The 123,747-nt window shown below is 35.8% G+C and overlaps 2 protein-coding genes across 6 annotated transcripts; both read right to left on the minus strand.

The window, feature by feature from the left end:
• Positions 1 to 894: 894 nt before the first annotated feature.
• On the minus strand, positions 895 to 65,965 carry QSER1 (glutamine and serine rich 1). 3 transcript variants are annotated; one of them, XR_010383368.1, is made up of 14 exons: positions 65,728 to 65,965; positions 37,190 to 37,302; positions 36,628 to 36,789; positions 30,559 to 34,254; positions 21,517 to 21,845; positions 20,478 to 20,594; positions 19,602 to 19,735; positions 18,244 to 18,461; positions 12,865 to 13,002; positions 10,351 to 10,448; positions 7,074 to 7,226; positions 5,731 to 5,826; positions 4,636 to 4,773; positions 4,425 to 4,526 (listed from the first exon to the last, which is right to left on the minus strand). XR_010383368.1 is itself a non-coding variant. In XM_031459839.2 (13 exons), exons 1-13 carry the CDS (start codon positions 65,907 to 65,909, stop codon positions 4,386 to 4,388), a joined length of 5,577 nt encoding a protein of 1,858 aa, XP_031315699.2. In that variant the 5' UTR covers positions 65,910 to 65,965; the 3' UTR covers positions 895 to 4,385. The 3 variants fall into 3 exon arrangements, 2 of the variants coding, with proteins under 2 accessions (XP_031315699.2, XP_010998803.3); XM_031459839.2 differs by lacking the exon at positions 4,636 to 4,773 and having other exon boundaries at positions 895 to 4,526; XM_011000501.3 differs by lacking the exons at positions 4,636 to 4,773; positions 65,728 to 65,965 and adding an exon at positions 63,881 to 64,071 and having other exon boundaries at positions 895 to 4,526.
• A 13,613-nt stretch (positions 65,966 to 79,578) lies between these two features.
• Positions 79,579 to 95,155, minus strand: PRRG4 (proline rich and Gla domain 4). 3 transcript variants are annotated; one of them, XM_031459840.2, is made up of 6 exons: positions 94,763 to 95,155; positions 94,284 to 94,405; positions 89,612 to 89,775; positions 88,201 to 88,249; positions 87,208 to 87,340; positions 79,579 to 83,274 (listed from the first exon to the last, which is right to left on the minus strand). In XM_031459840.2, the coding sequence occupies exons 2-6, from the start codon at positions 94,381 to 94,383 to the stop codon at positions 83,040 to 83,042; spliced, it is 681 nt and encodes a 226-aa protein (XP_031315700.1). In that variant the 5' UTR covers positions 94,384 to 94,405; positions 94,763 to 95,155; the 3' UTR covers positions 79,579 to 83,039. The 3 variants fall into 3 exon arrangements, with proteins under 3 accessions (XP_031315700.1, XP_064348539.1, XP_064348540.1); XM_064492469.1 differs by having other exon boundaries at positions 95,032 to 95,143; XM_064492470.1 differs by lacking the exon at positions 94,763 to 95,155 and adding an exon at positions 94,503 to 94,549.
• Positions 95,156 to 123,747: the final 28,592 nt, after the last annotated feature.

A 123,747-nucleotide genomic window follows, 5' to 3' on the forward strand; every position in this document is an offset into this window, starting at 1 on the left:
ATTTTTCTGGTAATAAAAACATTTCCACATGGAAAGCAAAGAGTAGAAGTATCCTCTTTCACATCTTTCTTGAGGTCACGTTAAATAATTGAGTTTAGAGACCTTCTCTGAGACACAAAGTACATTTTAAAAATGCCAATAAAAAGAACTATATAGTAACAAGACATTTATGAAGCAATATAGTATAAGTACTATTATTTAGGTTTGCAATATATGTTATTTGAATAATGACTATTTTCTAAAGTGAACAGCAATTTCAGCAACCAAAGAATACAACAGGAATGTTACAGGATTCTAAAACTTTTTGATAGAGGTCATTGATTAGATTTATTTTTGCACTGTGTAAAATAAATCAAAGAATGAAAAGTGCTTTTACTATCAAAACTAATTAAAACCTAGCCAACACGTTATTTTTTACTTGAAATACTTAATATTTTAATATATTATATAAAAGGCAGTCTTTTTCATTTGAAAATTAAAGGATCAGTCAAGACAAACTCCTTTTTACCTGTTCAATAGTTTATATAGATAAAAGTATCTGGGTATCAGCAATTACTTCCAGCTATGCATTATTTTCAAATAAAAATTAGAAAGGTGATTTAATGAATTATACTTCTTTGTAGGTAGAAAAGGCCTGAAAGAGTTGTATCTTAACACAGAAACTCTAGGGTATTTTCTGATATTGTCTGCCAAAGCAGAATAATTCATCAAATAACAACTTAATCATTTGAAAAAGTGAAGGGTGGGCCCTACACCACTTGTACCTAATAACTGTATTTAGCAATCTATAGTACAGTGTGTGTTGTGTGAGGAATCTGTAACATGACAATGCATGGACAATACCTCAGTTTTCAATTCTTGAAAATAAAAGAACCAAACCCCAAAACATTCTGATTTTGTTGTTTAAAAAATTGTTTTCATTTTAATGATCTGAGTTAGTAACAAACAAATATACAAAATTGTCTTTCACATTTCCATACATTGTATTATGGACCACTTAAAACTCTGGACTACAAATGCAGTTTCTTTGTATCCTTAAATTCAATTATTGTCACTTATAAATAACCGTGATTTGCGAAAACATGCATTTGTGAACACAGAAGCTGAAAGTTGTACGTGTAAGTTAATGTACAACCAACAGAGTACATGGTTCATTTGTGCAGTTATGTGTCAAGTGTAATTGACACAGAAGCAGTTATCTTGGGCTGTTTCACTCTTTGAAAAGTATTTTTGAGAAACTGTTGGAACTACAGTTTAAAACAAAAACTGTATTTTACAGACACAATAAAAATTCACAACTTGCACATCTGAAGCAACTTCTGGGACTCAAAGCTGATTCAATAACCCTGCTGCCATATTAGTTTTATGAGTATATTTCCAAAGTCATAGGTTGGAAAATAGCTGCTTTAACAAAAATAAATATATATATTAAAAAGACTGAGACTTTGAGAATAATAATGTATAAGTCATCCATAATTTTCACTGTTTTAGAAATTAAAAGAAATTTAGAAATTTAAAGGTAATCTGAATATTTTCTAAGCCATTTTAAATTTAGATTTTTCTACCTTACCAATGTTTTCTATTTGACAGCATAATAGAAAAATGGACAGTTTCTACTGTTGACTTAATATAATTCATAAATCATTATAAACTTACGACTTCATCAGAATATCAATTAAGTTGAAACTGGGTCATCATGAAATTGGGAATAAGGAGGCCCCTTCTTCAACCACTAATCCGAACTAAAGTACACACCAACATAAAATGGTTTTTTATAGTAAGTTATTTCTGTATTTCTGTAGGTAGGAAAATCCAGTTTTCTTAAAAATGTTTTCCTGGGTTGTAGCAACATGTGCTTTTTCTCTTGAACTCCATCTACAACCTAAGGTTATTTCTATATTATAAATTTCAAACTCCCTGGCAAGGAATGTGAATATTAACAAGCTAGGTATTTGTTCAACTTAGTACAAAGAAAGGACTCATATATGGATGTCATTGTAATAGTCCCACTTTTCACTGAGGCTGGAGTTTGATGTCTTGGCCTCTGCTATACAGATCAAATGAGAAGATGGTGCAAAACAATTGGGTCACCTCCAGGCAGTAGCATAGGCTTGGCCTCTGATTTAATGAAAATAATTAACTAATATGAATACAACTGCAAACAGCTGGAGGGCAACTGAATGCAGCTGAAAAGGAAATGGGTTACTTTCTATAGGAAACAAGATTACCTTTAAGGAAATGTCTGTTTTCCATGAGCCTTATCATGGAAAAAAAATGTGACTAGTGATTTCAAACATGTACTTCAAGAGTTACCTAAATGCAAGATGGCTTTTAAAAATGTTTAAACCATCAATGATTCAGGGAAGTAAGCTGGGGGAAGTAATGGAAAGACGTATACCTACAAAACTACACAGGAGATGTAGTTACCTACTCTGCACTTTGGAAATGAAAGAAACCAATTCTGTCCAGAGTCAGTATTGGAAAGAAGTATGGCTGCTTCCTACTCTTCTCCACTTAGCAAAATTAATTTTGTGATGCTCTCACTGCTGATATTCTCGTTTGAGTTAGGAAAAATGAATCTAATAGGTTACTTTTGGTTTCAAAATAAGCTGTCTAAACAAGTTTTTAAAAAACTTTCAGAAATGGAAGATTTAATCCTTCAGAGAAATTTCTATTACTATCTTGTCTAATGGTAAATACAAGGATTGCTGGATTTAGGATTATTGCTTTCAATACGATAACCATCAGAAATAAATATGTAAGCTTAACTCAAATACTCATTTTTCACCCAAATGCTACAATGTTTTATTCTCAAATCAAGTCACATTACCTTCAATTCTTTGCCACTTTACTGAGGTTTTAAGTATATGAAGTTGGCATGTTAACTCAAAATCAAGATTAACAGCAATATCCACATAAGCATGTCTTATTTGGGCATAAAGCAGTAACACTGCTTTTTTGATAGGACTTAAGGCACTAAATGGTGGTAAAATAAAACAAAAGTATGATGATTAACAACTTTAGAATCCTAAAAAAGGAGATCGTTTAGAAGGACACTAGTAAATCTTTTTCTCAAACAAATAAGGCATCCTGTTGGCAAACACAAAGAAAACACAAGGTCATGTTGAACCTAATACATTCACTGTCTCAGCTAAACTACTTGAAACACTAGCTATGAAACTAAAGAGAGCTACCACAGCATGTATAAAGGTCGGAAAGGCACCAGAGGAGGACTCTACCACTTCCAGTTCCGAGAGTTAGGTCAGTGAGCTGTGTTGAACACTGCATGCAGTCTAATTATAAATTTTATTCTTCAAAATGTACAGTGTGGTTAATTTTTATTTTGACAAATCAGTTAACCAAGTGCTAGTTTACTAAGAAATTTATTTTCATGGAATTAGAAAATTACTGCAGTGTCTAACACAACCCCATTTATAAAGCTAAACTAATTCTAGTACTGAATGCGTTTTCTGGATAACACTGAAGCAAATCTGTATAAACAAAAATGGTTACCTCAGGAGAGAATTCACAATAGAAATTCAATATATAACTAAATAAGATTTACTGAAAATAATGAAAAGTGTAGTACAGATACATTGAACATAATCATAACCACAACATTTTCCTTGTGAAAAATACAACTATTAGTGAAATAAAATGTACAATTGAAAATTTTTCCAAAGGAAAAACAGTATAAAGGAAAATACTTTTCTTCGATAGGGAAAATATGTCAATGTTTTCTCATCACGATATAATTTGACACAAAAAGCAGTCATAGAATTGCACCAATTCCACATCCAGTTTCCTGAACATGTTAAGAGTAAAAGGAGTTCATAAAGCAGAATGCAGTTTCTGAATTTTACATTTTAAATTGATGATATTCTCATACAGAATGTCACATCACACCAGATCTGTTTACATAATGTACAATACTTTCTGTTTTGTGGCCAGACGTAAATATTAACATGTGCTTTCTGCTACCTCTCTTTCGTTCTGGTGTTTAGTCAGAGTCAGGAAAAAGTAATCAAGTTACTTAAGTGTTATCTCTCTAGCAATAAAGAAAAATTATATTTAGTGCATGCTTCATCCTTTGTCAAAAAACATTTCTGAAAATAAAACTCAGTTACCCAATGGTTTACAAAATAGAAAAATCATTCATTAGGATAAAAATGTGGTGGGATTTAGGTCCATTTCCAAAGGACTGACTTCCTTGGCAGCACCACTGTCCCTCAGCAAGGCTGTGATGCAAGTTCATGATCAAAGCAGGTGTGCCTGCAGGAGACCACTGCTTGACATTCGATTATCTGAGGCTCTTGACCCCCCTTGACCACCCGCCTCTGCCATCTCATTAGTGCTAGAAAATAAATGGAATTTTTGAGGAAATGTTAAGAACATTTCTGCTGTACATGATTTAGAAGTTCTCCAAATTTTTCAAATAGGTCTTCCACCCATTTTACATTTTTCATACAGAGTTGGACAATTTCTTCTTGTCCTAAATCTTCGTTTTTTTTCTGCACAGAAGAAATCTAAAATAAAAAGAAATGCCAAATTACTTATCACTTATACTTATCACTCTTCATGAGGGCTTACTGTTTCTATATCCTGAATGAAAAGAGGATTTATAAATTCACCTACAAGTACAGATCTTTTTTTTTTAAATTCCATCCATGGAGAATGATTATTTCATATAAATTTGGGTGAAGTCTAATCCTATCATTTCTCGCTCCATGGGGGCAGGGAGGAAGTAGTTCAGACTTTCTCAGTTCCAGTTGTCTTAAAAACCAAATGACAAACAAATCGGTCAATTCTGCGTTTCAGAGCATTGTAAAAATTGCTAACGTACTTTGCATGACCATCTTTGCTAGACAGGTTAGATTTAAGAATATCTTCCCATACCAGACCATTAGCAAATACATCATGTATAGCCTTGAGCCAACTTAACCATTTTTAATTAAAAAACTGATAATGATTGTCAAAAAAGGTTACTGTTTACAAACATTTAACCTCTAAGGAAATTAATCCTTACATCCCCATCCACCAAGTGGTATTACTGTCATACATCATTTCTGAGCAACTTAAATTATGATACTTAAAAGTTACAATTAAATTTTAACTATTATTTCTTCATGCCAAGGCGCCAAAACCCCATTTCTCTGCAATGTCTCTGAGATAAGGCCATTCTAATGATAAGGAGGACAGCGAGATATTTAAAGTAGTGACTGAAGTGACTTAATTAAAGCAGGATCATTATGTATTACGAGAGAAGAAAATGCAATAAAGTGCCATTATTATGGCAATGTAAAAGCAAGTATTATGGCTTAAAACTACTACTTACAGCTCCTATGAGAGGTGGTGAGCCTTAGATTAATCTGAGAGAGCATGGACACAATTTTTTAAACAATTTTCAAAAATTCTCTTTAAAACATCAAAAAGTACTATAGCTAACTAGTGAATATAACAAAAAGAAGACTCACAAATACAGATAACAAACTAGTGGTTCCGGCAGGGATGGGCAGTCGAGGGGTAGGGGAGTGGGAGGTACACATTATCGTGTGTAAGATGAGCTACAAGGATGAATTGTACAATGTGCGGAATATCGCCAGTATTTTGTAATAACTGCAAATGGAGTTTAACCTTTAAAAATTGTACATAAAAATGCTGTAGCTACAGTCTTCTTCAAGTTCAGAAAAACATACACTTCTTTTTTAAGTAAATGAAAAAAATAATTACCTCATCCTTACATATCAGATAAACATGATATTTATAATGATGGAGTGAATGATACAAAGAATATAACTGTATTTTCTCTGGATCAACAGCAAACTCCTATAAAAAGACAAAGTTTACAGATACATTTACTTCATGGAGCATCTGAACTAAGAATACTTCTATGAAAATACTAGACCAAAAGTCTCAATGGAAATCTTGAAAATGACTAGATATTAATATGTATTAATATGGACAAAAAGGCTTATTCAAAATAAGTATTTAAGTTGTATTTTAAAATCTTTATTATTTTTTCTGACTATAAACATACACTGTTTCAAAAAATTTAAACAGTAAAGAAAAATTTAAACAGTAAACATGAGATGACTTATGAAGTAAAAGAATTCTATAATCTCTTCCATCAGAGGTAAACAAGGTTAAGAGCACGTCATATATTCATCCATGTTTCCCCCCACGTATAACATACATTAATAACATTACTGTTGTAATGGGAAGGGAATCATACCATACATATTGTACTGCAACTTTATTTTTTATTGCAACTTTATTTTTTATAACTTTTTTAACCTAACTTGGATAAAGCTTGGTTATCTTTCTATTTATTACACCCCCCACCCATAAATTATATGAGGGTAGGGATTTTGGACCACTTTTCATTGTTGTATTCCTAATACTTAGAACTGTATTTGGTGTATTATACACACTCAAAAATTTTTTATTGAAAGAATGAATAAATCTAACTCTTCTTTTTAAAAAGTACATAGTATTACCTTATCTGGGTAGCTGTTTATCTAGTCTCACACTGGTGAAACCTGACTGGAAGTGCTCTTACAGAAAATTCCACAGTGTGCCAAGGCATGCAGTTTTTTGTATTTGTGAATGTTTCTATAAAACACATTTCTGATGGGGAATTGATATGCTGCTAAACTGTTTTCTGAAAAGGAAATAATTTAGACTATGATTGAAAATAAATGAATTCCAATTTTAATAATTTTACAGACATATTGAACCTTATGGAATGTGTGGACACTCACTTATCTGTATGCATTTGTATCCAATGACACACAAAAATATAAAAAATATAAATACAAATGTGGGATGATTCCTTGCTTATTAGTCTACTTATAATATTTGTGAGCACTCATCATATGCGATGCTGTGATAGGCAATAGAGAAAAACAGAGTAAGACCAAGTCCCTGTTCCTTAGGCCAGACCTGCTCATTCCTACCTGAAAAACACTTCGCATTTACCAATATAGTAAAATATTTGCTCGTTTCAATGTTTTAAGTAGAAATTATATTAATAACTGGAAAAGGTATAATTACATTAATCAATATATACTTACTTGTGCAGATTTAGTGGTTGTTTTAGAAGTCCTTAGAGTTTTTTTATTATAAGCTTTGCCATTCATTTTGATTTTAGAAATAGTGGATCCCCCACTTTTTGCTTTAGTGTCTCGAGTAATTATTGTTAGTTCAGGAAAACTTTCCAAAGCATTCTTTAAAATAAAGCAAAAATAACTGATATCAGAGGAAAAGTGATCTCAACTATTTCCAGCTATTCAAAATGTATTTTTTTTAAATTTAGAAATATATTCATACACGTACATATACACATAGAATATATGTGGGGGTACTGACTGGGGTATGGTAAATACATACAACCTATACATACATATGTGAGGTGTTAAACATGGCCACAAGTTCTTTGTAGCTCCTCCCATCAAGAAGTGGAATCTAGTTTTCCATCACTTGGATCTGGGCCAACCATGTTTTATGACCTGTTTTAAGCAATAGCGTGTGACACTGTAGGGACTCTCGAATGAGACAGAGAGTTCCTTCTAGAAATGCCTCTCTGGCTTAAGGCAGGGGAAAGAAGAATACATGTAAGCCTCAACTGTTTTATAGTTACAACCTTTAAGGCCACTCTTTTGTGAACTTTGTGTAAGTTCCCAAGAACCTGGTATTTTGACATCTCAAACAGTGCATTTTTAAACATAACTTAATTTTTTTTTTGAAGTGTAGAAATGAACCATTTCATTTTATAGAAATAACAGAAGTTTTGGTATTCCCTACCAGGGTGAGCTATTAATTTCTAGCTTCATATTCCTTCTTAGGTTATTTCTGCTTTTATTATATACTTTGGTGCTTTCCATATAGAACATGTCCAGGCTTGAAAAACTTTGGACCCAGAAGTATTATTTACAACAAATGACACTTAGAGACAAAAATGGATTCTAAATTTAGAAACAATGACATGGAGATGAAAGCAAAAAATTTATTGATTTTTCCAATAAGCACAAGATGCTAAAGATAATTGGAAGTACATGGATTTCAGAGGAAAACAGAGCATCATTAACTTCAAAAGGATTTATGATTCCTCAAATTACCAAGATCATTATAGGAAATAGTGCTAATTATTTCTAAAGACCAGAAAATCTTTTATAATCTACTGTTTGTAATATTTTACATCAGATCATTCTAACTTTTAATATTGTGTGTGTATTTTGGCTTTGAAATACAAATTGCTGTAAATGAAAATTATCAATATTAATAACTAATTTCAAAGTTAGAAATTGTGCTTTTTCTATGAAAATAAGAATATGAAAATGAATCTTTCAGTTGTTCACCATAAACTACTATATATGATATAAATATCGACTGAATCTATTAAAATTCCAAGTGGTAGCTTTATTTTAATACAAGTTGTTAGAGAACTGGTTTGACATTTCTAAAATGGTTGGCCAAACTGGTCATTTTTAAGATTTAGTAAATATTCAGAAAATATAACCTAACAACATTCCTTTGTTTGTGGAAAACATTTCTCAAAGGAGTATTTCAAGACAGCAGTTGAAGCAGAAAATACTGGACTAGGAGTGAGTAGAACAAATTCTTAGCACTGGGCTTCTTACTTAGCTTCTGACATTTTTTTCCTCTGCAAGTCCACAGCAGTGAAGAATACATGACTACTAGTAGAGTTTGGTATCATTTAACTTCAAAGTCAGTCTCAGAGCCTTAACTTTCACCTAGCTAAAATGAAGTCGATTTTCACTTTTATTTGTTCAGATAAAATAGGGAGGGAGGGATAAACTGGGAGTTTGAGACTGGCTGATACAAACTACTATGTACATGATAGATAAACAACAAGGTCCTACTGTATAGCATAGAAAACTATATTCAATGGCTTGTGGTAACCTATAATAAAAAAGACTATGTATAACTGGGTCACCATGCTGTACACCAGAAAATACAACTGAAAAAAAAAATTGAAAAAGAAAAAATATAAAGACAAAAAAAAAAAAAAAAAAAAAAGAAAAAAAGAAACAAAACAAAACAAGCTATACAAATTATCCGAAGGAGTTAAAAGACTTACGTCCACACAAAAACCTTCACACAAATTTGTATAGCAGCTTTATTGATAATTACCAGGATTAGGAAAGAACTAAGATGTCCTTCAACAGGTTAATGGATAAACTGTGGTATTCTGACAATGAAATATTACTCAGTGCTAAAAAGAAATAAGCTACTAAGCCATGAAAAACCATGGCGGAACTTTAAATGCGTATTAGTAAGTGAAAGAAATCAACCTGAAAAAGCTACATACAGTATGGTTTCAACTATATGACATTTTGGAAAATGTAAAATTATGGAGACAGTAAAATTGTGGATCAGTGGTTGCCAGAGGTTAGGGGAGAGAAAGGGATAAATTTGACAGCACAGGATTTTGGAGGCAGCGACAAACTACTGTATCTATGGAACGTGTAAGAATGAACTGTAACATAAATTATGGACTTTAGGTCATAATGACACATAATGTAGGTTCATCAACTGTGACAAGTGCATCACTCTGGTGGAAGATTTTGGTAATGAGGGAAGGTTATTCATGTGTGGGGATGGGGGGTACACGGGAACTGTACTTTCTGTTCAATTTTGTGTGAACCTAAAACTGTTCCAAAAAATAAAGTCTTTTTTTATAAAAGCTATACAAATGTATTAAAAACTTCTCTCAAGATAGATATAACCAAATGATTCTAGATGTTATGCTATAGTTTGACTAAGAAAATCTGGAAAATTTTTGACTACTAAGTAGCTTCTATGATAAATTTTCTGAGTTTAGATTAGCTTTTTGCTGTTCTCTATAGTTGGAAATACCAAAAACCAATTTATAGTGGGCCAAGAGATGTTAACAGATGTATATATCTCTTACCATTATGTGAGGGTCAATTTTTCCTTAGATACTGGGTAAATCAGCCAAGTAAAGGGAATTTCAATAACTGCTAAGGCCAATTCTAAATAGATGAAAAGTGAAAAATTCGGAAAGGTTTATAAGAAAAACAAGATTGGTATATGCTAGTTTAAAGGAAGTACTTTCAAAAACACCTGGAAATTATTGTATAGAAGGAATACCAGATGAACATAAAAAGCTGAAAAACGAATTCAAGCAGAGAAAAAGCAAATGATTAACACTAAGAATGTGCTTAATAAAATAAAAAGACAAACTAAGATCAGACTCATAAGGAATAAAAATCAAATTTTTGTTGGGTGGAAAATTTTATAAAACTGAGAATGACTCTCATAAGTTTTCTCTCCTGAGTTTGCTAATAAACCATCTGAAGGAAATACCTTGAATGACTGATCCAAATGAAGATTCAAAAGAAGTCTTTTTCGGTTATCATTCAGCAAGCTATCTATTTTTTTCATATGAGGCAAAAGTAGCTCATCTAAAAAAGGATAAAAATTTATTGTAACAGGATAAACTATCAACACAAAAACTTGTTAGAAATCCAACTTTTCCTTAAAACAGTAATAGATTAAGACATTAAATTCATTGGTTATGTAATGTATCATTTAAAAAATACTAGACATGAAGCTTTTTGAACAAAAGCTAACTTCAAAAAAATTTACAATAGCCAGGTGAGAAGGAAGCGGTGGAGGGTGATGATGGAATCAAGAGTCCTGGGTGTGAGCCTGTCTGCGCCACCAGAACTGACTGACGGGTAGGCAAACTGCCTAATCTGTCTAGACCTCACTTACCATGTGAACAGTAACAGTATTACAACATATACATTTAACACCAAAATTTGATAAAACACTGTGTGTGATATTCTTAATTCACTATAGTTTAGGGCAAAGAAAAAGTAGGGCAAGAAAAATAGTCAAAACCCAGTTTCAAAAACACAAGGGAAGAGTCAAAATTGTTATTTCAGAAAAGGAGAGACTAAAAGGATGATGAAGATGCCTATCCAACGATTCTGCTCTTTTTCACCCTCTGAAACTTAAAGCTCTTTTAAGAAAAGCACTTTCAGAGTGTAAGTTAATTACTTTTGGTGCTGTATTAAATGTTTTAGGATACTAGACTATTTCTTAATTTATCAGCATAACATTTTATAATACTAATTATCTTTAATAACCATTCTGAAAATGTATATATAATCCTCAGAATCTGGTTACTAATTTCATAGTTAAATAAAAGGACTACATTTGGAGAATAAACACAAGAACAGAGACCAGCAAAAGAACACTTCCTTGAATTCAAGAAAAGTCTTCAGTGAGGAATGTCTTTGTCACGACAGCACACCTGATAGCTTTCAGTAATCTAACAGTGATTAAATCTATTCAAATACTGTAAGAATTTATATTTCACAAAAACAAGTTTCAAACATTTGTAGACTATTTTAAAACATAACTATTAAAATCTTCTTCCCTCATTTTAAATGGAGAAAAATAAGAAAACAATAAGCAATAGAAAAAAATCATTTAAAATACAACTACCTAGACGGCAGGATCTAGCACGAGGTCCTGGGTTCCAACCCCAGTACTCCCTCCACACATAAATAAATAAACCTAATTACTACCCACTCCACAAATACAGCTACCTAGAAATGACTACTACAAAGAAATGTGTATTTTATGATGCAAAGAGTTTTGATTGAGAGAGAAAACAAATGGTAGAAATTCTGACCTGGGGAATTAATTATGGGTTTTAATTGTGGCTCTTCTACCACTAACTTGTTCTACAACCACAGGAAATACATTTAATCTCTCTGAAATTTAACTTACAAAGTAAATGACTTAGATTAGGTAATCTCTAATGTCTCTTTGAGCTTTACAATGGCTGATGTATGAATTACTATTTCTGATTATATTACTATCTCTGATTATATGGTCAAAAATGCAAGACCAGAAATTAGAAGACCTTGGATTATAATCCTTTCTTTGCTACTTGCAAGTTGTGGGCTCTTAAGCAAGTCACTTAAGCCTCACCTCATTGTCTTCATCCAAAAAATGGCTGTCTAAATTGTTCTGGGATTAACATAGAATAACGTAGTCAAAGTACGTGGAAGTAATAAAAAAAAAAAATATATATATATATTAATAAGCACTGTTGTTTAAGTGTAGTGTTACTGACTATTCTTTGTTACTATCTTTTTGAACTTACACCTGTTCAACTCATTTTGATAGAGTAAGGGTAATGGAAACCGGTTCATTAATCCTTTCATTCTCTCTTTAGTTGTCCCTTGTGAACGGTATAGTAGCTAAAGAGTAAATATTAGTGAGCAACATTAGATATATGAATTACTAGTTCATTTCATATGTCAATTTCACCCCTACTTTACTATAAGAAAAATTACTAAGAGTCAAAAGGAATAATATTAATAAATATAACCAAGGCATTTATCATTTTACTACTAATTGATTAGAAAATAATTACTCTGTGATATATCTTTTACTGGACACAAATACAAAGTTTTACTCATTACTCTGCTATTATCTGGTTCATCTTTCCAATTATTAGAAAACAGATTATATTGACATCTGGACCTTTCATGTAACAGACACAGTAAAATATTATGAGGATAAAGATTCTAAAATTCAAAGAAACTAGTGTGTAACTACACAATAATATTCTCATGAGTAGGAATCAAAAAAATACACTCAATGTGAAGTTGGTCAAGTAGTCAAACAATTCATGAAAAATATGACCCCACTTTATAGAATCAATATATCAGTAGTTTGTTAGCTGACAACATAAAGGTATATATTTAAAAAAACCACATGTTAAACATGTAACTAACAGAGAAGAATAAAAAAGATCCAGAAAGAACTACCAAGAAAGTACTACTTAGCAGACTGTACCATTGCTCTTCTCTAAGGCTTGCATTGTGTCGGGATCCAAAGCAATGCTAACAAGCAATTCCATGTAACTCTTAAAGGTTTCCTTCATTGCTCTTGTGTTCAGAAAACGAGTGACAAAGGGAGCTGGAGGATTAAATTCTGGGAGGGAGAAAAGATGAAATATTAAATATTCCTTCCTGACAACTTTAAAAACACTTTGCTCTCTAGTAACAGCCTATAAGCAGATTAAAAAGTTATGGATAAAATTTCTTCAAATTCAAGGTTCTCTCACTGTGCCTTGAAAAACACCCTGGGTAAGAGATTCCCAAAGCTGGCTTACACATCACAATCAATGACTGGAGGGCTTTTAAAACAAAATAAGCCAGATTGCTGAACTTAATAAAAAAGAATCTCTGGGGGTGGTGATGGTGGCCGTGGTGATGGAGCTTAAATATTGTATTTTTAAAGAGGTTCCCAGGTGACTCTGAAGCCCAAAACCAGCCCAGCATTTGAAAACATCTGCTCCATAGGAAACTGTTTCACCTCCCCTGGCCCCCCCAGGCATCTGCTGTTGTAACCGAGCAGGACCCTATTGCCATCATCAGTGACCATCTGATACCTGTAATCGTGTTTGTAACTACTTAACTGTGTAATGGTTTAAAGGGTTTTTCTCACACTCTTGCTGACCAGGAGTAGACTACAGAGGAGGGAGGCTTGGGTGGTCTGCCCAACCCCCCAGTGGTGCTGCCTGTGGGGATCATGCTCAGTGTCCTGCTTTTGCTCCCACTACCCTGCCTTTGACCCCAGCACCTCAGAAACAGCAACTGGGTGTTTTATGCATCTTGTTGTTCATAACTTCCCCCAACTACCCACGTCTGCAGTTGCTTTTGCCCCCTTGTGGTTTGCTTGTATCCTGTTGTTCAAGCTGCAGGCCTCAGCCTGTAGCAGGAGATCCTAGGCCTCAGCCTGCTGAAAAGGCTACAAGCATTTATCAGTCTGACTTTAAACTGAACACGTTTTCTCTAAAGCTCTTTTCCAAAGACCCCCTTCCTATGCATCCTTTGTTCCAGGTACAAGAATATGACAAGAGCCCCAAAGCCAGAGGTAAACTTCATACCCAGAAGAGGGAAGGGGATCACTGCCATCTGCAAAAACAAGAACAACTCTGCGACAATTTGTTACCTTGTATACAATCTCTATGAAAACTAGCTCTGCCCCTTAAGCTGGAACTTTTACTATAAAACCCTCCAGCAGGCTCACAGTCTTGGAGGCATTAGCCCCCTGCAACCTCCTTTGCCTGGCAATGAAATAAGGCTGTCTTTTCTACTTCATCCAATACTCTGTCCTCGAGTCTCAATTTGGTAAGCAGGGTACGGAAGGACGCCATGTTTCGGCAATACTGCCAGGTCAGGCTACTTCAGAACTGATGGTTTCTCTATAGTATTTAATTAGCAAAGAAACCACAAAACACCTAATGTATGAGTTAATATATACATATCTCTTCTTTTTACTTCTATACTTAAATTACTGTATAATGCTGGTCTAGAGCCAAGATATATTAAAAAAAAATTTTTTTTTAATGTAAACAGCCTGTGCAAGAAAACGTCACTTAAATTCAATGGCAAGAACTGTAAGATTAGAAGTGTCTCAATTTTGACTTTTTCATTCAAATATATAACTACTATCGCAGCCTTTAACAGGAATTCTTAGAGTTGGGTCCAAAGACCCCTCAGGGGGTCTCTGATGTCAAATTGTTTTCCTAATAATATTAAGATGTTATATACTTTTTTCACTCTGTTGACATTTGTAAAAGTAATGGATAAATTTGCTGGTGTCTTACTTAGCATGAATTGAAGCAGGGACACCAAACTACTAGTAGCCATATACTTTGCCAGGACTGTCATCTAACTGCCATCCATTTGAAGGGGGTAAAAAAACAAAACCAGTTTCACTTAAGAACAATCCTTGATGAAGTAGTAAAAATTACTAATTGTATTAATCGTTATTCTTGAGTAAATTTTGTCTTAACATTCTGTGTGATGAAATGAGGGGTACACACAAAGCACTTCTGCTATGAAATATGATCTCCATGAAGAGCATCATGCAATTGTTTTCATTACAAGATGAACCAGTCACCTTTTCCCCTATGGAATACTATTTTTATTTGAAAAATATAACTGGAGACGCACTATGCCTAGTTAGACTTGGGTATCTGGCAGATATTTTCTTAAAAATTAGTAAGTGAACTTGTCACTGAAAGGAAAACAACTGACAGTACTCGTTGTCAAAGATAAAATTTGATGTTTCTAGTGAAAATCAGAACTCTGGAAAACCACTTTCCACCACTGTGAGCTTGACAACATCCCAACAGTTAAAGACTGCACTGATGGGATCAGTGGTTAATATTAAAAATGTTATTTTTTGATACTATAAAAATGTATGATGTAAATGTAAGAACTAAAACCATAAGACTCTTAGAAGAAAATACAGGGATAAATCTTCATGACCTTGGATTTGTCAATGGATTCTAAACATGACACCAAAAACATGAGCAATGAAAGAAAAAATAGATAAATTTGGCTTCATCAGAATTTCAAACTTTTGTGGACCAAAAGACATTGTCAAGAAAGTAAAGTATCAACCTACAGAATGGGATAAAATATATTCAAATCATATATTTGATAAGGGTTAAATATCTAGAATATATAAAGAACTCCTACAACTAAAGAACAAAAGGAAAAACAACCTGGGCAAAGGATTTGAATAGACATTTCTCCAAAGAAGATAAGCAAATAGCCAGTAAAGACATGAAAAGATACTCAACATCATTAGCCGTTAGGAAAACACAAGCCAAAATCACATTAAGACACCATGTCACACCTACTAAGATGGTTATAAAAATACATATATACAAGTGTTGGTGAGGATGTGAAGAAATTGGAACCCTATGCATTGCTGGTGGGAATGTAAAATGGTGCAACCACTATAGAAAACAGTTTGGTAAGTCTTCAAAATGCTAAATATACAATTATATGACTTAGCAATTCTACTCTTTGGTATATAAAGAATTAAAAACAAGGACACAAATTTGTATTTGTATGCCAATGTTCATTGCAGCATTATTTACAATAGCCAAAATGTGGAACCACTGAAGTGTCCATCAATAGATTAAAAAGATAAACAAGATAAACAAAGAACATACAATGGATTAATTTATAATGGAATAGTATTCAGCCATAAAAACAAATGAAGTTCTAAGATATGCTTTACAACATGGATGAACCTTAAAAGCATTATGGTAAGTGAAATAAGCCAAACATAACACTTACATGAGATATTTAGAGTAGGCAAATTCATAGAGACAGAAAGCAGATTAGAGATTACCAGCAGCTGGAGGAAGGGGAGAATGGTGAGTTACTGCTTCATGGTTACAAAATTTCTGTTTGGGGTGATGAAAAAGTTTTGGAAATAGCTGTGATAGTTGTGCAACAGTGTAAATGTAATTAATGCTACTGAATTATACACTTAAAAAGGTTAAAAGTGGTAAATTTTATGTTATATGTGTTTTGCCACATTTTTTTAAACGTGGAAAAATTAATTAGACCAGGTACATCAATGAGCTAACAAATATTTTCACCTGACCAATAAATAATGTTATAAAGTCATTCATGGGTGAAAGATACTTCAAAGGGCAAATCAATCGATTTTGATGTAACAAGTATGAAAAGCTGAAAAAACTACCTACTACTTGTCAAGTTTACAAAATAAAAACCTTTGAGTACTGAAGAAAAATATCCATAATTATCTGAGAAGATAATTAAATACTCCTTTCTTTCACAACTACATATCTATTTGAGGCTGTGTTTTCTTCATATACTTTAACCAAAATAATATAGAATAACAAACCAAATGTAGAAGCAAATATGAAAATGCTACTCTTCTAAATAAATACTGTTGGTTTAGGAAAATACAGTTGATTAGGAAAACTTACGTTAATATGTAATGTGTTTATCTTAAATAAATATTTAAAAATTGTCTGTTTTAACCGGTTCTTAGTGATACACATAGATACAGGCCACAAAAAAAAAGTGTTTTGGAATCCTCAATAAATTAGAAGATTTTATATAAAGAAGTCTTGAAACAAAAAGTTTGAAAACCACCAGCCTATAAATATGTTTATTATCAATACTTGCTTTCTTTTTAAAAAGGACTAAAAATGCTTGCTGTTAGTGACACCTAATGGTAACTCAAGTTACCAGTGAAAATTTTCATTCTGCTTGTCATTTGAGGAAGCTGTATAAATAATCGAGTGCAGATTCAGAACCCAAACTTCTCCATCCTAAACAGTAGGCAGGAATGCTGACTGCAAAATTATGTGTAATGCCTTCCACACATACTCAAAGCGTTGAATTTCTTTTTAAATGCTGATGCACACACTTCTGAACAACTGTTCATAAGTAGTGTTTAAATACAATACATTTAAAGTAAACTTCTGTAATGAAGAAACATTTTTATTATGATTCTATTTCTATTCAAGTAATCTCTAAAATCAGGTCCCAGGTAAAGATACTTGTAGTGTCAGAAACCATCCTGGGTATCATACCCTCGACACGCAATTCACCACTCAACTTCCGCAAGATTACATCTTGCATTTCTCCAACGTGCCCCCTCAACTTCAGATTTTACCATGTCACTCCCCCACTTAAATCCCTCCAAGGGCTCTCTTTTGTTATGGGATCCCAAGCTTCTTAGTTTTAGCATGGCATACACAGCCTTCCATTATCTTCATCTTTTCCAGATGACCTTCAAATGTATGAACTAGAAGAAGGTCAGTGAGCTTTTTCTGTAAAGGGCCAGATGGTAAATATTTGGGGCTTTAACTGCCATATGCTTTCTGCAGTAACTACTCAAATCTGCCACTGTAGTGGGAAAGCAACTGTATAAAAATATGAACGAATCAGTGTTCCCATAAAACTTTACAAGAATAAGCTGCAGGTCAGATTTGGCCCACTAGCTGCAGTTTGCCAAGCTCTCATCTGAACTACTGAGCTGCTAGAAATTTCTTGCATATATTACACAAGTCTGATGGAATGGTGTATTCCTCTGTAAAGTAAATATCAATATATATAGCTTACATAAACGCTCTTTGGTGTAGAAGGGTTCTAAGGTCAAAAAGTGTGATAACTGCCATCTATTTCAACCCCCTCATTTTATAAAAGAGAGGGCTAAGGCACAGGTTACCTAGCTTAGTCACGGGCAACTCTATGCCTAAGCATAACTTAATCAGGTAGCTAGATTCCCTGAAAAATAAATACATTTTGAATTGTCAGCATCACTGCTCCTCTCCATTCATGCAGATAATCTAAAGTTATCAAGGTATTCACTTCATGGAGAACTCACCCTCATCGTCACTACTACTAGAGTGCATCTCAGGAGATGAGTCAGACTGGGATGATGAAAATTCTTCTTTCCATTTCTTCCTTTTCTTTGGTGGTGGCTCAGCCTTTACTTTTAGCTGTTTAACTTTGGGTTTTGTGGACAGGGCTTTTGTGGTTGTAGTTTTTGGTGTTGGAGGATCAGAACTTTTACTGCTACTGCTTGGCTTAGCCTGAACAGTTCTGCAATGTTACAAACAGACTTCATTAACACACTGAAATCTCGTCAAATTAAAATAAGACAAAAAACTGAGAAACACTGGTAAAGAAAAGCTTATTTAATGAAAAGTTTATTTAATTACCTCACCAATACCTTCAAAATAAAGTCCAAGTCGTATGCATCTCCAATGGTAATTCCCCCTAAGTTCTCCTGAAATATACTCTTTAAACACTGACATTGAATATTCAGTTATTAAGGGACTACTAATTCAATCTCTATTTCTCTCTCTCTCCACTCCTCCCCTCCCTTCATGAACTCATTTTTCTGAGGATGAGGCTGTACAACAGACGATCAATGGGCTTCAGGAAGCAATGCATGATAAACCCTTGGCAGCCCCATCCAGCTCAGACCATAAGAAACTCTCACAGGCTGGGGAGTCCCAGTGCATCTGTCCTAGAGCTCCTCAGCATAATCTGTGGTAATATTATAGTTCTAGAGGTTTGAGTGAGTGGACAAAATTCCATCATGAAAACAAGGTGGGCTGCTTCCAGTAACTTGGAATCTTAATCAAACTAGATCTTCCTACCACTAGACTGAGAACATCTAGGTTCACATGCCTTCTCCCATTCGGACCTAAGGGACCGTGGCCAGGTCAGCTGTCTTCCAAATTCTAACTCCAGACAATCCAGAGTCACGTTAACATATGATGACAATTCTGCCGTGCACTTGCCTTGTTAACGTACAACAGGTCTTATAGTTTTCTCTCAAAATTTATTTCATTTTAAATTTGACATTCCATTATTGTTTTCATTTTATGAATTTAAAAAGTGGCTTCAGAAAGGTTATCTTAATCTAGGTCACAAAAAGACAGACTCAGACTTTTAAAATCTGAATCCAGTTTTCTTCCCTATGCTAGGGTGACACCAAAAGGATTTCAGGAAAGAAAAGGGTACTCATCCCACCATGATAGCTGGGGCTTTAGAGTTCCTGTCTCATTGCTTCAAAAGGAGCCACCTATTACATCAGGCACTGAATTTTCAGACTATGTATATAATGAAAAAGAAAAATCAGTCTCTTTAATTGATATAATTCTTTGTAAAGACATCACCAATAATAAGCCTTCCAATAACTACTACAAATATGTTACATAAAATAATAAATACCTGATAGTTTGTGAAGGCTTATTTCTCGGCTTTTTGGAACACACTCTGACATACTCCTTTTTGTTTGTGTTTTCAATGAACTTCACATATATCCTTTTGTATTTACTCTTTGCGTCTCCAAAATATCCAAGGTACTAAGGAAAGAAACACTCTGAATTATATAATTGTACATTCTGTACATAAAACATTACTTTATTGGCTTGATAAGAGTATCACACGGTCATCTTTCAAGTTTTTCAAAATGTAGCTCTGGCCAGGCTAATTGTACCCTCAATGAAAGTGATCCCAGCCTCATTTTTTTTTGTTTTATTTTGAGGGGGTGGAGGGGGTAATTAGGTTTATTTATTTATTTATTTCTTAATGGAGGCACTGGGGATTGAACTCAGGACCTTGTGCATGCTAAGCATGTGCTCTACCACTGAGCTATACCCTTCCCCCTCAACCTCATTCTTAACTGCATGCCCCTACACAGATGCAGTCTTATCTGGCTAATCATCAGATGCTTACTTACTCGATGCCATTGAACAACTACTTAAGTATGAAAGAATAACTTCTGTAAGTCTTCTGGTATATCAGCATATTTGACTAGCAGAATAATCAATTTAAGAGCCTTTGAGTCCATCTGAATTCTTCACAGACTAACATTAATTCCTTTCCTTTATCAAAAAAAAAAAGACTAAACAATTTAAGTATCTTGTATTTAGACACTGATTTTATTTTAAAATCAAGAGTATCACATACTCTGTAGTTCAAATTTTATGCTATTTTATATTAGAAATGCTCAATATAAAATAAATTTAAATCATTCTGTATTTTACCCAGGATCACTATAAAAAAAAAAACAGGAAGGTTAATGTAAATAAGCTTTTTACTCACACTATTTGTAGCCGCAAATTCTCTTTGCCCATCTCGAATTTCAGGAACAAATTTCTGTAATAAAGCTTTTTGTACTTTCCAAATAGCTGGGGGTTCTTTTCCTGTTTTTAAAGCCTCCTGTAATAAGCAGAATTAATTAATTGATAAAAACTAGCAACATATTCTAGATTTATAGAATCTTAAGAGCTAAAAGGAATCTTAAAGACTTATCTAGCTCAAACATTTTTGTCTTTTACCTAGCTGAACTTTTGCATGATTCTTGTAAGTTGGCTATTCAGCCTCTGCTTAAATTCCTCTAGAACTAAAGGGCACAAACAAGCAAAGGTAACCCATTATCCTTTTGTATAGCTATTGGAAAGTTCTCCTTTAATGATACTGCTATACGTTATTTATGCAATTTTATAATAGTATGTACATATTCAAAAAGACCAGAAACAAATATGCTAAAATATTAACAATATTTAATTGTGAATGGAAGGAATATGGATAATTTAAATGTTATATTCTTCACTGTATTTTTAAATGCCATTCCTTGCCACCTCAATTTAAAGTAGGTTTACTTAAACATAGCTTTAATTTTCTTGTATGAAATTATAACATTCTACTCACTGTTCTACAGTTTGAAATTATGAAAATAAGTCTAATTCTATTCTGTTCTATATTCCTGTTATTTTCTTTAAAATTTTAAATTAGATAAATAATCATTTTCTCCAAACTCCTAATAATACAATGACTTGGGAAAAAATTAACATTTCAAAACTGTTCCAAATACTAGTACCTAAACGCAACATACTGACCAGTCAGAAATACCTAAAACTCAGACACGAGTTAAAATTATTTTAAGCTATTTTCTTTTTCAAAATATCTGGCATCTACTAGTTTGATTTTATTACTTAACAATTATGATAACTTAGAATAATTATAAAAATACAACTTTTTGCAATTCAAGCTAGATGCATGCTATTAAGTCATCATGAAGGCTATCATAGGGCATGCCCACACAGCTATGACCTTTAATACCTGTGAACATTCACATCACCTTAAAAGTCTCTATGTCTTCTATCTTTACCACAAATTCATCACGCTCTCTGTATTGGCCTTCTCCCCCACTTTCTGTGTTCTCCTCATCTGTGAAACCTTCTATGGCAACAGTATCCTGTCCTTTTGCAACCTGGTCTGAAGGAAGACCATCGAGTTCGACGGGCTTTGAGGGTTCTGTAGAGTTGATATTTTCCAGGGTATTTACTGCAGATGAAGTTAAGTGGAGAGGTTCTTGCTTCACTGCACCCCCAGTGGTGGAGGAAGTAGTAGCAGTACCACCAGTATTGGCAGTCTGGCTAGTAGTCGCCACCTTTAGGGCTTCTGAAACTAGATCAAGCAAATGCAAATTAGTAATACAAACAATTAAACATTTACTTGTTTCGAGTAAAACCTGAACAGTTTAAAAAGACTTGATTATTTTTGCCATCAAATTATTTGAAACAATGAAAAACCACAGTAAGAAATTAAAGAAAGACTGTTAATTTCCAAGAATCAAAGTGATGAGAGTTACATCTGGATGACAATCAGACTGAGAATCTCCATCAACCTACACTTACCCCCAGTTCCACTTAAGTAGCACAAAGACTTTAAACAGAATAGACACTTATATAAAAGTGATGGAAGGAAGGGTCAGCCACTGAAGTTGTGAATTCCTAGAAGAAAAGTCAATTGGATGTGGAAAACAAAAACCCCCATCCCACACCAAAATACTTTAAAACAGCACTAGAAGCTACAGAAATAAAAAGGATTCCTAAAATAATATGAAAAACTGTATGCTAACAAGTAACTTAGATGAAATGGACAAATTCCTAGAAAGACACAAACTACCAAAAAGAGCTCAAGGAGAAATAGAACATGTGAACAGACCAATAACGAAAGAAGAAATTAAAAAGCATCCCACAAAGATAAGCACAAGCCCAAATGGGTTCATAGGTGGGTTCTACCAACAGTTAAATAATAATTAATACCAATCCATTATAAATTCCAAAAAATAAGAGGAAACACTTCCCAATTCATTTGAGGCCAGAATTATTCCAATACCTAAACCAGACAAAAACATCATGAAAAAACTATAGACCAGCATCCCTTATGAATATAAACACAAATATCTTCAGCAAAATATGAGCAAATCCACCAACACATAAAAAGAACTATACACCACGACCAAGTGGGTTTTATCCTAGGAATGCATGCTTAGTTTAACATCTGAAACTTAATTAATCACCATATTAATATAATATAGGGGAAAACTTCAGGATCATCTCAACAGATACAAAAAAAGAAGCATTTGGCAAAACTTCATAAATGAATGTAAACACTTTTATGATAAAAACACTCAACAACCTAACAAGAGAAGGGAATTTCTTCAATCTGATAAAGGGCATCTATAAAAAAAAACACAGCTAACATCATACTTAACAGTAAAAATAAAGATGCTTCCCGCCTAAGGATGTCTACTAAAGAAATAAAACTATCTCTATTTGCAGATAAAATGATCTTGTATACAGAAAATCCCAAGGAATCCACTAAAAAACTATTATAATAAATAAATTCAGTAAGTTTGTAGGGTACAAGATATAAAAATCAACTGTATTTCTATATACTTGCAATGAGCCATCCAAAAATGAATTTAGAAATAAAATTCTATTTATAATATCATCAAAAAGAAGAAACTATTTAGGAATAAATTTAACAAAAGTGCAAAGTTTATACTCTGACACCTATAAACACTGTGGAAAGAATTAAAGGTCTAGATAAGTACAAAAACATCCTATGTTCATCGATCGAAGACTTAGTGTTGTAGGAGGGTTCCCTATTCTCCACACTCTCCAGCACTTATCATTTGTGGACATTTTAATGATGGCCATTCTGACTGGTGTGAGGTGTTACCTCATTGTAGTTTTGATTTGCGTTTCTCTGATAATTAGCGATACTGAGCATTTTTTCATGTGCCTACTGGCCATCTGTATAAGACTCAATGTTGTAAAGATGGCAATCCTCCCCAAACTGATCTACAGAATCAGCACAATCCCTATAAAAATTTTAGCTGCATTATTTTTGCAGAAACTGACAAACTTCCTAAAATTCATATGGAAATGCAAGAGATCAAGAAGAGCCAAAATAGTCCTGAAAACAAGTAACAAAGTTGGAAGACTAACATTTCTGAAATTTCAAAACTTTACCACAAAGCTATAGTTAAGACAGTGTAATGGTGGCATAAGTATAGACATATAGATCAAAAGAGCAGAATGAAAGTCCAGAAAAAACTCCATTATTTATTGTCAAATGATTTTCAACAAGGGTGCCAAAACCATTCAGTGGGGAAAGAATGAATAAACTTGTTAATAAATAGTGCTGGAACAACTGGATAGGATAACTGAACACAAAGGAATAAAGTTGGATCCCTGTTTCACACCACATACAAAAATTATCTTCATGACCTTACAAGTGACAAAACAAAAAACAAATTGGACTTCATTGAAATTTAAAACTTGTGCTGCAATTGATGCCATCAAGAAAGTGGAAAGAGTAAATTCACACTTCGTTAAGAAATAAGAATTAAAAAAAAAGAAAGTAGAAACATAACCTACAGAATGGGAAACACTGTTTAAAAAATTATATGTTTACTAGAGATTTGTATCCACAATATACAAAGAACTCTTACAACTCAATAATAAAAAGACAAATAACCTAATTTAAAAAGTCAGAGAGGGCTCCATTTGTTCAAAGAAGATATAAAAATTGTCCATAAGCACATGAAAGGCCATTCAACATTAGTCATTTGATCAATGCAACTTCAGTAGATAATTACAATCTCACATCTACTAGGATGGCTATAAAAAATACAGACAGTAACGGGCTAGCAGGTGTGATGATAAACTGGACCCCTTGTACATTTCTGGAGAGAATGTAAAATGGTATAGTCACTTTGGAAAACAGTTTGGCCATTCCTTAAAATGTTAGGCATGGAGTTATCACATGACCAAGGAATTCCACTTCTGAATTCTACTTTCTAGAGAAGTAAATTTTTAAAAACCTTCCACTCAAATACCTGTATATGAATGTTGATAGCAGCATTATTCACAATAGCCAGAAAAAGGAAAAAACCCAAAACCCACAGCTGATGAATGGACACACAAAATGTGGTTTATCCATATTAGGGAATAAAAAGAAATGAAGTACTCATACATGCTACAACATGGATAAACCTTGAAAACATTATGCTAAATGAAAGAAGCTAGTCACAAAAGGTCAAATATTATATGATTCCTTTTTCATGAAATGTCCAAAAAAGGGCAAATCCATAGAGAAAGTAGAACAGCAGTTGTCTAGGGTTGGGTGTGGGAAATGACTGATAAAGGGTTTCTTTTTGGATGATGAAAATATTCTAAAATTAGATTGTGGTCATGGTTTCATAACTCTACAAAACCACCGAATTGTACACTTTAAATGAGTGGATGGTATGGTATGTGAATTACAATTTAACAAAGATGTTTAAAAAAGGACTTTGACGGCTAGGGCTGATAGAGGAACTCCAGGTTGAGAAATAAATATAAAGAGCATGGAGCACTGCAGTGGTAATTTTGAGTGGTGCTGATGAACTAAATAATATAGACACTAATAAGTAAATAAAACAGGAAGGCCAGTGATCCGCTTGCTTATGCTGAGCTGTTAGGCAGCAGGGGTGGTTTGATGAAAGGCCAAAATGCAAAAGCTGTTTTCCTGAAGAAACTGAATGACACCTGCCTACAGGAGGAGTTGAGAGGGAATCAAAGCAGAGCCCAAGGCACATCCAGACATATAAAGAGCAGAAACAGTGGACGAGCAGACTGGCAAGGGAAATAAGGGACTAACGAGTCCAGCAACTAGAGTAAAGCTCTCCCTTATTCTAGCTAATTAGGAAGAGAAGGGGCATCTGGGGGAAGGGAGGGCAGGTCTGGCAGCTGTCACCAGCCCGCCTACCTGTTCTGTATCCCACATTAAAACTACCCTCATACACTTACATGATTCCTCCCAATCAAAGGGAGAGGACTGTCGAGAAAATACAGACGAATAATCTAATCAAGTCATTATGCTGTACATCTTGAACTTACAGTTTGTACATCAGTTAAATCTCACTAACAGTGGGGAAATAATCTAATCATGCTAGAGCCCACACTAAAGAATTTTATCCTAATGCAATGTATTTTTATGCTATTGTAATTATATACCATAATTTCTAGCTTAAAAACGTACATAAATGGAAACAGATTTTATGTCTGTAACCAGAAGGCTCTAAATATTAAACACTTCTAATATTATAACACTTGGACATAGATCCAAACTAATTTTTTTCAAATTTAATGTAAGGGAAATGGAAATGTAAAAAGGACGCTTCTTTTGAGTGGATGTGGCATTTTAAAATTATTCATTTATGGATCCATGGATGAATATTACTTATTGAGATAAAAGTTTTACAACCAACTTTATTTCTGTCCATTTTTATCGATAAAGAACTGGGAAACACTGTTCTTATAAATAACAGCCGAATGATGGAATAAAAGGGATTTTATTACAGCAGCATTACTGAATTTTGAAAATATGTATTTTCTAAGTTACAAAACAAATCACACAGCTATCTATGAATAAAAACAGAGATTCTGTGACTCTCAAAAAAGTAAATTGTAAGGGACATGCTTCAGTTATAAACAATGTAATCTCAAAGAGAAGATGTGAGGTGCAAGAAAGAATGAAGGGCAATGTGGCAAATATAGAAATAAATCTAAAGAAATCCTGACTATTTAAAACACTATTAATGATGTCCCATTGAGTTTCAGAAAACAAGACAGAATTAAAATACATGGTTAACAGTAACATTAAAGTTACCTAAATTATTAGGAGGGGGTAAAACGGAGTTCTAGTGTTCAGAAGTCTTCATATTATTCAGGAGGAGAGCAAGGTACTAATAGATCTGGAGAAGCTGAAAATGTATATTGCAATTCCTATTACAACCAGGAAAAGAACAGAAATACTTCATCAAAATAATCAGGGGGTGAGAGAGAAAAGATAGGAATAAAACAAGACCATGTACTGATGATTATTGAAACTGAGTGATACATAAATTGGTTTAATTAAACACCAATCTTTGTAATTTTGTTTATGTTTGAAATTTTCATAATAAAAAGTTAAGGAAGTATTTTATAAAAAGAATAACTTCCAAATTAGTAGAAGGAAAAATGTATCAATACTGTATGATGCCCTTTATGAGAAGTTTCAAAATGAGCCAAACAAAAGTATAGGGATGCATACACAGGCAGTAAAATTACAAAAGAAAATCAGGGGAGTGATTACTACCCAAATCAGATCATGGTCAGTCCTCGAGAATATGAGTTGGATTTAACTTAATACTCACTTATTTTTGTACTTGCTTGCTTTCTAATGAGTGGCATTTAATATCACAAATTTCCTTCTTTGTCCTACCACTCTTGGCATATCCCATTGGTTCCAAAATATAATGCTCCACTGTCCTAAGTGGTTTGTCATTTCAGTTTTGGTTTCCTTTTAAAGCCATGAATTACTTAGAAGAAGTTATTTAAAAGTTTTAAAAAGAAAAACTTACCTTTATTTCTTTGTCCATTTTTTCTTTCTGCTATTCTTTCTTGAAATTACTGCATTGTGGTCAGGGAATATTTCTTAACTAATTGTCTGCATTATTAAATTTATGGAAATTTTATGTGTGTGTTTTCCTTATGTGTATTCTATTTCATTATGTGAGTTATATTTCACAAGAAAAATGGCTCTGAAAGAAACAAAACAGAGATGTGGAAAACACACTAAAAATGCTAACAGTAACAAGATTAATATGGCAATATTAAAAATGGAAATAAGAAATTAAATGTGAAAAAGATTTAATTATGATAAAAGGAAATTAAACTGTAGTAAAATTTTATGCACCCAACTACATGGGCTCAAAACATCAAGTAAACAGTATAATAAAAACAATAAAACATAGTTGAAAAATTTAACATATTTTTTTCAGGAATCAACAGATCAAGCAATCTAAAAACAAATAAGGATAGGGAAGATTAAAAAAAATTTTTTTTTATTAAAAATTTCAAAGATACACAGAAGTGTGGAATACAAACCCTCATATACCATAACCCAGTTGTAACAAACTGGAACATTTTGGTATATTTCTTTTATCTTTCTGTCACCCCTTTTATATTTGCTGGGATAATTTAAGATGAATTCTAGACCTGTCATTTACTTCCAACATATACATTAAAAAAAATAACCTAATGTCTTAACCTAATGTTTGTTTATTACATTAAACCAAAAAAAAAAAAAAAAAAAAGGATTTGAACAATATTAAAAATAAAATCTATTAGCACTTGGCACTCATGGGATATTTATAAAAATTTATCATTTACTAAGCTACTAACAAAATTTTCATAAATTTCAAAATGCAGACATTATTTAAGCCACATTCCCTTGACCACAATATAACAAAGCCATAAAAATAAAATTTGTGGGATATAGCTAAGGCAGGACTTAGAAAGAAATTTGTAATATTAAATGCTTATAGCAGAAGAGAGGTCTCAAATTAAGAATTTAGGCTTCTATCATAAGAAACTACAAAAAAATAGAGCCAAATAAACCAAAATAAGCAGAAAAGGAATTAACAAGAATAGCATATATCAGTGTCAACACAGGAGAAAAATTAATGAAACTAAAAGCTGGTCTTTTGAAGTGATCAATAAAATTAATACACTTCTACCCAGACTGACCTAGATGCAAAGAGAGAAGGGATAAATTACCAACATCAAGACTGTGAGAAGGGAAATCACTACAGAACCTACAGAAATTAAAAAGATAAGGAGGAAACACTAATAACAACTCTATACCCATACATTTGACAACTTAATGAAATGGGCCAATTCCTTCAAAGATACAAAATACCAAAACACAGTCAAGAAGAAATAGGTAAGTTGAATAGTTCTATATCAAAGAAACTGAATTCATACTTTAAATTTCTCTGATAAAGACAAAGAAAGCTCCGGGTCCAGATGGTTTCACTATACAGAAAAAATTTAACTTCAATGCATACCTCATATCTTATACAAAAAAAAAAAAAAAAAAAGGGGATCCTAGACCTAAATGTAAAATGCACAACTTAAAAATTTCCAGAAGAAAACAGCAGAAAATTTTTATGACCGTGGGTTAGGCAAAGACTTCTTAGGATACAAAAAGCACAAATCATAAAAGGAAAAATGGATAATTTAGTTCTTGTTGCAATTTAAAACTTTGTCCTTCAGAGATATTTAAGAGATGCGGGAATTTAGATATGAGCACTAATTCCGCTGGGAGTAACTTCCAGTGACTTTAAGATGGTCTTCAAAGATAACTAAGTGTCTGCCAGGTTAAAAAAAGAAATTGAGAAAAGGGCCTATGTAGAGAAAAACCTATTTAAAGGAGCACAACTGTCAAAGTAACTCACAGGTACAGGGAACAATGAGAAATTCAGTTGTCACAGAACAGGGCAAGTGGAAGGAATGGAGCAAGAGAGTGAAACATGAAAAGGGAGAATTTTTACACATGACTTTCAATTTTTTTCCCATGGAACACCAAGATGTATTTCAAAGCACAGAAGTAACAATTGGTTTTCCTTTTTTATAAAGGTAAATGTGATGACAATGTGGAGGATGGCCTGGTTCAGACACTGGTGGGAAGGTTTCTAATTAGAAGTCTGTTGCAATAGTCAAAGCAAGAGATGATGAGTTCCTGCTGATGAGGAGGCAATGGGGATGGTAAAGGGAGAACTTCAAAGACCTATTAGTAAGGATCAGGCTGATGGTGATGATTATAAATTAAAATGAGATAACAGCAGTTGTCTGGAAGAAACTACTTTTAGATTCATGTTTTGGAACAGAGATTATAAAAGGTTTGTAAGGGGGAATATAACAATAACTGCAAAACACTGAACTGGGGGGAGAAAAGTGTAAAACCTTACTAGGATTAGCCACATCTGTAATATCTTTGACTCTAAACAATGATACTCCATTTTGCTAATTTCTCTACATAACAAAATGAGGATTCTTTAGAAATGGATTAGCAGACATTTATGCTAATAGATTATTTCGGATACCAGCTGTTTTATATCACTTTAGTAGTTAAAAAGGTAGTAGTCTCAAGTCCGGAGAGAAGCTGAAAAGTACATCACAAGGTTTAACTCATAAAGCACCACTCTATTTGTACAAAAGAGCTAGGCAGGAATACAGGTTCTAGAACCAGACAAACCTGAGATCAGATTCCAGCTCTGTCACTCACTAGTTGTATGGACCAGGGCAATTCATTTACTCTGTTATATCATCTGTATATTGGAGATAACAATGAACATTCACAACATTGCTAGTAGTTCCTGGCACAGAGATGGTAGCTATTTTACTGTTATAAATATATTTTTCTTAGCATGTTCTTTAAAATAGTAAATTTTATACTACTTGTCAATTGTTTACATAAAGCAGTGCTTCTCAAAACAGCTCCTCTAAATGTTCCCTTAACTACAAAGTAAAGTGAAACACACAACCAAAGACTTGGGCATATAGTCTGGAGCTGGCACAAAATTTTAAAAGTTTTAACTTAATCATGTTAATTTGCATGCTACACACAAAACAACCATATTAAATAGTAAAATGTGAATCTTTAGGTAAAACTGGCATACCAAGAAACTATGCCAGTTTATACAACAGGGACCTCAATACAATGTTTTATATTCATAAACCATCTCAAGATGTCTCAGATTAGAATAGTCGGATAGTATACTATGTAAATTATGTTGCACATTGTAAAAAGCTGAGAAAAACCACAACTACTCAACCTAAACCCGGAACTTTCCTACATGCAAAGAACATTTAAAATACGTCTTCAAGATATCTAACCGTGCATTTTGTCCTAAAAATTTGCAGACCTGCTTCAAGCTAAGAAAGCTTAAAACCCAGTCTATAGACAGAAAAATAATAGTGGAAAACCATAATTATGAATCTAAAATTTAAAACTGTACCTGTCTTCTTCTTTTTATCAGAAGTAGAATTTGAAGTATTTAAGGTAGTAGAGGCGCCTTTATCAACATCATGACTGCATACGCCAGGATCTTCTTCATCAGAAGAAAGTGAAGACAAATGATCCGAGTTTTTAAGTTCGTTATCAGCTTTTTCTGATGGACTATTACCCCCAGTTTCAGACACTAACGGTGCGGATGTTGCAGATGCAGCCTTTGGAAGTGGAGGGGGACAAAACGTACGAGCAATCTGCGTTCCTGGTCGTCTAGTCCTGTTAGGCATTCGTACAGCAAGAGTGGAAAACTGCTGCTTGGGCCCAGATTTCAGAAAATCTAAGAAAGAGGCAATAAATCCGGTTTTGACTTCTGGCTGTTTTTCCTCTACTTCTTTGATCTTCTGTCTCATTTTTTCTTGATGCTGATAACCATCATGGCAGCTTTCTGAGGAAGGGGGAGTATATGGCAAATATATATCTGTTCCCCTTGGATTCTGGCGTTTGCTTTGGGCAGGTCTTTTCAGCTGTTTCTGATTACTGTTGTCTTCCTCTTTAATTTGCCCTTTTCCTTTAGTTTTTTTCTTCTGAAGGTTAAAATGCGTTACATCTTGGTTTTCCTCTTCAATCTTGACACTGATTGCCTCCCCAGGTTGGGCCATAGCCAACAGAGCAAGCGCACTCCTAGCCGGGTTCAGTGACACACTGCTGTCATCACCCCCTAAGGTGAACTCACTCTCCGATGTAGCACTATCTCCACTTATACTTCTACTACTAGAAAGAAACTCTTGATTTCTGTTATTATTTAATGTACTATCAACAGGAACTTCACTGTCTTCTTCAGATTCACGATTGGTAGCAGATTGTTTCTTGAATGGGCCAGAATTTTGCTCCTGGACTTCATGACCTGGTCCAATCACCGGTGAAGTTACTTTAGATTTATTTTGACCAGGTGTTTCAATGTGCTGTTGATCGAGAGTCACCTTTGACTGAAGAGTAGGTACTGGTGAAAGGTTTACAGTAACTTGATTTCCATTTAAGGAAATATCATTTATATTCGGTGGCTTTCCTACTGTAGCTGCCATGGAGTTAAAATCTGAAGTCACATGCCCAACATCTAATGACTGCTGAAAATGAGATTTAGAATCACCATCTTCAACAGCAGGAATGGTTTCATTTGAAGTTGACTTGGAAAAATCAGAAGGTGTAACCCCACAAGCTGCTGCTGTAGCTGCTAAGATATCATCTACATTTGATAAAATATTTCTTTCATCACTGAGAAGCATTGCCTCTGGGAAACATATTGATCCAAGAGAAACAAAATGATTCTTTGAATCGTGTTGATTTGTCTCACTAAAATGGCTCTTTGTTGTTAGATGTTGTTGTAATGGTTTTGAAGATTCAGAGAGGTCCATTTTCATAATTTCAGAATTTTGAGGATGGAGCTGCTGCTGCTGAGAATTATCGCCATTGCTCTGAATAATATGACCGTCAATTTGAAGGAAAGGATGTATTATTTGTTGAGGACTCTGAACACGCTGTACTTGTAAAGATGCCTTTACTTGTCCTAAACCTGCCTGCAGTATTGACTGCTGAAGGATTTGTAAATCACAGGCAGAATCTAAAAGTACCTGTGTACTAGGAAGAGAAGCCTGATGGCCATGCCCTAAAGCATGATTTGGAATTTGAATCTGAGGTGAGGCATTAATTATTTGATCTTGATGCTCCTGGACCTTGGCTTCATGGACCTTCTGTATAAGAGAATGCTGCTGACTTAGGTCTTTAGTGTTCAACCTTATTTGTGGAGTTTGCATTAAATTAGTTGTCTTCTTAATATCAAGGGTTGCTGCATTATTGACTTGGCCAATTTGCTGGTTAAGTTGTGTCACTGAACCAACTACACTTTCTTCTTTTTTTGACCCTTGTAGAGCAATCCCAACTACTTGATCTTCAAGACGGGAATTACTTCTGATTACGCTCTGAGAATATCTGTCATCTGCTTTTGACACCTTATAAGCTGATTCTTGAACATTAATTTCCCCATCAGATAGCCTTTGGGTTGATGATTCAAGAGATACTTGTTGCTGTAATACTTGTAACTCTTGCATTGGAAAATCATCCTCTTGCTTTGAAGATGTATACACATTTGAGTCAAGTTTTCTTTCAGCGTAAGACTTCGGATCAGGGGAAGGTATGTTATTCTGTAATGACTGACAATGAGTAGAGGATGCAAAGGTTGACTGGACAGCAGGCAAAAACTTCTGGGACTGGGGAGATGATGACCCTTGAGTCTGAGCATTTTGGGAAGAATGCATAGAAATATAGTTCTGAGTTGGGCTAGAATCTGGCAAATTCTGAGCCCGGGAGGCGGAAGAGTAAGAAAGAGAAGGGGCTGTTAATGTTAGGGACTGCCCTGAAGCATAGCTTTCTGAAGGACTAACAACGGACAAAACCTGTGACTGAGATGAATAACTAACCTGTGTCTGGCTAACTGGTGATAAACCCTGAGAGTGACCAGATGTATAACTCTGAGCCTGGCTAACTGCAGGCAGATCTCTTGTTTGAGCAGGGTAATTCTCATTTGTAACTGAAGATAATACCTCTTGCTGATTAGAAGAATAATTAAGTGTCTGGTTTTCAGAAGTTATAGGCTGAGATGACTCAGAAAAAGTCAATGTTTTATATAAGGATGGCAACTTCTCAACTTTGCTGGACCTATAAACCTGTGAATGAACAATAGATGGCACATTATGTGGCTGTACTAAACCATAATTTTGGGACTGACTAACTGATAAAAGGCTTGGGAGCTGCGCTGTAGAATAAATTTGTGCTTGGCCCGATACTGCAGAACTCTGGTTGTGTAAAGGTTTGGAATAGCTTAGTGTTTGCACAGGAGGAATTATACTTTGAGGTTTGGGGGTCTTGGTTGACGTTAGTGGTTGTTTTGCAGAACAGCTTTTTACTTTTGTAGTAGAAGGAGGGTACCCTGACGATGGAACTGCAGACGAATAGGACTGAGCAAGTTCCACGGAGACCTGGGAGGTCTTCTGCTGCAATCCTCCATTGCTCACCTGAGTAGAATCTCCAATAGGGCTACAGGATAAAGATGACTGCCTGCTTGTTTCCTGAAAATTAACCACACTTGCGTTTGATAGATAACTGTGTAAGGAATGCTGTGAACCAGTCAGTTGTGCCTGAATAGACTGGCTACCTGAAGGCCGCTGATGGTGTTTGATAACACTACATTCTCGAAGAAGAGCTCTTTCAATGGAAGCAGTAGAACTAGTAAAGAGAGTTGAACCGTAGGCTTGAGGGGTTTGCTGGGCTCCCCCAAGTGCTGAAGGCAACAAACTAAACTGAGGTTGTAAAAGATGGGGTGCAGACTCTTGAGCTGAGCGATATGTTGAAGACTGAGGTGGTGTGCTGTTACTTAACACAGAACTGCCCAGGCGCTCAAATGCCAAAGCGGTTGGAACAGTTCCCTGGGAAGTCTTGATTTGCAGCAAAGGGTCATGAGGATTTAAAATTCCATTTGATGTAGTGTTAAAAGTTGAATCCTGAAGCACCAAAGGTGAGGTGGTAGCAAAGTTTCTATTGCTGAAGGTGGTGGGATGCTGATAAGCAGACAGGGCAGAGGGTGGAAGTGTTCCAGTGGTTGGCAAAGGTCCAGTAACAAACAGCTCAGTTGCTGCTGAGGAATGCATACCTATGAAAAGAAAATGTAACTACCTTTATGCAGTTACGGCACACTTACATTTGTTCTCATGGTACAGACCTATAAAACTTACATAACCTTCAACCCATCAAAATCTCTTTAAAATTGAAAAGCCTGACAAATTAGTTCTGCATATAAATTTTGAAAATTACATTTCAAAATAGCTAGCTTTCATAAGGCAAAAATAAAATTACAAAGGTATCAGCTCATATTTATGACTCATATAAATATGAGCTTAAATATAGTCAGATAAGATCATTTGAAAATTACAAAACCAGTAAAAATGCACATAATCTCTAGTGATTAATTTACCCTGGATCCCAATGCAAAATACCAATGGACAATGTTCATAACATAAAATCAAAACTAAACTGTCTACATCCCTTAACACAATACTAAAAATAATAGGTTAACACTACAAAGTTTCTTTTATCAAAATAAATGCATTTAAAAAATTCCTTGCATTTCAAGTTTTGACTTTCTGTGAACAACTTTCAGTAACAGTAGACGCATGCTTATCACAAAAAGCTGATCACAAATTAATAAAGTACGTCAAGAAGAGATTGTTACATGAAAACGAATATTTGTATGTGCATATGACTGAAACATGCTGTGCACCAGAAACTGACACTTTGTAAACTGACTATACTTCAATAAAAAAGCTCACAGAATAAAAAATAAAAATAAAGACAATTATGCCTATTCCACTCAAAAAAAAAAGAATAAGAGATTATTAACATTTCAGGACAGCATTCTAGCCACATACATCAAAAGCAAAAATGTGTACACCCTTGTGATCCAAAAGTTTCACTTCAAAAAATTTACCCTATGGAGATAAGGGGACATAAAGATTTATTCAAGATATTCATTAAAGTTATTGTGATTAACAGGTAGAAACAACCTAAATGTCCATCAATAGGAGACTGATTCAATAATTATGAAATATCCTAATAATACTGTTGCTATAAACACTGCTTAGGTGTTTATACAAAAAAAGTTTTGATATACAAAGATACCAAAGAAGAGTAAATACCAAACAGTTAACTCTTCTCTAAAAAGTGGGACCATAGCCAGGAATGATAGATCACTTTCCATTTAATACACCTTTTTATTGTTTACCTATTTTTTGGTGAGTTTTCATTAAAAAATTCTTTTCATTTTGGAAAAATGGAGAGGAAAAGATTCTCTGGTCCTTTCAAAAACATTCTTCTCTCGCTTCTTCCATTAAATGTCAGAAAAGTATTACCAGTAGAAGAACAGAAAATGTGTAGTTACTCTTGAAAGAATAAATAACACTTTAGAATTAATGCTTAAAATAATATAATCATAGAAACTGGAATAGAAAGTCTAATCAAATACACATAGTGTAAAATTTACTCCAGAAAGCAAAAAATAAAGCTATCATGGTTTAAAATATTCTTTAAAAATTAAATATATTATTTCACACTAAAACATTAATTATCTCCTTGAAGGCAAAAAAAAAAGTTTCTAAGACAGAGAAGCTCAATTAATGGAATGATTCACCAGAAAGATAAAATATTATTTCCTATAACAATTACTTAAAAATGTATTCTTTAAAATGAAATCTAAAAACAAAAAAACAAAAAACAAAAAACCTAACCTGTCATCCTACAAAAAATAAAAATATATACAAATAATTTGGGAGGCAATAGTTGAAAAATGAAATAAAAATAAAATAGGAAAGTGCATAATGTAATAATATCAACTTGTAATGGCTTCTGTTAAATACTGACAATGTGTTCAGTTCAGGATAACTTTACAGAACTCTTATGATGGGATCCAGTCCAAGATTGTTTTTTCCTACCCAGCCTGAAGTCACTAAATAAATAAAATGTAATCTTTCACCAAACCCCCCTCAAAAGACAAATACGTGAGGTGATGGATGTGTTAACCAGATGAGGGGATTCTTTCACAATGTAAATGTATATCAAATCACCACAATGTACACTTTAAATATCTTAGAATTTTTTATCAATTATACTGCCATAAAGTTGAGATGAAAAAAAAAGAAAAGAAATTTTGTCTTTGCTCCTCTCAAGTAAACAAGTAACTACTTAAACTGCCAGATTAAAAACTTTACATCTAGGATTTATCTTTAACAATTACCTACCTTCTTCAACTTGTTAGTTTTCATCAGAGTGCTAAAACCGAATTTCTGCTAGTAACAATTTCTTGAATTTTGTCCACCTTAAAATAGTGAAAAATTCTAGGTTTTAAAGTTCACTGGAAAATCAATAATTAATATCACTCTCAGCCATGCTACCATAATGACAAGACTATAAAAAGTGAATGTTTATCAGTATTTTCACAGGACTTAAAAAAATTCTGAAAACAAAGAATCACCTGTCTGCCAGGATGGGGCCCTGAATTGTGGTAAAAGAGTAGTTCCTGACGAAGCAGCCTGGGCAGTTCGGGATTCAACAGCAGAGAGAAAGTTCATCACTGAAGATTCTTTAGTGTTAGTGCTGGCACTGTTCACACTAGTATCAAATATTCCAGAAAGACCTACATTTGAAGATAAAATGTATCCCAAAGTAAAAATATATGTTAATATAAAAATGATATTCCTGATTCTACTTTAAAAAAGGAACCTCTGAAATTTGAGGCCAAAAGTTCTACAACTCTAAACTATTTTGAATAGCAAATAAACATTAATTTGCTAAAGCATGGTTATAATTTAAAATCTACAAAGATACATGAAAAAAAGATCTTCCTACTAATTAATAATACAGATATTCCCCATCAGTAAAAAAACAAAGCTTATAATCTCATTTTCATTTTAACATTGCTCATGGCACTATTATGTCCCACACACTTTCAATAACCCAATGTGTGAAAATTGATTTTCCTTCTTATTCACTAAATGTACCCAGATTCATGGCGTATTTCACAAGAGAATTTTTACCGGTTGGCTGAGGTGTGGTAGCATATCCAGGAAGCTGATGAGAGGCTGCAAAAGTCTGTCTCTGAAGGAGATCTGTTTCAGAGTGTGAGGGATGTCCTTCTTCATAGCTTAGACTAGAGGAGAATAAAAATAAGTGACAAAAAGCACACAGCTCAACCCACATGATCAAAAAATTTCTAGGAGAGTAATTATCAAAAGTAGTATAAGTCTGACTGAATTCCTGACCTACAGATCAAGAGATCAAACACAGTCTGACAATACTCTCAATGTAGGGGGGAAATTCTGAAGATATACTAGGAAGAAAAATGATACATAGTATTTTTCTTAATTCAACTTTACCTCCAACAAAGTCCTTCTACTGGGAGAGGTTACATGGTACAGTAGGAAGAGCAATATCCTGGAAAACAGGAGAGCTGAATTCACTGTCCAAGCTCTACTGCTGGCTTACCATGTGATTTCAGTAAGTGTCAGCTACTGTCAAACTAATTTCCTCACATGTGTGAATAAGGGACCTAAACAAGATCATCTCTAAGGCCCCTCTAATTCTAACATTCCCTGGAATATCAGATAATTCAAATAAATTGATAATTAATACTATTTCTCAGTAACTCTCCTGAGAAAATTTCAAGCTTATATATTTTGAGAGTAATTCAGAACAAGATATTTTTCTCCCCTTTCTGAGTATTTTAAACCTACAGAAAAATTGAAACAGTACAATGAATAACCTATATATCTGTCACTTAAAATTCAACAATTGTTAACATTTTGTTGTATTTATCTTTATACGCAGACATACACACGCTTTTCTTTGAAACTACTTGAAAATAACTTCCAGACATCATGAAACTGCATCCTTAAATAATCCATTTTTATTTCCTAGGAATAGGACATTCAGCTATATAATCAAATATCATTACTAGACTTGAAAAAACTTAACATTAAGTCATTATAGCATGTAATACAAAGGTCATATTCCAATTTCTCCAATTGTTGCGAAAATGTTTGAGATTTTAAAGCTCTTTCTTTGTAGGATGGAGCAAAATTCAAGAATTGTATTTGGTTATGTATGTTTACATTTAGAACAGTGCCTCTACTCTGCCCCTAATCCTAGATTCTTTTTGCCTTATTTTCATGACACAGACTTTTTATTTTGAGGAATTCAAGTCAGCTGAATGTAGGCTATCCAAAATTCTGGATTTGTCTGATTTCTTCATCAGATTTACATAAGTGATGTTTTATAACTTACTCCATTACATGAGGGCGCACATAATGTCAGTTTGTCTCATTATTGGTAATGCTAAAACTGAAGTAAAGGTACTATCTGCCAGGTCTCTCAATATAGTTATTTCTTCTCTTTGAAATTAGTATGCAACTGTGAGGTGTATTTTTAAGACAGTGTAAAGATCTTATCCCAAGAGCCAATGGTTTCAGACACCATGCATCCCAACCTTTATCTCAATGACCGCACTGCAGATTAGAAACAGCAGTTGTCTAATTACACCATTCTTTCAATATTTAAAAGTTATCATTGTTCTATAAAACAAAAATGAGGTTTTCCCTTTTCTCTCTCATCTATATAAATATATACTTACATAGAATATATACGATATATACTTATATATTTTAATATATTTTTTAAATGTGTATACATTATACTTTAAAAATATATATCTTGTGGACTCTTGATGTTCAGTTTGTCCCTTCCATCCTGTTTCCTTCTGACAGGTCCTCCAAGGTGCTCAGAAATCCTAACCTTCTAGCACAAAATGTTTCAGGTTCACCTTGTATTTTTACCCTGTACCAGACCTGAAATCAATCATTTCTACTAGGAACCCTTTTAGTGATGAATGGCATTTTCAAACCAAGAACTGGATGGCAGCTGTGTTCAATGCCTGAGGTGTCACTGCTTCTAGGCCCTTTCAATAGACAAAGTTTAAATACCTCTCTTTTGAAAAACATGAATTCATAATGACAACTCTAATTAAAATTCGTATAGTATTCCTCATTTTCCTCCATTTCACATGTGTATTTCCCTTTTCTACAGTCAGAACCCCAGTTCACAACTACATTAATGTTTGCTCATTGGCTCTATCCAAAAATACTGTAACATAACCTCTACCAAAAACAAAACTCCCAAGTAAAGTTAAGTATTACTTCACAGTACTTTCTGTCTCGAGATCATATCCCACAAAGTATATACAGCTAGAACATTGATTCAAGAATTAAGTAAATTATTTGTATAGCTATGTAATTAAATTAGACACAGGAGTTAGATTTTGTTTCAGTCTGAAGATTCAATTTTAGGATTAATTTAAAATCTATTTTAAACTGTATAAATTAAATTATTAAGGTATAATTTACATATAATAAAGTACATCAGTTTTAGTGTACAGTTCAATATATACACATTTTTGGATAAACGTATACAACAGTATAACTACAATCACAACCAATTTGCAGAACATTTCCATCACAACAAAAGGCTTCTTATGCCCATTTGCAGTCTGTATCTTTTATCTCACCCTTGACCCCAGAAGCCTAATGTTACTAAAATTTAGGCCTCCTTGTCCCAAAATTTCATATAAATGGAATCCCACAGTCTGCACTCCTTTGTGTCTGGCTTTTTTCCATTTCAGCATAATGTTTTTGAGATACACCCATGTTGTTACATATCTTTAAGTGGTTCATTCCTCTTCATGGAATTATATGACTATATCACAATTTTGTTTAGTCATTTACCTACAGTGAACATTTGGATTGGTTCTAGTTAGAGGCTACTATGAATAAACCTCCTATGAACATTTGTATACAAGTGTTTTTTTTGGGGGGAGGTGGTTAGGTTTTATTTATTTTTAATGGAGGTGCTGGGGTTTGAACCCAGGACCTTATGCAAGTCAGGCACATGCTCTACCATTTGAGCTAAACCTTCCCTTTTGTATACAAGTCTTCTGTGGACATATGTTTCCATTTCTCTAAGTTAAACGTCTAGTAGTGGAATTACTGGGTGATAAGGTAGGTGCAGGTACCATTTACATCAGTATCAGTAATTAACATTCCATTTTTGCTTTACATCCTTGTCACCACATGATCTTTTCAGTCTTCTAAATTTTAGCCATTCTAGGTAGGTAAAGTGGTATCCTGTGGTTTAATTTGCATCTCACTAATAAATAAACGATGAGGAGCAACTTTTCATGTGCTTATAGGCTATTCTTTTAGCTTCACTTGTGAAGTATGTTCAAATTTTTTGCCCTTAGAAAAAAAAAGTAGGTTGTTAGCAATCTTACTGGATTATGAGATGTTTTTTATATATATACTGGATCCACTTTTTTTTGTCAGATATAAGTACTGTGAATGTGTTCTTCCAGGCTGATGGCTTGCCTTTTCATTTTCTAGTGTCTTTAAAGTTTTAATCAATTTTATTGTGGTAAGAGCACTTAACATGAGATCTATGCACTCAACAAAGTATCTGATACAATATTGTTAACTACGTGCATTATGTTGTAGTAGATCTGGTCATGCAAGATGAAGAACTTACTCATCTTGATAAACTAAAACTTTTTATCTCCCCATTTCCTTCTTCCCCCAGCCCTTGGCAATCACCACTCTACCCTATGCTTCTGAGTTTGAATAACACGGTTTTAATTTTTGATCAGCCCGAATTATCACTATTTTTTTCTTTTATAGTTAGTGCTTTTAGAATCCTGTCACTAATACATTTGTATGTTTTCTTCTATTAGTTTCAAAGTTTTAGGTTTTATGTTTAGGTCCAGGAATCATTTTGAGATACTTTTTGTGTATGATGTGAAGTAAGGTTCATATTTTAACTCCTTTAAAAATTAAAGAAGTTATCAATAAAAGTCACCTTTTCTAGTGTACAGGTCAGTGAGTTTGGACAAATATGTGTAAACACTGCAAAAACTGAGAGAGAGAACAGTTTCACCACTACAAAAGACTTCCCATACCCCTCTGCAGTGAACCCCTCCCACCACCTCTACCCTCAGACAGACACTGACCTATTTTCTCTTCCTATAGTTTTTTTTTCCCCCAAAATGTCAAATAAGTAGAATCATTTAATATGTAGCCTTTTGTATCTGGCTTCTTTCACTTAGCTTAATGCCTCTGAGATTGACTGATGTCAGTAATTCATTACACTGTATTGTGGAGCAGCACTCCATTATGTACCAAAGTTTGGTGGTGGTTTTAATACATTCATCATTTGAAGGAACTTTGAGTTCTTTCCTGTTGGCAATTATGAATAAAGCTTCTATAAACATGTGCACAAGGTTTTGTCTGAACATAAGTTTTCATTTCACTTGAGTAAATACATAGGAGGGCGATGGCTGAGTTACACGGTAATGTATTCAACTTTAGAGAAACTGTTTGTTAAAGCAGCTCTACTTTTTTGCATTCCCACCAAAAATGTATGTCTGGTCTAGCTACTCTGCATCCTCACCAGCACTATGTATTATTAGTTTGTAGGTTGTTTCTTTTCCTTTTCTTTTAAAAAATTTCAGCCATTCTAATTGGTGTGCAGTGGTACCTCACTGCGGTTAATTTGCATTTTCTTAATTACTAATAATGTTGAGCACCATTTGTTTGTCTACCATGTAGAAATATTCTTTGGTAAAGTATCTACTCAAATCTTTTGCCGATTTTTTTATTGGGTTGTTTGCTTTCTTATCAATGAGTTTTAAGAGTTGCCTGTATATTCTGGAATCAAATCCTTGGTCAGAGACATGTTTTGCAAATATTTTCTCCCAGTCTGTGACCTCCATATTCCTAACAATGTATTCAGAAGAGCAGAACAATTTTTTATTTTATGAACTGTCCTTCTTATGTTATAGCTAAGAAATCTTTGCCTAATCCACTATCAAAGATTTCTTATGTTTTCTTCTAGAAGCTATTTTTTCCATTAAGGTCTATGATTCATTTGGAGTTCATTTTTTTGTAAACGGTGTGAGATAAGGCTTGGAATTCATTTTTTTTCAATTTGGATATGTAATTGTCCCAGTACTATATATCAGAAAGATTACTGTTTACCTATTGAACCAATATGAATCTATGACCAAAAAAAAAAAAAATCAACTAACAATATATTTGTGGTTCTCTTCTTAACTATTGTGTTACACTGATCAGTGTTTGTTCTTAGGCCACCAACACAGTCTGATAAACAATTCAGGTTGTACAAAACTTCTAATTTTGTTCTGTTTCAAAATTATTTTGGCTATACCAGTTATTCCCATATAAATTTTAGTCAGCTTGTCAGTTTCTACAAAAACAGCACAATGACTCTATATATCAACTAGGGAAAACAACCATAAAAGTATTGAGTCTTCTAATACGTGAGTACATTACATCTATTTATTTTGGTCTTTAATTTCTCTCAGCAATCTTTTATAGTGTTTAGTGTACAAGTTTTACAAGTATAAATCCCTAAAAGTATCTCATTCATGTTATTTTGTTCTAAATGTTTTTTTTTTAATGACAGCTTTATTGATACATAATTCACATACATAAAGGCCACCCTTTTAAAGTGTACAAATCAGAGCTCTTTTAGAATATTCAGGGGCTGTGCATTCATCACCATAATCCCATTTTAGAACATTTCATTGCCTCAAAAATAAAGCTGTACCCATATCCCCCTGTAGCCAGCCTCTGGCAATCACTAATCTTTCTGTCTCTATGGATTTGCCCACTCACAACATTTCATATAAATGGAATCATATTACATGTGGCCTTTTGTGACTGTTCTTTCACTTGGCATGTTTTCAAGGTTCATCCATGTTACAACATGGATATATCAGTACTTCATTCGATTTTATGATTGAATAATCTTCCATTGTACAGATGTACTCCATTTTGTTTAGCCATTCATCAACTGCTACACATTGGGCTGTTTCCACCTTTTGGCTATTATGAATTATGCTGTGATGAAAATTCACGTATAAGTTTTTATGTGGATGTGTATTTTTAATTCTCTTGGGTGAATACCTAGGAGTGAAATTGCTGGGTCTTATGGTATCTCCATATTTAACATTTTGAGGAATGGCCAACCGACATGGCTGCACCATTTTACATCACCAGTGTTTAATGGGTTACAATTTCTCAACATCTTTGCTGATACTTGTCATTGCCTGTGTTTTCATTTTTATTATAATAGCCATCCTGTAGGTGTGATGTGGTATCTCATTGTGGTTTTGATTTGCATTTACCTAATGATGTTGAGCATCTCTCTATTTTCTTCCTGACCAAACAAAAAGACAGAGGGGAAAAACCTTACATTTATAAGGATATGTCAAAGGGACAAAGAAGCAAATTTAAAGAGCTCCCAATGACCAAAGGTGAAACATTCTGAGCAAAAACATTAAGTAGTATATATCCATGAATCCATACTGATAAAATTAAATTATTAAATAAATAAATGGAGAAAACACAAATCTCCCTTGAAGAATTCTAAATAATTTATATAGAAACTCTACATTCAAGGTGGTGGACCCCTAACTCCCCATTCCTTAATGGGCTGCACACAGCAACTTTCTTCCAAAGAGGACAGTATCAAAAAGAGAAGAAAAAAAAAAAAAAAGAATAACTTTGCAGTGTAGAAACCTGACGAACACTACCTCAGCCAGGTGGAAGAGATCAGTATCAACAGTGGTAAATCATGTTAATAAGATGGACCGTTAATATGATGTGATGAAAATAACACTTTTTACCTCTGTAATCTCCCTCTGGAAAATCCGTTAACTCCAGCCTCTGATCATGAGAAAAAACATCAGGTAAATCCTGAGAGAAGGACATGCTACAAAATACTTGACCAGTACTGCTTGAAACTATAAAGGTCATCAAAAACAAGGAAAGCCCAAGAAACTGTCACAGCCAAGAGAAACTCTGGAACACAATAAACAAACATAAAGGGGGATCTCTGGAGAGACCAAAAAAAAATATATATTAAGTAAAAACTAAGGAAATTTGAATAACTATGGACTTTAGTTGAAAACAATGTATCAGTATCAGTTCATTACTTATAATAAAAGTACTGTAAGAATGTAAGAAGTTAACAATAGGGGAAACTGGGTGAGGGGGTATATGGGAACCCTGCACTATCTGCAAATCTAAAACGGCTCTCAAAAATACAGTCTACACTAAAAAAAAAAAAAAATCTGTAAGCTATGTTAAATCTGAAAAAACCCTCTTAAGAGTTAGAATAATGATCAAGGTAATTTGTAAATATCAGGAGGTTCTGGTGCTGGCTTTGTTTTGTCTTGTTTTTTTTATAAATCCATGCTAACTCCAATCATTTCTTTAACAGACATAACCCCTAATTGGTCTCTCTGCTTCTGCCCTAACCCTTCTCACCCCTCATTCTCAGCTCGAGGCACTCCCTTAAAAAGCGAAGTCATGACAGTTCTATTTTTGGTTTTTTTTGAGGAACCTCCATACAGTTTTCCATAGTGGGTGTATCAATTCATATTCCCAACAGTGCAAAAGGGTTCCCTTTTCTCCATATCCTTTCCAACACTTGTTATTTGTTGTCTTTTTGATAACAGCCTTTCTGACAGGTGTGAGATGATCTCACCGTGGTTTTGATTTGCATTTCCCTGATGATGAGTGATGCTGAACATCTTTTCATATGTCTGTTGGCCATCTATATATGTTCTTTGGGAAAATGTCTATTCAGGTCCTCTGCCCATTTTAAAAATCAAGTTGGTTGTTTTTTAAAATACTGAGTTACATGAGTTCTTTGTATATTTTAGATTTCAACCCCTTACCAATAGAATTTAAATTAAAAATTAAGTTAAAAAACAGAACTACCATACTATTCAGCAATTTCGCTTCTGGGTATTTTTCAAAAAAAAAAAAAAAACAGAACATTAATTCAAAAAGATGTATGTACCTCTGTGTTCACTGTAGCCTTATTTACAATAGCCAAGATAGGGAAGCAACCTAAGTGTCCATCAATAGATGACTGGATAAAGAAGATGTGGTGTGTGTGCACGTGTGGTATGTATAATGGAATATTGTATTCATTACATGTATATAATGGAATATTACTTATCCATAAAAAACAATGAAATCTCGCCATTTGCAACAACATGGATGGGCCTAGAGGGTATATGCTAAGTGAAATAAGTCAGAGAGACAAATACTGTATGATTTCACTTATACGTAGAATCTAAAATACAAAATAAATGAACATAGCAAAACAGAAACGGACTCACAGATACAGAGAATAAACAGGTAGGTGGGGGATGAGTGCAACAGGTAAGGGAGATCAAGAAGCACAAACTCCCAGTTACAAAAGAAATGAGCCACAGGGATGTAGTGTACAGCATGGGGAATATAGTCAATAATATTGCAATAATTTTGTATGGTGACAGATGGTAACTAGACTTATCATGGTGACCATTTTGCAATGTACATAAATACTGAATCACTATGTTGTTCACCTGGAACATAGTGTTGTACGTCAATTATGGATTTTTTTTTAACTAAAGCTAAATCATGAAACTTCTCTGCTCAAATCTTTCCAATGGCTCCCCATCTCACCCTTGTAAAAGCCCAAGTTGTTACAATAATCCTCAATGCACTAAGTGATCTAACTGCTGCCCCTTTAAATTACTCCAACTTTATGTATTTTCCACTCCAATCACACGAGTCTCCTGGCTCTTCCCTCAAACGTACGAAGCTGGTTCTCCCCTCACTTCCTCTGAGGTCGCTGCTCAAACTTCACCTCACTGAAGATTTCCCTGATCACCTCATATAAAATAACATCCTTCCTCTATCTTCTCTCCACATTGCCTAACCCTCTCTCCTTGCTTTATTTGTCTCCGTATCACTAATTAACACTTGACATAATTGACTAGTTTGCCCATTAGCCCCTGAAATGAACACTTCATGAGGACCAGAACTTTGCTTTCTTCACTGCTATATCCCCAGCACCCAGAATAGTATCTGGCATATTGTAGATACTCATAAATGTATAGGTATAATCTATGTTCAGTTTCAGAAGAGAAGCCACCTTTAAGTTACAGCTCAATCACCTCCCATGCAAATATGTACTGAGTACTTATTCTGATTGCCAGGCATCCTGATAAAGGTTGAGAACTCAAAAATGAAGGAATAAGCTAGAAGGACAGCCCTTTCTAAGAAAACTGAATATCCTGAGACTTCTATTAATTTTAGGCACTGTATGAGTTTTCAGTATAAGGCAGAGATCTAACTGGGCCACTGTTCAATGGATTTAATTACTGAAGCCCAAATTAAGAATGTTCTACACCATAAGTCGTAAAGGGAGCAATCCAGATAAACACCCTCTCAATAATCACATAAAATAAGTTTAAAAAAAAAAACTTATATATAAAGCATAATGGGATAAAGATTAAATGTGATAAAACAATTAGCTAAGTGAAGCAACACTAGTTCACTGAATTTTTTAAAAAACTAAAATTCTGTGCTTCCCTCAAATAATTAAACATAGTCACCACATGGCCCAGCAGTCCCACTTCTAGTTATATACTTAAGAGAACTGAAAATATGTATACACTTACACAAAAACTTGTACATGAATGTCCATAGAAATATTATCATAATAGTCAAAAGGTAGAAACAATACAAATACAACTAATAAATGGATAAACAAAATGTGATATAGCCAAACAGTAGAATATTGTTCAGCCTTAAAAAGAAATGAAATACTAAGACATGCTACACATGGACGAACCTGGAAAATACTATGCTAAGCGAAAGAAGCTAAACACAAAACACCACACATAGTATGACGCCATCCATTTCTGCGAAAGAAGCAAATCCCTGGAGACACAAAGCAGATTCCTGTGGTTGCTGGGGGCTAGGGAGAGGGCAGACTGGGAAAAGACTATTAATGAGTTATGTGTTTCCTCTTGGGTGATGGAAAATGTTCTAGAATTAGATAGTGGTGATAGTTACACGGTCTTGTGAATAGTCTAAAAACTACTGAATTGTAGAATTTAAAATGATTTGTGAATTATACCTCAGTAAAAATTATAACCATCCAAACTTAGTGATTATGGACAATTTTTCATGAAGTGTGCAATATCATCAAACAAGGCGGTTCTAGACAGATTAGCTGTCATGCATGTGTTTACGCTCCCTCCTATGGCTGGCCCATCTCCACATGTCATATAATAATGATTTTTTGGTTATTATTTGTATATAATATTTTTATGGTTTTAAAGTAAGTTTCAAAATTATCTGATGGTAACTGGCTTGTTGAGGTAATTTTTTTAAACAAAAGCCACATTTTTAAAAAAGATTTTATCCTGAAAAAAAAAGGAAGTCTCAAAACATTGGTCTTTGTTTCTAAGTCCTATACTTGAACCAATATAAAATCTCTTTCGAATAAAGAACCTTTATAAATAAATATAAATAATATAGGACCTCCTGTGGCACAGCTCCTCCTAGCCCCCAGGGCCTGGATGGATGGTCGGGAGAGAGAACCCTCCATGCTCCAAGCACTATAGGAGTTAAGGCCCAAGGAAGAGGGAGGAGCCAAAGGTAAGAGCCACAGCTGCGTCAGATTCCCAGCCGAGCATAAAACCTCCATCTTCCATCCCCTCCCCATACTCTCAAAGTGTGGTATAGACTCAGTCTTGGTGATAAGAAGGGTCAGAACTTTGAAGAGTATCATCTTCCTTCAATGGCTGTTACTTAAATTCCAAATTAAAAAACTGACATTTTCCATTAAAAACAAAAAGATCATTCAGTTACCACTCTCTACCCTTGTTTACTCTAAGTGTGAACATTCTTTCACTAAGCTGCTTTCCTAATTTTAGTTTAATTTGTTTAACAAAGAAAATTAAGTTTAAGGTAGGTAAGAAAGCTGTGACAAAAATCTCATCTAAAATGGCAATTTGTGCAGTGAAGATGGCATATGACCTTAAGAAAAACGCTTCTGAGTGTATTATTGAGAATAAACTATCTTAATGGCTTATAACCAGATTATTAATAACATGTACAAATCTTCTCCTTGGGTAGCATACTCTTATGTTCATAATACTTAAGAAATAAAACACATTCCAAGTTTTAAAATCAATTAGCAAAAGTTCCATGAAATATGTTAAATCCCAGGTAAACAAGTCAGAACTTGCACACAATAAGTTACTTAAGCACTGAATGAATGATTTGGCCTTAAGTAGTATTTTCTTCTCTGTGCTAAAGAACTAGGCCACTGAAAATACATACATTCTAAAATACAATAAAAAACAAATTTAGAAGTTATTATTTTTATCTTCGGTATATCAACTTTCCACAGTTGAGAAAGATAAGAAACTTGGATTGGAAGTTAGGAGGCCCAGATTGCAGTCCTGATTTTGCAAATAACGTGTTTCAAGACTTTCAGCAAAGCACATAATCTTGTAGAGCCCTAGTTTCCCTATTTATGCAGACTAGTGTTCTGTGTATTTCTAATATTCTGAGTTAAGCAAAATATTTTTACTTCCTCTATCACACAGTATTCTTTAGCATAAAATCTGCCTTCAAAATTGAGTACAATGATAACACTGAGTTCACTGAGTGAACTTTGCTTTGGATCTCTCTAGCATGTCCGTCCCCCTCATATCTAAATATTAAACAATATGAATCTTTATTTTTTTAACTAATTGTACTCTGAGAATTAAAAATGAAAAACCAGAAGCATAAGAATAATCAGCCCTTATTAAGGAATTATTTATTGTGAATTTGAAAAAATAAACAAATGAATGGTGAGACAACTATGTGACAGCTATATAAAGGCACAAGCTTTGCAAATAAGCCGCAGGATTCAAATCCAGTTCTGTACTTTACAAATTCTGCAACTTGAGGCTAACCATATAGTCCCTCTAGGTCTCAGTTTCCTCAATTGTAAAATATAGTGAATAATAATATGTACATTTTAAGGGTGTTGTGAGAGTAAATGATAAAGCATACATACAGCACTTAGCACAGTACTATGTTTGGCACACAAATCAATGCCATTATTATTGCACCTACAGGTGAAGTCCGCATTTATACAACTGACATTTATTGACTGCCAACTACTATGCTATGCACTAGAAGACACAGAAATAAAAAGGCATAAGTAAATAAATAAACAAACATTACACAGTATAAGAAGGCTTACCTCTAGGAAATGACAGCTGAGTACTGAAAAAAAGAGGAGAAATTATAGAAGGAAAGAAAAAGAAGAGTATTTCAGGAAGAGTTAATACCATATATAAAGACCTGGAAATGTAAATAAGATGGTACATTAGTAGACCTTTAACTAAATTCTTCATGGTTGTGCATGCAGTAACATGCATTAGAAATGGGGATATGAATCAGACAGGATCCAGATTATGGAAAATTATATGCCAAAATGAGAATCACACATTTTATCTTCAAGGGAATCAAGGGCCTCTAAAGAATTCTAACCAGCATTAAATGATTAAATGTGATTTTAGAAGAATGGTTTTAACCAGAGGTGTTCATCAGCGTCGTCTGCTGGGTTTTTTTAAACTATACACTCCCAGTTCTCACTTTCAGAAGTTCTGCATTAGTAGTTCTATGATGGGACCATGTAAGCCACTTTGAAAAAGCTCTTAAAGCAACTCTGCCATACACCAAGAGTAGAGAATCACTCTTAGAAGGATATCTGATAAGCACTGTGAGGAACACAGCAAGCCTAAAGCAGGAAGGCCAAGATCCTACTGCAGAAAACCAGGTAAAAAATTATAAGGACAGAACAGTGGCAACAGTTAGACATTTAAGAACTCTTACAGAATAGAACTGACAAGACTCAGCCCACAATGATTTGTGGGGGAAGACAGAGGAATCATGAATGTTAGGGAACCACTCATAAGGCTGAACAAATTTGGGAGAGTTTGATTTTGAATGCATCACATTTGAGGTGAGGTGTTCATAAGAGATAAAGTGGGAAATACCCAAAAGAGGGCTAGTGAACACCCCCACTCAGAACTCGGGAAAGAAAACTGAGCTGGAGATTAAAAATGGGGAATCATTACCACTTGGGTATTTCTGAAGTCATGAAAGTGGATGAAATTGCCTGAAGAGTGTCCTCCATGAGAGACGGGCTGAGGACAGAAGCTATTGGGACACTACTTCTGGAGGAGACAGCAATCAGCAAAACTTTCCGTGGAAAGGGGATATTAAGCTAACTCTGCGCCAAAGAGTTATGAGTTGCCTGAGGTGGGAAAGTTTGCTATGGGGAGTAGTGGAAGGAAAAAAGACCAACGTGAGTGTACTGAGGGAAGAGGACGGTGGCAGGAGAATGCATTCACCTGGAGAGGCAGAAGGCAAGAGGCAGACATAAAAACCCTGTGGGCACAATAAGGAGTTTGGATTCTATTCCATGTGCAATGGAAAACAACTGAAGAATTTTTAAGCAAGAAGAGTGATGAAATACACTTTTAAAAGGTGACTCTAGCTGTCATCTGCTACAAAACTTCCCTTAGTTTCCAAACTAAAATTGAAAGCAAAGGGAATCCTAAACTCAAATAGGTTTTTCAATGTCATTAACGACCCTCCGTACAAACATTACTATCTAAGTAGCTCCAAGTTTCACGAAATACTACTTTAAAAATAAGTATTAAGGCCAGAAACTAATACAACATTGCAAATCAACTATACTTTGATAAAAGAAAAAAAAAAGAAATACAAAGAGGGTTTACAAGTGTTTAGAAACATTTTTGGCTTTTAGTCTTACAAAGACTATTTTAAAAAAGAGTGTTAAGGGATGTAGTTTAATGAAGTTGACTACCAACTGCTGAGTAATTCTACAGTGATGTCCTCTAGTGTCAACAACGTGATGGTAAAAGATACTCCCCTTTCTTTTGAACACAACTTTACAGAAAATCACGTGAGAGGAGACAACTCTGGGTTAAAAATGGTGAACTTTTTAGGATATTAACGGCTATAATTTTAAAAATGGCTATAATCACAAGTGTTGACAAGGAGGTGAAGAAACTAGCACTCTTAAACATTGCTGGTGGGAATGTAAAATGGTGCAGCCACTTTAGAAAAGTCTGGCAGTTCCTCAAAATGTTAAACACCATTATCATATCACTCAACAATTCCACTCTTAGGGATCTACACAAGGAAAATGAAACACGTTTTCACACAAATATTTTCATGCAAGTGTTCACAGCAGCATTATTCAAAAGGGCCAAAAAAGTGAAGAAAAAAAAAACCCAAATGTCTATTAACTAGTGAATGGATAAACAAAATGAGCTGTATCTATACAAAGGTATATTGCTCCATTACGAGTATTTGTAAGTACTGATACATGCTACAACATGGGTGAATCTCAAAAACGTTATGCTTAGGCAAAGAAGCCAAACACAAAAGAACATATATTTTATGATTCCATTTATATGAAATGTCCAGAAAAGGCAAATCTATAGAGTCAGAGAATAGATAAATGGTTGCAAAGGACCAGGGGTGAGGATGGGGAGTGAGGTTTCTTTTGGGAATAATGAAATTGTTTGAAGATTAGATTGTGGTGACACTGTGGTGATGTATATATACTAAAATCACTGAATTGTACACTCAATATGGGAGAATTTTGTGGTATATAAATTAAGTTTCAATAAAGTTATTTTAAAAAAAAGGACTGGAGGAGTCAAATGGCCTGGATTCATTATCTCTAAGGGGATCTCTGGCAATTTATAGCTTCTTTGGGCCTTAACTTGCTCAATTTTTAAGCCTACCTCAGAGCACAGGTAACTACTACACACTGCATCACCGCGGCTCTCCAGGCACCATGAGAGGTAGCTCCTGAAGGAGATCAGAAGGCAGAAGAGAGGAGCCCGAGTACTGTTGTCCACTCCCTCCCTGCTTCCCAACCAAGGTTCCAGCTATGCTACATCTCTCCACAACTACACCTCCTTCTGGGCTCCAGTAATTGTTGCCCCATCACAGGCCTAGAAATGGCTTCACACTGCTGCTACCTACTCAGTGTCTAAATATCCCTGCTTGGTTCCCTTAACACTGCCCCCAGCAATAAAGTTAAGTCCTCCACTAAAGTGGCCTCAGATGAATCATCTGAGTGAAATTCCATTTCATGCAGGGCTCCCAACTAATCATTGGTGTAAAGGAGGTACAACTGATACTTCATACCAACAAGTTATTGTTAAATCAAGTATGATTTCTTGAGATAAGTAGATTTAATTTTATATACATCATTAATGACCTATCATTAATGATCTTTACCAAAAAAAAAACCCACCTCATTTTGTATAAATGATACATTTAAATATACATTAAAAATACAAGTGGTTAAACAGAAGGTGTCTCTGTTTTCACTAAGGTGAAATGAACAGTATGGTATTCCTGCCTAGTGAAGCAGTAGAACATAATCAAAAACCAATCTTGAATTCCAAACATTACCTACAACAAAGGGACAGATTTGTAACAGATGCCCCCCAAAACACAATGCCAAACTCAAGGCCACTCAGAGTTTCCGTCTGTCGTTTTGTCGGAAAATAAATGAAATGTGATGGTGACATGGCATATGCTTGGCTATATCCATGATAACAAGAGTCACCAAGACCTGGATTGGACACAATTCCAAAATCCCATTTCATCATCTTCCTTTTTTATTTCTGCCATTGCCTGCACCACTGACCTTTCCTTTGAACAAAGAAAAAAATTTCAGGTACAACTTTTCCCATCCCCAATATTTTTCTATAACACTTTTCTTTTGAAAAAAAAAAATACATCTGTCAAAGCAAATTATTCTGTGATTTGAATTGCCTCAAAGTATTAACTATCTGTAATGTCCAGATATTAACATTCATTTAAGAGGTAAACAAAATGGTCATGTGGGTCCTGGATGATTACCTCTGATTTCAGGCTATGAAGAGATTATAAAAAAATGAACTAGTAGAGAGCTGGTTACTTCTCACAATAACACAGCAGAGTTCATATTTCCATGATTCAAATGCATAGATGCTATGAAACATTTTAATTTCTTCAATGTATCTTAGTTTTATGGCCCAGGCTTTCCCATACCAAATTAAGTTTCCTTTTTTTTAAAAAACTTTTTTTTCAGTTTTTTTTTTTGGAGGAGGGAGGGGGAGGTAACTAGGCTTATTTATTTACTTATTTTTGGAGGAGGTACTGGGGATTGAACCCAGGACCTCATGAATGCTAAGCATTTGCTCTACCACTTGAACTATATCCTCCTTCCCTAAATTTCCTCTGTATTTGAGAAATTAGTAGAGTTGAATATTTAGCCATCACAATTTTGTTAACTAATGTTAATATGGTCTAGGATTTCTGCCATTAGGTAAGGAAAGTCTGTCCAAAGATACACATTTATAACAATAATAAACATTTGTGCACTAGTTTTATAGATAAACATCTATACATCTTTAGTTTAATATAAGAACAACATTTTAGAGGGGAAACGATTTTCAGGTGAATCAAAATCCGAAGTTTGAATATTCATTTTGATACTCATTGTACTATTTCTTCTTTCCCTACAAATTCGAATAAAAATTAGAAATTTTTCAGATGCTCGAAAGGTCTTCCTAAGGAAATTCCCAGAAATCTGTAAGCCCATTAACCAAAGACTTATAATAAAACCAATAGTATTTTATATGATTGTAATTGTACTATATTATTTATACTAAGATTGATTTCAGATACCAAAGCAGGTAGGACATCTTTAGACTGCCTTAAAATATCCCACATATTGTGGTCATGTTGAAAAAAATTTTCAAGTCTTTATCTTTCAGAGACATACTATGGTTGAAATTGACACATACATGGTCTGAAATTTGCTTTGAATTAAAACAAAGCAAATACAAAGTAGGGAGAGAAAAGGGGACATATATGAAACAAGACTGACCACATGCTAAAATTGTTGAAGCTGGTTAATGGATACATAGGGATTCATTGTATATTCCCTCTAAATGTGTTTGATTTGAAATTTTCCATAATAAAAATGTTGCTGTTATATGCACTAGAGAAAATCAACTTCTAGGTGGCTAGTTCATGTTCTAGATTTCTGGTAGAGGAAGAAATTATAACAAACATTAGAGAAAAGGCATATATTTTGAAACAACAGTTAAAGATTTCATAAAACATATTCAAATGTCATAATTTACAAGTTAAAGGATCTTAAAATTTCTTAATAAACATGTCTGTTAAGCATGAACAACAGACATACTCACTCCAAAATACACTTTATGAAGATGATGCTAAAATGTCCATAATAAGGTACACAGTGTTAATTAGCTGATATAGTAGATTAGCTTTTAATAGCAAGTCTGGAACCATCATCTTCTATGCTATATTAAAATATATGATAAAGAGGATCAGATTGAAGCCAAATTTACTCTTGTTAAAAAAAAAAGTAATACAAAGATATTAACTAACAGCAAAAGATCATCTCTAGTTTTGTTTTTTTGTTTGTTTTTTTGTATAGCCACAGTTCTACTTAAAACCTCATCCTTTCCAATGGTTCACACTTTTATTTTGGCATTATTCCACTAGACCCTTTGTGGATTTGGCCAAATCAAACTCTGACTTCAACAGTTAAATGTCTAAGTGGGGATAGTACCAGCTGCTTACCAGATTAATATTCATTTTGCAGTTTGCTCAATATGAGAAATGTTTTAAAATGTTAAGCTAACTTAAGCAGATCCAAGCAAAAGTATTTTAGCTTATCCACATTTTTGTGTTTGCCATGCTTCATTGGGTCAGACAAATCTGATCTCAAGTAACTTAAATAGGATCAGTGATCACACAGTAATGAGAATGATGGCATTAAATCATATGAAAATTTCATTATTTTATGGTTAGTTATATTCTATAAATGCCTACAGTCCTATCCACATAGAACAAACTACCTGGTCAGGATTTCTAAAGAAACTTACGGAGGCCAAATTTAAACTCCAAAATATTAGATAAGAAGTCAAAGCAGAATATGCTCCAGCATTAAATATATTCTTTATTAAATCATTATCTATTGAATACTTACTATGACAGATAGAGATATGGGGGGGGCAGGGGGGAGGACCAAACAGCTCAAGCCGGACTGTCAAACACCCAAGGGTTAATGGACAGGGACCAACAATAAACAAGAACAGAGAAATATTTAGTATCAAGGATTGACAAGTGTTATCAAGAACCTTAAAGCAGGGTACTGGACAATATAATGAGGGTCAGGGGTACCCCTACTGAGGGTACTCAGGAGAGGTCTCTCTAACAATGTGACATTCTGAACTGAATGAAGTGAGGGAGAAAGCCATGGAGATTATCAGAGGGAAGAGTGGTCCTAGTGAGGAAACAGCCCAAAGACCCTGAGATAAGAGCATTCCTGCTGCTGTTCAGGGAACAATGGGAAAATGGCGTGTTTCACTCAGAGATAAAAGAGACAGAGAGCAAGGGAGAATCTGTGGTATGGTTGTAGAAAAAAAGTGAAAGAAAAACGAGTGGATATGCTAAAGCCAGGCCCATGTCCCCCCATTTCCCTCTTCATATTATACAGTATCTCCACATATATTTGAATACAGCTGGCATGGTGATTAACAAATGTTTACTACTGACCAAACAGAAAAGAGAACTGACTGCAAAAAGGCCTAGACTGGAAAGGCCTGGCTGGTTCGGTCCAAGTGAAGATTCAGAAACTGTGTATTAGCAGCAGCCCGAAACAAGTCATCTAGCATGTTCCTAAAATTTAAAACAGCAGTAGCAGCAACAAAGGATAAACATTTAATAAAGAAGTAAGATTTTTTTGTAAGCAAGTTTAGCAAAGGAGTAGGCTCTTTTTCCCTTTATTTGTTTTATGAGGGGGGAAGTAATTAGGTTTATTTATTTATTTATATTTGGAGGAGGTACTGGGGATTGAATCCAGGACCTTGTGATGCTAAGCACGCACTCTACCACGTGAGCTACACTCTACCCCCCATTTTTTAAAAATAAAACTTGTAGTCTCATTTGAATTGCTGGGGGGGGGGATCCCTTACTGAAGTACCATTTCTCAAGTAAAACACTTCTCTTTTGAAAAGACTGCCACAGCCAAGTCTTTGTTCCAATAACACTATTTCAATTAGCCTGCCCAGTCCATGCTATTTGCATCTGCAGTGCCTCCCCATCAACCTTCCATACTTCGTAATCTTGCTTTTTCCCCCTCATATCACTTCCCAATATACTGGATAATTTACAGGATCATGTTTATTAATTATTATCTGTCTCACTCCACTTACCCAGTGTAAATTTCACCAGGGCAGGGATCTTGGTTTTGTTTGCTGATGTATCCCAAGCTCCTAAAGCAGTGTTTAATATGAGAGTTGTTCAGTAAACATCTGTAAGATTTCCATAACCTTATGGCAACCATTCAATATGGTATAAACTCAGGTTCCCAAGTTTTCCCCAAAACCTTTTCAGTGAAAGTATGGTCTGGGAAAATAATTATAATTTTTAAAATAATTGAGAAAAGTATTGTTTTCCAGCATAAATGTTAATGCCCAAGAGACCCAACATCCTTCTTAAAAGTCTCCCATTACTAAAGCCTCTGACTTTTTTTCACTTGCCAATACTACTTCATCCTAAACCCACACACCCAAAAAGTTTTCCCTGAGAGCCAGAACACCTTGACTACCAGCCCAGTCTCTAAAGTTGTACTTCATGTGTTCAAATCCTGCCTCTGCCCTTGACCAGCAGTGACCTTGAACAAGTAACTAACAGCTCTCTGCTTGAGTTTCCTTCTCTGTGAACCAGCTAACAACAGCAGCCACCTCACAGAGTTGTGAGAATTAAATGAGAACACGCAGGTACTGTCAGACCAATGAGTGGCACATGGCAGCCATTCAGGGCCTGCTAGTTATCGCCAAGAGCTGAGGCTCAGGTCTCAGCCCACTACCCTTCATTCCCAGAAACCTTAATCTCTGAGGTTCCATGCTTGTCTCTATACAGATGTCTATTCAGACTCCATACGTTCGCCTTTCTGGCCTTGTCAGCTGAGGACAAATAACTTAAAGAACATAAAAGTGCTGTAATAAAGAAAATTTGATGAGGCTACTTCGGATTTGGTGGTCAGGGAAGACTTTTGTGGAGAGATCACTTTTAAGAAGAGATAACATGGAGAGGGTGGTAAGATGACAAACAGCATTAGCATCACCTAAAAGAACTAGTTAGAAATGCACATTATTGGGCTCCACCTCAGGCCTAGTGATTCAGAAACTCTGGGGTTAGGCCCAGCAACCTGTGTTTCAACAAGTCCTCTGGTGATTCTGAAGGACTCTTAAATTCTTAACAACCACTGATTTAGGGTAAGATCATGTCAGAGCAGGGAATTAACAGACTTGTTTCAGCCTTAGGACATTTGCATGTGCTCTTTCCTCAGCTCTCAGGGAAATGCTACTTCTTTAAGCAGGAAACGTTCTTGTTTTTTTTTTTTGCTTTCTGACTTCCATTCCTTTCCCAAGAATGTGAGCTTCACAAGAACAGATGTTGTCTGTCTTAATTACCACTGAACCCCTATTGCCTAGAATATTGCATGGAATATTCGTTGACTAAAATGAATGAACATTAATATTTTTCACTGCATCATTCTCATCAGAAAAAAAGGTCAGCAATATTTCCCTTTTTCTTACTTTTTAACATGTACTCTGCCAACAGTCTCAGGCAATTTGATCTTTAATGACTCTCACATCCAAAGGAATCTTCCTTTCTATATCAATGTCAGCTCCAACCTCCTATCCCCTCTGTGATGATTAATTTCATGTGTCAACTTGACTGGCCATGGAGAGCCCAGATTAACCATCATTTCTGGGTGTGTCTGCGACGGTATTTCTGGATGAGATTAGCATTTGAATCAGCGAACTCCATGAAGCAGACTGCCCTCCCCAGGGCAGGCAGGCATCATCCAATCCATTGAGAGCCTGAATACAACAAAAGGTGGAAGGAATCTGCCCTCTTTTGCCTGCCTCACAGTTTGAGCTGGGGCATCTCATCTTATTTTCTCTTCCCCTCGGACTGGGATTTACATCATGGACTCTCATGGTTCTCAGGACCTAGAATGAATAATACCACAGGCTTCCCTGGTCTCCAGACTGCAAATAGCAGTTATATTTATATACTGCTTATTGGTTCTGTTTCTCTGGAGAATCCTAGTACAACCTCCCTCCTGTGTGGTCTGATGATTTTTCTTACTTGGTGTCCTGTTTTCTACCTCTGACAATTCATTCTGTACTTGACTGCCAAGTTAATTTTATAAAAACACTTTTTTTTGTTGTTAACATCATCATCAGTATTCTCAAAAATCTTTCAAAGCTCCCTACCGAGCTATAGAGACTAAACTCCATGGCCTGACATGGAAGGCCCTCTAAAACCTAGTACTAATACACTATGGTACAGTGTTACTCTGGTGACTTCTCCAATTAAACACACCTTTGTATAGTCTCCTCCCATAACTCAGCACTGGACCCAGGACTGCTTCGACAAGCAGACTGTGGTAGAAGTGATGCTGTGCCAGTTCAAGGACCAGCCCTTAACTGGTCTAGCAGATTCCATGTCCTCCCTCTTTGGAATACCTGCTCTTGGAAGCCCCCTCTTTCTGCTAATACCTTAGTCCATTCATGCAATGTTAACAATATGCAGATCAGTTTGTATGTAATACACCTGAAAAACGCTTTCATGATCCCCTTGAACTTGGTATCATTTTTCCCTCTAAGTCCCCCAAATATTTCTATACCTCTTAAAAAGAAACAAATATTCTGTCTAGTATAGTTATTTCATTCATTCACTGAATGTTTAATGGGCACTTAACAGTGTGCCAGACATTGTTTTAAGCACTGACAATAAAGCTAATATTCTATATACTACTCTATATGCTATACATCGTTTGAAACATTTTTCTGTGTTATCTCATTTAACCTTCAAAAAAGCTTTCTCCTTTTACATAGGGAACTTCAGGCATAGAGAAATTAAAAAACTTGCTTAAGATCACACTGCAAGTGGTGGAGTCAAAATATAAACTCCCCAAATTCTGATTTTAGAGCTTATGCTGTCAACTACTTCTCTAATCTGCCCTCTACAGACATGAATAAGACAGCTCCCTGTTCTCAGGGAACATGCATTCTACCAGTGGTGGTTAGTGGTATGGGGAAAGGGCAATGATAAATGACATGTAAATCTATAAAATTACTTCAGAAAGTGATAATGCTATGAAGAAAATAAAACTCTGTGATATGATACAGTGACGAGAAGTGACTCTAGATAAGGCAGGGAGAGAAGGCCCTTCTGAGGGGTGACATCTGGGAGAAGACCTAAATGTCCAGAAGCACCAGCAAAGCCCCACAGAGGAACTCCAGATTAAGAGAACAACCAGTGCAAAATTCCTATGACACAAATAATCTTAGCAAGTTTCAAGAACACAAATAAGGCCAGTGCGGCTGAAGGAGTAGTGGGAGTAGAAGGACGAGGCTGGAGAAGCAGCTGAGGCTCAGATCACTTCGGACCTGGCAGGCCATGATAAGGACTTTGCACTCTCCTCTGAGTAACATTAGGAAGTTTAAAGCAGGGTAATGACATTACCCGATTTGCATTTTGAAATGTTAACCCTGGCGGTTGCATATTTAATAAGCTCTAGAAAGGCTACAGCAGCAGCAAGGAAAGCAATAGGAGGCAACTGCAATTGTCCATGTGGGGAATTATGAACATGGAGGTCAAACCAACAGGTTTTACAGAGGGAGTGGATATGAGGAAAGAAATGATCATAGATGGCTCCAAATTTTTAGGCCTGAGCTACAAAGTAAATGATAGTATCATTTAGTAAGGTGGACTTGGAAGATTAAAGGAGGACCTGGTTGGGGATTAGAGTGATAATCACATTTTGGCTATATTATGTTTGAAATACTTATTCAGTATCCAAATGGAGATGACAGAGAGACAGCCAGATATGAATCTAAAGATATAAACGTGAAAATCATTTGATATATATGGCAACTTCACCCAGGGTGAGTGGAAAGAGAAGGAAAAGGATGGAACCCCACGTTTCTGGGCACTTCAACATTTAGAACCCAAGTAGAGAGGCAGCAAGTATATCACCCTATCACCCTTCAGGATTACAAGTTTTGTTTTTTTTTAATTGAAGTGCAGTTGATGTACAATATTAGATAAGTTAAGAGTATATAATATAGTGACTCACAATTTTTAACGGCTATACTCCATTTATTGGATCACAAGTTCTGAGAGGCAGGACCGTGTCTCTCATTTTTGTGGTACTCTCTAGAACTCACCTTAGTAACAAAACTCAGAGATGCTCAATGCATTTTAATAAGTGAATGAAAGCTTACCATTTGATTTCTCAAGCTTTCACTGCAGAAATATGACACTTGAGGATAAAGGCAACAGTGCCTCACATATAGTGGGCCCTCAAATGTAGTTTAATGAATGAAAGAAAAAACCTGGACTGTGTTTTGCTATGCATTTTAGCACTCACGTTGTTCCAGAAAGCACAGCAAGGAAAGGCAGAAAGCAAGCAGCAGCCTACACCCCCATACTTCTAACCAATGACCATCACAAACACCCTAAACCCTTCACCTTGGTCCCTATTACAGGGCAGAGGGGGAAGACGAGGAATGGCACTAGGGGCTGCAGCAAGGAAAAAAAGGACTTCCAATTCCCACACTAAAACAGAGTTCTGGCCTTCATGTCATAAATACGTATTAAACACAAACTACATGCCAGGCCCTGGAGTATTCAGCAGCAGGCAAAACAGATAGTGTCCCTCAAAGAGCTTCCATTCTAAAGAGGAAGGTATCTATTACATAAACAGTACACAGGTATGTAATTACATTTTTCCTAAGTATTTTATAAAAGTGCAGTAAACGTGTATCATTGCACAAAACAACAGGGGGCGGAGGTTGGAAGGCAGCATATTTTTAAAATGAGATACCTTCAGAAGTCAGGTTGCCAGGTAGGGAAAGGGTGAGAATTAGTTAGGTGGAGGTAACAGCATGTATGAAGGTTTAAGGTAGAAAGGAATTTAGGATGATCCAAGGAATATTAAATGGGCCAGTAAATGCAGGGCCATGTACAGCACATTACAGATTTTTAAAAACCTGACCCTAAGATGTAGTAGTGATAGAAAGGGTTTAAGCAAAGGAGCAACATAATCAAACTGGTAGATTTATGTTTTTAAAAATCACTCTGGATGCTATGAAGAGAATGAACTGAAGGAAGGAAAGAAAATGTTCAAGATTACTTAGTTATCCAAGTGAAAAATAATGGTGGCTTAGATCAGGGTGAAACAGCAGAAATACAAAGTAGACAATTTCAAGATTATTTAAGAGATTAAAAAAGAAGTATGGCTGGTGACTGAGCCCAAGCAACTCCCAGCTTCTGGCCTGGGCAACTAGGTGGACAGAGTGTGACTTACTGAGGTAGACTTCACTAGACAAACAGAGGTGAGGTGGCTGGGGAAGGTTTGAGCTCGTCACTAGGGATGCCGGCTATACACACAAGAAAAAGCTTAAAGAGGTAGTTGGATATGCGATTAGGTACTCAGAAGAGGTTTGGGCTTTAGATACATAGACCACCACCTCCAGAGACGGTATTTAAAACCACAGGCATGGAAGTGATTATCCTCAGGAGAAAGGAGAGAATGGACAAGAAATCCTATCAATCCCAAGCCCCGAGGAAACAACATGTAGAGATCAGAGGAGCAAAGAACCAGTGAAGAACAGGAAAAAGCTGTGGGCCAGAGAGGTAGGAGGAAACCAGAAAGTACTCAAAGGACAACGGTGATAAAGAACACTGAAATAAGGATATTAATGATGGTTAAGCTTCCGGGCCAGTTATAAAAGGTTATTAACCTATTACATAGGCAGATTACAGCATCAGACCACCTTACCATGAAGTAATGCAGTACCGTAATGAAGTATGCAGGCTCTAGATACACAATGCCCAGGTTTAAAGCCCAGCTCCGTTATTTACTAGCTACGTGGCTGTAACCTTATTAATGTGCTATGCCTCAGTTTCTGATTGTTAAAAAAGAAAGTGAAAATAATACCTACCTCAAAGGATTGTTGTGAGGATTAAATAAATCAGTGTGTGTGTGTTTATCACTTAAAACAGCAGTTAGCACAAATCAGTTGTCAATAAATATAGTTACTATTACTTACAACATTGTTTCTATGGGGAAATACTTTCTGAACACAGAAGTTTGTTTGAAATAACCTTTCACTAATTTGGGAATGTCTACTCCTTATAAATTGTGATCTTATAGATCTTTTTCCAAAAGCCTTGAGGGGAATTCTAGATTTAAAACTTACCCCAAAAGTCCTTAATATGGGAGCTGACTATTTTTACAGAAGCTAATCATTGTTTTGTTTTTTTTGGAAGGGTACCTATCACACTCATTACATATTCATGCTACAATCAAAAAGAACTTACGTGTTAGGAAATTCTAAAAACTGGTGGCAAAAAAAAAAAAAAAAGACTGTTTCAATTCAGAAAGGCAAAAAACAAATATAATTCTATTTTAAAACAAAACACTTCCATTTAGTCACTTTCTGGTATATATTCAAATACAAACACAACATTTATGACCACCATGATGAAACAGCCTGTCTCTGTCTGTTCTCTACAAGATATAAATGTCAGGTAGAGAAAAGGTAGCAGGTGCAGCTTCTTGATGATCACTTTATTTCCAAAAATATCTAAAATAGCGTATCTATTTTAGATACCAGTATTTAAAACAGCTCCACAAAAAAGTATTTCCAACCGCACGGTGACAGGCAAAGATACGCTTATTTGATCCCTAAAATTGACAAGAGTACAAACAAATGGAGATTTATATGACCAGGGCCTATCTCCGAACTTCCCACGAACGCAACAAGCACTATTTAAGAAACTAAACATTCAGAAATCTCTCTATACACTCTACTTAAGGTAAAATGGTAGAGTTTTCCCATTAGCCTTTTTTTTCAATTGTTAAAAACAATGGAAATACCTAAATCTGAAGGAGCTGTTATACCAAAAGAATATTATTTCAAACTCATGAAAAATTGTTTACCATGCTGTTTCCTATCAACTGATAAAAATGACCCATTTCAGGACCAAGTAAAGACATAAAGTAGGATATTAGATCCCATGTCGGTAACAACTGAATATCATTGCCATCTGTTAGCTTCAGAAGAGGTTACTGGAAACAAGGTGACAGACAGGCTAACTCCTTATGGATAAGTATCCATATTACATCATCACAACTAGTACTCATTTGCACCTTTAAGAAAAACTGCCACAAGGGGGAACAAAAACATTCAACTGATACATGAATTATGAAAAACGTTTTTAAAATGTTATAAAAATACGAATAGACTTCTGAAAGCACAAAATACTTAAAAACGTACAGGGCATATTTTGGATTCAGTATTTTTTATATAACTGAAATGAAAGAGGACATTGCACATTTTGAGGAATAAAATGAGGTACAATTAAGAAGTGTGTAGCCCTGTACAGATGGCCTGATTCTAACACAAGATGTTAACAAAGCAAGTTGGTGGGGGAGGGGGAAAGCCTGCATTTTCTATGCTATAATTTAGCTAACTCCACCCCCAAAATATATTTTAAGAGGGGAGGGGCTTAGCATTTAAGAATCAATAATTTCCAATAAACAGAAAATAAATCCCTTTTAGATTATGTGTTCCAAATAAATCTACTTACTGTTTTCAAATGTGTTTGGGAAGTCATTCTTTGTTACTTTGATAAATAACATTTGGAAAATATGACAAGTAGATTTTAGTTTCTTGCCTCAGAAGTATTCTGCTAAAAGAAATAACAGAAATAACTAGATAGCATTTGTTTCATGTACCTAATAAAACATTTTTTCATTTAAAACATAAAAATGCTGCACAAATACCTATCATCACTGTTCACTAAAGAGAAAGTAACTTAAATTTGTAAATTATGGTATCTGATGCAAAAGCTACTTGAAAAATGAGAGTCAAATTACCACCCAAAAAAAGGGAGGTGCCAGACATTTTTCATAAAACTCTTTAAAATGTCTTTTTGTACATAATACAAAGTTATGACTATTTCTGAAAGGTCTCAGCATTCATTTATCTCCAAATTGGCATATCACATTATTATTTTTTCCACCCCATCTCTTTAAAACAAGGGACCTAAAATTTTCTAAGAAAGCTTATTTTTCTTTTCTTGAACCAGATTTTTCTCATTCTCTCACAATCAACCCAAGGAACTAAGACAAAGACCAGCTACTCTTCGCACAAATTTTCGCACAAATCACGAACGTGGCACTTTTATAAAAACAAAGAAGATAACCTAGAACACTGTGCTATATAAAGCAAAAAAAAAAAAAAAAGTTCACTTCTGTAGTGACAATAATAAAGAAATCTGATGAGATCATAAAGCCACGAAGCTTCCTGTTGGTAGCTGAGGATATGAAGTCATTAGCAACCCAGGATTCCCTGGTCCTTGTAATCAGAAGCTGCACCTACCAGATTCTGCATTGTTCGGAAGAGGTGGCTTTAAAAACACCCCGCTCCCGAATCGTCCAAACCAAACCACGCCTTCTAGTTATCATTCAAATGGACCGTTTCACAGTGGGGCACTACTACACATTTCCCGCGAGCTTAAATATCTAGTTAGAGTCAACATTTCAGATTCCCTTGGTCATGCTGGAGCAAAGATGAACTCTTGAACCCCACGCTACATAATGAGCCAGGGCTTCAAAAACCGAGATGGAGAAGCATGCTTCTGTTCTTCAACCTTTATGGCCTTCACTGATCGCCCCCACCTTCAATTTCTTCCCAGCTCTTAGTCACCCCAAGACACAGAAGGCAAAGAGAGATCCCTTACTTCCTGCTGTTGTTAAAAGAGGAGGAAACCCAAGAGTTACTTTGAACGCGTTAAAGAGCAATAGCTTAATCTTGGCCACCACTGCAAACATATGTCACCCAGCCCTGGCGCAGCTTTCGCGCCCCACCAGGCCCCCTCTCAGGCCCCACTCCCCGGGGGTTCTCCCGCAGCCCAGCCCGCCCGAGTCCCCCAATGTCAGGGACGCGGCTCCGTACCTCTTCCTCTCCCGCCTCCCCCACCCTTACTCACCTCCGGGGGCCCCCAAGACCACATTGTCGGTTTCAATACAATGGAATGTCATTGCGCTGAACTCCTCGGCGCCCCCCTGACCCCCCGAAGCCAGTCCCGGGTCTCCCTGATCGTCGAGTTCAGCCACGAACCCAAACTTCACCATGTGAGAGGCCAGGACCCAGGACGTGACGGAGATCCACGACTCCCGCCCAACCTTCCCTTTTACCCACGGTCCCCGACCAGCCCTAGCTGCGAATCCAGCACCGGCCACCCCTACCCAGCCCGAGACCACTTCACAGGAGTCATCAGCAGCCTCTCCCGGCGGGGACGAGGGCGAGGAGACGAGCGGAGAGTTACCCACCCGGCCCAGACCCCTGGGCGGTACTGCACAGGGCAGAAGGCCCCAAACGCATCCCTGGCCTTTCCTGGCCCACCACGACCCCGCCGCCCACCCTCCCTACCTGGCCTTGAGGCTGGGGCTGCTGCCGCTGCTGCAGCTGCTGCTGGCGGCGGCGGCCGCGGCTCGGGGTTCGTAGGCCCAGGCGGGGGCGGGGGGTTGTGCGGCGGCACTGGCTGGGGCGGCGGGGGGCGCGAGCGGCGGCGGCGGGTCGGCGAAGCCGGAGGTCGCGTAGTTCCTGTCCATCGTGGGGGTTGCGTAGGGAGGGCGGGCAGCGGTGGGGGCTCCTCTAGGGCCCTGTGAGAGGGGGGCGGGAGGGGAGGGAGGGGGCGGGGGGAGGAAGAGGAGGAGGCGGTGGCGGCGGCGGAGGGAGCTGCCCCCTCACATGGCCCCGGCGGGCGGACGGGCGGAGGGCGCGCTGGCCAGGCTATGCCGGGGGAACTCGGGCCACGGCGCGCGGCGAGGCCCCAGCTGGACGTCAGGGAAGCGGCGGCATCCGCGGCCGGGATTCGCGGCGGCGGCGGCGGCCGCTGCGCCCCATGTTGGTGGATTTCCCAGGATGCACCGCCCGCCCCCTCCGCCCCGCGGCCTCGCCCCGCCTCCCCTCGGCTCCCCGCGCTCGCGGCTCGCGGGCCAGGCGGGCGGCGGGCGAGGCCTCCGCCGCCTCTCCAGGGCCAGCCGGGGCGGAGAAGGCTTGAGGCCTGTCCGGCCTAGCGGGCTCCGGAGCGCCGCCAGCCGTAGCCCACTGGCCGCAGACTTCCCGCCCTCGGCGGCTTAATGGGGAGCTGTCCGCGCTCGCCGCGCCCCGCGTGGGAAGGGGCCGCGCCTGCCGTCCGCCCTGCGCGAGGGTGGGGAATTGAGCGGAAATCCAGCGCAGGGTGCTGCCAAGGGGGAGGCTTGTCAACGCTTTGCCTGGAGTTCGTTATTTGACCCTTCGAGTTATTTTCAGTGACTCAAATACTCAGTTTCCACATCGCGATTCCTTTCTCTGCGCCTCGTCCCAAAGCAGAAACAGCTGAGCGGGCTGTTTCACAGTTCCGTTTACTCCCTTCCTGCCCAAAGCTTGCTGGGCTAGAGGACCCTTTTCCTGCTGTTAGAGGAGATTTATATTCAAAGATATTCAAATTCAAACGTATTATTTTCCAGTCCTTGTTGAAAGGACCTTTCCCAGGGGCTCTTATTAACTGTCCCCACCCCCACCTTGGGGATTTTCTCACTTTGGTTTTCACAATCTTCTATCCCAGGGTAGAATACTACCTCTTCATCGATTACTACAACTACCATCTGAATGACTTTAATTACGATAAATTTAAACTCACTGTGTACACTTTGTGTTGGAGTTTTTCGTTTGAGACTTGAAACTTCAGCAGGACTCTACCTAAACATTTCCTATCTGACCTACAAGCTGTTTGGTGAGGGATAATTTAAAGATTATTTGCGGTTCTTCTATTGTATATCGGAGTTGCGTTTCTTCTAGTAACTCAATGAGTTAGTGGAACTTAGGGATCATAGAAATCATCATTTGATCCTTAAGGCATAAAGTTAAAATTAACTGTAAAGTTTATTGACCACCCCCCTCAAAAATCAGTACAGGTTTAACACCTATTTATGTGCTTAGCACAGAAATCTATCCCTCAAGATAAGCCTAACTAAAGGTTTAAGCAAATCAAACAGGTATAGTAGAAGACCTAATGAATTTGATACTTTATCTCAGATCACCATTAAAAAGCAGTTTAAACTTCGGTAATACCTGGTATTGGATCTGCTAGTCCTTCTGAGATTAATTTTGTTCTGGGAGATTCTGTTTTCCTCCTGACGCCTACATCCTTTTGTTCCTATTCATTCCTTTTTGTAAGTCTTTCGGCACCTGTGATGCTTGGAGTCTGGTCCCTGGGGTGGGGAAGCAAAGAAGTGAGTAGTCGTTATTTACAAATGAATTAAAATGTGTAGACACAAGTGACTTTGCCAATTTTATGTTAATCCCAGTATGCATTTACTGAGTATATCTTTGAAAAGTGGTTTTCTTTGGGGAAGGAATTTGCCAGATAATCTGAGATCCTGCAGAGAAGTAACCTAAATATTCCTTACATTTATTTTTATTACTTCAGACTGGAGATCTGTAATCTAAAAAAAGTTTTAAACTACTAACTATTCATTTGTAAGTATTTTTTTGAGCACTAAAGTTTTGTCTGTACAGAAAGTGTGGGAAGTGGAGTGGCATGCTGTAAATGTTTTATGACACTTAGTTTGATACCCACAACTGGTACTCAGAATGAGTTATGCAGGCAATACCAAACAAGTGGCAATAAAAACTTTATAGTCCCTCACACCATTATGTAGTTTGTTTATGTCACATAAATCAGAGAAAAGATATTAAGGGAAAATTTTAGTGAACATTTAAAAAATAATATTACTCTGTCACTATATGTGATGTTCCTTTGCCCATTAAGTGAAATTTCCTTAGTTTACCCTAAATCCATACAAGTATATTTCCAATGTTACAACATGTCTATAAATAAGATCATAAAATCTTTCTGGTAAAAGTGATGATATTATTTGAAGAATGTCTTCTTCCTTTTTAAAAATATATTCCCCACACCTCAAACTTTTCATGTTCTCCTTCAAATAAGAGAACCAAGCTGTGTAAGTCGGGTCTAGACAAAGTCAAAAGTCTACAATGAGCTTTGTTGTTATTGTTTTAGATAAAAAATGTTCATTCCATTCTTTGCCTGTGGAACTTCTACTCGTCTTTCAAGATCCAGATCAAATGTCATGTCTTCCATGACATTTCCCAAACTTTCCAAAGCAAAACCAATTGCTTCCTTTTCAATTGCTCTATGGTGCTTATTATGTTTATTATATTTAACACTATCCTGTTGCATTACAGTCACTTGTGTATCTGCCTCTTTCCCTCACAGATCATGGGTTCCTTAAAGGTAGGAGTTGTATTTAATCCATCTTTGTATCCCCAGTATCTAGTGCTGTGCATGACATTATAGTAGGCTCTAAATACATGTTTATTGAATGTATTGAATTGAATAAATTGAATGAATAAATACACATACCATTTTAGAAATACCCATTCAAGAAATTCCACTTAGTCATTTACATACATCTTTCTAAAAACAAACAAACCACTATTTTGATTTCAGTACTAAAATTGGGGGACAGGGCTTGAACATTAAATCAAAGGCAGTTTGGTTCCAAGATAAATTGAGATCCTACTCTTAAAGCAGTCTTTCCTCCTCCCCACTCTCATCTTCACTTCCTTCTGAGTTTATTTTCTAGAAGTTAGTGATGCCCTAAAACATGTCCATGAACAATCTCCTCACATTTCCCAATCTTCCTCCCATCCCATTAGAAAATTGCTAAGTATTTCAACAGGTAGGAAATTTGGAGTTAGACTGAGTAGTTCATCACCCTCATTTTGTTGTTGAGGGAACTGAGGTCCAGGGTTCAGCAACCTGCTTTAAGGTGATAAAGGCAATCATTTGGGGGAGGGAGCAATGGAACTCCATCTCCACCAAGGCAGCCTTTTTTATTAGCTTGTTGGAAAATGCAGAATTTGGGATTGTCTGACCAGAAATGTAGTCAGTGAGTCCATATATTCCAATGTTACAAATTGACCAACCATTAATTAGTAAGATCCAAGAAGGTCAAGTTTGTGGTTTCACTGAGAATACCAGGGGTACATTTGTGTGAAGTGGGTTGATTAGGTGAGAGAGCCTTACTTTTCCATTTTTCTTTCTTTTCTGGTGGGGGAAGGGGAGGGACTATAAACCCTGTCTTCACTAGGGGAGCTCTGATTTCAGTCTTGCAGGTCAACATCAGAAATTGAAATATCAGAAATGAAGTGAGTCCCAGTTCCATTTTCTCTGGCTTTGAGGCTTGATCTTGTCAATCATCTTTGGCTGCTCTCTCTGTGGCCTGTCATACCCCTCAGGAAAACAGCAGTGGAGTCAGTAGAGCTGCATGTAGGCCTGCTTCTTTGGAAGCTACAGGTGTCACTGAAAGACAGTGATGAGTCACATTCCTCCCAGTGAGCAAAGCTTCAAGGAGCATACTTGATCATCAGTTCTGTATGTAGAGGAAGCAGTCTGATCTGTGGGTATGCATGGACTCTTGAGCTCTGGTGACTGGCTTAGCAATAGAGATCTGGAAGAAGCCAGGTTAAATGACTGGAGACCAAGAGGTCTGGGGATGAAGCACAGTTTGCGAGCTGGAAAGATGAAGTCTTTCACTGAGTGTATCTTTTATCTCCCTGAATAGATTACAGGAAATTTAAACCGTATTCTGTAGATGATAGCTATTCTTAACAGAATAACCAGTATGTAAAGTTTGAATACATATATGCTAGGTCCTGTGCTGTGGGCTTTGCATGGATTATCTTATTTAACCTTCAAAATATCCTTACAGTGTGGGCATCGTATTGTTATTTCCATTTTAAAGTGAATTGAGGCTTAATTAAGTTAATTGCCCAAATCTTGCAAGCTTATATGAATTGATGATGGTGCAAGTAGAGCTTTAAACCAGCTATGTTTGACTCCAAACCCCAAAAAGTTTGGTTAAAATCCTACTGCCAGGTAACTCCACTGAAGAGTTACTATATTTTCTTTTATAATTAATAAATATTTTTGGGGTACTTTAAGACTGTAAATTTCTGAAGCATCATTCCTTCACCACTCATTTTAGCATCTGTATTAGTTTCTTGTGGCTGCTGCAACACATGATTACAAGCTGGGTTTAAGGCTTAAAACAATAGACACTTACCATCTCACGATTCTGGTGGCCAGAAGTCTGAAATCAAGATGTCTGCAGGGCTGTGTGCTCCCTCTAGAGGCTCTAGGAGGGAATTCTTCCTTGCCTTTTCCAGTTTCTCATGGCATTCTTTGGCCACCTCCCTCCAATCTCTGCCTCTGTCTTCACATTGCCTTCTCCTCTATGTGTCTGTCTTCTCTTCTGTCCTTTATAAGAACAATTGTCATTGGATTTAGGTCCCACCTGGGTAATCCAGGATGATCCCATCTCAAGAGCCTTAACTTAATTATGTCTGCAAAGACCCTTTTCCCAGATGAGGTCCCATTCACATGTTCTGAGGATTAGGAAATGGACACACCTTTTGGGAACCACCAATCAACTCACTATAGCATCCACTGATGATTCTTGATTGAAGAAATTATTATCATGGTTATCAAATTGTGATTTTTTTCTTACTAACTCCAACACTTCGTCTATAATCATTATTATCATTCTTCTACAAGAAGGAAATTTCCCTTACCTCCTATTTATCTACCTATTTATTTACTTATTACAGTATAGATTCATGAATTCTTTTTTATCCAATGGATTTGTGCAGTACAGAATTAACTCGACAGGCTCAGGTTGTCCAAACCCTGTACATTCCAAAGAAAAGTTTGGCCCTTGCCAGGCTCCAGGGTAATAACTTCTCCTTTTTTTGGGCGGGGGATGGACTCCACTGAGAAAGAACAACTTCAAGTTTGTAACTGATCTCCCTTATACTCTGCACTTTGTGCCTTTTTCCATCGCTGATTTTAATCTGTATCCTTTTGCTATAACAAACTGTAACTACCGTCAGCATAACAGCTTCACTTCCCTATGAGTTCTTGTAGCAAATCATTGAATGCAAGGATGGTCTTGGGGATTCTTGAACACAAGATTATAATCCATTACCATAGTGTTTATTTTGATGTGCAAATAGTCCCATTTTGGGCCCAATACTCAAACAGTTAATTACTTTAGTATAATTCCTCACAATAAGGAGCCATGAGAATCTCTTAAACAGGGAGTACATGATCAAAGCCATGGAAAACATTCCCTTGCCCTTCCTAATGTCCCACCCTATTCTGTATCTTTAGCCTTAGAGGAACATTGGTGTACCAACAGGAGACGTATAGTCCCTTCTTAGGTTTACACACATACACACCACCACCACCACTACCAGCAACACCAGCCTCAACAACAAGAAAAGAAAAAAGCATTCCACTACTTAGGACAGTTCCATTATATGCCCGTTGTCCCGGTTGTTTGCAAACACAACTTGAGGCAAATGTTTTCCAGAGGTTTGGCTGCAGGTGGATTGAACCTCAAACCAAGGATGGTAGAGTATGTATTCTCAAGCCTCCAGCTTCTCTTGGCTACAGTCTAAGTGTAAGGCATTAAAGCACACTCTGCCTGAGCAGAAAGCCTCCTGCATAGCTGGTTTATATCCTCTCCCTTCTCTTGCTACTTCTCTGTTCCCTTCATCCCAAAACCCTAGACATGGTAGTGGTAAAGGAAGCTTGGTTGGGAGGATCTAGACTTCACCTAATTATCAAGCATATTAATGTTAGCACATGTATATTACCTACTAAGCAAATCTCTATCTGGTATCAGATTCAGTTTTGTCCTATGGAATTTCTCAGTTACTTAAGATCTGGATAAGGTAAGCTCAAACATCATGTGGAAGTCCAAAACCCTTTTCCAATTTTCTGCAAATTCTGGGGAAACTTATAGTCTCTTGCTCAACATGTCTTCAGGTTTCTTCTGCTTCCATGAGTGATTTCCCTTTCCAAGGGAGAAACTGAAATTCAGCTTCTTTATAGAGTTACGTACAGACACACAAAATCTACTCAGAGAACATTTATGAAAGTAACAAAGTAAGCACTGGGCTATTCATTATTCTAGTTTTATTATATTTATGCATACTCATTTTTCTGTTACTCACGTAACATGGCTGCTTGCTCATAACTTTGAAAACTCAGAGGAAATATTGCTCATGACATGTTGTAGCAGACCCTTCTGTTGCCCGCATCACGTTCCCTGTTTCCTCTTCCATAAAACTAGGTCGTAATATATGCCTCATAGAGGTACTGAGAGAATTAAAAAACAATAAATGCTTAGAACAGTACTTGGCACATAGCTTTCAGATTTCGCTTTTTTTAAACTTTTAATTTTGACATAAAGTAGGTTAAATAATAGTACATTGAAAACCTTAGATCATTCTTTAGCATTTCATGAATGTTAACATTTACTACATTTGCTTTCAAATTCTCACATACCATTCTTCTCAACATTGTACTGAAGCTTCAGCCACTGCAATAGGTAAGGAAAACAGAAAGAAAAAAGTAAAACTCTCTTTATTTGTGAATGTCATGATTATGTCATAGAAAATCCTAAGGAATCTACCAAAAAAAAAAAAAAATGTTGAACTAATAATTGAATTTAGCAAGATCAAAGGATACAAGGTCAATAAATGAAAATTAATTGTATTTCTATATAGTAACAATAGAAAACAATTAGAAACATAGAAAAAATTAGAAAACACAATTTTCAGGGGGAGATAATCAGGTTTTTATTTATTTATTTATCTTTAATGGAGGTACTGGGGATTGAACCCAGGACCCTGTGCATGCTAGGCATGCATTCTACCACTAAGCTATACCCTACCCCCAATAATTTTTTAAACTGAGATATAATTCACAAATTCAAGGCTCATCCATGTTGTAGCATCTATTAGTACTTCATTCCTTTTATAGCTGAGTTCCATTATATGGATATACCACATTTTGTGTATTCATTCACAAGTTGATTGACATTTGGATGTCTCCACTTTTGGGCTACTATGAATAATGTCGCTATAAATATTTATATACAAGTTTTTATGTAAACTTATATTTTTAATTCTCTTAGGTATATACCTACAAGTTGGAAAATTAAATTTAAAAAATTACATTTTTGGGGGGGAGGGTATAGTTCAAGTGGTAGAGTGTGTGCTTAGTATGCATGAGGTCCTGGGTTCAAACACCATTACCCCCTCTAAAAATAAATAAACAAACAAACAAATAAATAAATAACCTTCCCCTCCAAAATAAATTTAAAGAAAAGTTACATTTTGTATAGCATAGAAAGATCAGCTGCTTAAGGATAAATTTAACAAACTATATGCAACACTTGTATACTGAAATCTATAAACACTGCTGAGAGATATTTTTAATATCTTGAAAAATATATTATGGATTGGAGGACTCATAATTGTTGAGACTGATTCAACTCAAATATTTCTATAAATTTAATGCAATTCCAAATTCCCAGAAGTATTTTGATTTAGAAGTTGTCAGGCTAATTCTAAAATATATATGGAAATGCAAAATGCCTTGAATAGCCAAAATAATTTTGGGAAATAATAAAGCTGGAGGACTTACACTACTTCTTTTTAAGACTTTATGAAACTACAGTGAGCAAAAGAGTACAGTATTGGCATAAGGATAGACAGAGATGTATGAAACATAGCACAGGGCGCCAAATATATCATTAATTGATTTTCAACAAAGATTCCAAGAGAATTTGGTGGAGAAAAGACAGCCTTTTAAACAAATCTTGCTCAAACAACTGCATAGTTGAACGAAGGAAAATGAACCTTGATCCTAACTTCATATATACACAAAAATTAGACTTACATGTAAAAGCTGAAACTGTAAATGCCAGAACAAAACAGAAGGAAATCTTCACAACCTTGGGCCAGACAATGATTTCTTGACAGGACACAAAAAACAATGAACAAAAAAGAAAAGCTGGTAAGTTGAACTCCAGCAAAACTTGAAACTTCTGCTTTTTGAAAGACACTGCTAAGAAAATGAAACGGCAAGCCATGACCTAGGAGAAAATATTTGCCAAACCTGTATCTGTCAGTGGACTTATGTCAGGACTATATAAAGAACCCTTGTAATGCAAAAGAAGATAAATAGACCAATTTAAAAAAAGGCCACACATTTGGATAAACGCTTGATAAAAGAAGATATGTGAATAGCTAGTAAGCGTATAAAAAGATATTCAATGTCATCAGTCATCTGGGAAATGCAAATTAAAGTTATAATGAGATATCACTCCAGACACCCCCCAGAGTGGATAAAATTACAAGAGTGGATAAAATTACAGCCAGTGTTGGCAAGGATGTGCAGTCACTGGAAGCTTCCTGTTGGACATGTAAATGGTTCAACCATTCTGGAAAACAATTCGGTAGTTTCTGATAAAGTTAAACATACACCCACCTATAACCAGCAATACTACTACTAAGTATTTACCCAAAAGAACTGAAATTACATGTCCACACGAAGACTTGTTTATAAATATTCATGGTGGCTTTATTCACAAATGCTTAGCAACAGGTGAATAGATAAACAAATTGTGATATATCAGTATAGTGAAATACTATTCAGCAATAAATAGAAGTAAACTACTGATATATGCAACAGTATTCTGCTGAGTAAAAGAAACCAGCCACTAAAGAATACATGTCACATGGTTTAATTTAGTATATAAAATTCTAGTATAGGTGAAACTAATCTATAGTGACAGAAAGTAGATCAGTGGTGGCCTGAGGCTGGAGAGTCAGGACATTGACACTAAAGGGATAGATGGGAACGCTCTGCAGTTGGGATGATTGTTACGTGGATGCCTTTATTTGTTAAAACTCATGAAACTGCTCAGAGAAGATGGCTTCATTTTATGGCATGTAAGTTACACACTAATAAAGTTGTTATAAATGTGGAAAAAAAACCCCAGAGAATACAGAAGTGCTCTTAGAAATTAAAAACATGACGCTCTGAAAGATTTTAAGGAGTGCTTTCTTTAGTTAGATTTTTTTTTTTTTTTTGGTGGGGGAAGGGAGGTAATTAGGTTTATTTATTTCTTTATTTTTGGAGGAAATACTGGGGATTGAACCCATGACCTCAGGCATGCTAGGCATGTGCTCTACCACTGAGCAATACCCTCACCAGATTAAAATTTTTAAAATTTAATAGAGTTGAAAGTTAAAGTGTAAGAGCTTATATAGAAAGAAGAACAGATGGAGAAAGAAATTGAAAATAGTGGATCAATCCAGTAAATCCAACATTATACCACTAGGAATTACTCAAAAAGTGGAGAAAACAAAGGAGAAGAAAGTAGCAGAAAAAATTGCACAGGAAAATTTTCTAGAATTGGGGGGCCCAGATCTTCATATTAAAAGGAAACTTTGGATACTATAAATGAAAACCAAGGCTCAGATTTGTGAATTCCAGAGGATGGAGACTAGACTTCAGGAAACATGAACAAAAACAGGGAGACCAGTGTTATGATGAATTGTGTCTTCCTAAAATTTAAGATGTTGAAGCCCTAACTCTTAGCATCTCAGAATGTGACTGAATTTGAAAATGTGGTCTTTAAATGGTTATTTAAGTTAAAATGAGGTCTTTAGGATGAACCCAAATCCAGTATGACTGGTATCTTTCCAAGAAGAGGAGATTAAGACATAGACATATGGAGGTAAAAACACAGAGAAGATGGCTAGACAAGCCAGCTAGAAAGGCCTTGGAAGAAATCAATGATGCTGACACTTTGATCTCAGATCCGTAGCCTCCAGAATTGTAAGAAAATAAGTTTCTATTGTTTAAGGAAAAAAAAAAAAGGTTTCCAGAGGGAGAAAAAACGTCCATATGTAAAGGAATGGAATTAGAACGCTATTAGGATTCGTCATGGCAATTAGATGCTAGGAGGTATTAGAGGAATATCTATGATATGCCAAGGAAAATTATTTTTAATCTAGAACATTACACACAACCAAATTATAAATCAAACACGAGAGTGACGAAAACATTCAGAGGCAAGTAAGGATAAGGGATTTGATTCACTTTTTTCAGCTACTTGCCTTGACCAGCTATGAAATAGGTCCCATTTCTCAGATTGTTTTCAGTGTTATCATCTCCGATAAGCACTTCAAGCTGTTTAAGGCTTTTTAGTGCTAGAAACTGTAGGAAAATGAACAAGGTGAAAATGGTAAATAATGAGGCCTTACAAAGTTTTCAAAAGCAAAAATAATATAAGTATTAGGTGTTAACTCACATTTACATAACATTTTACAATTGAAAGACTTTTAAACGTGCTTATATGAAATGAAAGATCGTAGAGGAATCATTTGGCCTGAGAACTGGCACATGATAGATGCTTTTGGTGGACAGACCCTAAGTTGAACCCTGATGATCCCTCACTGCTGGTATTCACATCTTTGTAGAGCCTCATCCCTTGGAGGGCAGGTGGAGCCTGTGACTTTGTTCTAACCAACATAATACAGCAAAGGTTATGTGAAGTCTCTCTTGTGATTATGTTGCATTATATAAGGCTTCATTTTGCTAGCAGAAACACTCCAGAGAGCTCTTTGTTGGCTTGATGAAGTAAGCGATGATGTTGAGGAATGTCATGTGACAGGGAACAGCAGGCAGCTTCTAGCAACCATAAGTGGCTTCTGGAGATGATGTTGGCCTCTAGCTTCCAGCCTCCAGCCCACAAAGGCCTTCAGTTGTACAAATGCAAGATGAATTCTGCCAATAACCTGAGTGAGCCTCAAAGAGGATTCTTCCATGTAAAGCCTGCGGATGAGGACATAGCCTGGCCAACACCCTGAGTGCAGCCTTGTCAGACACTGAAAAGAGATTTTGCTAAGCTGTGCCTGGACTCTTGACTCATAGAAACTGTAGTTAATAAGTGTTGTGTTGTTTGAAGCTGTTGAATTTGTGGGAATTTGTTATACAGCCAAAGAAAACTACTACAGTGCTCAACAAATTTTAGTTGATTTGAAATGTAAATAAGGTTAGGACTACTGTCTAAGTGCCTTCTTTCTGACTATCCTCTTCGTTCTGGACTGTTTAACCCCTGCCCCACCTCATCTGGTTTGGTACAAGAGATTCTGATTGCCACTCATCTTGGGCTGATTCTTGACGTCAGCAGCAGAGAGCTGGTTTTGCTGCGCAACATCCATTTCCTCCTGGTTTGGTAACAGCATCGTCTTCTTTTGGGGAACTGTCTCTCTCCAACTTCCAATTGTGGTATGTGGCCCTCTGGATACAGGATGGACACATGAACCAGGCCTGCCCACTGATTGGCCCAGTTAAAGTCCTGTGACCCAAGCTTTGCTGATTAGAATCTTGGTGGTAATGTGTGCTTCTGGTGAGAGAAAATTGCTTCTCTGCAGTCACTGGGCAGTATGATGTAAACTGGTGGCTGTGCCCTTCCTTGGACTTAAAGAAAGCCTATGGGCAGCAGGACAGTGTTAACATAAAGAAGAGATTTTAGAAGAGCTTAAGGTATTAAGTCCCTGAGGACTGTTCCAACTCCTGATTTCCCAGGTTTGTAGGCCAGTTTGCATTAAGTTTTTGTGACTTTCAACTACAGTTTAGACTTAGATAGTGTCTTTTACACCCTACCTCCTATTCCATTTACCAGGGACCCCTACATCATTTCTTCTAGTCCCCGAGTGAGAAAAATATGCATTGTCAATGGACTTGACAATCCTGTACTCTTTGTGGGGTTTTTTGTTTGTTTGTTTTTGATTTTTGGTAAAGATTAATATATTTACATAATTCAGAGCACCTCCCTCCACACAAAAAATTATTAATTACAAAAGGAAAAAGAATAACTTTATATTGAATGAGCCTGGCAGACCACGTAAATCAAGAGATCAGAGGGAACATCATCAGGAATGGGACAAATCTGTACCGTGTGTTTGGATGCAATGAGATGAACACATGATCACTTCCGTGATTTTCTAGCTTATAATGCATAATTTGAATCTAATCATGAGGAAATAGACAAACCAAGCTGAGGGACATCTGTTAAATAAATGGCCTATAATCCTCAAAAGTGTCAAAGTTATGAAAATCAAATAAGGCTGAGAAACTGTTCCACACTGAAGACAATGAAGGAGACAGGCTAACCAATTATACCGTGCGGTTCTGAGCTGGGTGCTTTTGCTGTAAAGGACATTGTTCAGTCAACTTGAGAAACTTGACTGGGGACTAAGAATTGGATGGTTGTAATGAAATAATGTTAATTTCCTTATTTTGATGGTTGTATTGTGGTTTTGTAAGAGATTGTCCCTTTTTAAATGAAATACACAGAAAGTATTCTGGACTATCAGGTTGGCAACTTATTAAATGATCAGGGAAAAAGAAAGTATTTTTTTAAATTGAAGTATAGTTGATTTACATTGTTGTATTAATTTCTAATGTATAGCATAATTATTCATTTATATATATATATTCCTTTTCATATTCTTTTTCATTATAGGCTATTACAAGGTATTGAATATAGTTCCCTGTGCTACACAGTAGGGCCTTGTTGTTTATTTTATATATAGTAGTTAGTATCTGCATATCTTGAAGTCCCAACTTATCCCTTCCCATTCCCTGTCTCCATTGGTAACCGTAAGTTTGTTTTCTATGTTGAGTCTGTTTCTGTTTTGTAAATACGTTCATTTGTATCTTTTTTTTTTAAAGATTTCACAAATAAGTGCTATCATATGGTATTTTTCTTTCTCTTTCTGGCTTACTTCACTTAGAATGATGATCTCCAGGTCCATCCATGTTGCAGCAAATGGCATTATTTATTCTTTTTTATGGTTGAGTAGTATTCCATTGTATAAATATACCACAACTTCTTTTTCCATTCATCTGTGAGTGGACTTTTAGGTTGTTCTCATGTCTTGGCTATTGTAAATAATACTGCTGTGAACATTGGGGTGCACATATCTTTTTGAATTAGAGTTTCCTCTAGATATATGCCCAGGAGTGGGATTGCTGGATCATATGGGAAGTCTATTTTTAGTTTTTTAAGGAATCCAGGAGTAATGTTTTATAAATTTGCCTCAGACAACATATTAAATATTAAAACTGTTTTAAGGAAAATAGCATTTTCATAACTGCAGCTAAATTGTTTAAATAGAAAGCTAGCAATGGGTGAAAGATACATACAGCAACACCATGCTGTAAACATTGTTATGAAAACATGCAATGCATTGTTCACATTGAATTCACATAATCATTTTCATTATATGAGGAAGAATGTTTCATTGAAACAAGCAAAAAATTTTTGCTTAGCGTAAAGTAAGTACATTTTTATTCACATGTATAAAAACTATCTGTAATAGGAAGTCCATTAAAACCAAAACATAATCAAGCCTGAGGGAAAATTTGTATTAAAAAATGGGTTGCTCTTTCCAGATAATGAAAATGCTGATATATTTGCACCAAAATCTTGTACTATTAGGGAAACATTTTTAAACAACAAAAGGCATTGAAGGAAACACACAATACAGAAAATTGAAGGTATCAATATATGCCACACATGTTCCAAAATGCCACCAGGCAGGATCTACAAAAGAATCATTTTTTTTTAAATCACAGAAATTCTAGACACTCCTTTAATAGTATAAATGCCATACACAACACATCAAATCAAACCAGTAACTAATACAAATTTGTTACATTCAATTAGTACAAAAGAAATATGATATACATGAAATTAAGCTTTTAAACAGCACCAACAAAATTTTTTTTATTAAAAAATTCTCTTGTACCTATAGGAAAAGTATACACACACATAAGTTATCTGAGAAATAGAAAAAAAAAAGTCAGAATTTTACAGGCAGATGGGAAACCAGACCAAGAGGACACTGTTGCTCTAGTTTTCAATTTTTCTGAGAATTTTCACCAAACTCTGTGTATTTACTCAGAGGGCACTTTATTATCAGATGCAAAACTTTGACATAATCATAGTTTGTGCTCTGTTTAATTTTTTTCATTTTGAAAAGAGAATATTCTGTGTAGAATTATCTATCCCACTGAAGGCATAACCCTATAAATGTGTATTTATCTTTTTCTAGTCTTATTCCCTTTTCATGCCCATATCACATTCATTTCCTGATTGTAATAGAGGGGAAAACTGTTCTAATTAAATATAAAACTTTGTCAAAATAGATTTAATGGTTAACACTAATCAGTTACCTGGGGAAGAAGTACAAACAAAACAAATCAGTCAAACTAAAAAACCCACCACCAAAAGTACAACAGGACTAGAAAAGGGTGCATGAGATAGAAATATGTGTCAATAATTTTATATTGAGATATTTTCCTTTCAATTATCATAAGCATTTGTTAATTATGGTTCTATCACATTTTCCATTTTTTTAAAGCTTTTTAAAATTTTGTTTTGTCTTATTTTTGTTTTTGGGGGGGTGGAGGGGGAAGGTAATTAGTTTATTTATTTAAAAAAAATTTTTTTTATTGGAGGTACTGGGGATTGAATCCAGGACCTCGTGCATTCCAAGCACACATTTTTACCAATGAGCTATACCCTCCCCCCTCCTTTTTATATTTAAAGTATTATGAGCTCAATATTGGATGCTCTACAAATACCAGTGATTCATCTTAATGATGAACTCTAGATTTGTTCAAGTTAGAGCAATAGTTTTACACTAAATGATGACATATGACAAATCTAGGCTACCACTGGGGCAACAGGGGTTGTCACAGGCTCTGAAGCTAGCTTTACAGTTTAGATTCTTGTGAGTCAATGGGAGTAAACAAGTTCGTGAAATAGTTCAAATTGTGATTCAATAAAAGATGTATCATATCTTATATCTTATATTCTTATTCCTCCTAAGAAACACATATGAATATGACAATACTATACAGATATCTAATATATGCACATATAGATTTATATATATATATATATATGACAAATGCATATACATTTCTCATAAAGACTTAGAACTGTATTTTACAATTTTATAACTTGAGACAGCATATTTCTGTAGGTATGAGATGGGCCTAGAAAAGTGTGCTTGCTCATTCTAAACTTAGCTCTCACCAACATGTTAGATTTTGAGCAAGTTATCCTTCTATGCCTTAGTCTGATTGTTAAAGTAATAAAGTAGAGTTTGCCTCCGACCTTTTAAAGAGGATTAAAATAAGTGCAAAGTGCAAAGTTACATGAAGAAAAGTGCTTATGTAAAGCCAAGGCATGACTAATAGTAAAATTTGTATAGGTAATATGTGTGGCTTGAAGAGGACCACTTTTTGTAATATCTAAATGTTGCTAGATGACTTCTTTGTGACAAGCAACTGAAGAGACTGCAAATCTAAAAGGTAAAGTCTTTGGCAGTCTGTAGTGATTAAGGTTTTGCTTTTATCTGTCTTAAGATCATGCTGTCTTAAAAGAGAGGCATACACTCACACAGTGTAATATGATTTATGTTTTTTAAACATTTATTTGGAAAGAATTATCAAATGCCTGTGGGGTTTAATCTCACCTCTGTAAAAATGATAGAACAAAATACCGTTTTATAAATGGTCTTAAATAATAGGAAAAAGCAATGCCTGGCAAAAACATAGAGAACAGAATTTTCTATTTCTCAGAAGTAGGTTATTTTTTGAGGTCCTTCAAAGAGGAAACAAATTCACATATACATACACACCCACTCAAATAAATGTGTGCAAACACATCCATTCCAGACGTTTATAGCTTATACTCTACTACGTTCTTGAGGGGAGACTGGTCATATATAAGATTAGAAGAAGATACAAAATACAGGTCCAAGTGATTACCTGTGGAGTTCTGTGTCCAGACATTGGGGTTGAGATACAAGGGGTTGCTGGTCACTTTAATCAATATTATTTGCTAGCAGAGAAGTAAGTTACTTCTTCTAGATTCTCAAATTATTATTTATGAATTTCAACGAATTTTCCAGATTAATAATTTACATAGTTATATGCAGATAACTTAGCAATGAAAATGGGTGTGTCTACTTGACAGTAACATGTGCAACTTTATCAAGTTCTACTCATGCTTAGCTCTGAGGCCTGTATATTTCTTTAATAGTATAACAACCCTTGCAAATCCTTGCCATTACAACCCTGTACCCTCTGAAGAATTAGTTCCCTAGCAAGTATTTTTTTAAGAGAAATTACTGACCCCACTCCCAATAATAAAATATGACCGATAGCAAGAGTTCACAACTAAACTGTGCAAAATATAGTGAATGCTGTGCAATAATTTAAAACATAAAACCAAGTGATCACATTAAGGTCACCAGTTTATATTTAAGTGCCAAATTCTGTGAAGTATTTCCAACCAAAAAGAAATCCTAAAAAAGAGCAGGTCCAATATTATGACTTGGGATAATCTAATAATTAGAAATTCTTACTTTTTAAAAAAATATTCAACACAAGATGCCTAAAACCTTTTTCTGTACAAAGGATACAGACAGCTCACCAGTCCTAGCTGTGATATCCATAATGCAGAGTTTTTGAATGACTTAAATGAACAAAAAAGTGCTCTCCTAACTGCAAGGATATGGAGTCACAGTTCTTTATCCAGCTGATAATGATCAAGTCCAGGTCCAAGATGCCGACAGAACTTCAGCAGCATATTACATGTGCTTATTCCTCCTTTATGCTCTGTAGTTTGTCATAAAGGGCTGAATTGACATGTCTTTTCTGGTCCAGGAAAATGAGCCATTTAAATAATGTGAATGTTCTATATCACCAAGACAACAAGGCAGGCTTAGTGAGATGGGAGTGACATAGACTTTTTAAATACCCTAAATCCTTTTGCTGGCCCAGGATATGGTGGTGGCGGTGAAACATTGTGTTTTCTGGTCAGTGCCATTGCCTGCTCATAAGAAGGTAATCCTGTGTCCTCCACTAAAGATGGCGACGGAGACAAGACGGCCTCCTCAGGTCTTCTGAAAATGATGGAGGGAGTATGTCTGCCCCTTCTTACGTAGGTGTCTGAAGAACTAAACAGAAACAGCATTTAGGTCTAGGAAAGGCAGTATTTTTAGGTTAACATGGCAATATTAAAAAAAAAAATCCAACTATTTTGATAAAAGTTGAACCTGATTTATTAATATAAGAATGGTTTTATTTTATCCCTAAACTCTGAAAAAGTCTTGGTATAGGGGAAAGATCAAGAGCTTTGAAGTCAGTCATGGGTATGAAACAGGATCCTGTCATTTCATGGCTATGAGACCAAAGGCCGGTTAACCTAACTCAGTTTTCCTCCTTTGTAAAATGGGGATAATAATAGCTACCTCAACAGAGTTGTTTCGTGTGGTCTGAGAAAGATGTCATATGTGAAGCATCTCAGCAGTGTCTGGAGTACTATAATGAAGACTCAAAACCTGCAATTCCCTTTTTCTTCCGCTCCTGAATTAAAACTTTTCCAAAGGATGGTGTGAAACCAAATCCAGGCTTTGTTGAAAGGCAGCACTACTCCATGCCAAGGAAACTGATGCCTCAGAGATGATCACAACAGCAGATGCCTGTCTCTCTCCTCTGTCCCCCCCTGCAGCCCAGCTGCCTGGTCCACCCCTTCTAAACAGTACTTCCATCATGTCAATCTTCTCTGGGAAAGTCTAACCTGCAGTCTACTTTCCACTGAATCAAGTTCTAACTCCTGTGCCTCCTTTTCAAAATCTCCCTTATTCTGGCCTTGCCTTATTTTCTGTAGCTCTCTGCCATTGCCAAAGTAGCTTCTTGACTCTCCTCTGCATGTGCAATGAATTCTCTGTTCTCTTTCACTGGTACTGTTCCTTTTCTCAGATTACTGTCCTTTCCCCACTTCCCCACTTGTTGATCCAAGCCCAACAATTAAAAAAAAAAAATATGGCTTAGACCAAGTCCCGCCATTTTCACAAAACTTTGTTACCTACACCAGCCAATGAAAATTGAAATGCAACACAGGTCTGGTGTTTTGAAACTACATTTTCCCTTCTTACTTGTGAATTACAAATTATAATTTAAACATCAGTAAGCCGATCTGGTTAGACTGTGAAGTTGGCTGTCTATGAAGTATCTATGCATAAATTTACCTCCTACAGTTACAGCTGATAATATAATTAAAACCTATGGGTAATCCCCAACCTCTACTCAATATTTACAATATTCTTCCCACAAGACATAGTTCAGCCGACCCAAAATACTGTAAACTTTTGCAAACTAAATTAGTCAATTTGCCCCATAAGATACCTTTTCCTTTGTAGGTAATAGTGAGATCTGAAACTGGACAGAAGGAGAGAAGAAAATTGCAGAGAGAGAGAGAGACAAAAAGAAAAAGATCTGCGTAAATCTAGGAACTGAATAATTAACCCTTCGATAGTTGAGAGGTGACGGACAGCATCAGAAGTTTACTTAGCGGGCTCAACACAATTCCTCCTCTGTCAGAAATCTGGAATGTATTCATGGCAGGCTCGTCACTTGCCACATTCATTAGCTTGTGACGAAAAGTGCTACTTGTTTGCTTATAGGAGACAGGAGAGACATGTTTTATTTGAGCAAATAAATTTTTCCATGTTGGCCTTCAAAATTTAAGTTATAGGAACAGTATAATTATATTAAAGTCATTAAGTGTCTAGACAGTGATTTTTTACGCACATCTTAAATGACTGAAATCAGTAAGTACCCACCAAGAACATCTCAAATAAACTGACAACATCATATTATGCCAATTTTCCTCCATAAAATATAGGGACTAAGAAATGAAAAGATCTTGTTTCCCATTTCTTGGCATGTATTACAGAAGAATGAGGCAAACTATTGTAACAATGAGCTTATTTTTTACTCTTTTCTTTTTCAAATAGTCCTTCGCCCATCCACCATTTCCAGACTTGCAGACTATAGAAAGAGAACAAATACTTCTGCTGGAAGAAATGTCTTGGGACAATTGATGAAAAGCACTTTAGTAAGTATTTAAAAGTTAGTTCTGACATAAGTGAATGTCTAGTAAACCTAGTTTGAAACGTCCCTTATAAAGTGTTGCTTTGAGGATCAAAGTGAGACAATAGACATAAAAATGATCTGTAAATGGTACAGCATTATACTGTACTAACATTAAGTATAACCAATCTTACTTTTAAAATGAGATAGCTAGTTTTTTTTTTTAATCTTATGATAACATACTCAGAAAACACACATAATAATGACACCTCTTTGCTCTCTGTGTTTTTGAATTCGTCTTCCAACCTCATGCAGGAAAGAAGCGAGAGGTTTTGCAGAAAAAAGGCATAAGGTAAGAAGATGTAGTGAGTGCAGAAAAGTAGAAAAACGAAGAAAAACTGGGGAGAAGAGAGAATAAAATGTCATGAGGATACTGAATAACGGCTTTGCTATCACATACCTTGAGGGAAATGATTAAACACGAGGTGCATACATGGACTGTTTTGGCAAAATATTGTGGATGAGGTGGAAAAGAAGGAAAGCTAAAAGGCAAGAAGAGTTTCCAAAGACCCATTTTGCCTATTTCTTCATTAACTGTGAGTTTCTAGGTATCCCGCAGCTTGTGGAAAAAGCCGTATTGAGTAAAACCTTAGTGAAGAGTCATTTCCTGTCTGTTAAGTAAGGGAAATTAGTAGAACTCTCTCAGCTTAAAAGACAGTGGCTTAAGAAAAACTGCACAAGTTCTTTCTTACTTTCTCTCACTTTTCGAAATTTTATAGGATTTACAGAGGTCTCTGACAATCTCCTTAGTCCCTGCCCACCAATCACATTAATGCCTTGGGGAACTGTTCAGGAATTCCAGCTTGGGCACAGAATTACAATTGTGGTGCCCCTGTCCTCTGCCTTCTTTGCTGCCATGTCCTCCTCTGCACCCTTACCGAGGCATCCTTTAAAGTTCTGTCCCTTGCCTTCTGTCGTTTCATCACACTCAGAGAACTTGCCTACTCTCATGGCTTAGCTTTAATCCTCTCATGGAGGAATCCCTTTTTTTTAAAAAAATTATTTTATTTTTTATTGACGTTTAGTTGATTTACAGTGTTAGTTCCAGATGTATAGCAAAGTGATTCAGTTAAATATACACACATACATACATATATTTTTCAGATTCTTTCCCATTACAGTTTATTACAAGAAATTGAATATAGTTCCCTGTGCTATACAGTCAGTCCTTCTTGTTTATCTATTTTATATATAGTAGTGTGTATCTATTAATTCCAGACTCCTAATTTATCCCAAATGGAGGAATCCTAATTCCACATCTGTTGTCCTAAACTCTTACCTCAACAATAAAGAAAAAGTATTTATTGTGGTAAAATATGTATAACATAAAACTTGCCACTTTAACCATTATAATTGTACAACTCAGTGGTATCAATTATATTCACAATGTTGTGCAACCATCACCAAGATCTGTTTCCATAATCTTTTCATTACCTGGTTACCATCATGAGCTTCTTCACAGAATTTGTAAGTGTGAATAGGGACACATAAGCATAAATTTTGATAGCCTGTTTAGCACCTGGTGCTTTTTTTGAATAAAGGTTATTTCTACACTCCCCCATCTATACTTACAGAGAAGATACTATGGATAGTATAGAAGATAATAACTTTTTATTCTAATAAGGATGTTGAGATTGTATTATGCAGACAGTTGTGGCCTTTATGAAGCTTTAGGAAGCTTTCCTCATGCACTGGAGTTCATTTTATAGCTATGTACCAATTTTGATTTGTTAGTTTTACAAACATGTTCTGGCAACATAAGATATTAACAACAAGGGAACTGGGTGAAGGATATATGGGAGTCTCTGTGCTTTCTTTGCAACTTTTCTGAATATCTAAAATTATTCCAAAATCAAAAGAGTATTTTAAAAAATAGGCAACCGTTTTTAAAGCCATTTAAAAATAACAGTATAGAATGTATAATAGTGAATTGAGTATTTTTACTTGGTACTTACCCTGGATATTGATGCTGGTTACACTTAGTGATACAAAGATAGTAACCAAGTAATCCAAAAATAACCAAAAATACTCCAGCAGCAATTAAGCCAGTCAGAAGACCCATAACATCAATTTTCTCTCTGTTGCCATCTTAAGAGAAATCATTAAAATAACATAAGTATAACTGAAAAGCACCACCTATGATTTCAATAAATTTCATACTGAATGTATGCACACTATTAAGCATCTAATAATTAATATTGATTACTTTTAAAAGTCTGTGCTAAAGACATGACCAGAAAAAATTTCAATTCACTTTCTAAAAGCCCTAGTTATGGCTTCATTTATTTTAAACAAGTCATATTAAATGGATAACATTCAAGACTAAGTGGGATAAACATTCTTTGTTCAGTGATACGTATTTTGGTATTAACTACTAAAATAAGTGTCCTATGCAGCTCCAGTGGAGCCATGTAGTCTCCCTACAGCGGGGACCTACCTAGAGGGGATGAAAAAATAGCTGGCAAAAACGAAACAAAACAAAACAAAAACCTGACTGAAAAGCAGTTAGAGATGATCAATGTGAATAAAATAAAGGATCTCGCCTTTCTATGAGTTATTTAATTCTAACAATGTTAACTTACCTACTAGCATAAGTATTCTAGTCACTTGTATAAAGAAAAGAATTAAAACAGTTTACTACTTGAAACTAACAGAGTCCTACTTTTATTCTGTGCAAGTCTTGACTTAGCTGATCTGTTAAAAACAGCATTAAGCCTATTATCTCGTTTCCCTAGTATCTCACCAAACTTGATTTTCAGTGTATAAATAGATGCATGTGACCTTTTCTGTCTTAGACAGCCCAGTGTATAATTGAGAAATCTTCCTCGGATTTACAAGGTATGTATATTGTGCAACAACCATACTTAAAACAATGAAATGAAAAATGTATTATAACAGAGAGAGGGTGGGAAAAAAAAAACATTAAAATTGATCGATTCTTGCCTTACCTGATTTTGTGGTTGGTCCTTTAATAGAGTATTCTTGCCAAAATGCCATCTAAAAGAAAGGTAAATATTCCAAGTTTATTTAATTGCTTTATTATAATTTCATTTGGTCTCGGTGACCCAGACTAGGGGTACAAAATTCCTGGCATGTGCCACAGGTAGGATACCAGTCCATTCAAGCTGGAGGGAGTGACTCACTCTCATTAAAGCACTGCACCCACCACTGTTTCTGCCAGCTTTCTACCACTGTCCTCTGCTATTCTCCCTTCGCTGGCCCAGAGCCCTCACTCAGGCATCAGGGAAAACTGTCACATTAGAAAGTAGATGAAAGTAGCAAAGGTGAACGTTGAAACAGGGGACTCACTATCACGTTTGAAAAGGAGTCTGATATTTTTCTACACTAGATGGGCCCTCAGTTTGCTAGGAGATTTTACTGAAAGGTATTTACTGGTTTGGAAAGACATCCCTGGGACGGTTTCAGTTCAGTGTCACTTGACAGAATGGAAGCCGATTTTAAGGAACTGTGATACAATTAGAAAATGGGTTTGTGAAAAACAGAGTAAAATTTCAACAGACACAGCTACAAGGTACAGACTTTGTTTCCCTTCTCTGACAGATGCAGCAGATGATGGCAGGGAACGGGAGCCTGGGCACAATTTTGGGAGGAAAAAGAACTTAGTTCCAGTAACACCTGCATTTGAAGGATACACAGAGAGGTTCTAATTGACTAAAGTGTAAAATGGGGTTCTTGAGGAAGGGGAAAAGGAGAGAGCGGTTCTTTAAGATACAAAACTAAATAATTTAAGTCACTTTACATTTTAAAAGAATATGCCAGATTATAACAGAGATAGTGCTGCTTCTTTTGTACTTTTTCAGGATTAAAAGACAGGATTTAATTATATTTTAAGGGAGAGCTTCTAAAAGTTCACTGCCAAGCAATAAACTCCTGAAGGTGAGACTATATATTCTGTACCCTCAGTCTCTAGCAGAGCACTTGGCACATAGCAGATTGTCAGTAAGTACTGGAAGTATACATAAGGTAATCAAAAAAAGTAAGTCCAATAGGAAAAATTGTTAAGTCTTGAATGATTAAAGCCTAAGTCAGAGAGCTAACTCAAATAATATCCTGAAGTTTAATCTACTCTGCTTCATGATTGTTTTTGAACATCATAAACGTTAAACACACAAAATCACAACATAATTGATACTTTGCTAATTACATAACCCAGCTAAGTATAAAGTCAAGTCTAAATGGGGTAATTAGCATTTTAGGAAAGTAGAAAGAGATAACAGGTATACAATCCTAGTTTTATTTAAGGCGTACAATCTCTAATGACTTACGGAAATGAAAGTGCCATTTTCTTAAGTGCAATTTAATAAATGTCTAGCCAATTAACATCATCAACCAAATTACCGTTTTATCTTCATCCACAAAAATCTCTCTGGCTTCCTCATAATTACAAAGTTCTTCTCTGCACTCTCTTTCTAGGTCACCGGGAGTGAAGAGCTCCAAATCAAATCTATTGTATAGAAGGTGTCTATGGATGAATGAGTTTGCCTCTTCTTTTGATGTAAAGACTAACGAAGAAACAGAAAGATTTCACACATTAATAAAAACAAGGCAGAAAATTCCTGTTTTATTTGTGGGAAAACCGAATAGTTCTCTTGATGTGGTTAAATTATACCAAATTTTCTTGTGTGGTTTTAAAATCTGACAAAAAGAAAAATCATAAATAAAAATAATTTCTGCTAATCATGAAATACAGATATTAGCAAAACTCCAGAACATACATGAGTTGATTATGTCCAAAATTATCAGCATAAATGAAAATTGTTTAGTATCACTTTTCCTTCTAGACAATTATTTCTCCAATAAATGACAGGCCAGACTATTCTATTTCTAAAGTGTTGGTTTCCTATTATCTTGACTGAGAAAAATTAGTCTGGTGTAATGAACAGAGTATTGGATTAAGAGTTAGAAGACAGAGATTCTTCTTTTTTGATTTGGCTTAGTTATCAGCTGTATATCCTGGGATAAGTCACTTACATCTCTGGGTTGCCATTTCTTTATTTGTAAAATTGGAATATGAACTAAATAATCACTAAGATCTCTTAATGTTTTAAATTTTTAAATTGATACATTTTAAATTTTAAATTTGATACATGTTAAAATTGTTGTATCAAGTTTATACTAAAAATGTTTAAACTTCTAAGTTGATAAAATTATAAATTAATTGTAAGATTCATTAAAAGCCATTCAGTCCTTCCCAAAGGAGTAGCTCCCTCCACCCAGTCCCTAAACACGTGTCTACAAAGCTTTACAAGACTCCTTTTACATTTGCTGGGAAGGTAAATGGTAAACATGATAGTTAATCACAAGTTGACACAAAACCAAAATATCCTACCATGGCAGTATTTTCAAAACCCACAGACTTCAAACTCGTTCTGGTGTCACAAACAAAGCTGAAGGGATCTGGCCCCAGATCACATTACAGAGACTGGAATTCAGAAACTCTGAGAACTACATCCGGTGCTGAAAAGAATTTAAAAGCGTTGGTATTTCTCATTGCTAACCATTACGAAAGGAGGAACAAGTTCAAATGGGCGACTGAAAGACAGATCAAGACTGAGGACAGCGCATGGCCTGGAAGACTAAGACTGATTTGAGAGTGACCTCAGGTTGGCTATTTATTCTTAGCCTTTGAGAACAGTCACACCTTGGCCAGGATATTTTTCCTACTAATCAATCACTTTTCCAAGCTGGTTTGAATCTTATAGAGCTGTTTTGTTCAATACAGTAGCCACTAGCCACATGTGCCTATTGAGCACTTGAAATGTGGCTTGTCTGAACGGAGATATACATGGGACTGCAAAGACATAGTGAAAAAAAGAAAGAAAGAAAGTGAAATATCTCAATGTTTTATATTGCTTATATTTGGAAAAGATATTTTGGATATATTGGGTTAAATTAAATTCATTATTAAAATCAGTTTCACCTATTTCTTTTTACTTTTTTAATGTGACTACTAGAAAATTTTTAATTATGTATATGGTTCATATTTTATTTCTGTTGGCCAGTGCTACTCTAGCAGATTCATTTTTATGTTATAAATAAAATACATGGGCTATCTGAACCAAGCAGGAAGCTAGAATGGGGTCATTAGTGATCACTGCTTTGAGAAATATTCTAAGAGGTAGACCAGTGTGATGAAACATTTTTGTTTTTTCTTCTCCATTTCCTTCCCTTTCTTGTAGATGTTATGTTACCACTAAATGGAGACAGAACGAAAAATTTTCCAAGTCTCCACTATCTCTCATTGGGATTCTTGCAACGGTCCTCTAAGGGGGTCTCCTTGTGCCCTACAGCTGCACTGGATTCCAATATGCCTGGTTATCTCCTGCCTTTGTACCTGCTATTTCCTCTCAATAGAACTTCCTTCTTTCAGTTTTCTCTGTCACCTCCTTCAGGACTTTGTTCAATATTACCTTGAAACCCATCCTCAACCACCCGCTTCCACAATCCCCACTCCCTATTATACTTTGTTTTTCTCCGCAACACTTATGACCATCTGGTGGTCCCTATGCTTTACTTACTTATTTGTTACCACTCTGTTCCCCTCACTAGAAGGAAATTTCCATTAGAGCAGGGATGTTGGTTCCCAACACACAGAGGTGCCCAAAAAATTACTTATAAATTACATGAATATATGCGACATTCCTATAGTGGGAAGGAGCTCTTAGACCGAAATTCTACCAGTTGAAGCAATTCAGAGGTATAGCCTGCTACTCAGCTTGGCATGGGTTTACAATACTAAACCAATGATAAAGTAACTCTGAGCTTGCCTAACTTAGCTATAATGTACTTACTACATGAAATCTAATTCTAGAATGGAGAATTAGCAATCTGCCTCTGTATTGTTGCTTCTCAGATATGCCCAGATATTTACATTTTATTGGCTAGAAGAGCAATGCCAAATTTCTCATTGTCAGTCTCCTGTCCAAGTCAGTTATCTGAATTGTAAAACACCTCTGCCCTCCAAATGGGATTCTCAGCTTGAAAGGAAAATAAGAGAGTCATAAACATTTTGATTGTTCCTGAAATGATATTTATGCCAATGAAGGTCTCTACCACTGTGTAAAACGTGCCTTCCAAGGGCTGCTGTTTATCACTTCCCTGAGTGTCAAAGTTCTGATTCAGTCCACAGTTGACCTTAGACCTTCAATGCCTTATCAGATTTCTTCCTGCCTCCCTTATGATCTTAGGAGAAATACTATCCTTTGATATTTGGGTTCTAAGTAGCCTTGGATTTGCTTATAGTTGAAAGAAGTAAACTTCCTTGCCTCTGGAGTATCCTGAACTCTCAGTGAGAATTCTGTTTTCCCTCTGGCCATTGCTGGAAGATGCACTAGCCTTGAACTTTTGTATCTGCCTCCTCAGATTTTCTTCCCATCTCTTTCTCCAGTCTTAGACCATATTAAGAGGCTGCATGTGGATTCTGCTGTTTTTAACCCACCAACTGAGATATTCCATTCTCTCCCTCTCTCCTGTCTCCCCATGTTTTCTAAATAAAATCCTTTTCAGTCATTTCAACCCTCCTCTTGGGTTTTGTCAGAATGTAGCTGAAGGTTCTTTATTTTCCTAACTGCTTCTCATATCTCTATTTATTATATCTCATATGAAGATAGAGAGCACTGGCTTCTGTGCCATAGGTTTACACCCTACCTCTCCCACCAGATGAAGCAATCCTCCGATCCTCCGGGGCAGGGATTGTAGTCTTTCATTTCTACATCTCCCATACCTGGCACGTTCTATGTATTGATAAATTAGTTATTAACCGAACAAATCAGCTTTTTAATATAGGATTCCTCATTTACATTTCCCACAGATCTCTCCAGCCTTCCACACTCAAGTATGATCTCTAAATTCCTTCTGTAGTTTGTGATGTCCTTAAGAGTGTCTTTTGTGCCTATATCATGTGAATGAATGAACACACTCACAAACACTCTGGGGATCAGCATCTGGTCCCACTGAGTATAGATCATCAACTTTATATACGAGTGGACTGTCAACCTTATATAGTGCAACCTGGGAGGCACCAAGAAGGCTCTCCTTCCAAATCTCCCCTATCCCAGCAGCTAGACTATCCAACTGCCTAGAATTCTGCTGTCAGCGCTTGACTCCTTTGGGTTAGGACACTTCCTTATCTTAATACACACACAGACTCCTAGAAGGTTTGACACCCTAATCTGTATTAATTATTAATAAGTCATCCAGTAATATTAGTGTAACTAGATCCTTCCCAAAAGAAAATGAGGTGAGTAGGATCTGATGAGAATGAATAGGGACAGGAATGTGTAGGACAGGAGGTGGATCCAAAGCACTGGCACTGTGTAGGGAAGCACAGTGACTAGACAAGAAGAAATGAAAGCCTTTTTTTCTTCTTCTTCTCTCTTTTCTGTTTTTTTCTAGGTTGGCCTTTTAAAATGTGGTCAGGAATCAGTCTGTTTGTGACCTGGAGCCCACTAGGTGTGGAATTCTAGGTTAGCATGCCCCAAACCTAATCTTCTCACACCATCTGGCTTTACCCAGATAACCAGACATTTTAAAGTTAAAAAGGATCTCAGAGATCATTCCACTCCCCACCCCCTCATTTTACAAGCTGGAAGGGGTGAAGTAACTTGCCCAGGGCCTCACAACAAATCCAGACTAGATCCTGGACTCCCTGTCCGTCTTTCCAGGAAGAACAAGTAATTATGTTTATTATAATTACCACATAGCCTCATCTAGAACAAGGGCACTCATTGATTTTCAGAAGTTGAAATAGGTTTTCCATTCAGTTAACCACAAACCCGGTTTTAAATATATATGTTTATCAAAAGTAACTCACAGAAACAAATGTGTATAAAATGCGCTTAACATAACAAACCACAACATTACCAAATAAGCCGTAAATTGAAGGATGTTTTAGTGCTTCTATGATTGATGGTGGCTTGTAATCTCAAAGACTACACTTTCTCCTTTAAGTCCTGTAATACGCGGCTCGGGTTTCCACTACAGTTTTCTTGGAAACTGAAGCCAGGCTTACCTTCTTCCTCATGCCTCGACTCCTCCGGACTTCTTGCGCAATGAGGAAACGCGAAGGTAACTATGGTCAATTGGCTGAGTAGCACCAGAAGTATAAACATAGTCCAGCAACTGTCAGACAAACTGAAACAAACAAAATAACCAACAAGCAAACAAGAAAACATGTCAAAAAAGCCCCTGGCTCAGCACTTGGAGTTTCTGTGGGAACTGAGTCACCGACCTGTTGTGCTCAAAGCCACCGCGCGACTGTGTCTCGAGCGCGGTTTCGGTCTCCAGGGTCGGACCAGCGCCTGGAAGCAGCGCCGGGGAATAAATGCCACCTCCCGCCGCCCCGCCCCCAGGACTTTACAGACCGCTGAGCGGGCACCTGTTGCCGTGGGTGACCCTCTGCTTTGTGTTCGAATCGGACCCAGTCTACCGAGGTGGCCGCCTCCGAGTCACCCACTCCCCACCCGGGGGCCGGGCCGTCGGACCCCGCACCTGCAGCTCCGGGCGCATGTTCCAGCAGCTCCCGGGCCGGAGCCCCGTGCTTGGGTAGTCCCCGAGGCCGCCAGACCCTCTGTCTCGGCGCCACCCAGATCCGTGCGTCTCTCTCCGAAGAGTCGGGGAGGCCCCCGCGCTCGGGCAGAGAAAGCCCCTGAGGTCGGCAGAGGGGCGCCCTGGCCACTCCGGGGACGCGCGGCGCTGAGTCCTGCCTGGATCCCGGGAGGCCGCGGAGTAGAGCGGTGGGAAAGGGAGGAGGCAGCTACCTGGGAGTACCTGCCCGCGCTCCTCCTCCCAGGGGCCGGCCTGCCTGCGGCGGGCGGGCAGTTGGCAGGAGTCTCCAGGAAGCCTACGCCTCGTTGTCGCCGCCACTGCTTCTGCCCTGAGTGCTGGGCGAGCCTGGCCGCCTGCAGCCACTTCTGGCCCCGCCTTGGCGCGCGGGTGGCAGGTTTTAGATTCCTTTCTGGATCCTGCGTCCTCTGCCAACTCAGGGGAGCGTGTTCAGCTCCCAGTGCTAAACAGAGCCCTTCCCCTCCCGGCCCCAACCCAGACCACGGCGCGTCCCGGGCTTTTGGCTTTGGGTTCCACTAGACCCCGAGGCAAGAGGGTCTGTCTTGGGGCAACCTTAGGTTTCAAAAATGTGGTTCGGGAACGAGAACAAGATAGTCATCAGAGAAAATACACTATTAGTAATATGAAATGGAAAGTGCTTAAAATTAATCAATTACATCGGTTCTCAAACTGTGGTCCTCTGGGTTTGGGTCATCTCCAAGATCCGTTCAAGAGGCCGAGGCCAAAACTATTTCCATTATGGTACAAAGACACGATTTGCCTTTTTCACTTTCATTCTCTCATGAATGTACGGAAATTTCCAGAGGCCATTTGACGTGTAATGATGTTATCACTCAGCTCCCTAATAGAATGCTTGCACGTGTATTGTGTTTTCCAGCACTTTCTATGGTAGTGGGTTTAAATATTAATATGAACATTTGTTACAGAGATTTAGAGAGATTAATGAAATCTGCTTGTTCTCAGTGTTTCTGTACTTTTATTAGCTACCTTTAATTTAGTCATACCTGCTAAGATAGCTGTAACTTCATTATGCTCAAATAGTTACCTGAAATCTTGAGCTTTTCTTTGAGCCCATACAGGAACACAACAAGAAGTAAGTACTTTGTTGTCTTGATTTGAAATAATATTTTGAAAATTTCTCAATTTTAGTATGTAAGATGATAAATACTAGTAGATATAAATCACATAAGGGGTCCTCAATAATGTTGAGGAGTGTAAAGAGCTCCAGAGATCTAAGAGTTTGAGGACTGCTGCCTCAGGTAATGAAGATCACCTGTGCCAGATGATGTTCACAGACTTCCTTGTCTGAACAACATGGTTAACAGCTCTTCAGAACATTATTCAAGTTTCCATGCTATGGCCAAAGTGGCTTGGTACTTGCTAGAAGCAAGGAACAGGAAACATCTCCTTAGAAGACCTGTTCTACTATTTATTCATTCGCTTAGCCAGACTAAGCCCTGAGGATAGAAAGGTAAACACCATAGTTTCTGTTTGGCGGTAGAATTTAGTCTAAGATCTGTATCTAAGAATGTGGGCCCGTAAAGTTCTTATCGCAGGGGAGAACTGACTTACTCATCTTTATATCCTCCACAGTTCCCAGCAGAGTACCTTTTGCGTTGTTCATGCTCAATACACTTTTTCTAGGGGGGCGAGGGTAGAAGCAGTTTATTTTCAGATCAGAAAAGTGCTTCACACTGTATTTGGAGAGGCAAATAGTCAAATGCCTCATGCTGCAGAACTTTGGTAGACATTTCTTGGTAGAATTCGTTCACCCATATATCCGAATATTTGGACCAAAACTAATGAGGCTTTGTGCTTACATCAAATACCAGAGTTTACAATCTGAGAGGAAGTCAGATATGGAAGCAAAAGTCTGTTTCTCAGTGGTAAGTTACATCCCTGTATGTTTCTCTGTAATGTTGGATCCTAAAGAGTATTAAACCATTTGGCACGGGCACACAAACTTCAGCCACTATGGAGCTGCAAGATATTTTGAGATCAGGAAGCAAAGAGAGGAAAGAGAATAGTCAGCAACAACATTGTCCAAAATTGTCAATTTCTTCTGTTATTTACTTGCCGTTTTCATTTTCTCATTTTATACCATTTGGGGGATACATTTAAAAGTCACAATATTCTTATGCCTTTCTCCCAAAACATTTTAAGAGCTTTTATTCTGGCCATTTGAGGAGTTAGGCCAGATATTATGACTCTTATTTTACAAAGAAGGATACTGAAGCATGAAGAAGTAAAGGATCTTGCACAGTCATTGGCCAAGTAGTAACCCAGCTCTTTCCTCTTTTCAGTGCTTTTTTGTGCTACTACCAAGCAGTGGAGACCAGGAGGTAAAGAATTATTTATTTTCAAAAGAAAAAAACAATCAGAGAAATGGGATTAATGGACTTGGATTAACGTGATAAAACATCTCTGAATTTGAGCACAAACCCACCCACTTACCTGTGTGAACTCAAGAATGAAATGGAAACTTGCTCGATTGTGTGGGCATGAGGATTGACTCAAAGACTGTGACAGGAAATGTTAAGGTTGCAGCCATAAAACTCTGCAGTGTTATGGTCACATCCACATCTTTAAAGGCACAGTGATAACTGTGTCATTGGATTACTCAGAACAGGAAATGCAACTTTACTGAACTTACGTTTCTATGACATTTTAGCCTTGACATTTCAACATCAGTTGTTGTTTTAATTTATCCCAGTAAAATCAGTAGGTGGAAAATGAAAAACTCTGACTGTTCAAGATGGATTATATATCCATATACAAGTATTTTCAGATTCAACACCTAGGCAAAAGGGTTAAAGATTTTATTTTAAACCTTTGCTTACAGCCCTCTAAAGGAACTTTTGACTAGGGCTCACATTTAATTCTATCATTTTAGAACAATGATTAAATGAAATAAAAAAGTGTGAGAGGTTGGCTGATTTCCTGGTCATCTGGTTTCATGTCATGCTGTGGGTAGTAATAAGAACTACACATCATGTTAAAAAATAATCATAATCCTTGTTGTCTGTACAGGACACATAGAAACTTGAATCAATGTGGTTCTGGAGCTACCCTCAGGGGCTTGTGCCAAGGACTTGTGTCACAGTTGATCACAAAACTTTCACTCTTTGGTCAGACTTTGGCATTTTTATAGGTATAATTAATTCTTTCACTCACGGGACCTGATTTATCATCATAATCTTACTCTCAAAAATTTTTTGGCCTCTTTTTTTAGTAAACCCATGTTCAGGTAATCATAATGTTCTAAGTAAACACAGATTTTTTTTTTCATACCTAAGTTTATTTGGCATCATCAAACCATACTTTGATGCAAAATGTGTGAAACGTTACAAATTTGTGCAAAATGTGTGAAACATAGACAAATTTTTAGCTATACAATTGATGGTGTATAATCAGAATGAGAATTATTCATTTATTCTGCATCTAAGAAGGATAATAATGCAGTGTTGATGTTGCTGGTACCAATTAAAGACACACATTGTACGGAAAACCTGTTAGGATATCTACAACCCAGAATCCTGCTTATCCTCCTTTGGTGAAGGAATTTCCTCTGTTATCATGTACCAGCTTGGCTTGACACTTCCAAATGAGAGTTCTCAGTGACTGAGTTTTGACATATAATATGTGGCGTTTTAAGCATTGTTTCTTTTCCTATGTGCACTAATGGCTTTAGTGGAGTTTATGGCTCTCCTTTTCCCACCCTCAACCCTACCACTCCAACAACAACCTGAGAGCCAGGAACCAAATTTACCAATCTTTGTACCTTATTAAGCACATGGCAGGATTTCCTGACTGCTAAGTGAAGGAAAGAATGAGTAAGATCTTGTCCTAGGTCTCCTCTCTAGCTTGAACAAATCCCTTCTTAGAAGTCTCCCTGCCTCTTCTAAGACATTGTTTGGTCTGAATGAACTCTAAGCCTCCTTCCTATGCTAAAATTTTATGTTTCTTTGATCATCCTTAATGATAAAAGTGTAAAGAAGGCTCTATTTAAATAATTTCCTAGCTGTTCTTTCCTGTCTGGATAGTCTTGGATTATTTCCTTTTGTATAACTTATGTCATTTAAAGGGAAACCAATCATATCAAAACATAAATTTTAGAATTTGTCTATATTCACAAATTACATATTTTATTATTTGTTCGCCCATAGTTATAGAAAATTGGAAATTGACAAAATTTTCTATGTGATAAAAGAGATATTAAAACATTTTTAGATTTACTTTCATTGGCCTCTCTATTCTGATAACCTGATTTGTACTTTTCAGTCTCATGTTATCAGGTGACGTTGCTGCAGAATCTTTTTCTTACCATCAGGGATCGTATTTTATTTATTTCCAACTTTACTGTCTTTTTCTTCGATTTGTATTGAATTTATATACATAGTATTTCTACTACCATTTTCCATGTTTTAACTCTCCTACTATCTCAATATTTTTTTCCTTTTCTCTTTTATCCTAGGAATTTAAAAGTATGGGGCACGTTGATCTCTTTCTTCTTTAAGGGGAATAATGTTTTCTCTTCTTTTGAGGCACATATCCTGCCTACCATGAGATTATCTATATAGTGTCAGACACTCAGTATATATCGAATGAATTAATTATTAAGAATTTATTAGTTTTTAAGCAAATAAACAGAAACCCAAGCTCATAGATACAGAGAACAGATTGGTGGTTGACAGAGGCAGAGGGTGGGGAGTGGGTGAGATGGGTGAAGGGAGTCAGTAGGTACAAACTTCCAGTTCTAAAATAAATCTCATGGGGATGTAATGTACAGCATGGTGACTACAGTTAACAATACTGTATTGCATATTTGAAAGTTGCTAAGTGAGTAGATCTTAAAAGTCCTCATCACAAGAAAAACATTTTTTTGTAAATATGTTTGACATATGCTAACTAGACTTATGGGATAATCATTTCACAATAGTATACACAAATATTGAATTATTATGTTGTACCACTGAAACTAATATAAAGTATGTCAGTTATACTTCAATAAAAATTTTTAAAAGAATTTATTTGTTTTTATTGCTATATGTTTTTATTGTTCTATTTTTGTTTGTATGTTCCATTTTCCAATTCAATTTTTTTTCTTTTTCCTTTCATTCCCTCTTATTTCTTCTAAGTTGCTATTTTGGAAAATGTTGTTTTTCTCATGATTTTCAACTCATTTTCTTTAAGGAATTTTTGTAATTTTCTTAGTTTGAACCAAATGAAATTGCCATTGTCATAGGTAAAAAAAATGCTCGAATATCAGCAGTTTCATATGGTTCAACATAATAGTTTTCCTCAGTGCCTAGCACAGAGCCTGGCAGATGCTCAATTGATATTTGTTGAGTGAATTAATAAATAAATTCTCCTTTCCACTGGTTTTTCTGAAGGCCTGGATATCATTAAGGAGAGAATGCTTTACCAGTTGTGGACTCAGAAGTTTTTTCGTCAATAATCTTACTGATTTGATCATTACCTGATTTTTACTAGCTTTTTCATTAATATGCTAAAAGTCAACCTGAGGATATGCCTATGAGCAGGCATGTGGTTACTCACATCAATGTTATTATATACATATATGCACGAATATTAGTAAATGTAAATTTTTGGAGCATGTGTCTTTTTGTGAGCTTTTGTGGATATATATGTGATTAGCAGCTCAAAAAGCTGAAATATGTTAAAAGAGACGCAGCAGAAAATGAAAGTAAGGTTAGGTTTCTTAAAATACTATTTTAGTCTCATTAGCAGTAAGATGAAATGCCTGTTATTCCTAGAACATTCACCTCTGATATTCCACTACCCTCAATGGGCCTCTGAGATTTACGCACACTGAAATGACAGCTGAGCCCTGGAGAGGAGGCATTAATTGAGGAAACATTGTAAGTTTCCTGAGTTGCAAATGACTGGAATTACTGTCCATGGAGAGTTTCAGTTCAAGATGCTTTTAATACTTTAATATGCTCATTCATAAGCCCATCTTTTCTGACAACTAAGATCTTTGTTTCATGCACTGACAAACAGGTGCAGAAATTTTAAGAAATTTATCTGAGGACATTTAGTAAGTGAATCAGGGGGAGCATTGAAACTTGGATTTCTGGTTTCTACCCAATAGGATTTCCACTTCACCCTGTTGTCATTAGAATTCTACTTAATCATTCAGTAATTTCATTTATGATTCACACCCTATGATTCATGAAGAGTTTCTTTATCCTCTTTTAGTCACTAAAAGGTGAAATTCAAGATCTAACTCTGACATGTGGCATCAACCACTCATGCAATGAAGGGCATACTTTTTCTTTCCTTTTTAAAAAATGTATTTCCAAGTATTTCATAGCAAAGCAATATGTACACTTGGTAAAATATCTAAATACTGTGGAAGTTAATTAGTAAAAAGACAACTGCTCCAAAAGGAAACTATTAAAGTAGGTTTTTACACAGCCCAATACTTTTTAAATGAATGCTGAAGAACTGTTTAAATGCTTATGTCTTTTAGGAAATTTTGTTATGTTAAGTGATTACTCCTTGGACACATTAAATATTTCAAATATTTTCTTTGCACAGAATCTGTTGTAATGTGTAACTTTTTTTTTTAATGTGTTTTTAAGAGCTGTCTCTCTCACATCTTACTCCAAAGTGAACTCCAGGTAACTTAAGAATAAAATGAAAAAATGACCCCATAAAAGAATTAGAAGAAAATATAGGTGGATAATATCTACTGTAGAGTGAAGAAGGACTCGCTAATAATAAAAGCAAAGGAAACATGATTAAGGAAAAGATTGATATACTTGACCTCATAAAAATTAAACATTTTTAGATATTATAAGACATCATTAAAATGAAAGGCAAATGACAAAATGGGAAAAATATTTGAAACATATATGACAGATAAGGAGTTTAGATCTTTACCCTTTAAAGTATTGTAACAAACCAATAAGAAAAAAGATCACTTAAAAAACAGATATAACACATGAACAGACAACTCACATAAGAAGAAATATGGATAGCTAATAAATAAACCTCAGAAAATGTTCAGTTTCACTAATAATCAAAGAGATGAAAAGTAAAATGAGATTCCTTTTTTGCTAGTTACATTCAGTACTGAGAAGGGTGTGGTAAAGAGGGCATTCTCTGTTCACTACTGGAATAAGCATTTGAGGAGGCAATTTAGCAATTCACTTCAATAAACATGGAGATTTTGCTCTGAAACATCACAAGAGATTATTGCCTTGTCTATTTGCATCCACCTAACTATTGCACTTTTGCATTGCTGATTTGTAAAGATAATATCTCATGGGTCATCTATCCAACTGTAGCTCTAACAGTCTCCTCAGTTATTTCCGTATTTCACCTATTTATCATTTTCTGTGTATACCACTAACAAGCTCAATAAAGTTCTAGTTTATTCATAAAAGTTTAAAAGAATTAACAACTTGACTTCAAGAAAGTAAACTGATTCTTCCTGCCTCCATGACTTTTCAAAAAACTTAAGAAGTAATTTTTATTATTTTCTATTACAAAAACAATACTTATGTTTATTGAAGAAAAATTTAGGGGATAAGAACAAGGGAGATTGCCCAAAGATGCCTCATTCCACCTACAAGTGTACCACTTGGAGTACTTCATTCTAGGCCTTTTTCTAGCCATAACTATATGTACTATGTACATTGTCAAATTAACCTCCAGAATATTATAAGTGCATATGCCCACTTACATATAATGGGAAATGACAAGCAAGACTATAATTTCCTTTTGCCAAAAATGGTTTTAAAATAGCCTCTTGTTTTAATTAGATTTTTTTTTAAACATACTCAATGGATATTTATAGTTCTTTTTGAGTTCCTTATTAATATTTTTTGCTGGATTGTATTTTGGTCAAGTGTAATCCCACTGTTTAGTTTCACTTGGGCCTAGTCTGTTCTTGGAGTTTCTATAGAGCAATAAATTACCATTTATCTCTGGTTTGTTCTGTATGCAAACTATGATCACTGTAATTTATAGAAGTTGCTCGAATCATTTCACCTTTGCTTTTAAGACCATATTAAATATCTTTCCCTTAAAAAAAAACCCCCACTTTCTTAATGATATCTCTTTAGGCACTCTAGGGGATATGAAAGTGAATAGTAATATAAATAACATCAAATAACTGAGGTAAAATTCAGAAAACATAAAATTCATTACTTTAACCACTTAAAAATGCACCATGGTGTGCAACCATCACCACTATCTAATTCTAGCACATTTTCAACACTCCAAATGAAGCCTCATACCCCTTAATCAATCAGTCCTCATACCCCCTCATCCTCACACCCCTGTCAACTACTCATCTACTTCAATCTCCATGGATTTGCCTGACCCGGACATTTCATATACATGCAACCATACAGTATACTACGGTCAGTCTGGCTCCAGAAGCTGAACTCTTTACTACTCATTACCTTAAGACACGTATTGTTCAAATAGTGAGCAGAAGTGTTCAATTGTGAGCAGAAGATAGCTCACAAGTAATAAAACATGGTGAAATGAACTGAGAAGTATAAGCACCGTGTAATGTGTTCAGAGAATTGAAAGTCTCAGGAAAGGCTTTCTAGAAGAGGGGACATTTGAAGTGAACCTTAATTTATGGGAACAAATTCAAGAAGAGGAGCTGGGGTGAAGGCCAACTAGGTGAAAGGACTATTACAGGGATGGCAAGCTAGTTTTATATCAAGTGCCAATCCCAGTTGATCAGCAGTGACTGTCTGTAGCACTGTATTAAGATATTGTATGCCAGCTCAGTGGGAAAGAGTATGATGAGTAATCAGCAAAATCTGCCATGGGCAAGGGAGGGGAGATTTAAAGACCTCATGATACGAATTTTCATCACCAGACTATTACGCCATGGAGATGAGAAATTATGGGTCATGTTCTGGAAAACGATGATTTACATGGTTTTTGACTGGATCACAGGATATGTGTAGGAAAGTAGAGGCTCAGATAAGATTGGAAATACGTGATGAGGCCATATTGTGCTGTGTCTTAAATGACAGACATTAAATGAGTTTGTACTTAACTCAGGAGACAGTGAGGAGTCATTGAAGATTTTTGAGCAGAAGAATGCTGTCATAGGAATCCTACTATAAGAAGATTAATCTGGCAGTGGCATACAGAATGAATTGACATGGAGAAAGATTAGAAACAAGGAGACCATTTAGGCAGATGTTAAAAAATTTAGTGGGTGGCGATAAAGCCATGTTAAAACAGGAAACTACCATTTTTTTCCCATTAATTTGATAAAGATTAAAATATAGGTGTGAGGAAATGAACACTCTAATGTTCTGTTGGTGATACATTAGTTCAGCTTTCCTGGAGGGCATTTTGGTAACATGTATAAAAAGCCTTTAAAATGGTTTATTCTTTTAAATCCAGTATCTGGAAATTTATGCCAAGGAAGTAATTCTGAAAATATGCAGAGATGTAGCTCCAAAGTTGTTCACTGCATTGCCATTTTGAAAAACAAATATAGCCCAGATACTGGCTGTGCAGTTTCCCTTCTTGTCACCAGCCCACCTGAGTCAGGACTCAGCATTTAACTTACAGTAAAGAAGTCACTGCATGAAAACCATTAAGTTAGAAGTGTTGAATTTACTAATGATTACGCAAGGGAGAAGGAAGAGAGATTTAAAAAAACCACACACACACAACTGAAAAAACGCTCAGTAAACGTGATAAATACTCCTTAGACATTTCTGCTTTTTCACAGTGCTGAGCAAGGATGCTCATATCTCTGACCCTTCCCCCACAGCCCTAAGCCCTGCTCCCTTTCCTCTTACCTCTTTTAACTGTTTTGAGTTCTTTTCTTTGAGAATCAAAATCCATTCTGAGTAGGTTTCTATTAGAAAAACCGATTTGTATTAGAAAAAAAAGTGTCATAAATATTTGTGGAGGATATAAAAATTACTTATGAATTACACAAAACATGGGGAACACATATATTAAAACAGACGGATTTGTGTAATAAACTATGGTACAACTTGTTTAACTTACTGAGCACTTTTTGGAAACATTTCCTCCCTAGGTGACTGTGTTCATTCTCATGGTTTTAAACATTACTTACATGCTCACAACTCCCAGATTCATACCTCTAGCACAAATCTCTCCTCTGTATTTCAGACGCATATTATCTCACTGCAGACTAATACATCTGTACTTGATACCTCCACTTGACGTCTCACAGACAGCTCAGACTTACCATGTTAAACCTGGTCCTCCATGACCCTGGTCTTCCCAAACTTGGAAAATGGCAGTACAATTGGAAAAGTTACTAAAGCCAGAAACTTCTAGGCATTCTTGATTCTTTCCTTTTTCCTACCCCAAATCCAAAAATTATTTGCATGAGGACATTTCCCTTATCCTTATTCTTCATTTTAAATCATCTACAGATGGTTGAAAATGGCAGCCTACACAGTGTTTTAAAAATTGGGAAATTTCTAGAAAGTCTGGAATATTTGGAAGTTTTGGTAACAGTGGGAAACGACTGGCTGGGGCTGAGCAGAGGCCCTCCAATCTTCATCATCATCCACTGTCTTACACTTGGGCTGCTTTCCACATTGTTTTTTTTAAAACTTGGCTCCATAGATAATTGAATTTTCAGGTCCTGGTTAAAGCCATTTGGCTTAATTATGAATACTGACTCTTACAGCAAACAGAAGAATAGATAAATATACTTTGGTATTCATCTAATGGCATGCACTTCAGTACCGAAAACAAATACCTTAAGGCAACATATAACAATTTTTAACAAACGAAATGTTGAGTGAAAAAAGAAAGTATAGGAACATATTTACATTACCATATGCCAATTTTATTACGTTTGAAATCACATGCAAATTAAACAATATATTGATTACGAGTACATTCACATGTAGTAAAACCATGAAGAAAAGTAAAGAAATGATAGAAAAGGAAAGAAATGGCAGGAGAGTGGTTAATTACTTCTGAGCATGGGAGAGGAGGTGCAATCAAGTAGGGATAAAGAAAAAGTGGTATATAAATGATGTGTGTCTGTACACATTGTTTATGTACGAAATAGTAAAATAAAATCTCAGAGGAGTTCTCATGAAGAAGAATGGTGGGAAGAGGCATAGGTTAATTGGGAATCTGGGTTTGCATAAGAGTATAAAATGGGAAAGGGGGAGGATTGAAGAAAATCTCCTTTTCAAAGTTTTACCCAAGATTGGCTTTTTGCAAGATAGGGGTTCTATTTCTTTACATCTGAAGCTCACAAAAAGAAAATTGGGAAAAGGTACATATTTTGTTTTAACATTTTGTATAAGGGATTGTCACCCCTCAGGGCATAGGAATTGAAAACACTACATACAATAACAATGTGGAAAGTATAATAAAGGAATGACTTGATAAATTTGAAACAGCACTGGATCAAGGGTCAGAGACCCAAGTTCCTAGTTTTGCTCTGTCCTTAATAAATTGTGTGACCTTGGGTAACTAATTTCTTCTCACTGAATCTGTTTCCTTAACAAGATGATTTCTAAGGCTCAGCTTTAAGTTCAGTCATTCTGTAAGTTAGAGAGCCTCTCAACCAAAAAGAAAGGAGGCATGTACATTCATCATTTTAATAAAGATATATTCTATTAATTTGGAAAAGCCGGAGAGAGTATTAATTTTCCTCCCACAGTCTTAATGAAGAAATAAGGAAACTAATTTTCCATTACCATTCAAGGGGCAATCCACTCCTTCACAGACTGTGAAATTAATGTAACAGATCCAACCAACTGAACCATCCATGCATCTTTCTTCCCCTCACCAATTCCAAGCCCAGGAACTGTATTTTATGTAAACAAAGTTTAAAAAGTTAACTAAAAATGAATGCAGTTTTAAAACTTAAATATATATATATAACTGTATATTATAGTTAGAACAAAATACCTGCAGATAGTTTCCAGTATCTTTGACTTTGTAACATTTGTTATTATCTTTGTCTGAAGCACAGCAGATATTACAGTCTTTACTAATTATAGTTTTCCTAATGAAAATAACTTGTATCCAAAGTGCCTATGTCTTCCTAAGGTGTTCAGTGTAATTAGCAGATATTAAATCATTTATCTTTACAGCATATCAGTGAAGCCAGTAGAAGCAAGTATTGTTCTCATAATTTAGAGGAGAATATTAAAAGTCAATGATCATAGGTCATGATCATGTAGTAATTTTTGTCATGAACATTAGGATTATCTCTCTCTCATATATATATAATCCTCCCCCATCCACTTCCTTTTTAGGGGTAATTCCCCATTGTGTGCAACCCTAGTGGGATGCAGGGGCCTGCCTCCTACTACTGAAACCAAAGAGGGGTGATGTTCCCTCTCCAGGGCTTGGGGAAGCCAGAGTAAGGGCACCTTATCCAGGAACCAGGATTTGGGGGCACTTTGGCTCAGGGCCTTGAATCATGAGAGAGTAACACACAGAGGCAGAAATTACTTGTGCATAGTATAAAAACAGCAAGAATCTACAATGGTGTTGGGTGTCTGTTGTCAGTCATGTCCTATGATGTGACCTCTAACCAGTGTCCTAACCAAACTGTTCCCCCAGTGTTGTCTGGGTTGTGGCTCCTGATGCTCAGGCTTCCTTGGCTTCTGTCCATTTCCTGAATCTCCTCCTTGAAGCTTCTCAGGGATTTTGTGAGCTGCCCAATACTCTTCCAATAAATTCCTCTTCTGCTTATGTTAGCCAGAGTTGATTTCAATTGCATGCACACAAGAACACAGATTTCCTTAATCTTATTGCTTCTGAAAGCACCATATTTTAATCACTGTATATAATCAGGATGTTTAAGTTTTGCACTAAATTAAAAAAATTCTCTACCATATTAGTTGAAGTCTAGGAACAAAATCACAAGCCTATGTACAAAGCCTTTAGGATAATGTCAATCACATATTTTTTACTGGGCCTAATTAATAAAGTTAAAATGGTATTATAGATTGAAAATATTTCCATTATATAAGCAAAGAAAAGCAAGATACAAAGCAGAATGTATAAAATATTACCAATTTGATAAACATATTTATGAACAGAAGAAAGTAGAAAATGAAAATATTAAGTGTGGTGGAAATATAGGTTAGATTTCTTTGTGCTTTATTTTGACATTACAAAATTAACACATTATTTCATAATTAGGAAAACCCATAGTAACTTAAAATTCTGTGTCTTATAGAAATTTACTGTTACAATAAACATTTCCACAGACAATTTACTGATTTAGCAGGCTTTTACTTCAGTGATTCATGAATTGGTTAGCAACCAAACTGGTAGATAGAGAGGAGCTATATAAAATGAGAGATTTTTATAGACCAGAGTGAGCAGAAACAAGGAAGTTATATTGGGCATTTACTGGTTGGTTGAAGCAGGTTATTTTCCTTATACAGAGTAAAAGTGCGTTCTTGGAGCAGGTCAGGTAACTTGCTGAGCAGACAAGCGATGATTGGTTGACCTAGGACTTCCTCTTTTAGGAGAGCCAAGCATAGAAACAGTTCAGTTTTGGTTTACTGGCAGGAGGCTTTGCATGAACTCCATCTTGGACCTCATCTGGTGATTTTAACAAGACAGAAATAGAAAAAGACCAGTCTTCATCTTACAAACATAGAGAAAAAAGTAGTCATCATTTGGTTTCTATGTGCCCCTTCTTGTTTCATCTGATATGTGCCCTATTCCCACTCATGATAAATTATCAGCTCAGAGACTTTTTTTTTCATTTAATTGATTATTCCTTCTTTCCCATATGTTATTCTCCCTTTTAGGAATTCTTAATCAACATCTTCTTTCACTCCTGAACATAATTCTCAAAATTTTCTTTCCTTTTTCCTTTACCTCTTTATTTTGATTAAATTTCTGAGTTTGCCTCCTGCTTTAATAATTCTGCTTCCAGCCTTGTTGTGTGCTGCCTTTAGTGCAATTTTAAGTCCAATCTTGTTTATTCTCAAATTCTTTCATTTTTATGAAGGCTTATTTTGTTCTCATAAATGCAATCTATTCTTTAATCATTACGAAAAAGAGTCAGAAATTTTTCTAGACATTTCGTGTTTCTGTAGTGAGTTTATTTTAGAGGGAGTCATTCCTTTGATTATTCTGGATTGGGGTGGTCAAACTACAGCTCTCAGGTGCCTGTTTTTAAAAATAGAGTTTTATTGTAATACAGCCATGCTCCCCCATTTACGTAGAGTCTCTGACTGCTTTTGCACTGGGAAGGCTACAATAGCTGCTTTCCTGTGACAATACAACTCTGTCTAGTTGCCAAAGACTGCATGGCCTGCAGAAGCTAAGAAGATATTTACTATCTGGCCTTTTACAGAAAAAGCTTGTTAACTACTTTTCTAGGTCGTGTCTTACTTTGAATTTCAGGATGTTTTCATAGGTCCCGAGATTTTTCTTTATTTGCATATCAATAAGGATTATGAACAAGGGGTTAGTACCAGAATCAAAAGGGGGCCCTCTCAAATTCTGCCTGCCTGGATTCCCCCATTAGACCTACCAAATCTGAATTCTCTTTTGTGCCAACCTTCTTCCTCTCACTACCCTGGTTCCACTGTCTGGAAGATGCCCTGAGCATCTGCCTTTATGGCCAGCTCTGTGATTTATACCTGCAGAGGCTAACTGCCTGGATGAAGTCTGCTTGGAAGACTAGCTTTTTTCTCCATGCTTTTCCCTGTTTCTCCTCTATGTTAGTACAAACTGACAGGAATCAAAATGTTACTTTAAGCAGCTTTGGCTTGACATAAATAGCTATGACCAGTAACTGAAATAAACTTGCATTTTTAACCTCCTTTAATTGGTTTCCCACCCATAGTATAGATCATACATCTGTTAGGAAGTTCACATAAGGCAATGTGAGTTAAACACCATTATTGTCTTGGGAGGATAAAATCTGAATTTTCTGCCCTTCTGGTTCTTCAAGCTTCAGAATTGTGGTAGGAATTGAGAATTTTATTTCTTTCTGGCTCTAAAATTCTTTACTGTAACAACACCTGGGTACAGTCCTGGAGCCTGGAATAGTGCTCAGCTCCAGTGGGTCTCACAGAGGAGCCCTTGGTGGCTCAGATGGCTGGGCAGGAGGTAGGGAAAGGCATAACAATGTAGAAAATAATTGAAAAACAGTACTATAGTTTTCCCCAAGACTGGTCCAGGTCTCTCTTACTAGGTCCTATGATGTCATTTTCAGCTGACTTACTAAGGATGTTTCAAGCCATATTTGGCCAGAATATGAATTTGTTAGATAAATCTGATCTTGCAAAAATTACCTCAAGTTGGCCTTGTGTTTTATATCTTTATTTAACTTAGACCCACGTTTTGGATACAGTTTCTTACTTACTGAACTCTGTGAATAAAGGGGCCCAACAAGCATTTTAGTGTATATTATAGCAGTATAAGTTTTAAGAGCTCTTTCATCCTTTCCCTACTTATGTGGAACTCCTATTAATGTCAGAGGGATTTACTGTGATTGAAATGAAGGGAGTCTGTGTCCCTGAAAAATTTGTAAGCAGTCTTTAGATACGTAAATGGTATTATATATTTATGAAAAACATATAAAAGTTTAAACAGCAGTAACATGAACAGAATAAAATAAGATGTTAAAGATATGTCTATATTAGCAACTGAAGAGAATTGGAGGGGGAATTGAATTAATTATCTGGGTAACTGCCTTGTTTTTTTCACTTTAAGTTTGGGACAAAGTACTGGGAGAGGCTCACTGCTCAAGCTGAGTAATGGAAGTGCCTTCTTTCAGATATAAGGTTCCCTGTGTTTGAGTTAGTATATCAAAGATTGCAAGGGTAGAACTACTTTCTTCCCAATAAATTTTTTTTCCTTGTTCTCTTTAAATTTTTTTTTTAACTTGGGGGTAGGAGGTAATTAGGTTTTCATTTACTTACTTACTTATTTATATGGAGGTACTGGGGATTGAACTCAGGACCTCGTGCATGCTCAGCATGAGCCCTACCAGTGAGCTATACCACCCCACCCTCCTAGTGCCGCTCCTGTTCTCTTAAGATGGTGTGTCTCTGCATCCATTCCTTTGTCCCACAGTTTGAGTAAAGGAAAAACAGGTGGGTGTTTTATCTATATTCTAAAGCTAATTTTGGTGAAAGAAGGGGAAGAGATTGAACATTCCATTACATATTCTAGCATCAGTGTCTCTTTTTTATCTCAGTATAAATACTCAGTGAGGAATATCCCTTCTTCACTTATTCAATACAGACAAGGCTTAAGTAAACTTTTGTTGGAGGATATGAACTAAATATTTTTTCCAGATTTTATTTTTTTATTGAATGTACTTTATAATGTTGTGTTTCTAGCATACAGCAAAGTGATTCAGATATATACGTGCATATATATTTTTCTTTCATATTATTTTCCATTATGGTTTATTACAAAATATTGAATATAGTTTCCTTTGCTATATAGTATGACCTTGTTGTTTATCCATTTTATATATAGTAGTTTGTATCTGCTAACCCCAAACTCTTAATTTATCCCTTCTTGACCCCATTTCCCCTTTGGTAACAGTAAGTTTGTTTTCTATGTTAGTGAGTCTGTTTGTTTTGTAAGTAAGTTCATTTGTATCATTTTTTTTGGATTCCACATGTAATTGATATACGGTGTTTGTCTTTCTCTGTCTGACTTAATTCACTTAGTATGATAATCTCTAAGTCCATCCAAATGGACTGCAAATGACATTATTTGATTTTTTATGGCTGAGTAATATTTCGTTGTGTACATATACCACATCTTCTTTACCCATTCATTTATGGATGGACATTTAGGTTGCCTCCATGTCTTGGCTATAAATAGTGCTACTATGAACATTGGGGTGCATGTATCTTTTCTAATTAGAGTTTTTGTCTTTTCTGGATATATGCTTAAGACTGGGATTGGTAACTCTATTTTTAGTTTTTTAAGGAACCTCATACTGCTTTCCATAGTGGTTGCACCAATTTACATTCCCATCAACAGTGTAGGATGGTTTCCTTTTCTCCATACCCTCTCCAGTGTTAATTGTAGACTTTTTAATAATGGCCATTCTGACCAGTCTGAGGTGATACCTCATTGTAGTTTTTCATTTCTACAGTGATTAGTGATGTTGAGCATCTTTTCACGCAGTCAAATGTCCTCTTTGAAGAAATATCTACTTAGGTCTTCTGCCCATTTTTGGATTGGGTTGTTTGTTTTTTTGTTATTGAGTTGTATGAGCTATTTGTATATTTTGGAAATTAAGCCCTTGTTAGTCACATTGTTTTTGTCTTTTCTGGATGCTAAGACCCAATTGGTCTTAGGAGTCAATATTTCACTTTCCTTCATCTACATCATTCAAAATCCATAAGTAAGTCCTGAAACCTGGAGGAAAGGAGTAAGAGAGAGGAAAAGACAAGAATATTGTTACTCTGAAGTCTTTATTTTGATTAACTAGGAGACTAATGCTACAAAAATGGCATAAGTAAAGGGGTCAGAGACAGGATCTGGTTGAAGGGGTAGAGAAGATAGATTTCATACACTCGCTGGGTTTGTCTTATTGCTTTTCCTTAAGATTTGAATTGGAAGTTAAAGGAAAAATCCAGTATATTAGAAAAAAATTAAAGTTTCAGGAAGAGTAGATGGATAAAGAAGATGTGATTGATATATATACACATATACATATACATATACATATACATATACATACACACAGACACACAATAAAATACTACTCAGCCATAAAAAAGAATGAAATTTTGCCATTGAAGCAACATGGATAGACTTGGAGGGAATTATGTTAGGTAAAATAAGTCAGACAGGGAAAGACAAATACTGTATGATATTACTTACATGTGGGCTCTAAAAATACAACAAATTCATGAATATAACAAAAAAGAAGCCGACTCACAGATATAGAGAACAAACTAGTGGTTACTAGTGGGAGGGGCAATATAAGGGTGGGAGAGAGAGAGGTATAGACTGCTGGGTGTGAGATAGGCTCAAGGATGCATTGTAAAAAGTGGAGAATATAGTGAATACTTTGTAATAACTGAAAATGGAAAGTAATCTTTAAAAATTGTATAAAATTTAAAGAAATTTAGAAGTTTTAGGAAGGACATGTTTAATGCAAATTTTCTGATATGAAATTTTTTGATTTGTTCTCCTATGTAGTATATGTACAAAATAAGATTAAGTAAAGTCAACAAATCATAAGCCTACAATAATGCCTCTCCCATAGTGTATGTAATACATACAGTGAATGTTTTGTAGTTGATTAATCCATACTTTGATATTGACACTTAAAATTCAATAGCTAATTGACGTGTTACATTCTTATGCATGTCAAAGAGAAAAGCCAGAGTGAAAACCAAATATGTTAAAAAATATTAGAGAGATTTTTGACCGTGTGGTACTACCATTACATGAAATTTTTTAAGTTATATGCAACTTTGACTTTAAATTTAAGTATATATCCATAAATATTTATTAAATGTATATCATGTGCCAAGCACCGTGGTCAGGTTGCAGATACAAAGATGAATAAGATACAAATCCCTTCCCACAAACATGGAAACAAATAACTATGATGACGTGTGATAAGTGCTGTGACTAACAAGTTATAAGCACTTGTTTTCACTATAGCATTTATATTAAGCTACAGAAACCTGTTCATTTACTTTGTGTATAAAACATCTTTCTTCAATGTACATATCATCTCCTGTTATTCTCCTAGGGAGTCATTGTGCTTATTCATGACAAATTCTAAGTAGTTCCAGGCCTATTAATATAGGATGTGAAAACTGTGATTATATAGAAACCAGTTTGGGAGACATGTAAATATGCTCACTCCCTTTACTACATCAAGTAAAAATGACATACTTTCACTCTCTGACAATTATGGCTAGGGCTGGATTAAGATTCTGAAGCCTTAACCTACGTTAAGTGTAAAAATGACTCCACATTATAATAAAGATTCACAATCTCTTCATAAAAGAACACACACTTTGCAGTGAAGAAAGCTTTTACTCTGCATATAGGTAAAGTTACATCAGATTAATTGAGAGGAGGACATGAGGACAGAGAGCTAAAAGGGAAAAGAGAGAGTGCAGAGGAAAGAGGAAGAATGTCCTATCAACTGGGCTCTGACTTAGATGCCTGATAGCCACCGAATATTTATCTCACCCAGTCAATTAATTTAATTAATTAATATTTATTGAATTCTTAAAAATAACAGGCACAATAATGATAATAATAATAAATAATAATACCATCACATATTGAGTGCTTACTACCTGCCAGGCACAGTAGTGTGCTCTTTATGCACCTTATCTATCATATTTATATCTTAGAGTTGGGTACTATCATTATTCCCATTTTACTGATGTGGATTTTGAGGTAGAGAGAGTTTGAGTGCCTTTCCCAAGGTCATCAGCTAGTAAAAGGCAGAGTCAGAATTTGTATCAATTCATAACTTACAGAATGAAGTTTTAAGGCTTCTGTCTATGAGGTATGAGACAGAAAAATCTCTACATGTCTAGCTTAAAATGAATCCTCACTTAGGTCTTTTGAGTTTTCCAGACCGTTTCATAAAGAATCCAAGGCTGCCAAAGAATTCTAAAGCCCTTGTTTAGGATTTTCCACTTTTAGTTTTTAGACCCTTCCTTTCACCTCTTCCCATACAATTGACTGATACCATGAGTTAGATCACTGACAGATATAGCGGGGTAGGTAGCACTGTTTCTAGTATGAGCCCATTAACTAATCATATGATAATTATGTAGTTAAGTATTATGGCAATCATGTGATAAAATTATATGCATAACAATGTTATGATTATAATAAAAAGGGGTTTGTTCTCTCACAATAATTTCCCTATTATTTTTTGTGCAATCTTCAAAATATCATTTTAGTGCATTGTAATTTACTCATTTTTAAATTTTAATTAATTTATTTCCAATTTCATGCCATTATAGATAATGCCATGATAAGTAACTTTGCATACAAATTTTTTCCTTCATTTTATTTCCTTAGTACAAATTCCCAGGAATGAGAGAAAAAAAACAATATTTCATAGCTCTTCTCGTGCATTACCATATTGCTTTCCAAGAAGGGAATACCAATCATAAAGTCACCAAAAGTATGAGCAACCAATTTAATCACGTACTTCACCAGTGTTGGTTATTACAATTCAACAACAAAAATTTCTAACATAATAGGCGTGAAATAGTACCTCAAGTTTATTTCGACTTGCAATTCTTTGAGGAAGTACAAGGATCACCATTTTGTGGGTTCTCTTATTGTATGTAGAAGAAAATTTCAATTATGGCCTAAGGCAAGTCTATATAGTTATAAAGAAAGAAAGAAAGAAAAAGGTGTTAGAATTTATCAAGTTTTGTTAAATACTTCAACGATTAAAAAAAATGATTCCATAAATTTAAGTGATAAGTTACATTGTGCTCAAATTTTCTATGATCTTTCTCAGAATTCAAAGATATGATCACAGTTTTAATCAGTGTACCCATTGTTCTTTGAGATTACTTACATTTTTATGCATTGAAATGGTATACTTATTTTTTAAAGGTTATAAAGGGTTTGAATATATTGGTATACTATGTAGTTTTCTAAATATCCAGCTATTTCAGAATGATTATTTCAAAATTTTTATTACTAGAAGTAGCACTGTTATGAACACCTTTGTACAATTACTATCCTTCCTTCTCCAGTCTCTATTTGATTATTGCCCTTGGAATGTTATCTCAAAAGTGAGACTTGGGGATGAAAGGATGTTTTTAATTTTATTGTTGTTAACATAATAATGAGGTTATTTTAAAGTGATTAACTGCTCTTGTTTTAAAATAGGCACTTTAATGGAAACCAAGGTGTTTTCCATTGAACTAGACGTATCTATAATGAATATTTTAGAAAAGGAAAAATGGCAAAAAGCACTTCCGAAAATTATTTTAAATCTTTCTTTTAGGAACAAGTTATAATTTAAATTTATCAATCATTGGGAAATTTGCATAGAATTAGAAGGGGATCAGGAGTCATTAAGTTCAATTCCTTAACCTCTGTACACCTTAATTTCTTACTGTGCAAAAAGTATATAATAATAGTGTTGTTGTGGAGACTAAAACCAGATAATATATATGTAAAACACTTAGCTCATCGTATGACACATAGTACATTATCAGTAAATATTAGTCACTATTATAGTACAGATGTTATAGTTGGCATACACCAAATCAAAAGGTCATAGTTCATACATTCATTTATTTGGCCAGGCACTTTTTGAGAATTTGGTATGCAGGAGTGAACAAAACTACTCAGCAAAGGAAACCATCAACAAAATGAAAAGACAACCTACTGAATGGGAGAAAATATTTGCAAATGATATGACTGATAAGGGGTCAATATCCAAAATATATAAACAGCTCATACAACTCAACCTTAAAAATACAGACAATCCAATTAAAAAGTGGGCAGAAGAACTAAATGGACATTTTTCCAAAGTGGACACGTGGATGGCCAACAGGAACGTGAAAAGATGTTCAACTTTGCTAATTATCAGGGAAGTATACATTAAAACCGCAGTGAGATATCACCTCACACTTGTCAGAATGGCTATCATCAAAAAAAATGACAAATAACAAATGTTGCGTGTGGAGAAAAGTGAACCCTCATACACTGTTGGTGGGAATGTAAATTGGTGTAGCCGCTGTGAAAAACAGTATGGAGTTTTCTCAAAAAACTAAAAATAGAACTATCACATGATCCAGCAGTTCTACTTCCGGGTATATATCTAAAAAAAACCCCCAAAACACTGATTCAAAAGAATACATGCACCCTTATGTTCAGAGCAGCACTATTTACAATAGCCAAGATATGGAAGCAACCTAAGTGTGCATCAACAGGTGAATGGATAAAGAAGATGTAGTATATATATTCAATGGAATACTTACTACTCAGCCATAAAAAGTAAGGAAACTTTGCTATTTGCAGCAATATGGATGGACTTGGAGGGTATTATGCTAAGTGAAATAAGTCAGACAAAGAAACAGGAATATCATATGATACCATTTATATATGGAATCTAAAAAATACAACAAACTACTGAATTTAACAAAAAAGAAGCAATCCCAGATACAGAGACCAAACTAGTGGTTACCAGTGCAGAGAGGGGAGGGGGACGGGGCAAGATAGGGGTAAGGATTAACAAGTACAAACTATTATGTATAAAATAAATAAAATTTATGGATATATTGTACAAAACAGGGAATATAGCCAATATTTTATAACTATAAATGGATTATAACCTTTAAAAATTGTGAATCACTATGTTGTACACCTGTAACATAATACTGTACTTCAACTATACTTCAATTAAAAAAAAAAGACAAAAAAAGTGAACAAAACTGGTTTCTGCCTACATTGAGCTTAAGTTCTAGGATATAGACAATAAACAAATACACCATGCGATATGGTGATTGTGTTACAGGCAATAAAGCAAGGGAGGAGGTAGTTGACTATGCATGTGGGTATTACTATTTTATTTAGGGTAGTCAGCAAGGGTCTCCCTAATATGGTGACATTTAGGCAAAGACCTGAAGGGAGGGAGTGAAAAGAGAGTTCAGGACAGACTTTACTTGCAAATGAGGTTAAAAATTTGAGGACGGGTACCTTTCTTTCAGATTTTGGTAGCACAGAAAAACTATGTAGGATGCCTGAAATACAGTACATTCTATATTAATTAGGTGCCAGAATAGGTGTGATCATCAGTATGAGATCTACAGTTTTTCTCATTTCACTTAAAAAAGAAGATCAACATTTAGTTTTTGCATGGATAACACTTTCACGTGATTCAAACATAAAAAAGTATAAAAAGGTATTGGTGAGGTCTCCCTCTCTCCTATCCCTATCCTATTGCAGATCCTATTGCTCCCATTAGATTTTTCTTTATTCTTCTAAAGATTTTTTTTTAACATGGATATATAAGCCAATACTTAAAGCAAGTAAAGAAAAACATCAAATATCCAGAGACAACTTTCCAGGAGTTTTAGCTTAAAAACAAAACAAAATAAAACAATCATATTGCCGGAGGTGCTCAAGATTCCCAACCCTCCTCAGCTCAGGACCCAGAAGCCTGGGAACCGGAAGTGCCCTAGGGTGGAAAAGGTGAACCGGAAGCTCGAGGTTGGCAGAGAGCTGGAGGCGTTTGGCTGAGGTAACTCGATCCCTCACTGCCTTGCAGGTGAGCTATTTAGAAACAGTCCTGACTTTTTTTCATCCAGGGTGTGTTTCGGGGTTTGACCTGCATCTCAGGCTGCCCAGGGATGGACTTGCCCCCTAGAACCCTGGTGGTGGCTGGAGTCTTCCACCCCCGGCCCGGGGAGAGGGCGGCACCCTCGGACCTCGCTCTATTTGCCTGGGCCTCTCGTGGCTTTTCCTGGAGGCTGCGGGTTAGTAACGTGGGTCTTGTCTATTCGCTGAGAGAAGCGCAGACGCATCTATCCTGTATGTGTGCTTTAGGGTTTGTTTTGTGTTTAAGCCTCGTGTTTGCGTTATGAATAGATGTAATCATGTTGGTCATTCTTGTGGAAAATTTCAGGCTAGTGTGGTGCTCAAAGTTTGTAACATTTTAAACCGTGACTGGTGAGTCTCGACTTTGGTGGATGTTACTTTACAGAATGTTTGAAGTATTGTGTAAAAATCATTCTAGGGCTATGAGCAGTTACGAAAGTGTGTATGTCCTCAAGGAGAATTTCTCAGTTTTCTTTATTCTTAGGGTAAGTTTATTCTGAAGTGCCTTGCACAATTTAACTGAAATGTAATCTCCCTGGGAATGAAATGACGGAGCTAATCCTGATAATGCTGAATTGTATATTTAAATTATTCATGTTATTGTCTTAATCTTCCATTTAGCTTTGCTTTTGGACATAATTATTGATACCTCTCAAGGCGTTTATGGGAACCTTTATAATCAGTACACTTCGTTTAGAAAGAAATTGTGAAGATACCACTAAGAATCTTCCCTTTAGAGTAATGAAATCCTTTAACTTTTGATTATTTGCTGTTTTGCTTTAGTTGTGATAAATGCCTATGGCTCTTTTTGTTTTGTACATTGAAGGAAAAATCCTTGCTGAAATATTCCAACCTGAAAATCAGCAAATACTATGTGGGTGTAATTTACTCTGCAGTCCATCCCAGTTTTCTTCTCTAGCCATTTCTTTAGCCAATTTGAGTGTTTATGGTAACCCTTCCTGGTTTCAAGGTTGGCTTGGGGTAGTGAATTTTAAAAATTAAATTCCACACTTGATGATTTATAAAGTGTGCTAATGTAACTTGAGAGAGTACTTTAATTTTTATGCAGCTTCATATCGTATTGCCAGGAACTAATATCAGCTTTTGTATCATAGTCCCCACTGGGTGGCAGCATAGTGTTTTTTAGTTTCTTTAGCTTTGACTATGGATTTCTTAACTCCTGGTGCTTTAATAGTGTTATTCCAATAGTAATAGGTATCATATGCTGAATGCCAGGCACTGGACTCAATACTTTATGCCCATTATCTCATTTAATCCTAAAAAACAAGTCCCAAACCCTGTAATCTAAGTGGTCTCATTCTTATGTCATATGAGGAAGCTGTGGGAGATGAAATAATAATTCAAGGCTGGTAAAGTACACAGCCAGTAAGGGGTAGGGCCAGAATTGAAATGCAGGTGCTTAACTGCTACTTCTTGCTAATCAAATTAAAGTTGTAAGTTTGATGGAATAGTGAAGAACCAGCAGTTAAAATGAGAAATCTGTGGATATTCTGAAAGAAGTGATAACTGAATATTGGTTTTATATAATGTGCCTCAAGACAGTTGGGGGTGCATGTTTTCCAAAAGGAGCACCGGATGCAAGATCTGAAGCAAAAGTGAGATGCTTCAATAAAAAAAGGGTTCCTGCGACCAGAAGTGCTCTTGGAGGTTCATCAAAGGCTCTCAAAAATCCTGCAGTAAAGGAACCTGTTTAACCCAACTTTTTTTAGAACTGATAGCATTCTTAAACTTTCTGATTATATCCCACATTAAATAATACATTTTACATGCAGGCCCGTATAAACATATGTATATATACCTGAAATAAAATACTAAAATAAAATACACATTAGGCAATACTTACCTTTAGTATGAGTAATGTACTCTTACATTTTCTATTTTTTTTCTAGGTTGTTTAAAGTGGTAAATATCTTTGTTGGTATTTATTCTTCTATCAGTCCTGGTAGTAGTTAAATGAGCACAGTGTTTCTTGTTGGGAAATTATCCTTTATAATCAATTCAGGCCACTAGAAAAGTAAGAGCATAAGAACAATTTTATTGTTAGAATTTCCCAAAATACATTCTTTGGGACACATGTTCCTCAGAATACTAGTTAGCATTATGAAGTATCAAAAAAGTGTTCCACGTTCAAGATAAAGCTGGGAGATTTGGGTTAAAGTTAAACAGGGTTTACCTATGCTGATGGTACTGTTAATTTCTAAGATGGGAAGTCAGCATGCAGCGTTTCTCAGATTTATTTGACCGTGGAACCTATTTTTAGAAATGTGTGTTGTGGACCTTGTGCCTGTTAGAATACACTTTGGGAAATGATCATGTTGATAGTAAAGCAAAAATGATTTTGTTATCATGTATGGGTTTTAGGTGAAAATTTTTATTGTAAATTATTCATCTAATTTTTATAATTCATTTATCATATTTGCTAATACCAACATGCCAGAGAAACATGTCAGGAAGCCTTTCTGCTTTCTTAGTTCCCTTGTGACCCATGGAAACTTTGAGTTAATAATAAGAAAAGTCTTTATGAAATTCTCTGGCACTGATTAATTTTTTATAAACTAAAACTTTTATTTTCAATTTAAATTCAGTTTTCATCCGTGTTAGAAGCAGCCGTGTTAAAGACATTTTGGCAATTCTTGTTTCATATTTAGAAAAATGTGGAATTCAATTAAAAGTTATAAGTGTTCAAGAAATGTTTAAAGGATTATCCTATATTTTATTTATAAGGTGGCCACAATTAGTGCTTGTGTGCTTGATCCAAAGATCTCTGCTGTGTTGCTTTAGATTAGTTGAATTTATGGTATCTTTAATGGCTTATTTCGTGTTTGGTTCCGTAATAATCCTTATGGAGAGGATTTCCAGTTCTCTCATTTCCTTCACTCATCTCAAGCTGCTCATTTTTAGAATTTAAGTATTTCTAAGTTTTTAAAATTTGTATATGATATCCCTACTCCTTAAATCAAGAAGAAATCTGGCAAAGATTTACTGTGAATGGAGAATATTTTACTCATAATAATGTAAAATGTTTTCTGCAAAACCTTAGTCTTTTAGTTATTATACATAATTTATAGAAAATTGAAGAAAATATTTATCAAGTGTCCCAAAGTGTGTTTCCCACTGGAGCTTAATAAACCTTCTACAAACATCCTTAGTTCTTACAACTTAATTTTTTATGTGGTAAAAGTTGAGAGACTGCCCATGATTGGTATTTTGTTTTAACAAGATTACCATTCAAAAATACGTAGTATTGATTATATTGGGCTTGAATTTCTTTTTTTGTGTGGTCCCAATTTCTGTATTGTAATGACAACTGAGCAAAACATTAATGAAAAATAACTTATATGGCAGCATTATAAACTGATGAAATAAGGTACAAAATTATGTGAAATAGGTAATAAGAACAGATATGTACAATAAGGTGCTAACCATATGATATGGGCAACAAGTACAGATCAGAAAAGGAGCAATTAGTGTCAACTGGATTATAAGAAAGTTTCATGGAGAAAATAGAATTTGATCTGATTTTTAAATATGTTTAAACAGAAAAGGTAGAGGAGGGCATTCTATCTGAGAGAACAGAATGTGTGAAGGTACTAATTAGTTCAGGCTCCTTAACATGGCATGGCTGACCCCTAAGACCTGCCTGCTTCTCAAGCCTCATCCCACCTTCTCCCAGCTTCACATGTTAGCCTCTCATTTCCTTAAACTATTTTTAGTTCCTCATTTAAAATGATGTTTTGTCCATCTGTCTTTGCTTATGCTGTTTTTCCCTTCTGAAATATGTTTACCTAATTTTTTTACTTTGCTAACTTCTTTTGTTTTTAGATTTTTAAAATCTCAGCCTATAAATTACCTCCCCCAGGAAGTCTCTGACTTTCTTAAACCTTTCTTTTTTTTCCCTTTCTGGATTGGAGGCCCTCTCTTTCTGCTATCATTATACTCTCTAGGAGGGATCTCTACCATTACATATGACCGCATTGTATTATAATTATCTTCATATATCTGTGTCTCTCCACCAGAGTTCCTTGAGGACAAGGTCTCTGGCTTTAAATATATATATATGGTCAATTTACAATGTTGTGTCAGTTTCTGGTGTACAGCATAATGCTTCAGTCATACTTGAAAATACATATATTCATTTTCATATTCTTTTTCAGCATAGGTTACTACAAGATATTGAATATATTTCCCTGTGCTATTCAGTATGAACTTGTTGTTTATCTATTATATATATGTTAGTTAGTATCTGCAAATCTTGAACTCCCAATTTATCCCTCTCCCCACTGGTAACCATAAGTTTGTTTTCTCTGTCTGTGAGTCTGTTTTTGTTTTGTAAATAAGTTTGTCTTTTTTTTTTTTTTTTTTTTTTTTAGATTCCACACGTAAGTGATATCATATGGTATTTTTCTTTCTCTTTCTGGCTTACTTCACTTAGAATGACAGTCTCCAGGTCCATCCATGTTGCTGCAAATGGCATTATTTTATTCTTTTTTATGGCCGAGTAGTATTCCGTTGTATAAATACACCACAACTTCTTTATCCAGTCATCTGTCGATGGACATTTAGGTTGTTTCCATGTCTTGGCTATTATAAATAGTGCTACTATGAACATTGGAGTGCATGTATCTTTTTGAATTAAGGTTCCCTCTGGATATATGCCCAGGATTGAGATTGCTGGATCATATGATGTCTATTTTTAGTCTTTTGAGGAATCTTCATACTTTTTTCCATAATGGCTGCACCAGACTACATTCCCACCAACAGTGTAGGAGGGTTCCCTTTTCTCCACACCCTCTCCAGCATTTATCGTTTGTGGACTTTTTGAGTGATGGCCATTCTGACTGGTGTGAAGTGATACCTCATTGTAGTTTTGATTTGCACTTCTCTGATAATGAGCGATACTGGGCATTTTTTCATGTGCCTCCCGGCCATTTGTATGTCTTCACTGGAGTCTTGCTTGTTTAGGTCTTCTGCCCATTTTTGGATTGGGGTTTTTTGTTTTTTTTTTTTTCTTATTAAGTTGTATGAACTGTTTATATATTCTGCTCTTTATATATTAAGCTCTTGTCAGTCTCATCTTTTGCAAATATTTTCTCCCATTCCGTGAGTTGTGTTTCTGTTTTGCTTATGGCTTCCTTTGCTGTGCAAAAGCTTTTAAGTTTAATTAGGTCCCATTTGTTTATTTTTGCTTTTATTTATATTGCCTGGGTAGACTGCCCTAGGAGAACATTGCTGAGATTTATGTCAGATAATGTTTCGCTTATGTTTTTCTCTCAGAGGTTTATAGTGTCTTATGTTTAAGTCTTTAAGCCATTTTGAGTTTATTTTTGTGTATGGACAAAATTATTTTGTGTACTGGACAGCTGCATGTAAATCAATGAAGTTAGAGTACTCCCTCACACCATACACAAAAATAAACTCAAAATGTGTTTTTCTTAATCATTACATTTTGAATATAGAAGGGGCTCAAGAAATACTTGTTTTATTATTTTTTTCTTGTTTCCTTTATTTGTTTACATTTATATTTTCAGGCTTTAAGATTCTTCTTAGTTCTGGTATTTTGAGATTTATTTAATAAAATCAGGTTATAATGTCCT

The sequence above is a fragment of the Camelus dromedarius genome, chromosome 12, assembly GCF_036321535.1.
Source record: "Camelus dromedarius isolate mCamDro1 chromosome 12, mCamDro1.pat, whole genome shotgun sequence".
In the NCBI taxonomy this organism is placed as follows: domain Eukaryota; kingdom Metazoa; phylum Chordata; class Mammalia; order Artiodactyla; family Camelidae; genus Camelus; species Camelus dromedarius.

Coding starts and splice junctions, on each gene's coding strand:
- QSER1 (XM_031459839.2), bottom strand. CDS start 65,909: ATGGACAGGAACTACGCGACCTCCGGCTTCGCCGACCCGCCGCCGCCG. Junction 19,736..20,477: donor AATTTGCGGCTACAAATAGT/GTGAGTAAAAAG, acceptor TTCTTTCCTTAG/TACCTTGGATATTTTGGAGA. Junction 4,527..5,730: donor ATCTGATATGTAAGGATGAG/GTAATTATTTTT, acceptor TTTTTATTTTAG/ATTTCTTCTGTGCAGAAAAA.
- PRRG4 (XM_031459840.2), bottom strand. CDS start 94,383: ATGTTTATACTTCTGGTGCTACTCAGCCAATTGACCATAGTTACCTTC. Junction 88,250..89,611: donor TTGTGGATGAAGATAAAACG/GTAATTTGGTTG, acceptor CCTTTCTTTTAG/ATGGCATTTTGGCAAGAATA. Junction 87,341..88,200: donor AGGACCAACCACAAAATCAG/GTAAGGCAAGAA, acceptor ATTTCTCTTAAG/ATGGCAACAGAGAGAAAATT.